This window comes from Elephas maximus, chromosome 1 (genome assembly GCF_024166365.1).
Source record: "Elephas maximus indicus isolate mEleMax1 chromosome 1, mEleMax1 primary haplotype, whole genome shotgun sequence".
NCBI classification, from domain to species: Eukaryota; Metazoa; Chordata; class Mammalia; order Proboscidea; family Elephantidae; genus Elephas; species Elephas maximus.
This window is the reverse complement of record NC_064819.1, coordinates 28,181,528-28,324,517: the sequence shown is the minus strand read 5'-3', so window position 1 is coordinate 28,324,517 and position 142,990 is coordinate 28,181,528. Positions and strand designations below refer to the sequence as shown.

The window sequence follows — 142,990 nt, the reverse complement described above, 5'->3', positions numbered from 1 at the left end:
CCTTTCTTCCACTCACCTCTTGGATGTAGTTTACTTAGCTCTCCGTCCTTGACCTTTTGTTCCTACTCTGCAAACTCCATGGGGACAAGCTAATCGAATAGTCTCAAAAGACTGCAATCATTAATCATCTGAGGCCCTTGTGTCCAAATAATCTGTGGCTGGAAAACCACTTTAACATTAATCTTCTTTCCTGAAACTTCAGGATGTGGGCATTTCTTGTTATGTGGTATTAAAAGCTTTAAAAATGAGTTCTATTATTTAAAAAAAAAAAAGAACATTACAAAATTCTCTGATTTTATCAGTTATAAAAATCACTGATTCAGTATTCTGAAAGAAATAATCGGTCACATGAACACTCATTTTACTATTTCCTATAAGAACAAATAATTGGAAACAATACCAAACCTGTTGCCCTCGAGCTGATTCCAACTCATAAGGACCCTATAGGACAGAGTAGAACCGCTCCATAGGGTTTCCAAGGAGTGGCTGGTGGCTTTGAACTGCTGACTTTTTGGTTAGCAGGCAAGCTTTTAACCACCGTACTACCAGGGCTCCTGGAAACAACACACATGGTCAAATACAAGGTAAAGTTAATTACATATATGTATAACATGCAGTGTCATGTGATCTTTTAAAATAATCATTCTGAAGGGAAAGTCCTTACGGTATAACATTAAGGGAAAACGCATGATTTAAATCATACATAACAACCTATTGCCCTCAAGTCAATTTCCACTCATAGAGACCCTATAGGACAGAGTAGAACAGCCCCATAGAGTTTTCAAGGCTGTAATCTTTATGGGAAAACCCTGGTGGCTTAGTGGTTTAAGAACCTACAGCTACTAACCAAAAAGTCAGCAGTTCAAATCCACCAGGTGCACCTTGGAAGCCCAAATGGGGCAGCTCTACTCTGTCCTGTAGGGTCGCTGTGAGTCAGAATTGACTCGATGCCAAAGGGATTGGTTTTTTTTTGTTTTTTAATCTTTACAGAAGAAGATTGCTACATCTTCCTCCCACAGAGAGGCCGGTGGGTTCAAACTAAGGCTTTGAATGGGTTTGGAAAAGTTCACTAATTGCCAAAGTAAACGAGGATAGGGTAAGTGTTGCATAACAACCAAATCTGTTGCCCATGAGATTTTCAGCCAAAATGGAGTTCTGATGGCAAAGTGGTTAAGAGCTCTGAGGCTCACCAAAAAGTGGGCAGTTTGAATCCATCAGCTGCTCCTTGGAAACAGTATGAGGCAGTTCTACTCTGTCCTATAGGGTCACTATGTCTCGGAATCAACTTCCCGGCAATGAGTTTAGTTATTCTTATTATTACTTTGGTTAGGAAACAAACAGCGGTGCCCAGACTTTGAGGATCCATACAGGAGATTGGATCATTGACAGGGCTGCAGAAAGCAACACACATTTAACGCTGCACAGCAGCCGCCATCTTTGACCAGGGCACTGCTATTTGTTTCCCACTCAGGTCAAAATCCCATGGGCAACAGATTTGGTTGCTAAGTAATGCGTGCATTGGCCTCGTTTTCGTGGGCAAGTACTAAACCCTTCGAATCCTTCAGAGGCCTGGTTCAAACCACCAACCTTTTGATTAGCTGCCAGGTGCTTTAACCAGTGTGTCACCAGGGTTTCTATATATAATAAGAAATTGAAAAAAAAAAAAAAAGTCGTCGCCATGGGAAACAAGTTAGCGGTGTTTTAAAGAGGCTGCAACCCAGTGGGGCAGGGGAAAGCTAGTCATTAAAACAAAAACTGTTTTGTGTTTCAGTGAGTTGAGCTCCTTAAATTATTGTTTTAATCCAATTGCCTTCCTCCTGCCCCACTGGGTTGGAGTCTCTAACAACACTTCGGCCATATTCCACACTATTCCTGCCATTCTGAGTCATGCTGCAACAGACCCATTTTGGTATGTAAAGGCTAGTGTTGTTATTGTTAAAAAATTAATCTCAAACATAATTTAAAACTTGTCTCTTCCACTTCTAACCCATTGCTCTCAAGTCGATTCCGACTCATAGTGACCCTAGAGGACAGAGTAGAACTACCCCATGGGGTTTCCAAGGAGCAGCTGGTAGATTTGAACTAGAAGTGGAACCCTGGTGGTGCGGTGGTTAAGAGCTCCGGTGCTAAGGTTGGCACCGGAGCTCTTAACCACCGCACCACCAGGGTTCCACTTCTAGCACTCTTTAAACTAGTTTGTGACATGGGAAGGGGAAGTCAACTCTTCATACGCATCCCCCCACCCCTTCCCTTCTTTCTTCAAGCTCCCTCTCTCCCTTCAGATTCTGTCTAGAGTCCAGTAGCTCTCAATCTTGACTGCACACTGAAATCACCTGTGGGGAGCTTTTAAACATACCAATGCCTGAGATTCTGATTAAATTGCTCTGGGGGAAGCCTGGGTGTTAGAATTTTTTTTTTTTTTAAGCTTCTTGTTGATTCTGGAGTCCCTGTGTGGTGCAAACAGCCCTCTCAGCTGCCAACCAAAAGGGTGGTGGTTTGAGTCCACCCAGAGGCACCTCAAAACAAAGTCCTGGTAATCCATTTCCATAAGATCACAGTTATTGAAAAGCCTTTGGAGCACAGTTCTATCCTGACACACACGGGGTCTCCATGAGTCAGAATCGACTGCACAGAAACTGGTTTGGTTTTTGGTTTGGTTTCAGGTGATTCTAAATATAAAGCCAAGGCTGAGAAGCACTGCTATAAACCTCACAGGTCCTTACTTTCCTTACTACAGAGAAAAGAGCAAGGAAGAAGATGCTGCTTGAGTGACTGGCCACTGATTGGCCGTGGGAGGGAACCTGGGCTGCTGGCCTCTGTTGCTATGGAGGTTGGTTCGATAAGGGTATATTAGTTTCTTGGGGGGTGAGAATGATCTTTGCCCAGCCCCATCCATGCTGAACCTCTTGCCCAATCCTGTATTCCCCCCAACCCCTCTCCTGGAATGAGCGCTCAGTTGCTTGACTTCTGCCCCCACCACAGTCCTCTTCTCCATGGAGCCAAGGGGACAGCTGAGGTTCACTTTGGCATGCTTCAATGGTCACAGGGAACTGGGATGACACACAGGTGCCCCAGACTTCTTCCTAGGTACACTGGTAGCAACCTCTAGTACCATTATTCGGCATCTGCTCTATGTCAAGACTTGCATTGGTTGCTTTACATATGCTTTCTTATTTAAATTCACACACTGTTTTCAAGAGATATCAATCCTTATTTTATAAACGAGGAAACTGAGAATCTGAGAGGTTTTCCATGTTGCCCAGCATCGCACAGTAACACAGTAACCGAGTCAAGGTTGAAATTCAGATCTGACTCCAAAGCAGACAGCCACTTACAATCATTCTGTTCTACGTGAACACCGTTCCTTTTAGGGCATCAATGGTTTAACTTGTTACCTCCCGCAGATAAAGCAGCTGCATCCTACTGAGGACCTTTAGGGTTGTCAGGCTGAGCCAGGCAGGCAGATGGAGGAAAATTCTTCTAGCACACCCCAGCCCCTCACACCAATGCTTTTTGTCAGTCACACATTTTGAATCTGCTACCTGCTAGAAAAATCCAGATTTGTGCAGATCAGAGTTCCACCCCCTCACCAACAGCATGTCTCAACTCTCTGTCCTCAGGACCCACTAATCATTTACAGCCTGTTGATGGAAATTTCAACCAGGGTCAAGGTGAGCATCCCCAGTTACACAACAAAATGTATAAAAACTTTGTTTTAAGCAATTGTGTGTGTGTGCTTTAGAAAGTCTGTATAAAATTTCCTGCTGTGGTAGACCACAGCAAGGGATGGTTTTCACATTTTGACAAAATGAAGGTGTTCCTTGCAGCTCTGTTTTTGATCTCGCTGCGGTATTCTTACGCCGTGAGTCCCACTGATTGCGATGGGACTGAGCCGGTGGCTGAGAAAGTTCTAGACCTGGTCAATAAATGGCGACGGGATGGTTACCTTTTCCAGTTGCTGCGGGTCGCTGATGCTCACTTGGACGAAGCGGTGAGGAATCCCCAGTGGGAGAGCTGAGTGGGGAGACCACACACCAGGGGCCAGTATGATTGTAGCCCCTGAGCCTACTGCTTTGCATAATGGGAAGGTTCTGGTCAAAGCTTTGTGTTTAGCTCCTGCTTGATCTTTCTTCCTTCAAACTAATGTTTGTGATCACTATGTCCTTAATGATGAATCTAGCTACAAGTACTTATAAGCACTTGTGCTGAGTCCAATCTAATGTTAATTACTGTAAGAGAAAATTTAGAATAAATTGTGGGCCTTGCCTTCAAGGAATTAATAATCTGCCCCACACACTGGCAAACTGTGTAAGATAGGATCTAGTGAAGAGACAAAGTGTGTGGTACAAATGCTGGGGAAATTTAATGACAGATCTATTAATATTAGATGGAAGAAGGCTTGAGTTGGATCCTGAAGAATGGGTAGAATTTGAATAGGAAGAGGGCTGGATAAAGGCATTCCAGGTGAATTTCAGGCATACCACCTCTATGTGGGCAGGGAATCAGGAAGAAGGGCGTTAGGGAATAACTGAAAACTAGCAGTGGGAGGGACTTCAGAAGCTCTATGAGGAATGAGGTTAGGAAAGGCCAGACCATGCACCACCACACAAGACAAGCAGAGGAATTTACACTTGTTAAAGGGGGCATTGGTGATTAAGTGGTGGAATTCTCGCCTTCCATGGAGAAGACCCAGGTTCAGTTCCTGGCCAAGGCACCACAAGCACAGTCACCACCCCGTCAGTCAGTGGAAGCTTGAATTTTGCTATGATGTTGCACAGGATCTTTCAGACTAAGACAGACTAGGAAGAAAATACTTTTGAAAAATTAGCCAATGAAAACCCTATGGATCACAATGGGCATGGAGTCACCACGAGTCAAGGGCCAACTTGACAGCAGCTAACCATGAAGTGTTAGAAAGGAAGGCACTGCAGGTTGCAAGGAAGAAGAGTGTAAGAATTTAGGATTAAGCCAGCAATTCGGTGACTGTTACTGCCATTCCCAGCTCTCTGCCACATGGTGGGACACAAGAATGAATAGGCACTGTGCTACCCCAGAGTGGTGGCATGGAGGGTGAGTAGATGGGGAGGGGGCACGGTGTACCTGGGGACACAGACACAGGTAATGGGGAGATGAACTAGGAAGCTATTTCATGCATTCAGGGACGAGGAAAAGAGAACCAGATCAAAGCAGTGAGAATCAGGGCCATGAGAATGTGCAGTAGACACAGAAACATTTCAAAGGAAGACCACTCAAGACCTGGTGACTGATTGGATAGTGAAAGCACGGAAATGTAAGACATCAAAGTTGATTGCACATTTTTAAGCCAGAGATCACAGCAATAATAGCACCACTGACAAAGAAAAGAAAGTTGAGAGAAGGAGCTGGTTTGTAAGAGAATACTATATCATGGATTTAGCCTTGAAATCGAGTTTGAAAACAAGTTGAAATCAATAAAATCCAAGTGTTGGCAGCTCCTGTCTGGAGGTGAGATGAGAAGGCAGAGAGGGACAGAAACTTGTTGAATGGACATGGGGACTACAGGATGGAGAGGAGGAGTGTGCTGTCTCGTTATAGGGAAAACAGCTAGGAGTACATAGCAAGGCGGGTTTAAGTTTTTATATGAGAGACTGACTTGATTTGTAAACTTTCACTTAAAGCACCACTAAAAAAAAAAAATCCAAGTTGAAGGATAGAGCTGGGTGAGGGGACACAACTGCAAATAGAGATATGGGGGCCACCAGCACAGAGGCCATGGGGTGGCTATATGTCTCTCAGAATTCTAGGCTTGCTCTATTTTTCTACCAGCAGCCCCTCCTAAACCAACACTGCCATTTAATGATGGCTTTTTTTTTTTTTTTGCCGTTGTTGTTGTCTCTTTTTCTTTTGATTAGTGATAGATTTTTAAATCTCGTGGGTAGAAGCAGCATCATAATCAGTTAAAAAGCACGTTTGGAAATGGCTGTTTGAAGCTATTTATTCAATCGAACAGATCAAATGGCATAAAGGTGGGCCATCTGCAAAGATTTGGAGAGGAGCAGGAATTCTGTTTCAGAAATTGCTTTTATTGAAGGAAACTTCTGGGCTCTCACATGCTACTCACCCGTTGCTTTCTTGCCAAACCTCAGGAATCTGCAGCTGTCTATTATTTAGTCCTAGATGTGAAAGAATCTGACTGTTCAGTCCTGTCCAGGAAACACTGGGATGACTGTGAGCCAGCTGCTTCTAGGCGCCCATCTGATATGGTAAGTAAACAGGACACCATTCCCCTTTTCTTGTCATTCTGTTTCTCTGTTTACTCAGGGAAGCCATATGATCAGGCTAACACAGAAAAACACCACAGGCAGCTTCTACCTAGGATTCATGAAGACTATTTTGATCTTGGAGCCCTGGTGGTACAGTGGTTAAGAGCTCAGGCTGCTAACCAAAAGATCAGCAGTTCAAATCCACCAGGTCCAAAAGACACGCTCCACTTCTGGTTTTTCTTTCTTGTCTTAGGAGGTGCTGCTCTGCTTGCTTCTCTCTTTTGTATCTCAAAAGAAATTGACTCAAGATACAACCTAATCCTGTAGATGTGTCCTGCCTCATTAATATAATTGCCCCTAATCCTGCCTTATTAACATCACAGAGGTCAGGATTTACAACACATAGGATAATTACATCAGATCACAAATTGGAGGACAACCACACAATACTGGAAATCATGGCCTATCCAAGTTGACACATATTTTTGGGTGGCACAATTCAATCCATAATACACACCTAGAAGTCTTATCAATTTTTTTCCCTCTAAAATGTTGTAGATATGATTGTGATCTGTTTAAACAGTTTCTCCCAGGTTCTCATGAAGGCTTTTGGGTGTCTATAACATCCAGCACACAGATACAGACTTAGAAAATACATCTTTTGAAAGTGGATTTGGTGAGCGAAAACTTAAATAAATTTTAAGTGGATAATAGGAATATGTTGCATCATCTTTTCATTCCCTCATATCCAACTCAAGGAGACCATTATGCAATGACACAAAACTCCTCTTTCCTACAGGTAATCGGGCAATGTAAGGTGATAGCTACAATGCTTTCAAAGGAATCTCAGGATCTTAGAGTGAATGACTTTAACTGCACCATGAGTTCTGGTATGGTAATCTGTTAAATTACCAATTAATTCTGGATTAATATATAATTCAGTCACACAGTAGCACTCATCATATATTGTACATGTCAGAAATGGTCCCTGGCCTCATGGACTTGATACTTGCTCATTCTCCTGAGAGTAATGGGGAGAAGGCTTTCCCTCTGTTACTGGTGTACCTTCTTTTCAAGAAATTCAACATATAAAAATAGAAATTTACAAGAGATAGTATAGATCATTGTAGAAGCATAGGCTCTGAGGCCTGACTTTCTTGAGTTCACATTTGCTAGTTGTGTGGTCTTAGGTAAATTAATTAACCTCTCTAAGCTTTGGTTTCCTCATTTGTAAAATGGGGACAATAACAGTTTCATCCCTTAGGGCCCTTTTGAGGATTAAATAAAATGGTGTATGTAGTACACTTTGCAGAGTAGCTAGCACTCTAAGTATTGACTTCAACACCTACGTAGAATTCTACAGTTTACAAAGCACTTATACATATGTTAAAAAAAAAAAAAGTTATTTCATTTAATTATACAACAAGGCTAAGAAGCAAAGATACTTTCTGTTTTAGAGATACAATAACTGAGGTCAAAGAAATTCAGTGACTTGGCCTGGGGAACAAAGCCAAGATGTGGTGAACACATAAATCTAAGCTAGCAATTTGGTCTGTAAATTCTGTGCTCTTCTTATTTATTTTTTCAAGAATTAATATTTTTCAAAAATTATTTTTTAAAAATAAATAATAATTCCTTTTAAAATAGTAAACCTCAATGTGATTTAACATACAAAAATTCAGTTAGGAGATTGGCTTAAAGAAAGGGTGAGCTGTGTCCTCTCCTCTCTATGAACAAAACATTATGTTAATTATGCTTCACTATACATCAGGGACTTGGCGATCAAAAGGATCTGGATTTGAGTTTAGCTTGGCTGCTGATTAGCTATTAACTTAGAACAAGTGACTTAACCTCTCCAACCCTCGATTTGTCCATCTGTAAACTGGAAGGAAGCTATTGCAACTATTATTCTTGCCACCATGTTTATATGTACTAAGTCCCAGCATTGATGCTGCCATTTCCAACCCAGTAAAAAAAAATTTTTTTTTTTAATGGCGACGCGGCCATCTTTTTTCTCCAGTCTCTTCGGCACTGGTCAATACCAAAGACAGTCCTGTGCTTCTGGATTTCTTTGAGGATACTGAGCCCTACAGGAAACAAGCCAACAAAGCCCTTGAGAAATATAAAACGGAGAAAGGTGATGATTTCACCTCTTTCAGGGTAGACAAAGTGGAAAGAGTTGCAAGAGCGGTAAGTTTCTACTAATGTCCATGAAGATTCTGAAGGCCTGGGGTCCAGCTTGGCAAGTGTGAACTCAGAGATACTGACCCTCTCCACCTGCCTCACTCAGCCAGCTGCATTTTAAGTCAAGGTCCCTGTTGTGTCTTTGGGGTTGTGATAGGCCGGCAGCAGATATCAAACAACTGCCCTCCAGCAAGGGGGGTGATGATCTGAGGGAGGAAAGGGAAAACCCAAAAAGGAAAGAGGAAAAGAAAGGAGAGCAATATTAGAGTTATATGAGTTATTAAAAAACTCATCTGGTCCTAACCTCCTTGTATTGTGGTGGAAAACTGAGGCTCAGAGAGACTACATCACCACATACCCGTGGTGTGGTTAGAGCTAGACACTTCTCCCACCTCTCAATCTGGGGACCCTCTTGCCTTCTTCCTGGAGTTGTAGAGCAGCTGGTTGATGTTTGTTGGGAATTTTGAAAATGCAAAGTTAAACAAATTGTGGTGCATACAAATGATGGAATGAATACGCTGCATTAAAAATGCTTTGGACCAATGAATACTGGAAAGCTTTTTAAGACATATCACTAAGGGAAAAGCAGGTTATAAAACAATACTTAGGATATGAACCCAGTTATATTAAATAGATACATGTGTATATGTGCCACATGCCTAGGAAAAGGCTAGAAAGGGAAACATATTAAGTGAATGATAGTTTTACCACTGGGAAGGGGAGGTTGGGGTGCCAGGATAGGTCATGTTTTGCTTGTTGATCTCTGTGTAACTTGACTCTTTCCAATACAATGGTATTCATTTTATCACTTACGTACTAAAAAAAGAAAAAAAAAAGATGGAAACCATAAGAAAAATGGCACATGTAGGTGATTTTAAATTTTTAAATCCTCTTAGTGCTTTATAGTGTATTGACTAGTGGTATCTACTTTTTAATTGTGTGTTTTTCTGAAAGTGTTTTTGATCTACTCTGTTCTAGCGAGGAGGGGAAAGAACCAATTACTATGTGGACTTCTCCATAAGGAACTGCTCCGGGCCCCATTCTCACAGGCACCCTAATGTGAGTACAATGGACATCTGAAATAATAAGTAACATTCAGAGAGCACTTACTATGCTTGAGCTCATTGTTGTAGCCACTGCGTCAATCCATCTTGTTGAGGGTCCTCCTCTTTTTCGCTGACGCTCTACTTTGCCAAGCATGATGTCCTTCTCCAGGGACTGATCCCTCCTGACAACATGTCCAAGTATGTGAGACAAAGTCTTCCCATCTTTGCTTCTAAGGAGCATTCTGGTTGTACTTCTTCCAAGACAGATTTGTTTAGGTATATATGTATATGTGTGTATATATATATATATATATATACATATATGATAAGAACCCATTTAAGGTTTATATATATACCTAAACTCAAAATCCTGTTGAGTCGACAGTGACCCTACAGGACAGGGTAGAACTACACCAGTAGGGTTTCCAAGGAGTGGCTGGTGGATTCAAACTGCTGACCTTTTGGTTAGCAGCCGAACTCTTAACCACTGCATCACCAGGACTCCATTAGGATTAAAGACTTAGCTAAAACTAGTAACCAGCGTGTATTAACAACCTACACACAAAGTGCTTTCATTCACTTTGTTTCATCTTCTCCTGACAGTAATCCTGTCTGACAAATGAGGAGGTAACTGAGGTTTGGCAAAATGAGGATCTTGCCCAGTGTTCACAATGAAGCTGAGATTACAGTCCAGTTCTAAAGCCCAAGCCAGTGGAATTTTTCCCCAAATCATTTGAAAACTGATATTCATGTACCTGCAGGAAGCCCTTATTAATAATACCTGGCATTTGCATGGTGACTTATAGTCTATAAAGCTCCTCCACATATATTATTGCCTTATTGGAGTTCCGTGACCAGCCGGTTGGGAAGGAACAACAAGTATCTGCCTCCATTTCCCCGGCACTTGTGGACCTAGAAGTTTAACCAACTTAACCACGGGCCCTTGGCTAGAAAGCACTGTTGTTGCTGTTGTTGTTGTTGGGTGCCATTGGGTCGGCTTTGACCCATAGCGACCCTACATACAACAGAATGAAACACTGCCTGATCCTGTGCCATACTCACAATTGTTGCTATGCTTGAGCTCATTGTTGCAGCCACTGTCAATCCATCTCATTGAGGGTCTTCCTCTTTTTCACTGACCCTCTACTTTACCAAGCATCATGTCCTTCTCCAGGGACTGATCCCTCCTGATAACATGTCCAAAGTATGTGAGACATAGTCTCACCATCCATGCTTTTAAGGAACATTCTGGTTGTACTTCTTCCAAGACGAATTTGTTCGTTCTTTTGGCAGTCCACAGTATATTCGATATTCTTCACCAACACCACAAATCAAAGGTGTTAATTCTTCTTTGGGCTTCCTTACTCATTGTCCAGCTTTCACATGCATATGAGGTGATTGAAAACACCGTGGCTTGGGTGAGGTGCACGTTAGTCCTCAAGGCGACATCTTTGCTTTTCAATACTTTAAAGAGGTCTTCTGCAGCGGATTTGCCCAGTGTAATACACCTTTTGATTTCTTGGCTGCTCCTTCCATGAGTGTCAATTATGGATCCAAATAAAACGAAAAAAAAAGAAAAAAAGTGGATCCAAGTAAAATAAAAAAAAAAAAAAGTTTTTATGGTGGATTCGAGTAAAATGAAAGCATTAGGACACAGGATTTTAATGGCAACCTTCTGATTTCAAGTCCAGGGTTTTTCTGAGGTTTAACACATTCTCCCAGGCAGGAAGGGAGGAAGCATTCACTAGTTCCTTTGCTGGCTGTTCAAATTTTCAACAGAAGAAGTTCTAGGGTCCTGCTTAGTGGCCAGTGTGGGTAATACAAATGCAGAAGGGGGGGTGGGTAGGGGAAGAGGAGGCTCCATGCTACATGTTTTACAGTGCGATCTCATTTAATTAAGCCCTTCTACTACCATGTGGGTTAGATAGTATTATCCCCATTTTATAGACAAAGAAACTGAGTTTCGGAAACTCTATGTAACTTGCTTAAGCCCACATAACTACTAAATTGTGAAGTAAAGATTAAACATACGCCTGTCTGACCCCAAAACTGTGCTTAGAACCACAATGCTTATCAGTCTCTTCTATAAAAAAAATCTTCTTCTTGTCCTAGTCTAACTTTGGCGGCTGGATTTAGGGGCCTCTGGGGCATAGGAAGGAAACCCTGGTGGCGTGGTGGTTAAATGCTATAGCTGCTAACCAGAAGGTCAGCAATTGGAATCCACCAGGCACTCCTTGGAAACTCTGTGGGGCAGTTGTACTGTGTCCTATAGGGTCGCTATGACTTGGAATTGACTCGATGGCAATGGGTTTTGGGGCATAGGAGGAACCCTGGTGGTGTAGTGGTTAAGAGCTATGGCTGCTAACCAAAAGGTCAGCAGTTCAAATCCACCAGGCGCTCCTTGGAAACCGTATGGGGCAGCTCTACTCTGTCCTATAGAGTTGCTATGAGTTGGAATCGACTCTACAGCAATGGGTTTGCTTTTCTTTTTTGGTTTTGGGGCATAGGAATGACAGCCAGTTGCAACCTGTGTGCTTGAGGTGGCACAGCAGACACATACCTTGACAGGGTCCATGCAGACACATCTTTACACTGGCTGCCTCCTTTCCAACACTTTTCTCTAAGGGACCAGTCAAAGTTGTACAGCTGCCTCTTCTACACAGTTCCTCATTCTCTCTAGGCCCGGGCAGAGCTGAGTTGAGTTGGCCCAAAGGCAAGGCAACAGTGGAGCGGTGCTCCCCATCACTGTCCACGGGGAAGCCTAGTGCTGGCAACTGCTCATGGAGGAGAACACAGCAATGTCTAATAAAACAGTCTGAAAGCTGCACTTTTCTCAACGTATTGACTAGGACAGGTGGTTAAGTCTTTTAATATTTGATACTATTAGTCTGATTTTTCTAAAGCTCTTCTTCCTTTCACAAATATCTAGAACTGACACCTTCACGCCACTCACATTCTCTCTCTCACACACACACACGCACACTTACACTCCCAAATTCACTAACAGGCTTCTCTCTCCCTTATAGGTCTTTGGATTCTGCAGAGCAGATTTTTCATATGAAGTAGAAGCCTCTGACTTGGAAACCCCAGAAGATCTTGTCACCAATTGTGACGTCTTCAGTCTTGAGGTGGGCTGCTGCCAGACAGGGCTTCGTCACAAGCAGACGAAGTGAGGTTTCTCACACACTGAGTAGTTGATTCTTACAGATTGGTATGTGTGTGTACGTGTGTGTGTATATAAGAGAGAGAGAAAGAGAAAGAAAGGGAGAACATGTATGTGGCTCTATTCTATGCTGCAGAGAAGGGTTTTGCCTAACGCCACCTCACTGGAAGGAGTTCAACTAGCAAATGTGGGGAAGGAGGGGAAAAGAGAGTAAGGAGAACAGGTCCCTGGGGAAGGGGATGCCGTTGCTGGGAGAGCACAAAAACTACAAAAACATTTTACAAGAATTGCTAAGGGGTGATATTTTGACCAAAAAATAAAACCATGACCAATTCATTCAACTTTGAATGAATTTGAATATGGTCCTTGTAGTCAGGCTTCCACTGCTGAGTCTTAATAATTGTTAGCTTTTATTATTAGGCATGGAACCTAACCTAAGAGGAATTACCTTCAAATGCATTAAATAAAGGTATATTAAGTAAGATGCAAAATGATATTTTACATTTGTCCCAGAAAGCTTTGTCCTGTTTTAGGGGTGAGCACAAAAAACATTCTTTGCGGTATTTCTTATATTAGCAAAAAAAACTAAAAATAATTCAGACATCTGTGTGCCAAGTCCCCTCTCCCCCAAAAAGGGCAGATCTGTTACCAGGAACATAGCTCAATATATTTTTTAAAAAATTGAAATCTAAACAAGGAGGAGAGTGAAGAAGGGAGGGAGGAAGAGAGGAAAGGGATGCTTACGCATAAAGCCCCAGAGCTCTGTTGAGAATATAAGTTAGAAAGTATTAGTTCCGTGGTCTCACCCCATCCAGAGCAAGAGAAAATTGAAGAAAACCAAAGATACAAAGGAAAGATTAGTCCAGGAACTAATGGACTGCAACTACCACAGCCTCCATCAGACTGGGTCCAGCATAACTAGATGGTGCCGGCTACCACCACTGACTATTCTGATAGGGATCACAGTAGAGGGTCCCAAACAGAGCTAGAGAAAAACATAGAACAAAATTCTAACTCACAAAATAAATAAATAAATAAGACCAGACTTACTGGTCTGATAGAAACTGGAGAAAACCTTAGAGTATGGTCCCTGGCCACCCTTTTAGCTCAGTAATGAAGCCACTCCTGAGGTTCAGCCTTCATCCAAAGATTAGACAGGCCCATAAAACAAAATAAGACTAAAGGGGCACACCAGCCCAGGGGCAAAACAAATAGGCAGGAGGGGACAGGAAAGCTGGTATTTGGGGTCCTAAGGTTGAGAAGGGGTGAGTGTTGATACATCGTGGGGTTGGCAACCAATGTCAAAAAACAATATGTATATTAATTGTTTAATGAGAAGCTAATTTTTTTTTTTTTTTTTTAGTTTGCTCTGTAAATTGTCATCTAAAGTACAATTTTTTAAAAAAGGAAAATATTAGTTTCCAGATGTTGGTTAGCAGATAGGTGCCATTCCATAACATAGTTTCACCACTTTATATTGAAATGAGAAAAGTAAGGATGACAAAGTTTTTCATAATACAACATTTATTCCATCTAAAGGACCATTCTTTATTCTGAGATTGTCTTTCAAATCCATTTGTTGTCAAAATGCTTTTCGTTTTGTGAAGTAATGATGGTGGTAGATGATAGTTTATGTTTGTATTTTAAATGCCAACTTGGTTAGACAAAAATTTGACAGCCGTTGGTTGGTATCCTTCTTTTTAAATTGATTAGAGTCCAAAAGTGTGGGGACTATTAGTCTAAAATCTGACTTCACCTTTTGTGTTACATGATGATATTCATTTTCCATGTTTTTTTTTTTTTTTTTTTACCAGGAACATAGAAATTTCAGTGGTGGACAACACTATTTGGGCCATCCATTCCACTCTGGTGGACATCATCCCCATGAGGATCATCCCCACGGACCCCCTCCCCACGGACACCCCCCCCACGGACACCCACCCCACGGTCACCCCCCCCACGGACACCCCCCCCACGGACACCCCCCCCACGGACCCCCGCCCCACGAACACCCTCCCCACGGACCCCCGCCTCACGGACACCCCCCCCACGGACCCCCGCCCCACGGACACCCTCCCCACGGACCCCCGCCTCACGGACCCCCGCCCCACGGACCCCCGCCTCATGGACCCCCACCCCACGGACACCCACCCCACGGACCCCCGCCCCATGGACACCCCCCCCACGGACCCCCTCCCCACGGACCCCCTCCCCACGGACATCCCCCCCACGGACACCCTCCCCACGGACACCATCCCCATGGTGACAATTTCCATGGCCACACACCCTGTGACCCACCACCCTATTACCAAGGTCCCCGTGATCACCCTCGCCATGACCTGCCACCTAGGCATCCAAAAGAAAGAGGCCCAGGTAAAGGACCCTTTATCTTCCATTGGAGACAAGTTGGATATGTTTACCGGCTCCCCCCACTAAACAAAGGTGAAGTTCTTTCTCCTCCTGAAGCCAATTTTCCCAAGCAGTCATTGCCAAGCCAAAACAATCCCCTGAAGCCAAAGATTCAGCCCTTCCCTCAGTCAGCCTCTGAATCATGTCCAGGGAAGTTCAACAATGAGTTTCTACAACTTCTGCAGTTTTTTGAAAATACAATTCCAAAATAAAATCTGATTTCCTTGAAGGAAGAAATGAATAATGTTCCGACTTTGAACTATAAATAAAAGTATGACCCATAATAAATGCAAAAATTACAAGTTATTTAAACCTTACTTTCATACTCAGAATAGAGTAAAATGTAGGTGGGGGAGGAAATGGCAGGAAAAGAGAGAGAGAAGTAGGAACGAGATGAAAGATCTCAGGACTACAAGTCAATAGTTCATCCTGTCACTGACTACTACATCATTCCAGGCAAATCTCCAGTCCTCAGAATTTCTTTCTTTCTTGGACTTAACTCCTTAATTCTAGGGTTTTTATCTGTGTTACTGCTTATGACTATAGTTGGGCATACCAAGAAGTTATGTATCACGTAAAGCATTATTCTTACAAATGTTACTCAAATTGTCTTCCACTGTTTATTTCTTGCCATCTAATTTTCCTTTGAAAAAATAAGTTATCAACCCAATTATGAAATGTAATTTTTGGCCTCCCTGGACCTGGGTTTTACCTTTCTCTACTTCCCGTTCAGTCAGCCAACCCTACATTCAAACACTGATGCAGGCATGAATCATGACCATAAATTCAGGTGCACAAGAAATTTCGCTTTTTCTTCAGAACAAATTAATTTCTATTTCAGCTTGCCATCCTGCTGGGTTAATGGAAAACTTAATCCCAGGCATTTTTGGAGTCCCCCACCCTGTCACTCCCCACAAAAGGTTGCAACACAGTTCCAGAATCTCACATATTGGCAAGGTGTTTGGTGATGGACATGGGAAGGATGTCTGATTCTTGGTCATTTGTCCACCAGGTCTTCCCTGCTGAGGGATACCCACCACCCTGTTCCCATCACTCTTTGGGTCTAGTTTATCTGCCACGTCTGTATCAAACTGGGGAGATAGGAGACTCTGTGGGACTGCTAATGGGCATGACTGCCAATATACCATACGACTATTCTCTTTCTGGGATCTGGTTACCTTCCAGACTGCACGCTCAGAAAGGCCTCTGCTTCAGGAACCCCCGGGCCCTTATGCTCTACTCATCTCTTCTCCCTAAGCTAGGTACTCTCTCACTACCCCCTCTAGTCTCAGATAAACAAACAAACAGAACCCACTGACATCAAGTTGATTCCGACCCATAGTGACCCTATAGGGCAGAGTAGAACTGCCCCATAGGGTTTCCAAGGAGCCACTGGTAGATTCGAACTGCTGCCCTTTTGGTTAGCAGCCAAGCTCTTAACCACTCTGCCACCAGGGCTCTAGTCTCAGCTAAGTCCTTCTGTATTCACTTTGGGGTTGGAGAACACTTTATCCACACTCTAAGGTGCTTTCTTTTCCCTTCTTTCCAAACCCAAGCTTGAGCATTTAGAAACAGGCCAATATGATGTCAGGTCAGCCCTACCTTCCAGCCAGAGTGGTGACACTCAAAATATTTAAAAATCAATATGACACAAGCACTGAACGATCAGACCAGATGTTAACAGCCAATCAGAACAGTCGCCAGCCATGAACAAACAGTGTGGCCATACTGGTGGCACCAGCTGAATGTTGACCCTGCAGAAACACATCCCTCCATGGAGGCATAAATGTAGGGTTGACTGACTGAATGGGGAGTAGAGAAAGGTAAAATCCAGGTCCAAAAAAAAAGGTCCAAGGAGGTCAAAAAAACACACAGGTTAATAATTCAAAGTATTATCCTCCCTCAGAAGTATTTGAGTAATGTCTTATCATTTGTAAAGTACTTTAACAAACATTGCTTAAGTTGATGAAAATATTACCTAGAAAACATAAAAGTGGAAGACTCTCAATTCATTTCAAATAAATGCATTTGTAATATACAAACACAGTTGCTTCAGGGGAAAAGCAGGGGTAAGAAACAGTCCTTACCCTTGGGGAGCTTTGGGGAGCTTACATACTGCTAAAGGTTTTAGATAATAACACCAAGGACTGCTGCTTTTCTAGATTTTCTGTGTCATGACGGCTAAAGAGTATATGAATGTTTGTTTATAAAAATGCATTCCATCAACTTCCAAAGGCGATGTTAACAGGGTCAAGATAGTATGACTACCTTCTCAAATGTCTAAAGCCCAAATGCCTCAGGCTCCAGAAACTACTCCAGAAAATTTCTTCTTCTGCTTCCCAACATCACCCTTTCCGCCAGTGTGCTATCATTTTTTGAGACTGATAGACAAGAAATCTTTCTTGATTCTTCCCTTTGCTTTATCACCAGTAAAATCTATGACTGCCAGGACTTGGTTTTGTTCACTACAGTGCCTATAACATACTAGGTGCTCTAGAAATATCTGTTCAGTCAGTGTATATAGCAAGCATGTCAGTCAGGAGATTTTCATATTGTGACCCTAATACTCCACAATAGGTTTTCACCTTTTCAAATGAGCGACTGAGAGCTTGACGTAACTAACACCATGATGAACCTTTAAGTTTTTTTCTGCCTGCCTTCTCCTTTCCGCATACTTTTGTTAATGACTTTGTTTTGTTCTGTTTGGCCACTTATGACTTACACCCCTACGTGAAGATTAGAGCCCAGGTGTCTGGCATGTGTATCTTTAGCCTGATAAGGAGATGTCCAGCATGTATCTCTTTATCCGATAAAAAGTCTCTTGTAATTACCTTGTAATGAATAACTCATCGGGCTGGGCCTTCTGTGGGCTACCTGCCAAAAGACACTTCGTAACCCTTGCAATAGCTATATACAAGCTCTAACGTGAAATTGCCTTTTGGGACTCCATAAAGACAGTCTGCCGTGCTGCAGAACTTTCCTTTGGTGTCACCTTCTAAATAAATTTTCTCTCGCTTTCTGACTTGGAGTACGTTTCATTGGCTCGACTGCTCCAGGGCACGGACCCTAATTGGACAACAATATGTTAAGTAATTTAATCCTTACAACAACTCACTTAGACAGGTAATATCATTGTATGAGTAGGCCAGCTACTGTAACAAGCACAGTGGCTTAACAACACAGGATTTGATTGCTCTCTCATGTAACTGTTCAGTGTGGGTTATTTACAGATGGCCATCCACATGGTGATTCAGGGTCTCAGGCTCCTTTCATCTTGTGGCTTTGCCCTTCTGGTAGGCCTCAGTGTTTTCTCCTGGATCCTCTTTTTCTAGCACACATAGGGAAAGAGTAGAGCAGCACATGGGTGGTTTTTATGGGCTAGACTTGGAAATGGGATACAAAAGGTATGCTCACATTTCACTGGCTAAAACTCAGTCACATGGCCACGCCTAACGCAAGGAAGGATGAGAAATGAAGTCTAGCTGTATGCCAAGGAGGAAAGAAAAATGAGTTTGATGAATACCTAGCCAGCCACTACCACAATCACCATATTTTAGAGAATGATTAGACCCAAAGAGGGCCTTATAGTTAGTAAATTATGGTACTGGGATTAGAACCCTGATCAACCCTCCTTCAAGGCCCACATTCTTCCCTCTTTATTATACTGCCTGTGAATACTGCCAAGTCCTGTTTTCTAGTCTTTATTTGAAACACCCGCCATGTGGAGCCTTGACTTCCAACTCCTCCTGGACTAAGCCACATCAGTCATTTCTTCACTCCCCAAGCTTCAGTTTCTCCATCTCTGTTGGTTCGCCTTTCCTCTCAGCCTAAGAACTTACCTAAGTTACTTTCACCCTTAATTTTTTTTCCCTACATCTCTCCATTAGAATGCACCTTCTACCATCACCATGTACCTGAAACCAGGGCTTCGAACTGGTTCCTTCTGGTTTGAACCCCTGCTGAGAATCTGCATTTCTAACAAACTCCCAGATGAGCAGTGGTTCTCAAAATTTATTAGACGTAAGAATCACCTGGGGATCTTGTTGAAATGTAGATTCTGATTCAGTATATCTATGGAAATGTAAATTCTCAGCAGGAGTTCGAACCGGAACAAACCGGTTCTAAGCCCTGCCTGAAACTGCTTCAATAAGACAGAGATTCTTAACTATCCCGCTCTAATAAAACCCGTTGCCATCGAGTCAATTTTGACTCATACCGACCATAAAGGACAGCATAGAACCGCCCCATAGGGTTTCCCAGACCATAATCTTTATTGAAGCAAACCACCACATATTCTGCAAAGCGGCTGGTGGGTTCGAACCACTGACCTTTTGGCTAGCAGGTGACTATTTTAACCACTGTACCACCAAGGCTCCTTTTCTACTCTAATAGTAAGTATAATCTGTAAAAACTAATTACCAATCCCTGTACATAGGTTAATTGCTCAGGCTGCTAACCAAAAGGGCTGCAGTTCGAATCCATCAGGCACTCCTTGGAAACCCTACAGGGGCAGTTCTACTCTGTCCTATAGGTTCGCTCTGAGTTGGAATCCACGCGATAGCAACAGGTTTGGTTTGGCTTTGGTACATATATTACCTCATCTACCCCTCAAAAAAAAAAAAGTAATATAGGTATTACTTTCCACATTTTACAGATGAGGAAACTAAGGCTTAGAAAATCAGGGTTGCATAACAATTAAGAAGCAGAGTTAGATTGGAATCCAGATTGGATTTACTGCCAAGCTCATGTTCCTGCCACTGTTTCAAGGCCACCACTCAGCCTACACCGACCTCTGTTTTCCAGAGGCTGTCAGGGAGACTGAATCTCCAAGCTAGAAATCCTGCCAACAACAACAAAGAAGTCACCTTTTTTTTTTTTTCAGTAAGAAAGCCCTACTAAGCGATAACCCAACTCTTTAAACTATCCACAGACCTCCTCTCCCTGAATCCATTGCCATCAAGTTGGTTTCGACTCATAGTGACCCTATAAGACAGAGTAGAACTGCCCCATAGTGTTACCAAGGAGTGTCTGGTGGATTCAAACTGCTGACATTTTTTTTGTTAGCAGCTGTAGCTCTTAACTACTATGCCACCAGGATTTTCCTCTCCCTGGATAGTCCAACTTTATCAAAAAGGTTGCTTAGGCCTAGTGAGGGAAAGACACCCATATTCACCTAAACAGAGGCAAGAAGCAAAGATAGGGGCTTCAGGGCTTCACGCAAGACCTCTATCTGTGCTTAGGCTTCTCCTCTGCCTCGTTCACCCTGGAGAGTGCTTTCCTTTACAGACTAACAAGCCAAGTGGAAAGAGGCTGAATGAACCAGAGACCAGATCCAAACCTGTTGTAGTCAAGTCAATTCCACCTCACTGAGACCCTATAAGACAGAGTACAACTGCCCCCATAGAGTTTCCAAGGAGTGGCAGGTAGATTCGAACTGCCAACCTTTTGGTTAGCAACCAATCTCTTAACCACTGCCCCACCAGGGCTCCCAGGATGCCCATAATTTATTTTCAGTTGTGCCAATGTCTTGCTTTGGGACTCTCAGTGTTCACTTTATTCCTCTGAGCATGGGCTTCCCCAGGCATGCAATCTGATTGTTAGTAGCCTGTTTCTATGCAAATAGCCTGCAAAGAAATTCTACTGTGAGAGGTGTTTCTGCAGTGGTGCATTGTTGTTATATGCAGGGCCCTTTTTAAATGCCTTTGGGAGAGTCACAAGGAAATAACTGAGCTAGTTGATGGTTCTTTCCTCTTCCTTTTTAGGTGCTGCTCCGATTTGCTCGATAAAGCATGTTGTGTAATCACATGGACAGGTGCTCTGTACCCCCCTCCTACAACCCCCATGCTTTTAAAATGCAAACAAGCAGGGCAACAACCCCAGTGTTGAAATGTTCCAGTTAGAAACCTGTTTGGATAACCCAGCAGTGCTATTTGCCCTTCTGGAATAGGGCAAAACAGTGCATGGTAGTGGGAATTCAAGCAGGCCCACAGAGCGCTGAGGCAGAGAGGAGAGGGCAGAGGCAATAAGGGACCGGAGACACTCTTGGTGAAACCACCCTTCAACAGCTAGAGGGAAGACTGTTAAATCATGAAACTAATCGCCATCCTCTTCCTCTGCTCCAGGCTGCTCCCAAGTTTGACCCAGGAACCCTTCTCAACGGACATTGACTGTAACAACGAGGAAGTTTTTAAGGCTGTGAATGCTGCACTGAAGAAATATAACGGTCAAAACCAAAGCGGCAACCAGTTTGTATTGTACCGTATAACCCAGGTCATCAAGACGGTGAGTGAGCTGTGTTTGACCTTGAGGTCATTTGGGATTTGTGCTGTCCCACCAAGTCCAGGTCTTTTGCTTTCCCCCAGTTGCCTACCCCCAAGACCTGATAAGCAAAGGCAGACGCTTACACCTTGGAAAAAGCCAAACTCTCTGGTCTAGGAAGGCAGCGTATGACTAGTCCTGGGACCACTAACACTGGCTACCCAGATGATCAGAGAGGAAGTTTGCTCAGGTGAAATGAAACAAATGTAAACGGAATTAAAAGGACTAAGCAGAATGGAAGATCCAGGAACTCAGGTGGGCTATAGCAAGAGTATCCACTGCCTGGGTAAGAAATAAATAAAGTCCTCCACACCTCAGGGGGGAGGGGGTTCCTAAGAATCTAAGAGAAGACGTAAGTGAGAATAACATGGTTGAATGCATCCAGTTAACAGCAGTGTTTAGTTGGTTTTTAATAATTTTTAGCACTGCAATGATGCCGTTGCAATGATCCCAGCAGGATGCATGATACAAAGAAACACAAAGCTTCCCAGGATTTGTTTCAATGAATTTCACTGTAAAGTGTTATGTGTCTGGAATAGTAAAGCCATTGGTTACTTCAGTGGGGGAAAAAAATTCCAACCATTTCACATCAAGAGGCTAAAGAAAAAAGCCACAGTGGATATTTTTAATTTTTTTTTTTTTCTGAAGGTAAAGTTGTGCTATTGTGTTTCACAATCTGACATACTCACATGGGGAGTGCCAAGTTCCGAAGCTCTAGATACGACTAAAATGACCCTCCAGCCTTCCCGGGGTGCTCACATGACAGTTTGTTGGTTTTGTCTCCATTTGCTGATAATTTGTGGCAAATGTGGTTTTTTGTTCTCAAACATCCATAAAACCACTTCTTTATTCTTACTTCCCCCTGTGGGCACAGCCTATACCATACCACTTACTGCTTTATAAGACACGAATGAACTTTATAAGACTTTATAAGCTTTATAAGACCTGGAAGGAATTCTCAAGATTCTCTTGTTTGACTCCATTATCTGGGCCCTCCCTTCTCTCATCTGCAAAATGAGGGGCTGGACAACATCACCTCTCAGGTCCCTTGCTGCTGGGACATGCTAGGACCTTATACCTGAAAGCTCACCTGAATCAGCACAATAAAAAAAATAAAAAGAGTTTTTTTTTTTTTTTTTTAGCACTTGAAAACTCTCATTTATTACCTTATGACCTGGGGCGGGGGGGGGGGGAGGAAAGCAAATGCATTTATTAAAATTCCTTAACCCCATCATCCAGAGATAACTGTTCACTTTCTTTTTTTTTCAGAAATGAATAAAGACCTCTTTTATTTGCCTAATCATAAAAGATAACCCCCCCCCTGCAAAATAGACTCACTGCTGTCAAGTCAATTCCCACTCATAGCATCCCTACAGGACAGAGTAGAACTGCCCCCATAGAGTTTCCAAGGAGTGCCTGGTAGATTGGAACTGCTGACCTTTTGGTTAGCAGCCATAGCACTTAACCACTACGCCACCAGGGTTTCCAAAAGTAAGATATGTTTGAATAATAAATAAAGTTAAAATAAGAGGGGAAAAAAGTAACATGTTTGTTAAAAAGCAGTCAGACAATGCAGGAAGGTTTATTTAAAGAAGAAAGTAAAAGCCTACTGTAATCCTACCACCAAGAGACAAACTCCTAACAGCTTGCTGCATACATACCCTTTCAGACCTTTGTAGACATATGTGTATATGGAAGGCCTGCTAACCAAAAGTTTGGCAGTTTGAATCCACCAAGCGCTTCTTGGAAACCCTATGGGGTAGTTCTACTCTGTCCCATGGAGTCGCTATGAGTCGGGAGCAACTTCAAGGCAACAGCTTTTTTTTATCTATGAATATATAAGTTGGCTTTTAAAAAAGTGAGCTAATACTGTGGTTACTGCTTTGTAAACTTTAAAAAACATATTTGCCAATATATTGTGAATATTTTTTCCCAAGTAAATATTTATAACTTTCAGTACCCTTCACCTGACATCACTGAATCAAATCAAGATCAAATATTCATAACAACACCAGATCCCACTCCGATTACATGCTGTTGGGTTGGTGGGATGAACAAAGATATGTTTGGTTGCGTTTTTTTTTTTCAGGAAAGCTCTGGCACATTTTATTCCTTCAAGTACGAAATCAAGGAGGGTGATTGTCCTGTTCAAAGTGGCAAAACCTGGCAAGACTGTGACTACAAAGAAGCTTCGGAAGCTGTAAGTTCATTCGGGGATGGTTACCACACCTCCCGTGTTTTCTGAGCTTGCCAGGCTTGTGTACTTGTGCAGGGGATGATTAAATTATGGTTCTAAGCCCGCTTATGGGGAATCCACATAAACACTCAGATTGTAGAAAAGTCAAATGCTTGATGTCTATGTTCTCGCATAGACAGAAAGGGACGGGAGGCCGGCCACCAGTTAAACATGGAGAAAGAAGCTCTCCCATGAGAAAACCAAAAACCAAACCACTTACTGTCCAGTTGATTCTGAGTAGAACTGCTCCATAGGGTTTTCAAGTCTGCGACCTTTCAGAAGCAGATCACCAAGCCTGTCTTCTAAGGCGTCTCTGAGTGGACTTGAACCTGTAACCTTTCAGTTAGTAGTTGAGTGCTTGACCATTTGCACCACCCAGGGACTCCACTCCCGTGAGAAGCGGGCTCTGATGACCAAGCAGGACATATGGACCCCACCCCGGAGAGATGAGAGATTGACACTTATGCTGAGCTCAAAGGCTGGAAAGGGGAAAGGGTGGGTGCTCCAACTTGCACAGGCCTTAGTGCAGATCCTAGAGCCCTGGTGGCGCAGTGGTTAAGAGCTGGGCTGCTAGCCAAAAGGTAGGCAGTTTGAATCTATCAGCAGTTCCTTGGAAACCGTATGGAGCAATTCTACTCTGTCCTATCGAGTCGCTATGAGTCAGAATCGACTGGATGGCAACAAGTTTTTTTTGTTAGGTAGACTTCGTACTCTGGTGGAGCAGTGGCTAAAGTGCTCGGCCGCTAACCGGTAGGTCGTGGTTCTAATCCACCAGCAGCTCTGCGGGAGAAGGATGTGGCAGTCTGCTCCCGGAAAGATTACAGCCTTGGAAACCCTATGGGGCAGTTCTATCCTGTCCTATGGGATCTCTGTGAGTTGGAATCAACTTGTTGGCAACAGGTTAGGTAGACTTCTCGGCCCAAAAGATTAAGATAAGTACTCACTCTGTCTCTTCTTTCTTTTTAGGCCACAGGGGAATGCACAGCGACAGTGAAGGGGAAAGATACAAAATTCATCGTTGCTACCCAGACCTGCCAGATTACTCCAGGTAGCTGATACCTACGGTGGCAGCGCTGCCACGGGGGAGAATCCACCATTTCTGTTTTTGGTTTAACGTTTTTGGTGTGCCAGGGACAACCTAGGCCAGGCCTGCGCCCCCTGCTGGAGGGCGGCAGTAGCGAGACAGCTGCAGCGTCTGGGTGAGGGGGACCGGGAGAGGGCGCTGGAGGAGCACGCAGAGTCTTGAGGTCGGGGCCAGGCTCACGCCGGTCATCCCCTCAGCACTATTTTCCGACGCTCTTCTTCCTGTGAGGCGCTGTGTTAGGTACCTCGCACAAAGACAAGAAGACAAGACCCGCCCTCAATGCTGGGCAGCACCCTACAGCGAGAAAATCACAGGCTTTGAGGTCAGGCCTCTCAAATTCCTTCAGCTTTCCTTTTCCTCCTCTGTAGAAGGTGGATAACGGTAATTCCCGCTTCACAGGATTTTTGTGAGACTGAAACAGGGCGATACGCCAGAAGGTGCAATGCCTAAACCCATTGTGGCTGAGTGGATTCCAACTCATAGCCACCCTATAAGACAGGTGCAATATCTAAACCCAAAAAAAACCCAAACCTAGCAACCATAATATTGTATTAATCATAAAAACCAGACTAGCTAACATGGATTGGGGGCTTACATTCCAGGCACAGTTTTAAGCACTTTACACGTGTTAACTTACTTAATCCTCACAACAACTCTATGAAGTAGGTGTAACTATCAGCCCATTTTACAGGCGAGGAAGCTGAGGCCCAGAGCAGTTAAGTAATTTGCCCAGGATTCCATAGCTAGTAAGTAGCTGGAAGAGTGGACTCTCAATAAACGAAATTCCTTAAGGATATAATTACGGAGCAATGGATCAACAAATACAACCACTGTTAGCTCCTCCCTCATGTGGCAGAAGTGCCAGGTACAGAGGAAGGGGCAGAGCTGGGGGTATCAATTGAACAAGCCTTCCTGCAATTGGCCCCCTGAAAGGTAGTGTTTTAGTGCATGAGGCCTGTAGAATAGCATCTTCAGGCTTCACAACTGAACATCACCCTCGTGGCAGGTCTATGGTCTTTGTCATCCATAAGCAACCCAGAATATCTCCTTTGCCTTGGGGTTCCATTCCTGCAAGAAGTCACATTCAGTGTAAAACACTCCAGAATAGAAAAGAAATCACAAGGAATTGAAATCTCTATTTGAATTTTAGAAAAACCTCCAGAATTGTTGCTGTATATTGGAAAATGATTCTGTCATCCCCCCCCCCCAAAATGGGGTTTAATATCTTTCTCTACTCCTCTCACCCTCAAAGCCTTCTACGCAGCAAAGGTGCCTCCGTCTCTTCTCTTACCCCTGTTCATCTTCTAATAAAAGCTTCTAGATAAAAAATAATTATCTTTCCAGTACAATTGCCCTCCAGATTTTTAACATCGCTTGTTACCCTGATTCCACATGACTTTCTACAAAAAGGAAAGGGAACAAAGCTATACATATTTACCCAGTAATTTTTTTCTTGACATACATTTGCAGTCAGCACATGGCTGTGGGCCTGCTGGGTGTAGAAGCCTAGGACTCGTAGGCGGGGATTCATGTATAGCACTCATGCTTCAGCCACTTTTCCCTTTCTGTACTGTAGCATTTGCCTCCATTGGCCGCCATGTTGGGGGCTATTCGTTATCCACATCGCTTGGTAATTTAGTACAAACTTCTGCTTCATAGCTTAATTGTCATTAAAAACCCTTCACTGGCTCCCCGTTCTTAGAGCAGACCATTCTTCATTCACTTCAGAGGGTCTGTGAATACCCTGAAACTGTATGGAAAATGTTCTGAGCATATACATTGTCTTAGTAACCTAGTGCTGCTGTAGCAGAAATACCACAAGTGGGTGGCTTTAACAAACGGAAATTTATTTTCTCACAATTTAGGGGCTATGAGTCCAAATTCAGGGCTCCAAGTCTAGGGAAAGTTCTCTCTCTGTCAGCCCTGGGGAAAGTCCCTTGTTCCTTGGCTCTTTGGTGATCTTCATGTGGCATGGAATCTCTCTCCCTCCACCTTCACTTTTTAGCTGCTTGCTTAATCTGCTCTTTTATACCTCAAAAGAGATCGATTTAAAACACATCCTACACTAATACTAGAAACCCTAGTGGCGTAGTGGTTAAGTGCTACAGCTACTAACCAAAAGGAAACAGTTCGACTCCACCAGGCACTCATTGGAAACCCTGTGGGGCAGTTCTACTCTGTCATATAGGGTCTCTATGAGTCGGAATCAACTCGATGGCAATGGGTATGGTTTTACGGGGTCCACTAATACTGCCCCATTAACATAACAAAGAAAACTCATTCCCAAATGTGATTATAACCACAGGCATAGTAGAATTTACAATACATATTTTTGGGGGATACGGTTCAATTCATAACATGCATTTGGCTGTGGAGGGGCCCATAGCTTTTATCAGATTCGCCAGAGAGTCCATGGCACTTGGAATATAGTTAGCAACCCCTGGCCTAGAGGGAGGTTCAGGCTCAAAAGTAGAATCAGGCCTCAGATTACACCCCTGTGCCTCACACTTCTTGGGCTGGTAACATGTGGCTCACATGTAGACACGCATCCCACGGGGAGTCTTCCATTCCTTCTCCCCACAGCTTCCCACCTCTTTTTGCCTGGTTCACCCCCGTTCATTCTTCTTAGCTCAGCCATCTTCCTCTCAGGAAAAGGTTCCCTCATCTCACTCTCTGCCCCTGCCTTTGCAGCTATTACCGAGTTATCTTGAAGTGACCTCTCTACAGGTCTGCCCCTCTGCTTGTCTGGAATCCCCTTCATGACAGTGGCCGTCACTAACATGTTAGTGTATCCACGCAGCCTAGCTCAGCACCTGGCATATTGTTGATGTAAACGGATGCAAAATGTATTCAACCCTAAGCCAGGCTTCAAGGGGCTTTACTGAACACTAAAAAATAAATAATATCTGTAATGTTTTATTTTTTTCCTGAGTGGATAAATTCATGTATTACTTGTATAATTTGAAATAACTTTATAAATTAAAATAACAAGGTATATATTGTGTGTATAAGATATGCCTAAGAGAATAATTGGAGTCTCTGGGTGGTGCAAATGTTTAAGCACTTGACTACTAGCCTAAAGGTTGGTGGTTCAAACCCACCTAGGGGCATCTCTGAAGACAGGCCTGGCGATCTGCTCCCAAAAGGTCACAACCTTGAAAACCCTATGGAGCAGTTCTACTCTGCACACGTACAGTCCCCATGAGTCGGAATTGACTTGATGGCAACTAACAAAAATGAATGAGTGATTTTTTTTCCCTCTGACTAAAAACCCTCTGATGGAGTCCCTGGGTGGTGTCAATGGTGAAGAGCTCAGCTACTACGCAAAAGGTTAGCAGTTCAAACCCACCCAGAGGCACCTGAGAAGAAAGGCCTGGCGATCTGCTTCCAAAAGATCACAGCCTTGAAAACCTCGTGCAGCACAGTTCTACTCTGCACACACAGGGTCGCCGCAAACCAAAATCAACTCGAGGGCAATGGTTTCCTGTTTTGTTTTGTTTTTTAAATCCTCTAACTGAAAAACAGCCTTACATTCTCTTTTTTCCTAATTGTACCCTATGGTTTATTGGCAAGTTTGTTTATTAGGGCCTTCTAAAGTATCTTATTTGTTAAGGGCAATGTATCTGAGTGCTGGAAAATAAAGCCTGGCTTTAACCTTTAAGGAAGTCCTGGTGGCGTAGTGGTTAAGAGCTACAGCTGCTAACCAAAAGGTTGGCAGTTCAAATCCACCAGGCGCTTCTTGGAAACTCTATGGGGCGGTTCTACTCTGTCCTTTAGGGTCACTGTGAGTCAGAAACCCTCGACAGCAGAGTTTGGGTTTTTTTTTTTTTTTTTTTTAGTTTTAGCCTTTAACTCGGCCTTTTGGCCCGCTCTTTGTTAAGCCGAGGGCCCTGTAGTGATGAAAGAGTACACCTGCGTTGGATGTGATCACCCTATATCGACAGACAGCCCCGACCTGGAGCCTGTTCTGAGACACGCCATTGAGTACTTTAACAACAACACTGAGCACCCCTACCTCTTTGCTCTTCAGGAAGTGAAGAAGGCCCATAGACAGGTTTGTTCCTTAATCTTTCATAGACAGGTTTGTTCCTTAATCTTTCATGTACACAGTATTGTTAGAATTTGCTAAATCTTTATGTTTAAGGCCTCATTAACTAAAATACACCATTTGCCAAAGGAAAACGTGTTGTTACACTACTGGTAATGAGGAGGAGCCCTGGTGGTGCAGTGGTTAAGCACTCGGCTGTTAACCAGAAGGTCGCCAGTCCGAATCCACCAGCTGCTCCTCAGAAACCCTATGGGACAGTTCTACTCTGTCCTATAGGGTGGCTATGAGTCAGAATTGACTCAATGGAAATGGGTTTTGTTGGGTAGTGAGGAACTCTTCCATGTTTTTATATCGCTGGCACAGGAGACAAAGGGTTTTCTTTTTAATCCAAGTGATTAGGATACTGAAATATGTAAAGGGAAAAAGGTAGCTAATCAAACCACTTGCTTTGAGTTGTGTTCTGAATGAATGCGCAGTAAGCATTACGTATATTTTTCTGGAGACAATAAAGTGGAAACGTCATTCTGGCCTTATGATTTTAAGAAAACCATATCCTCACCTAGCTATCATGAGTTAAACAATATCTCTGAAATGTTAAATCGTGTCTAAAAAGTTTGGCCAGGCTTTCTCAGTATCCTCTAATCTATAGTTTCTATATCATCAAACAAGGAGTCTCTGGGTGGTGTAAATGGTTAAGTGCTCAACTACTAGCCGAGTAGTAGGTTAGTGGTTTCAGCCTATCCAGAGATGCCTCAGAAGGCAGGCCTGGCAACCTGCTTTGAAAGGTCACAGCCTTGAAAACCCCATGGAGTGCAGTTCTAGTCTGCACACACGGGGTTGCCATGAGAATATCATCAGACAAAAATGTAAATGCCTGTAAATCTGGTCTTTTCATTGCTCCATTCACCAAGTCCTCATGGACATTAATTGGGTCCCTTGTATTTCAGCCTCTAATTTCGAGTGATTCACTTTGGTTAGTAACATTCTCTGCATTTAATAGACCTTCCAACTTGCCTTCATTCGAGATGCCTGTTCTACTCAATTATGTCCATGTATCACTATCTAGGTGCGCCCAGCCTGGTATAAAGCAGAAGAAATCTCACTACCAGGCAGTCTGGAATTCCAAGGACCCACCAACTCCAAGTTTTCTTAATCTATCCAGGAGAGTAGTATTAATATCTCATAAAACTCAATGGAACATATTCTCTCCAGGAAAAATTGCTAGGTCTCACTTAAGGAAATACAGTAATTCCATCTATGTATTTCTTTTCATTTTCAGATGTGTAGGGGGAAGTGTATGTGTGGTGTGTGTCGAGGGCTGTGAGACTCTCAAAATGCTCAATATGTATTTGGTAATGACTTTTGCCTAGTAATAATATTAATAGTTCATATTTACTGAGCATTTATTATATGCAGTCAGTGTTCTAAGCTCCTCATAACATAACATTTATATCTCACTGTGCTATAATGTTTAAAGTGCTTTTTAAATACACAATCCAAAAAATTGTTTCAGGTGGTGGCTGGATGGAACTATGGAATTACCTACTCAATTGTGCAAACTAATTGTTCCAAGGAGAATTTTCTGTTCTTAACTCCTGACTGCAAGTCCCTTTTGAATGGTGTAAGTATGCAAAAATCTAATTTTAAAGTTCCTAGCATTTTGCTTATGGCATTTACAGGCATGAGTGGTGCAAACGGTTTGCGACTGACTCCTGACCTAAAGGCTGGCAGTTCAAACCCACTCAGCAGCACCACAGAAGAAAGGCCTGATGGTCTGTTCCCATAAAGATTACAGCCAAGAAAACCCTATTCTTCTGTGTTGAAAACTTGCTATGCCTTTCTATTAATCGAGTTTTATGTTTTATATTTCTAACCGTCTATAATTTTCTTTATATATACCCAGCACATTTATCGCGAAAGGTATTCCTAGTTTTTTGTTTTGTTTTGTTGTTTTGGTTATTGCTATTAGGAATTAAATCTTTTTGTTTTATTGTTTTTAATACTACTATTAAAATAAAAACGAAACCCATTACCATTGAGTCAATTGTGACTCTTAGTGATCCTACAAGACAGAGTAGAACTGCCCCGTGGGGTTTCCAAGGAGTGGCTGGTGAATTTGAATTGCCAACCTTTTGGTTAGCAGCCAAACACTTAACCATTGTACCATCAAGGCTCCATAAATAAAAATCTATCATTTTTTATTAAAACAACAACAACAACAAACCCATTGCCATTGAGTCAATTCCAACTCATAGCGACCCTACAGGACAGAGTAGAACTGGCCCACAGGGTTTCCAAGGAGTGGCTGGTGGATTTGAACTGCCAACCTTTTGGTTAGCGGCTGAATGCTTGACCACTGCACCACCAGGGCTCCCACACTTTTTTTATACTTACCTTATATCCAGCAACAATAGTGAACTCACTGATCAACTCTTATGGTTTTCTATTGATTCTCTTTATTTTCCTAGGTATATAATAATATCTCGTGAAAATAAAACACTTATCTATTATTTTCCAAGGTTTGCTTTTTCATCATATGACTCATTTAATTGACTCAAATTTCCAGAGATATTTTTTGAAATAACAGTGGTCTCGAGCATTCATGTTTTCTTCCTAATTTTGTTGGGGAGCTGCTAGAATTTTATTCTATGTAATATTTGCTATGGGCTCCAGATAGGCATTCTTTGTTACATTAAGGAAGCATTTTTGCATTCTTGTTCTAAGGAGTTCGGTTATTTTGTTTTGTTTTAATAAGGAATGGGTGCAGAATTTGGCAAATGCTTTAAAACATAGATTGAAATATCATATGTTTATTTGATTAGCATGTTGTTTTGACAGCTTTCCTAATTGTAATCTTTAGAGTCCCAAGATTAAGCCCCATTTGTTAAGTATTGATTATTCTTTAAAAGTGCATTTAGATTCAATTCCTAGTTTATTTATAAATTCTACATCTACATTTATAAGTGAAAGTGGTCTACAGTTTTCTGGACGCTACCTTCTCCGATTTTGGTACCAGATTATAATTTTATAGAATGAGTTGGTAGCTTGTCACGACTTTCTATATTCAGAAACAATTTATATAGCAAGGAAATGGTATATTTCTTTAATTTTACAGATCATTTACCTATAAAACTGCTTAGGCTGATTGGAGGTAGAAGTGGAGTGGAAGTTGAGAGTAATGATAACATTCTCTTTTTCTTCTTTGGTCATCATTCCATTCAAGATTTTTGTTGTTGTTCTTAAGTCAGTGTCGGTCAATTATAATTTTCCGGAAAAGTATCCATTTCTTTGAGATTTTAAACTAGCATACACTTGTTCAAAATATTCTGTTATATTTTTACACTTCTCTGTGTCCTCGGTTGTATTAGCTTTTTCTTGAATTTAATTTTTTTTTCCTTGTCCCAAAAATGATCATTTGGATTTATTTCCTAATGCGAGTGCTTTCTATTTTCTAATCTTTAGTTTAGCTTTTGTCTTGACTGTTTCCTCCTTCTTGTTTTCTGTAAGGCTGTTTATTACTCTTTACTTTCTAACTTATTGAGATAAACACTGAGGTGTTTTTGTTTGTTTTGTGTTTGCTCTCTTTTTAAAATATGAAAGCCTGTCATACCATGAAGTAACGCTGAATGCTGCTCTGGCGATATTTTGTGAAATTCTCATTTTTGTTGTTTTTGTTTTTCATTTTTTCCTTTACCCAAGGAAGACCCCAACTAATTAGGGAGGTGTGCTTATATTTCCAAGGAGTCCTGGTGGCACAGATGGTTAAGCACTTGGCTGCTAACCGAAACGTCAGCAGTTTGAACCCGCCAGCCACTGTCCGGGAGAAAGCTGTGGCAGTCTGCTTCCACAAAGATCACAGCCTTGGAAACCTCCTGCGGCAGTTCTACTCTGTCCTATAGGGTCATCCTGGAAATCCTATGCGGCAGTTCTACTCTGTCTTATAGGGTTGCTATGGGTTGAAATCAACTCAAAGGCAATGGTTTGATGCTATTAAAAAAACTATTTAAATATATCTTTTTTATTATATTATTAAAGTCTCCCCTGGCCTTATTTATTTTTTATCCATTTGGCTTGTCTTAGATTTATAGTTGTGTATAAAGTTTTCCCACCACAATTATTTCCACCCATTTCTAGTCATAGATCTTATTTTTATGTCTTTTGATTCCATGCCTTAGCAACTGTACTTTAAAAACATAAAGTTATAATTTTTACCACTTTTGTGATTTTTTTGTTACCTTGAATTTTACTTTATCCAACATCAGTGGCACTCTAGTTTCTTTTTTTTGTTCATATACACTTGATATAGCTTTGCTGATCTTTTATTTTTAAGCTTTCTTTGTATTTTTATTAGAAGATTAGAAGTTATGTTTCCTGAAGCTGCAATAAGGTCATTGTGGTTTTAGTTTAATTCTGAAAGCCTTTGCCTTTCTACAAAGCAATTTTACCCCTTTACTTACATATTAATTATTTCTGTTCTAGGTATTCTTGTCATTTCATTTCATTCTTTTGGGGTGTTAGTGTATGTGTTCCTCTTCTTGTTACTAATGTTATTACCTAATGGTTTCTCCTTCTCTCTATTGCAGTTAGACTACGTTTTGTTTCATTTTATTTTCTATGCAATGATTTGGCAATCATTTTAATTTTATTTTTAATTTTACTAGCTGTTTACTTTAAAGCTTCTCAAAAGCATTTTAAGATTATGCACTTCCATACTTTCCAAAAACTAGGATTCCGGTGAATGTAGAGGCACTGCGTACATGGATCCTCAGCTAAGAATCACTTCTTTCACACAGAACTGTGACCTTCACCCAGGTATGGGGTAGCACACACTGGTGCTCCAATAGTGGCATGTTGGTCCCAGACAACTGGCTGGGTTTTTTCAGATGAACTGTGTTTTGCCTCCCATAGTCTATGTAACCTACAGAGCTTGCAGAGAACATGTCCACCGAGGCTGCTCTGCAAGTGACCAGAAGGGAATATGGTAACAGAGGGAAAATGTACTTCCTCTGGGCAAAGTTGGCCTCTAGTACAATGCCAGCTGGTCCTCCTTGTGTACAAGGTGGTATAAGCTAGAGAGAACTGTACCTTGTTTTGAACCATTCAGAATAAAATCCTTTCAATTAAAGATGTCTTTTCTGCATGTGATAATGGGGAGGAAGGAAGATAGTGTGAGCTTATGGCCAAGTCAATATTTCCTATTTGGCTTGTAGCAAAAAAAAAAAAAAGTTGACTTATCTCAGACTTGAAAGACAGTTTTTGTGTACATTGCAAAATGAGAAGCATTCTTGATGTTGGCTGGGCCATAGGACCATAGGACTTTTTATGTTCCCATTAGAGTCAGTCCTTTAAGTTAAACATGGCTCTTTATACAGTTTCCACCCAAAATGCAAAAACTCAGAAGTGTTGCATGACTGAGTCACTGGTTTCCCTAAATACACCGGGCTCTGAGGAGGGGAGGAGAGTGGAAGCAGGAAGGTGCAGGACAGACAGACAACCTTGTTCCACTCGCTACTGGTCCTACTGGTTGCCACTTACCCTCTAAAAACATGGAAGTGGTGGTATGTGCCAGAGAGAGGCTAGGCTAGGCTATTCTTCCAGTGCACACACTGACTTCAAATCTGATTCTTTCAGAAGCGGAATTTGTACCACCACCTACCAAGATTTGTGCTGGCTGTCCCAAGGAGATAGCCGTTGACAGCCCAGAGCTGGAGGAGGCTTTAAATCATTCCATCGCAAAGCTTAATGCAGAGAGTAACGAACCTTTCTATTTCAAGATTGACAGTGTGAAAAACGCAACAGTACAGGTCTGTAAATTACATTACACAATAGTGATACCACAGTCTATGACCAATCACTGACTGATGTTGCCACTGATCTTGGCTCTGGATTGGAAGACAGCAAACTTGGTGAATGGGATTGGGTAGATTTGAATTCCAAGTCCCTACCTCACTGCATGCTTGACATGTGATCTTAGACAAGTCACTTAAAACATTCTCTCAATTTTCTATCTGTAGAGGATCAAATAAAATAAGATGCAAAAAATAATTGTTCAGACTCTAAAATGCTATGTAAATACTATTATGCGACTATTACATAATTAATAAAATTCAGGGTTAGGAAAAAGAACAAACCAAACCAATTGCCATCAAGTCAATTCTGACTCATAGCGACTCTATAGAACAGAGTAGAACTGCCCCATACAGTTTCCAAGGAATACCTGGTGGATTCGAACTGCCGACCTTTTGGTTAGCAGCCTTAGCTCTTAACCACTACGCCACTAGGGTTTCCAGGGTTAGGAAAAGCAGGCTTATTCTATGCCTTTCTAGATGTATCTCTTACTATAATATCACCTAGCGCCTTGGGCTCACCCACACCAGTTAGTCTATCATTGCCCAGACTCTCCCCACATTACCTTATTCTCATGTCATTTCTTCCACTATTTCCTCTACCTGGGTCCCCTTCCCAGGTAGAGTGATATCATAATAATGAATGTTCTTGCAAGTTCAGGGTCCCTAAGACCACCCTAAGCCTTAATAATTTGCTAGAAGTTCAGAATAACTGAAAGCTATTATACTCACGGTTACAGTTTATTACAGCAAAAGGATACAGATTAAATTCACAGGCACACAGGTCCAGCAGAGTTCCGCTCATGGAGCTTCAAGTTGTCCTCTCCCAGTAGAGTTGAGGATAGCACTAAATTCTCCCAGCAATGTTGTGTGGCAATGTGCATGGAGTATTGCCAACCAGGGAAGCTCTCCTAAGACTTAGTATCCAGAGTTTTTATTAGGGCTTGGTCACATTGACATGGTTGACCACCTGTGTGATTGGGTGTCCCAAAGCTTCTGCCATAAATCAGTACTATTACTATTCGTGTGGTTCAAAGCCTCCAGGTAAACAAAGACGCAGCTATCAGTCAGTACATTCCAAGCACTTAAGAGGTTACCTGCCAGCACCCAAGGGCAAAGGCCAGACCTCTCTTTGGGCAAGGTTAATTCTTTACCACACAGTACCTTCTACGGATTCATCTCTCTTCCCGTGCCATGTCATTAGAGGGTTAAGTATTGCCCCGGTTAGGGAGTCAGAGGACCTAGTTCTATTGCAGCAGCCACTGACTTCTGGGTGACCCCAGGAAGTGAGCCAGGCTCACTCACCTTTGTGATCCCATCCACAAAATGAGTGGCCAAAGTCCCATTAACCCGTTGGCATCAAGTCTGACTCCTAGTGACCCTATAGGACAGAGTTGAACTGTCCCATAGGTTTCCAAGGCTGTACTCTTTACAGAAGGAGACTGCCACATCTTTCTCCCATGGAGCGGCTGGTGGGTTCAAACTGCTGACCTTTAGGTTAGCTGCAGAGTGCTTAAACACTGTGCCACCAGGGCTTCTTGTGGCTGGAGTAGAAGACCCCAAATCCCACCAGGCACTCTTTGGAAACTCCACAGGGCAGTTCTACTCTGTCCTATAGGGTCGCTACGAGTCAGAATCGACTCGACAGCAACAGGTTTGGTTTTGTTGTGTGTGTGTGTGACTCCTTTTTCCTAACACACATTTTTCTGTCCTTTCAACAACACAGAGATAGGGAAGAAGTCTGGTTTCCTTTATGGGCTAACACCATTATCCTCTAACTTCCGTTTTTCAATAATAGCCATCCCTACAGGCCAATAAATATAGATATCATGCATTCTTTTTAATAAATAGCTGCATGACACCCCCCCCCCCCACACGTACAAATGTAAATCCTAGAACTAAGTATTGAATAATTTGGTTGAGAAACTGAGCCATAATGGTTAATGAAAAATAAAAATGTATCATGATTACAACTGTTGCTAGAGATTAAAATTGTTTCTTAATATATAAAAAAAAAAAATTAAGAGAAGCAAGCTAGAAAACCCAAATGATTTTCCTAATCACATTATTTACTCCATATAATTTCTACCATGATATGAAACCAATATTTCTCTGATTGAAGATTTGGCAGGACAAAGGATGCTTAAAGAAAATGCTTATTATGTTTTTCTTCCTACTTGACTTAGAATCCATTACAGCTTGAGCCCTTAAATTACTAGGGAATTTCGCAGCTGTTGAAAAAGAAAACTCAGGAAAAAATTAAAATTATAGCCTGCTTTTCTTTTCTTCTTCTTAATATTTTCACATTTAGGAAACAAAATGGGGACTAACAACAGCCGAATAATTTAAACATGAATACAACCTGAAAGTTTTGTTGTCAAACATTTATACTTTTCACATGTAACTTTCATGTGGTCATTGTATAATTAAAATGTCAAGATTCCTCCTTAAAAACTCTTAGAGTAAAAATATAGCATTCATTACACACATATGTATTAAACACCTACTTTGCGCTAATTAATTTTCCAGGTGGTGGCTGGAAGGAAATTTTCTTTTACTTTCATAGCCAGAGAAACCACTTGTTCCAAGGAAAGTAATGAAGAATTGATCAGTAGTTGTGAAACCAAGGAAGCTGGAGTGAGTAGTCATGAGACTGTCTACTTATTCCCTGGGAAAATTATCTGATTTTTAAATAGTCATTTGTTGAAGTATCTCACGAATAACACTGTTTTCTCTTTCGGCTTCCATTTTCATGGATAGAAAGTTCTAGAATGCAATGCTGACGTTCACGTGGTACCTTGGGAGGAAAAAATTTACCCTACTGTCAACTGCCAACCGCTGGCAATGGTATGATTTCCATTACAGTCTGCTGTGGGGGTCCGGGGGGGGTGGTTTTGCTCATTCTTGAAAAGCCATATTTCGAGGGTTGAAAATGAACCTTTTGTGAAATGAATTGGGGGCAACTATCTTTTAAAATGGGAAGAAATCTCATATTTCTGCACTGACTTCTCTTTTACATGGCTAAAATAGTGCAACAGTCCTCTTAATCTTCATCACACACTACCATGTCCCATCGAGGCTTTCGTAGGCTCTCGATTCTGTGACATGTGGCCCCTGCTAACGTGCCTTCTGCTCGCATCCCAGGAGCTCGTGAGAGATGCAGAATCTCTGACCCCACACCACACTGATCAGTTGCCGTGAAGTCTACTCTAACTCATGACAACCCCATGGGTGCCAGAGTAGAATGGTGCTCCGTAGGATTTTCAGTGGCTGATTTTTTAGAAGCAGAGCACCAGGCCTTTCTTCTAAAGTACCCCTGGGTGGACTTGAACCTCCAGCTTTTCAGTTAGCAAAGGAGTGCATTAAAAGTTTACACCGCGCAGGGAATCCTACACCACATCTACCAAATCAGAATTTATGAATTAGAATCTGCATTTTCACAAGATCCCCGGGGGGATTTGTATGCACTTTAATGTTTGAGAAGCATTAGCTTGCATGATGATTTTTAAATTCTTAAAAGAACCTTGGGAGGTAAGTAATCCTCTCCCCTTTGTCAAGGTTGAGAAAACATGAGAGGCTAAAAATTGGACTCCGAGATCCAGGAGTGAACAATAATATTGTCAGATCCTCCTGTGCTACAGCTGCTAACCAAAAGGTCATCAGTTCAAATTCCCCGGGCTCTCCTTGGAAACCCTGTGGGGCAGTTCTAGTCTGTTCTGTAGGGTCGCTATGAGTCGGAATCAACTTGACGGCAACTGGTTTGGTTTTTGGATTTAGTTCTCTGTACCAGGCACTCTACTAAGGACTCAACACACATTTTCCATTAGTTCTCATTATAACTTTTTGAGATGAGTCTTGTTAATATTTATAATTTACACATGACGAAAGTGAAGCTCAAGTAAGTTGCCCAGGGTCATGCAGCCAATATAAGTAACGGCACCTGATGCAAATCTAGGTCAAATCCGAGCCCATCTTCTTTACCACAATGCTGACAGCTGGTGGAGTCTGGCTTGCTTGACTCCAAACGAAACCCACTGCAGTTCAGTCGATTCCAACTCACAGCGACCCTACAGGACAGAGTAGAGCTGCCCATAGGGTTTCCAAGGAGCGCCTGGTGGATTCAAACTGTTGACGTTTTGGTAAGCAACCAGGCTCTTAAGAACTGTGACACCAGGGCTCCTGTTTGACTCCAAAGCCCATGCATTTTCCGCCAATGACCACTGCTTAAAGCATCATGTTCTTGTGGGTAGTAAAAATATAGGTAGAAATAATCCGCAATTCCATATCCTCTAATGCATATTGCCTCTTCTCCCTTTTTTCTCATCTAAGGTTTTTGCCATGTGTAGGTACATATATAGTCTAACACAAGCATTACACAAAGGCTGCATTTCCAGCTTGTGAACATGTTCTATTGTATTTAAGCCCAATCAAGTGATCATGGATACAGACTCCCTGTATATTCAGTTTGTGAAGCTTCTTAGAGCCTTTTAGGATAAAAGAAGTAATTATGTTAATAGAAAGTGTCAGTTAATAAATGGTGTGCAACCAACTTATAAAATCATAGGCCGTTAAAACTTAGAAGGTACCCTAGAGATTTCGTGGTTCAACCACCTGTTTTTTCCAGATAAAGAAAAAAACTTTCTGGGTTATTTTAGAGTCTTATTAAGAGCAATAATCAATGTCTGCAAATTTTTTTTTTTAGTAATTTTTATTGTGCTTAAAGTGAAAGTTTACAAATCTGCCTGCAAATTTTTAAAAATTAATCAAAAGAGGAAAGAATATTATTCATTTTCATCCTTTCTGGGATATTAATATAATATTAAAATCTGGCAAGGACCTGCCCCATTACAAACCAAGATAGCATTGCCAGGTCTCAGCCCCTTCCCTCTTCATTGATTGTGTGGTTTTCGCTATAATGCATTCATCTTAATATTTCCTGTTAGGACTCATTGAGGAAAAGGCCTCCAGGTTTTTCACCCTTCCGATCAGTATCATGGAAACCGGTGGGAACAGGAGAAGTAACAACTGTAAGTCCACCCCACACTTCCATGGCACCTGTACAAGATGAAGAGCAGGATCCAGGAAAAGAGCAACATATTCGTGGGCATGGTTGGGGCCTTGAAAAGCAAATAAAACATGGCGTCCATGGCCATAAACATAAGCATGACCAAGGCCATGGGCATCAAAGGGGACATGGCCTTGGCCTTGGACACCAACAGCCACATGGCCTTGGTCATGGACATCAAAAACGACTTGGCCTAGCCCATGGACATAAACATGGACATGACCATGGAAAACATAAAAATAAAGGCAAAAACAATGGAAAGCACAATGGTTGGAGAGAAGAGCATTTGGTAAGCTCTCCTGAAGGGAGTACTACACCTTTTATACAGGCACAAGAGAAGACAGAAAGGCCAACACCCATCCCTTCCCTAGCCCAGCCAGATGTAGCAGTTACCTTTTCTGACTTTTGGGACTCAGATCTCATTGCAACTGTGACACCTAATACAGTACCACCTCCCACAGAGAATGATGATGACTGGATCCCTGACATCCAAGTAGAACCAAATAGCCTTTCGTTTAACGTGATACCTGATTTTCCAGAAACAACCTCCCCCAAGTGTCCCGGACGCCCCTGGAAGCCAGTTAATGGAATGAATCCAACCGTGAAAGTGAAAGAATTTCATGATTTTGATCTCTCTGATGCTCTTTCTTAACTTATCCTTAGCCCTTTATCATCCCTTTTCCCCATTGTCCAAACACAGCTATCCTGATATAATGCACCAAAGCCCATGAAACTTCACAACAGCCCAGAGAGAAGTGGTGAGACTCCCAGTTGGCAAGCTGTCAATCTCTATTAAAAAATCTCTATAGACTCCATAAAATGGTGTGCACAATTCGAAATCCATTCTGAATCCTCCTCACCAGTTTTCTTAGCTAGCACAGAAAAGGGATAAATAATTTGCCTTATGGCCTACTCCTGTGTGCTTTTCCCATGATATCTGTACCTTCAAACTGACATCATCCATTTTCACAGAAAGGCTCTTTACATTCCAAATAAACAGTGGCACCTGGTCCCTGAACACATGTGAACATAAGGGGAGTCAAGAGCCTGAATGCTGAGTTTCTTAATGGGGGAAAAATAATAAAAATCTTCAGAGGTCAAGGAGGGATAATAAGAAAGAGAGAAAAGGGAACGAAAGGGGGGAAGTAAATTAACTTTCTGTTTCCAAAATGGGTTAGTGTTTTCAAAGCGTTGCTCCCATTTGACAAAGCTATTCTGATATTTCCTTTTCTGGTGTTTCTGGATGTTTCTCAAGTCAGTAAATTCTGTTTACTCATTAACTATTCTTTGCAACAGGGCTTTCAAATAGGAACTTTCAGTTTGTTTATTTGCTGCCAAGGCCAGATTGAGTAATCCTTAGATATCAGAAACTCTGAAATCAGTGATAAAGATGGAAAGCAGAGGAAGTAATATTGGAGGTGTGTTTGCTAAGGAAGACTTTTTTGTAATGGACAATATAATATCATGGGATGGGACACAAACCTTGTTCGGGAATTTTGTAAGAAAATTCCTCTGTAGCCTTGCTTTTTAATTGAATCGCCTTTTTGCTACCACACTGAAGACCATTGACTTTTGCGAAAGGGAATAATATGGTTGCCTTTCATTGTGTCCTGGAGCAGGGGAGGCATACAATTTATAACCCTTGCTGTACCTGTGCTAGTGAAACAAGATATGGCTTTAAACAGCTGCATTTGCCTTTGGATGTGTGTGTCACTGCTACTTCGATTTATTTGATGCATTTAAGCCTCTGAGTTTTTATTTCATTTCAAATATTATCTGTACTTTTAAATAAAGAAGCAGTAATGGCAGGAAAAGGTCTCACCTTGCCAACTGGTTGTTTCACTATCTTTATTGAACGACAATATCAGAATTAACGGAGTTTTACTGTACTTACAGAGGCAACTAAGGCCCTGCGAGTACAAGGGCCGACCCCCCAAGGCAGGGGCAGAGTCAACACCTGAGAGTGAGGTCTCTTGACCCGTGGGCAGAAGCGTCACGCCTGGCACCACAGCCCTGACAGTCCCTGTCAGCATCCCCGAGTAGGAGGACAAGAAGATGGGATAAGGAATTTAAATAGAGAAGAATGCCATCTTATCATTCTGTTCCTGGGTGAAATAAAGTTCCGTTTTGATGTTCTCACTCCTGGTTAATTCACAGTGGTCTCCTCCTTTCAGCCATGTCCATCCTGCAGCAAATTCAAGCAATGCAAAGAGCCAGTGGCCTGGCTCTGTCCTTCCCTCTCCAGCCAAGGCAGGAATCCCTTAGAGGGGCTTTCCTACCACCAATATCTCATCACAGGCATTAAATCAAGACTTACCTGTTGCCGTTGAGTTGATTTCGACTCATGGCGACCCCATGTGTTGCAGAGTAGAACTGCTCCATAGGGTTTTCTTGGCTGTAATCTTTACAGAAGCAGATCACCAGGACTTTCTCCCACAGCCCCACTGGGAGGGTTCGAACCACCAACCGTTCCGTTAGCAGAAGATCAAACAAACAGCTTGTACCACCCAAACCGAAACCAAACCCATTGCCATTGAGTAAATTCCAATTCATAGCGACCCTGTAAGACAGAGTAGAACTGCCCCATAGGGTTTCCAAGGAGCACCTGGTGGATTCCAACTGCTGACCTTTTGGTTAGCAGCCAAATTCTTGACCACCGCGCCCCCAGTGCTCCTGTGCCGCCCAGGGACCTTCTAAATCAAGGGTTAAAAAAAAACAAAAACTATCGCATTGAGTCGGGTCCAACTCATAGCAACTTTATAGGACAGAGTAGAACTTCCCCTTAGGGAAGCTGACTGCCACATCTTTTTCCTGCTGGTGGGTTCAAACGGCTGACCTTCCAGTTAGCAGCTGAGTGCCTAACCACTGTACCACCGGGGCTCTTTTAAATCAAGGGTTAGTGGACCATATCTCTACCAGCAACTTAAGCAGTCTATCTATGCCTTCTCTTCTTCCCTTTTTGTCATCATTCTCAGCCCAAAGCTATCAGCAATTTGGCTTATGATTGCTTTTTATAATCCAAATAGATTATAAAAAAAAGAAGAAAAAAACCTGCTTTGTGCATATGATGTCTACCAACTTCTCATTAACAGGAAATATCTAACTTGAAAGAGTTTAAAGAAAATTAGAAATGGTTATTTCTGATCTGGGTACAAGGAAAAAAATAGAAAACCAATAGTATCAAAAATGATAGAGGTTTCAACATTTCTGTAATAAAAACATTTTTTGAATGTCTATAACAGCCATTTACTATGCTAGAGAATTAATTTTTGGTGTGTATCTGAATCTTCACACCACTCAGAGGCCGCTGAGATCATCTTTCTTGTGCAATGAAGAAATAGTGAGTCACGGTGCCCTACCCAGGGTCACACAGTTAATAAGTGACTGAACTGGCATTCAGACTCAGTCCTTTCCAACTCCACTAGACCAGGTCATCTTGAGGCCTTTATTATATTGTCGTTAGAAAAAAACACACCAAGGTAAGTTCTGATTCTGAGCTCATCATTATCTCAATCTAATAGCCCTTATAAGGTATCTAATTATGGCCGGTGCTGTTCTGACTAGTGTTTTCGGTCAACTATAACTGAGTCGAGCAGCAGGCTTTGACTCTTTAATATGCTTAGCACTAAGTCCTGAGGAGAAGAGGAATAAATTTAAAAAGACATACGTCCTTTCCCTTAAAGAGTTTACAACCACCTCGAGAAGTTGTCATGGATTGAATTGTGTCCCCCAAAATATCTGTCAACTTGCCTAGGCCATGATTCCCAGTATTGTGTGATTGTCCACCATTTTGGCATCGGATGTGATTTCCCTGTGTGTTGTACATTCTATTTCTATGATGTTAATGAGGTGGGATTAGAGGCAGTTATCTTAATCAGGCAGGAATCAATCTACAGGATTAGGTTATGTCATAAGCCAATCTCTTCTGAAATATAAAAAAGTGAGCAGAGAGACAGGAGGACCTCGTACCACCAAGGAAGCAGTATTAGGAGCAGAGCAAGTCCTTTGGACCCAGGGTCCCTGTGCCTGAGAAGCTCATAGACCAGGGGAAGGTTGATAACAAGGGCCTTCCTTCAGAGCCAACAGAGAGAGAGAGCTTCCCCTGGAGCAGGCGCCCTGAAATCGGACTTCTAGCCTCCTAGGCTGTGAGAGAATAAACTTCTGTTTGTTAACGCCATCCACTTGTGGTGTTTCTGTTATAGCAGCACTAGATGACTAAGACAGAAGTCAAGACTAAAAGCATAAGGAATAGAGACCTAATCCAAGCCATGAACATTTGTGGAGCAGTAAGCAGACCTTGCCAATGGGACAGGAAGACTTTGAAGAGGTGGAGGGACCAGCACAGAAAGGCAGAATGAAGCCAGGTTCAGAGTTTAGATTGAAGCAAACAGTAGGAAGACATCCTGGGGGTGCAATCAGTGAACACACTCAGCTGCCAACTGAAATTTTGGCAGTTTGAATCCACCCAGAAGAAAGGCCTGGCAATCAACTTCTGAAAACTTTGTCATTGAAAACGCTGTGGAGCACAGTTCTACTCTGACACACACACAGGGTCGCCATGAGTTGAAGACGACTTGATGGCAGCTGGCTTAGGCAGTAGGGTGCCACTTAAAGTTCTTAGGCAGAGGCATGATAAAAGAAGTGTGTGCCCAGTCAAACCTCAGATAACTGCAGCCTCTCAAGAGATCCTGCACTCGAACCACTCTGCTCAGCCACCCCTGAATTTCTGACCACAGAAACTACGAGATAATAAATGTTCACAGAAGAAGTGTTTGAGACAGATTATTCTGCAGAGTCTGGGCAGCGCTGATTAGAGTGAGAGGTGACAGGAAACTCGGCCATGTTGGTCCCATTACAACAGAAGCATAACCATCGAGAAGTGGTATATGGAGCCAACAGTTCTCACTGTAGTCAACAGCATGAAGCATTTCCACCACAGGCCTTGGTCAGATAATACAGTCATGGGCTTCCTGTGACTCAGCACCTACTTCTCCGGCTATTTAAATATCTGCACCCTCCTCACAGCTCCTGAGCCAAAGGCACACCCAGTGTTTATGCCATTGGCTCTGGCAGCCCACAGCTTCATTCATTTGTACTGCTTTTTAGTGCAGGAATTTCCCATTGTCTTTTTTTTTTTTTTTAAGTCCAACCTACATTCCTCACTTTGTCTTGGCCTAGCTCCTCACGGAGGATGCCCTCACTGGCTTTTTATCCCACCCTCCACTTTCTGCTTGTAAGCCTGGCTCCAGAAGTCTCTGCTCACAGTAGGACCCACTCTTGCTGGCCTCCTACCAGTCTCTGCTGCATCCTGGCTGCACCTGCTTTGCTGGTGCTGTGTGGCCTTACATTGTGCGAGAGGCCAGACCTTCCCCAGGCTCCTACAAAAAGACTTGAGAGGGCTCACCAAATATGTTAACTACCCACTCTTCCAGAAGTCCCAGTGTTTGTCCTTACACAGTTATCCCTTGGCACCTGAGGGAGATTGGTTCTGCCCAATGCCAAAATCCAAAGATGCTCAAGTTCCTTATATAAAATGGCATAGTATTTGCATATGACCCATGAAGATCCTCCCATATACTTTAAATCAGATTCCTTATAATATCTAATACAATGTAAATGCATGTAAATAGTTGTTACACTGTATTGTTTAGGGAATAATGACAAGACACTAGGTGAACAGTACTCAAAGAATGAGTGTTGGAGAGAAACTGAGGATCCGTGAAATGGCAGAAGGCTACAGCAGGGGATGTGGTGGGAGGCTACAGCAGGGGATGCCTACACATTCCTTCATTCAAAAGGATTTAGTCTAGTGCTCGGGAGTGGCAAATTCAAGTTTTGCTTTTGGAAACTCTCCCCGACCCCCAAATATTTTCAATCCATGGCTGGTTGAATCTACGGATGTGGAACCCACAGATAGAGGGCCAACTGTAGGAAGTTAGATGATCAGAAAGAAAAATACTATCTCAACACCTTGTAAAAATACCTTTGTTAAATTATTTAATGTTCTACCTCCAGTGTTTACTTTATAAGAATCCCCATTTGGACACCTTTCTGTCTTTTTCAAAATTGTAATTGGATGTAGAGATAGAAAGATAGATAGCTGCTGTTGAGTTGACTCCAACTCATGATGACCTTATGTACAACAGAATGAAATTGTCTGGTCCTGTATCATTCTCACAATCACCACCATGTTTAAGTCCCTCATTGCAACTCCTGTGCCAATCCATCTCACCAAGGGTCTCCCTTGCCCTCACTGGCCCTCTACTTCATCAAACATCATGTCCTCCTCCAGTGATTGATCCCTCCTGGTGACATGTCCAAAGCAAGCAAGTCGGACAACGTTCTGTTGTGATCCATAGAGTATTCATTGGCTAATTTTCAGAAGTAGATCACCAGACCTTTCTTCCTAGTCTGTCTTAGTCTGGAATCTCCACTGAAACCTGTTCACCATGGATGTCCCTACTGGTATTTGAAATACCAGTGGCATAGCTTCCAGCATCACAGCAACTCAAAAGCCCCCACACTACAACAAACTAGGTGGTGGGAATTGGAAGTATTGCTATTAGAGGAAATATAATGAGATGGTTAAGAACCAGGGTTCTATAGTTAGACTGCCTGAGTCCAAAAGCTGACAATTTATTTAATTTCTCAAAGCCCCAATTTATTCATCCAAAATACAAGTTAATAATATACTCACTACGTAGGTGTGGTGTGAGAGTTAAAATAGATAATCCCTATAATTGTCATAATGCTTAGCACACAGTAAGCACTCAGTAAAGGTTAGCTATTGCTACATTGGGGAGTACTTGGGTGGTGCAAATGGCTAAGTGGCTGAACTACTAATTGAAAGGTTGGCAGTTCAATCCTACCCTGAAGCACTGGGAATTAAGGCCTGATGATTGGCTTCTGAAAGGTCACAGCCTTGAAAACCCTATAGAGCAGTTCTACTCTGCTGCATACATGGGGTTACCATGAGTCCTAATTGACTTGAGGGCAACTAACAACCACAAAATTGTTATTATTAGGCCCCTTGGTGGTACCGTGGTTAAGTGATTGGCTGCTATCTGAAAGGGTGGCAGTTCAAACTCACCAGCCTCTCCTCGGGAGAAGATGTGGCGGTCTGCTTCAGTAAAGATTATAGCCTTGGAAACCCTATGGGGCAGTTCTGCTCTATCAAATAGGGTCACTATGAGTCGAATGAAATGGAGCACATAAACATCGATATCCTAGGCATTAGTGAGCTGAAATGGACTAGTGTTGGCCATTTTGAATTGGACAATCATATAGTTTACTACACTGGGAATGACAACTTGGAGTGGAATGGTGTTGCATTCATCGTCCAAAAGAACATTTCAAGATCTATCCTGAAGTACGACGCTGTCAGTGACAGGATAATACCCATACACTACAAGGAAGACCAGTTAATGCGACTATTATTCAAATTTATGCACCAACCACTAAGGCCAAAGATGAAGAAATTAAAGATTTACCAACTTCTGTGATTTGGAATTGATTGAACATGCACTCAGGAGGCATTGATAATTACTGTTGATTGGAATTCGAAAGTTAGGAACAAAAAAGAAGGATCGGTAGTTGGCAAATATGGCCTTGGTGATAGAAATGATGCCAGAGATTGAATGACAGAATTTTGCAAGACCAACAACTTCTTCATTGCAAATACCTTTTTTCACCAACATAAACGGTGACTATATATGTGGGCCTCGCCAGATGGAATACACAGGAATCAAATCGATCGCATTTGTGGAAAGAGGCTACGGAAAAGCTCGGTATCATCAGTCACAACAAGGCCAGGGGCCAATTGTAGAACAGGCCATCAATTGCTCATATGGAAGTTCAAGTTGAAACTGAAGAAAATCAGAGTAAGTCCACAAGAGCCAAAGTATGACCTTGAGTAAATCCCACCTGAATTAAAAGACCATCTCAAGAATAGATTTGACGCATTGAACACTAATGACCAAAGACCAGACGAGTTGTGTAATGACATCAAGGACATCATACGTGAAGAAAGCAAGAGGTCATCGAAAAGACAGGAAAGAAAGAAAAGACCAAGAAGGATGTCAGAGGAGACTCTGAAACTTGCTCTCAAACATTGGGCAGCTAAAGCAAAAGGAAGAAATGAAGTAAAAGAACTGAACAGAAGATTTCATAGAGCGGCTCGAGAAGACCAAGTATTTTAATGACATGTGCAAAAAGCCAGAGATAGGAAAACCAAAGGGGGGAAGATGCTAGGCGCTTCTCAAGCTGAAAGAACTGAAGAAAAAATTCAAGCCTCAAGTTGCAATAGTGAAGGATTCTATGGGGAAAATATTAAATGACACAGTAAGCATCAAAAGAAGATGGAAGGAATACACAGAGTCATTATACCAAAAAGAACGAGTCAATGTTCAACCATTTCAAGAGGTAGCAAACGATCAGGAACCGATGGTACTGAAGGAAGGAGTCCAAGCTGTGCTGAAGGCATTGGCAAAAAAGAAGCCTCCAGGAATTGACAGAATATCAAGTGAGATGTTTCAACAAACGGATGCAGCACTGGAAATGCTCACTCATCTGTGCCAAGAAATTTGGAAGACAGCTACCTGGCCAACCAACTGGAAGAGATCCATATTTATGCCTATTCCCAAGGAAGGTGATCCAATCAAATGCAGAAATTATCGAACAATGTCATTAATATCACATGCAAGCAAAATTTTGCTGAAGGTCATTCAAAAGCAGCTGCAGCAGTATATGGACAGGGAACTGCCAGAAATTCAGGCTGGATTCAGAAGAGGACATGCAACCAGGGATATCATTGCTGATGTCAGATAGATCCTGGCTGAAAGCAGAGAATACCAGAAGGATGTTTATCTGTGTTTCATTAACTGTGCAAAGGCATTCGACTGTGTGGATCATAACAAATTATGGATAACATTGCAAAGAATGGGAATTTCAGAAGACTTAATTGTGCTCATGAGGAATCTGCACATGGATCAAGATTCAAACAGAACAAGGGGATACTTCGTAGTTTAGTCAGGAAAGGTGTACGTCTGGGTTGTATCCTTTCACCATACCTATTCAATCTGTATCGTGAGCAAATAAGCCAAGAAGCTGGACTATAAGAAGAATGGGGGCATCAGGATTGGAGGACGACTCACTAACAACCTACCACATGCAGATGTCACAACCCTGCTTGCTGAAAGTGAAGAGGACTTGAAGCACTGACTGATGAAGATCAAAGACCACAGTCTTTAGTATGGATTACATCTCAACAAAAAGAAAACAAAAGTCCTCACAACTGGACCAATGAACCACATCATGATAAACGAAGAAAAGATTGAATTTGTCAAGGATTTCATTTTACTTGGATCCACAATCAATACCCATGGAAGCAGCAGTGACGAAATCAAAAGATGCATTGCATTGGGCAATCTGCTGCAAAGGACCTTTTTGAAGTATTAAAAAGCAAAGATGTCACCTTGAAGACTAAGGTGCGCCTGACCCAAGCCATGGTATTTTCAGTTGCGAACGCTGGATAATGAATAAGAAAGACCAAAGAAGGATTGATGCCTTTGAATTGTGGTGTTGGTGAAGAATATTGAATATATTATGAACTGCCAAAAGAACAGAATCTGTCTTGGAAGAAGTACAACCAGAATGCTCCTTAGAAGCAGGATGGCAGGACTGAGTCTTACATACTTTGGACATGTTTGTTGTCAGGAGGGGTCAGTCCCTGGAGAAGGACATTGTGCTTTGTAAAATACAGTGTCAGCGAAAAAGAGGAAGACCCTCAAAGAGATAGATTGACACAGTGGCTGCAACAATGGGTTCAAGTGTAACAAGGATTTCAGGGATGGTGCAAGACCAGGCAGTTTTTCTTTTTGTGGTACATAGGGTCACTATGAGTTGGAACTGACTCAATGGCACCTAACAACAAAAACATGAGTCGAAATCTACTGAAGAGCACACAATGATAACACTAACTGAAAGGTTGGCAGTTCAAACACACCCAGCAGCATTGTGGAAAAAGACCTGGCAATCTGCTTCCATAAAGATTACAGTCAACACCCTGTCCGGACAGAATGAAGAAAACCAAAGACGCAAGGGAAAGATTTGTTCAAAGGACTAATGGACCACAACTGCCAAAGCTTCCATCAGACTGAGTCCAGCACAACTAAATGGTGCCTGGCTACCACCACTGACTGCTCTGACAGGGATCACAATAGAGGGTCCCAGACAGAACTGGAGAAAAATATAGAACAAAATGCAAACTCACACTAAAAAAAAAAAAAGGCCAGTATTACTGGTCTAACAGAGACTGGAGAAACCCCAAGAGTATGACCCGGACGCCCTTTTAACTCAGTATCAAAGTCACTCATGAAGTTCACGCTTCAGCCAAAGATTAGACAGGCCCATAAAACAAACAATAACGCACATAGTTCAACCACGTATACGAAACTAAATGGGCACACCAGCCCAGGGGCAAGGATGAGAAGGCAGGCAGGAACAGGAAAGCTGGACAAATGGAAATGGGGAACCTAAGATCGAGAAAGGGGGAGTGTTGAAACCTCACGGGGTTGGCAACCAATGTCACAAAACAATATGCATATTAATTGTTAAATATGAAACTAATTTGCTCTGTAAACTTCCACCTAAAGCACACACATACACACACGCACACACACATACACACACACACACAAAGATTCTAGCCAAGAAAACCCTGTGGGGTCACCATGACTCCAGCCAAGAAAACCCTGTGGGTTCACCGTGATTCCAGCCAAGAAAACCCTGTGGGGTCGCCATGGTTCGGAACCCACCGAAGTAGGCAACAGGTTTAGTTTGATGGTTTTTATAGTTACATCACTAGATGTTACTCAGAGGTTAGCTCTGAGTGGGGGAGAAAGCTTTGTCAGACAATGAGGCATGTTTAGAACAGCATACATTCCTTTTTGCCTTTGCAGCCACACTCAGGATTCAAATGTTGCAATCCACTAATATCAAGTGGCTCCGTCTTTTCTACTTCCCCATTTTCACTTCCACAGGTTCTCAACCTTGGCTGCACATCAGAACCACCTAGGGAGCTTAAGGGGCCCTGCTGGAGCCAATGGTTAAGGCTCCGTGGGAGAAAGACCTGGCAATCTACTTCCTTAAAGATTACAGCCAAGAAAACCCTGTGGGGCAGCTCTATTCTGTCACATGGGCTTGTCAGGAGTCAAAAACGATTTGATGGCACCCAGTGACAACAACAGGGAGCTGTTAAAACATACTCCAGGTCATCTGAATCCAAATTTCTGGAGGAAGTCTTGGGTATCAGTATTTTTCAGAAGTTCTCCTTTGATTTGAATGTACCCAGGTTGAGGGCAATTAATTGAGGCCCTCTGTATTCTTTTTTTTAGTCTTAATTTTCCAGTTTTACACTGTTCTAATTTAACTTGAACTTGCCTACGAGCAGTTGATGGTCTGTTAACCCTTGGCCTTGTTCTGTCTGATGACATTGAGCTTCTCCATCATCCCTTTCCACAGATGTAGTCAGTTTGATTCCTATGTATTCCATCCGCTTATGATATTGAAAAAAGGTATTTCCAATTAATAGGTCATTGGTCTTACAAAATTCTGTCATGCAATCTCTTGTGTCATTTCTATCACCAAGGCCTTATTTCTCAGTTACTGATCCTCTATCTTTGTTTCCAACTTTCCAGTTCCAATCACCAGTAATTATCAATGCATCTTGATTGCATGTCTGATCAATTTCAGACTGCAGAAGTTGGTTAAATCTTCAATTTCTTCATCTTTGGCATTAGTGATTGGTGTATAAATTTGAATAATAGTCATATTAACTGGTATTCCTTGTAGATGTATGGATATTATCACTGACAGAGTTGTGCTGCAGGAGAGATCTTAAAACGTTCTTTTTGACGGTGAATGTAATGCCGTTTCTCCTCATTTTGTCATTCCCGGCATAGTAGACCATATGATTCTCTGATTCAAAATGGCCAATACCAGTCCATTTCGGCTCACTAATGCCTAGGACATCGATCTTCAGGCGTTCATTTCATTTTTGACAACTCCCAATTTTCCTAGACTCATACGTCGTATGTCCATGTTTCAATTACTAATGGATGTTTGCAGCTGTTTCTTCTCATGTTGAGTCATGCCACATCAGCAAATGAAGGTCCTGAAAACTTGAGTCCATCCACATCAAGGTCAACTCTACTCTGAGGAGGCAGCGCTTCCCCAGTTGTATTTTGAGTGTCTTTCAGCCTGAGGGGCTCATCTTCTGGCACCGTATCAGACCATGTTCTTCTGTGGTTCATAAGGTTTTCACTGGCCAATTTTTTCAGATGTAGGCTGCCAGGCCCTTCATCCTCCTCTGTCCTAGTCTGGAATTTCTGCTGAAACCTGTCCACCATGAGTGACCCTTCAGGTATTTGAAATACTGGTGACATAGCTTCCAGCATTACAGCAACATGCAAGCCACCACAGTACCACAAACTCACAGATGAGTATGTTTTATTACATACTTGAACGTTCAGTGTGGAAAGTTTAGAAAAGACAGAAAAAAAATGTGAAGAAGAAATAAATTTTTAAAAAAGAAAAATCTCCATATCTAACCAGCCAAAGGAAACAGTTGTTGAAATTTTGGTTATAAATTTCCACAAACATTTCCTCCAAATATCTGTATGTGTATGTATCCCAAAAGGGTGATTATGCTGTAAATTCAGGACGTATTTTTTTTGTTCAGCATAAATCGTGACCATTTTTTTGTCTTTAAATATTATACCCATAAATTCTTTTACACTAATAATAAGTTATGTGAATAGTTTTTAATAACGATACACTGCTGATACAGTGGGTAAGAAAAGTCAACAGGTGTGGTATTTGCGGCTGCTAAAAAAAAAAATTTTTTTTTTTATCGTTTTGCCTCGCGGTTGACATTACTAAGTGCGGAACCATAAAATAGGTGGAGACCTATCTTTGAGTCACTAGTAGCTGACTCAGAAGAGGAATCAACGTCACTTATTTGCTGAATAAGTGTTTCTACATTTAAGAGTTGAGTCAACTTGAATTTTTTATCTTTCAGGTGGCTGAGGATTCTTCTTGAAATTCTAGTCTCAGTAGAGCAAGGGGCCAAACTCTTAACCTGAAGAAGATACCGTTTCTAGTATACCGGGAACTGCTGCCCCCTAGAGGATAAATGTCTGGGTGCAGGTCTTTATAGAAAGCCCAAGTCAGCCGGAAGAATGTGCTTTCTCTTCTAAAAGAGTGTGTTCCCTGCCTCCCCTCTTTCTTTTTCTTACTGGACTTCCATAAAATACCAGTTCATCTACGAGTTTAATAATTTCCTTTGTTATCTGGTTCTGTTCTCTTTTTATCTGTGTGAAAGCCCAAATCTAGGACTCCGCAGACTTTCCAGCCTGTCGGAAGCCTTCAACAAAGAAGGAACAAATCTGTCTGGGAGGAAGTACACCCAGAAGGCTCCTTAGAAGTGAGGATGGTGAGACTTTGACTTGCTTGCTCTGGACGTGTCATCAGGTGGGACCAGTCCCTGAAAAAGGGCATCATGCTTGGTAAAGTAGAGGGTCAGCGAAAAAGAGGTAGACCCTCAATGTGATGGATTGACACAGTGGCTTTAAGAATGGGCTCATACATAGCAATGACTGTGAGAATGGCGCAGGTCTGGGCAGTGTTTCCTTCTGTAGTACATAAGGTTGCCATGAGTTGGAGTCAACGTGATGACACCTAACAACAACAGTAGTAAAAGCTTTCTGTTCCTGGAGGACTTGTGTGTGGATATGCCACAAATGACAGAAGGGGAGCACCGGCCTTGGAAGAGACCTTTGAATTATATGAGAGAACTCACCAGGGAGGCAATTAGAAAAATAAAGACCCCTGAAGTAACTCATAGCGACCGCTAGGAGTCAGAATTGACTCCTCCGCAATGGGGCTCCTAGAATTGGGTTCAAAAGGCCACTAAGGCATTTTATGAATCTCAGTGAAAAGACCTTTAAACTATTTGCAAGAAAACCAAAAACCAAACCCACTGCCATTGAGTCGATTCCAACTCATAGCGACCCAAGGAGAGCCTGAGGGATTCGCACTGCTGACCTTTTGGTTAGCAGTGGTAGCTCTTAACCACTACGCCACCAGAGTTTCCATTTGCAAGAAAAGTGAGACATTAATCCCGAAGAAAAACTCTCCAGGATGGGAGGAAAAGATAAATTCTTTCCTGTACTCTGTTTACAGGTGCTGAACAGAAAAATTATACCTTGTGACTTACAGAAAGGCATCAAATAGGTTGAAAACGTTAGTCTTCAGAAGATGAGCCTTCAAAGGGGTTTTGAGTAGGAAGGGGTGACTTCCAAGTGGAAATTTTAAGTTAAATGAAAGGTAAAACGATATCTGACCAGAATAAAAGTAAATACATGAATTATAATATAAAGATAACTAAATTATTAATAAAAGTTTAAACTGTACTTCTACTGTTCTCTACTACAAACACTCCAAAAATGTTTTTAAATAAGAAAAAGGAAAATTTAACTTTCATTCCTACTCACAGCAACCCTGTAGGACAGAGTAGAACTGCCCTATAGGGTTTCCAAGGCTTTAGGGAAGCAGACTACCACACCTTTCTCCCATGGAGTGGCTGGTGGGCTTGAACCAAAGATTTTTTGGTTAGCAGCTAAGCATTTTAACCACTGTGTCACCAAGGCTCCTGTCTCTAACATAAACACTCTCAAGAAAGTTTTTAAATGAGAAAAGGAAATTTTAGCTTTCATTTAATGACCTGACAAGCCTCAAATTACCACATAAAGAATAGAGATAGGACAATTAACACCCAGCCAACACTTAGCAGTCATAAAAAGGGAATGAAAAGCAAAACAACTGCCAGAGACTCCAGGTCTTCTTTCTTTTGTAAAATGATTCATTATAAAAATACCAGCTTCTAATTGCAAAGGCTTTAAGAAATCCTTTTAACCAAGATTCACAGGGTTTCCACATTAGCTTTAAAATACTTGAGTAAAAAATAATCTGAGCTTATGTAATCACCAAACCAAATCCATTGCGGTTGAGCTGGTTCCAACTCATAGTGACCCTATGTACAACAGAACGAAACACTGCCCAGTCCTATGCCATCCTCACAATCATTGCTTTGTTTGAGCCCATTGTTGCAGCCACTATGTCAAGCCATCTCTTTGACGGTCTTCCTCTTTTTCAATGACCGTCTACTTTACCAAGCTTGATGTCCTTCTCCAGGGACTGATCCCTTCTGATAACATGTCTAAAGTATGTGAGATGTCTCACCATCCTTGCTCAAATAATTTGTTAAATCATTTTATGTATTTTGGATGTGAAAGATAGCTACAGTTCTTCTCCAGTTTTACCATGTGAGAAATAAAAATGCAAACATGGCATGTTAGTTCATGTGAGAAATAGAAGTCATTTTTACAAAATGCTAAATTAAACGAAAGTTCCAAAATTCCAAGTACCTGTCTTGTAAGTCAGATAAGTTATTACTGCTTGCACTAATATTCTTATGTAATTATACATATGGGTGTGCAACTGGATTGAATATTTTCAGATCATCTTGGTCACCACACACAGCAGCATAAGTCCTCATTTTCTCCTGCCCCACATTCATCAAGCTTTCGTCCCTACAATTGAAACTGTTCCAGTGAAGGTCACCAATAACACCAGTCTTGAAAATGCAGTGGTCAATTCTTAGTCATCATTTACTCAACCTTTCATCAGCATTTGAACAGTTGCAAACTCTCTCTTGAAACTATTCTCTTGGTTTATCACAATCTTCTCATTTTTATCCTGTTTCATTGACCTCTCCTCAGTCCTCTTTGTGGACTGCTATTCCTTTGCTAACTTTTAAATGCTGAGTGCCCACTAAACTTAGTCACTACCCAAACCAAAAAAACAAAAAAAAAAAGGAAACCCGCTGCCGTAGAGTCAATTCCAACTCATAGCAACCCTATAGGATGGAGTAGAACTGCCCCATAGGGTTTCCAAGGAGCAGCTGGTAGATTCGAACTGCTGACCTTTTGGTTAACAGCTGAGCTCCTAAATACTGCACCACCAAGGCTCCAGTCGCTATGCAGTCTCTTATAATTCCACATCACTCCCTAGGCGATATCATCTAGTCCTATGTTTTAAAATACCAAGATCTATATATTTTTTGGGTGTATATACCATATTATATATATGTTTTTTTTTATATTATATATATACACACACACACATATATGAGTCGGAATCTACTCGATGGCACTGGGAACTGGATATATATACCAATGAGTCTCAGATTGAGATCTTCTGCCCTGATCTCTCCCCTGGGTCCTAGACACAGATATACAACTACCTACTCAACATCCCTACTTGAATGTCTAACTTAATATGGCCAGAACCTTGATTTTGCCCTAACGGTAGCAGAGTATGTTGGCCAGTATATTCCTGTGGTAGGCCTTGGTATGTCCCAATGGTGTACTATTAGCAAATAAAACAGAAAAGTATATCACTATGGCATAGCAAGAAACTATGTTGTAGTAGGAACACCTTTGAGTGCTAGCGTGGACCTTCCCCAAATCTAACTATAAACCCCTTGAAACCAAACCTATTGCTGTTGAGGTGATTTCGACTCATAGTGACCCTATAAAGTGAAATAGTACTGCCTCATACAGTTTCCAAGGAGCGGCTGGTGGATTTGAACTGCCAACCTTTTGGTTAACAGCTGTAGCTCTTAACCACTGCACCACCAGGGCCCCAGAAAAATGTGACTTTTGAGTCAATAAAATCCCAGTTCTCTACATTGACCACCAAACTCCAAGCGTACCTTCGGTTCAGAGACCTTCTACTTCACCATCTTCAGAGAATAAACCTGGAGACTTCACCAGAGTGGAAGGGAAGTTGCCCAACTTTGTGGAATATAGAGAGGAATTCCCACAGTCTAACTACTTTTTCAAGGAGTTCTAGTAGCTTAAAGGTTAAGCACTTGGCTACTAACCAAAAGGTTCGTGGTCTGAACCCACCTGATGGCTCTGGAAGAGAAAGACCTGGTGATCTGCTTAGAAAGATTACAGCTTAGAAAACCCAATGAGATAGTTCTACTCTATCACATGGGGTTGCTATGAGTTGAAAATTTACTTGATGGCACCTAAGAATAGTCAAGCAGTGTTCGTGATTTGGTTTCATATCTACCACATCCAAAGGTACCAAATGGTGCTACCAATCCCTGAGTATCAACGAGGTTGCTTATGAGCAACCTTAGTTCAGAACTAAGCTTTCCCCTATGTGCTAATTTTGTCATCATTTTCCATTTGCTTTCCAGTTTAAGAAGTTTTGTGGCCTTTTGTCTTTTTTGCTATTTCTTTATAGTTGAGGGTTTAAGTCCGTTTTTTATTGACATACATGCTGCATATATACATATGTATAAAAAATTCGTTGCTCTGGATTTGATTCCGACTCACAGTGACCCTAAAGGACAGGGTAGAACTGCCCCATAGGGTTTCCGAGGAGCACCTAGTGGATTTGAACTGCCAGCCTTTTGCTTAGCAGCCGAAGTTCTTAACCACTACACCACCAGGGTTTCCATACATATGTGTGTGTATATATGTATATATACATATATATATGCACACACACACATATAATAAAGCATTTGACATTTTAACATTTTTTACATATACAGTGAAGTGGCAGTGGGTTTAAGACTTAACATTTTTACTCATCTATTAGTGAGCTTTCAGAAGAGGGCAGAGGTTAATTACCAATTTTTCAAGTTTAACCTAAAATCTGGACTTTACTCTCTATAAAGACGAAATCCCTATTTAAGCGACAGGCATGGTAGAGCAAGGGCTGCTCCATAGATGCCTCTAGGAGCTAAACAATCTACTTAGATCCACAAACTGTTCAGAGTTCCCTGTGAGGCTTTACAACCTCAATTCACACAAGTTAGTCCAAAGGCTTGCCTAGGAGAACTCTTGTCCCCTCTTTACCTAAGCAAAACTGTCAAGTATCTTGAGATAAATAATGCAATTTCAGTACAATTCGACCACCTCCAAGTTTTTTATCTCTAGCAGTGGCATGGGGTTGCAGACCATACCTGGTGACACTGTCAGGGGGAGTGACACCAAAATGTCTATAAAACTTTTGTGCAGTGTTTCAGCAGAAATTTATTATTTTTATAAAAACATTCCTTTATGGGGACCATAGTCTCAGGTAACATCTAGCTTAACTGGTGTAACATAGTTCATAAAGAATATGTTCTACATTCTACTTTGGTGAATAGCGTCTGGGGTCTTAAGAGCCTGTGAGTAGCCAGCTAGGATACTCCACTGCTCTCACCCCTTCAGGAGCAAGGAAGAATGAAGAAAACTAAAAATACAAGGGGAAGATTGGTTCGAAGGACTAATGGACCACATCTACCATGGCTTCCACCAGACTGAGTCCAATAAAACTAGATGGTGCCTGGCTACCACCACTGACTGCTCTGACAGGGATCACAATAGAGGGTCCCCGACAGAGCTGGAGAAAAATGTAGAACAAAATTCTAACTCAAAAAGAAAGTCTAGACTTGCTGGCCTCACAGAGACTGGAGAAACCCTGAAAGTATGGGCCCCAGACACCCTTTCAGCTCAGTAATGAGGTCACTCCAGAGGTTCACCTTTCAGCCAAAGATTGAACAGGCCCATGGAACAAAACAAGACTAACAGGACACATCAGCCCTGGGGCAGGGACTGGAAGGCAGGAGGGGACAGGAAAGCTGGTAATAGGAAACCCAGGGTTGAGAAGGGAGAGCGTTGACATGTCATGGGGTTGTTAACCAATGTCATAGAACCATGTGTGTACTGTTTGATAAGAAACTAGTTTGTTCTGTAAACCTTCATCTAAAGTACAATTTTAAAAAAAGTATATCCCTTTAGTTACTTGTAACAACAAAAACATTTTTGTAAGCCCAGCTTATGTGTATCAATATACCCATAAGGCTAAAACTCTAAGCTAATTTACTTTTTGAACCTTGTAATGCGCTCTAAAGCCCTGGTGGTACAGTTAAGAGCTTGGCTGTTAACCAAAAGTTTGGTAGTTCAAATCCATCAGCAGCTCCTTGGAAACACTACAGGGGAGTTCTACTGTGTTCTGTAAGGTTGCTATTAGTCGGAATTGACTCAATGGCAATGGGTTTGTTTTGTTTTGTTGGGTAATGCGCTCCAGTTGAGCTGTCATTATTATGCAATTACAATGACACTTCAGATCACGTGGTTTCGTCAAGCCCTACAAAGTTCGTCAAGCGCTATAAACACACGCTGCTGTTTTTGTTGCTGCCGGTGGTTGTTTTTTTGTTTGTTTCGTTTTTCTCTCTTTTTTTAAAATTGTGCTTTAAGTGCAAATTTACAATTCAAGTCAGTTTCTCATACAAAAACTTATGCACACATTGTTATGTGACCCTAGTGCTCTCCCTACAATGTACAGCACACTCCTCCTCTTCACCCTGGATTTCTGGTGTCCATTTAACCAGCTCCTGTCCCCCTCTGCCTTCTCATCTCAGCTAGGGACAGGAGCTGCCCACATAGTCTCATTTGTCTACTTGAGCTAAGAAGCATGCTCCTCGCCAGAATCATTTTATCTAGTCTTCATCTGAAGAGTTGGCTTTGGGAATAGTTTTAGTTTGGGGCTAACAGAGAGTCCGGGGGCCATGTTCTCTGGGGTCCCTCCAGTCTCAGTCAGACCATTAAGTCTGGTCTTTTTACTAGAATTTGAGCTCTGCATCCCACTTTTCTCTTGCTCCATCAAGGATTCTCTGTTGTGTTCCCTGTCAGGCCAGTCATTGGTGGTAGTCAGGCACCACCTAATTCTTCTGGTCTCAGGCTGCTGGAGCCTCTCATTTATGTGGCCCTTTCTGTCTCTTGGGTTCTTATTTTCCTTGTGTCTTTGGTGTTCTTCGTTCTCCTTTGCTCCAGGTGTGTTGGGACCAATTGATGCAGCTTAGATGGCCGCTTGTTAGCTTTTAAGACTCCAGATGCCACTCACTTGCTGCCGGTGTTTTTATAGTCACTGAATTTGTCAAATTTTCTGGTGTTTTAGCTGCAATATTGCAGTAATTAGGGGCCCTGTGGCTTAGTGGTTAAAGAGCTTGGCTACTAACCAAACGGTCAGCAGTTCAAATCCACCAGTGGCTCCTTAGAAACCCTATGGGGGAGTTCTACCCTGTCCCGTAAGGTTGCTGTGAGTTGGAGTCAACTCTATGGCACTGGATTTGTTTTTGGTTTATAGTGGTAATTAGTATTTGTGAACCTATGTCAATAACTTTTTTGAGAATGAAGTAGTAATGAAAGGAGAAAAAGGAGAGAAATACAGGAATTAAGATTTACAAGTGACTTTGGTAAAAAGACATTACTAAGGCTTCTGTATGGTCTAGTACAGGAGGAGGTCCCTGGGGGAGGGGGTGACACCATGAGTCACCACACTGGGTGACACCAACCCTAGCGATGCTAAGACATGACTAGAACCATACAGCCATTTTTCTTAACCTCAAGACAGCCCCTCACCCAGCCCATTTCCTAGAGTTCTTTCTTTTCCTCCTCGAACTTCTTTAAAGAGACAGCCACCAGTTAGCCAGAATCGGCTAAAACAGGTCCTGCCCTCCATCCTGGCATTCCAGATGATACTCAGTCAGCTCATTAACTGCTTTATGCACGGTGGGTGGAGAGCTGACATACTAATGAACAAAAATGACTCAGTTCCTCCTGTGCGGGGAATTGAACCCGGGCCTTAGAAAATGTTTACTCATTCTAAAGCGTTCTGTACCTGCATGGGTGCGTGCCGTTTTGTATTTTGAAACTGATCCTGCCTGTATAAACCAACCTCAACAAGCTGCCTGGGACGCAGCAGCCCCGTCTTATTCTTGACTCTCCTTCTTACCTCTTTTAAGATTTTGTTATTGTTTTTTCCTGTATTAGCAACACATCTGTACTAATTCCTTGGCCCTCTGGTGAATATTGGCTTATAATTGCTGAATGGACCAAAGGCATACAAATGCTAGATGGGGTTAGAATTGTCTATGGAGGCTACTGAAGAGCAAAACTAAACCAGGTGGCTCACATTGGGAAAGAATCTTTGGTTTTTAGCATCATTTGTTCTATAAATGATCTCACACACTCTAGGTTGGCACAGAAGCATTTGTAGTTGGCTTTGAGGTAAGTGCAAAAGTTCAACTTTCAGGGAGGATAAAATGCAGATGTGGTAAGCACAACATTTTTAGAAATATATTATAGGGTTGCAGGCAATGTGAGCCTGGTATTGACTCTATCATGAAGCTTTCTTGCCTTGAAACTCCTTCAGCACTTGTCACCTGAACCCTAGGGTTTGCCATACCATACCAGCTTCCATGGAGTTGACTCCAACTCATGGTGACCCTATGTGTGTCAGACTAGAACTGCGCTCCACAGGGTTTTCAATGGCTGATTTTTCAGAAGCAGATTGCTAGGCCTGTCTTCTGAGGCACTTTTGGATAGACTCGAGCCTCTGACCTTTGGTTAACAGCCGAAGCATTTGTACCACCCAGGGACTCCACCCTAGGTTTGTTGTTAGTTGCCATCAAGTCGATTCCAAGTCATGGAGACCCCAACTGTGCAGATTAGAACTCCATAGGATTTTCAAGGCTGTGACCTATCAGAAGTAGGTCGCCAGGTCTGTATTCAAGGAGCTTCAAACCTTTCAGCTACTTGTCAAGTGCTTAACCATTAGCACCACATTTAGCCCTTGATTCCTACCTTTTAAGAGACCTTTGGAAATCCCCCAAAGCATCTAGCAATAGTGCTAAATCTAATGAAAACACTCAACAATTAAGTATAAATTGCTGATTGATTTTGCCCTAAGATTCAAGTGAGCGCTGGCCACTGTTTTTTTTTTTTAAACATTTTCTTCAGTTTCTTAGATCCCAATTTTTTTTTCAGTAGACTTTGGATGAGACAATAAGAATCTCTGACCACCATGTTCAGAAACGTCTGGCATCACCTCACATCTGGATTTGAACATTGCAGGGGGGCGGATGAGGAGCAGTGTTACTAAACTGAGGGCCAGGTCAACTTTGTCATCTTGGTATTTTAACTTTTGTCACAGTTTCTGCCACAATAAGAACGAACAAATTTACCCCCATTAGGCTGTTGCCATCAACTTGATCCCCACTCAAAGCGACTCCATAGGACAGAGTAAAAGAGCTCCATAAGGTTTCCAAGAAGCACTTGGTGGATTCGAACTGCTCACCTTTTGGTAAGCGGCTGAAATCTTAACCACTAGTGTTTCCAAATTATCAAATAGTTCTCTTAAAAAAAAAAAAAAAAGTACTACTATAGTCAAACTTCTTCTATAATGTAGGAAATCGGTAAGATTTTTTCCAGTAGTCAGACTTCAGGCTGCTCTCCTGACTTTAGAAAATGTCTTCCTGGGTATTAGTGATGATACCCTGCAGTGTGGGTAGAAGAACTGTACCTTAAAGTTAAATGACTATATTGTTTTTTTAATTTTTATCACTGGGGCTGGGTTGGGGCTACCGTGGAAAATCTTTGGTGCTTAAAGAATCCTGCGGGTTGCTTAAGCAGCAAAGGTTGTATTGCTCTCAATTTCAATAAATCAACGTTTATTATATCCAGGCAATTAAAATTTAAGACTTTTGGAAAAAAACGACCAATATAAACGGGAACCAAAACCTATCCAGTTCCAAAGCGGTCTGGAGCTGTACACGCCGGAAGCGTCCATCTATTTAGGTTCCTGTGTTATAAGGAAAAATTCTCTTCCTTAACTTTTATCCATTTGCAAAAGTTTATAATGCTAATTGCAACTATGAAGTAAACCTGTTAGGTTAGGTTAAAATTATTAGCATTAATTTTAAGAGAGCAAGAGGAAACCAGAAGCAACCTGAGAACAGACTTGGCTATTCCAGGGACGCTTTCCAAGGACACTATACATTTTTTCCCCCTCGTCCTGTAAAATGTACCGATGAAACGGGTTTTCTGGGACGTGCTGGGTGGCCGACTTTTTCCCTAGCAGGACCTTCACAAGTTCATGACCTGAACGGACGTTATAACGTTTGGGCTAAGGACAAGGCGGCTCTTTAGCGTCAAGTTCAATGGCGGTGCGGACAGGCGGAAACGCCCGACTCCCCTAGGTGCAGCATGCGGACGTCGCGCACTCTGCATCCGAGGGCGGGCAGCGGTCGGAGAGTCGGGCCCCACAGGCTTCGGGAGGCCGGGCCGCCCGGGGAGCAACGCGCTTCCGCCTCCCGTCCGCCCGCTCGCTCCCAGGGCCCGCCTCTGCGTCAGGGACGCGGAAACCCCGTAGGAGCAGGGCGGGCGGAGAAGGCGGTTCTCGGCGGCCTCTTGCTGCAATATTCTTCCGCCGCAAAGCAAAGAGTCCCAGCCGGTCCCCGGGCTCCGGGGACTTCCGGCGCTCCTGAAATATCGAGGAATTATCACATTTAGATTTTCCCATCAACTTGCACCGGGTTTTATGTGAGGGAACGACCTCAGGGTTAAAACTGGGGGGGCCGAGCGAAGAGCAAGCGGAAATTCCTCCGCAGGAAACGGGTTCCGGCTGCGAGCATATAAAAAACGGGTGGCGCGGGCCCGCTGTCTTTTCAGTCGGGCGCTGAGTGGGTTTTTGGACATGTCTGGTGGCTCCGCGGACTACAACAGGTATGGCGCTTTCTCGGTGGTAGTATTTTGTGGTGAAGGTCGTGTGGCGCCAGAGATGGTGGTAGTAGGTGGCACGGAGGCAAGACACTCCGGATTCATTGGCGTTTCCTTGTGGGGTACAGCAGCACCCTCGTGCCGTTCGAGAAACTTCCATGGTGGGTAGTGCCCCAGATTGCGGGGAGACCGGGCAGGGGTATTAAGAGGACTGGTTAAAGGGCGTCTTTTCTCGAGGAGCTGGCGGTCGCCGCCGGTCCCAGGCGGAGCACGGCAGGCATTTAGCGGTGGCGCAGTGTGCGTTCGGTACGGGGTGGCGGGGTCCCGGAGGTTTACGCGCGGATAGAGGCCCAGGGGTGGGGTGGGGTGGGGGAGGGTGGTCGCGGTCCGGGCCGGCGGGACCGAGCGGACGGGGGTCCCGGCGAGCCGTTGGCAGAGCCTGGCGGGGCCGCGTCAATCGGCCGGCTTGCGCAGTGCGGGGGGCGGAGCTCCGGAGCTCTCGCGAGAAGCGGCGCCGCCGAGACGGGAGCGGCGGGCGCTGGGCCTGGGAACGGGGCCGCCGTTCCCGGCGCCCGGCCCTCAGCCCGCGGGGAAGGGGCACAGGACGATGTGTGCTCGCACGCGGGTCTTCATTGGCTCTGGGCGGAAACGCACACGTGCCAAACCCTAACCCGTTGCCGTCGGGTTTGTTCCGAGTCATAGCGATCCTCTAGGACAGTAGAACTGCCCCATAGGGTTTCCAGGGAGCGCCTGGTGGTTTCAAACTACCGACCTTTTGGTTAGCAGCCGAGCGCTTAGCTACCGCGCTGCCTGGGCTCTATTTTATCCGAAAGGGTTAGAAGAAGGTGGCTTGGTAAAGGGATGGTGTCTAACTGCACAATTCTCGTCGGCAGAGAACATGGCGGCCCTGAGGGAATGGACCCCGATGGTGTCATTGAGGTAAGAAATGTGTGTGGGTTTTGAAACTCTGGGCAGATGAGACTGGTGCTCCTATTTACTGTTTTTTTTTTTTTTTAAAACAGAGCAACTGGAATGAAATTGTGGATAACTTTGATGATATGAATTTAAAGGAGTCTCTTCTGCGGGGTATCTATGCTTATGGTTTTGAGAAGCCTTCAGCTATTCAGCAGAGAGCTATTATTCCTTGTATTAAAGGTAAAAGAAAACCCGTTGGCCTTAGAAAACGAATTCATTGTGCTGCAGGCCTGGACCGTGAAAGGGAAATAAAATAACCTCTGGGGGACTAGCACCTATTTGTATTCCTTAAAGTGAAATGATGGCAATCATCTTTCGGGACTGACCTGAAATGAAGAGAATACTCATTGCTGATCACTTAATTATTTGGGCATAATTCGTGTTCCAAAAGGAATACATGGTGTGAACTAGAAGTGACGGTTTGATGTGGGATCGGTAAATATGTATCCTACTTTTTTTAGGGTATGATGTGATTGCTCAAGCTCAGTCAGGTACTGGCAAGACAGCCACATTTGCTATTTCCATCCTGCAACAGTTGGAGATTGAGTTCAAGGAGACCCAAGCACTAGTATTGGCCCCCACCAGAGAACTGGCTCAACAGGTATTGATAGTGTAGTTCAAAAACTGCTTGCGTGTTGCATAGGTTTCAGGTTTCACAACTGAAGGATTTAACTTAGTGTAAATTGGTCCTATCAGAGCCTTCCTTTTAACTGACCATGCATGCAGGGAGTTTTATAGGTAGTTAAACAGGAACTGGGTATGCAGATGATTGTTTCTCAACGTACTGAGAAACCAGAAATTTCTTCAGAGTTCACTAGATAAATGCCCGTTTTTAAGTTTGAATGCAGTTGTGCAACATGAAAACTGCAGTGTCATGTTAACATTCGACTGTCTTGGTAGATTGTGATGCATCTCTTGTATGCTGTTTTCAAAGCTCAATTGTATTGGCCTTGAGGTAAATCTTCCTAAATAAAAATAAGCTTTATTAAGGTCAAGATCACAAGCCACAGTATACACCACGGGAAATTTAAAAACCGTTAACAGTTTTCCTTAGTTGTGTTAACAGCTTGTTTCATTGTTTACACTTTCCTACACATTGAAGAATAGGGAATATCTTTGGTACACTTAGCTGATACTTGAAGGGAGACAGAACCCCAAGTTTGACAAGGTACAAACGTGAGACATTTTAAGGAAATTTTATCTTGAAGCAGTTCGTAAAGTCTGCATTTTAAGCTTGGGAAGTAGTTAATGTGCTGTGCATGCGTAAAAGCTGTTTGCAGACCACATATTTGGCCTTGTTTTGGAAGTTTTTCGATAGAGCCTGTAATTCAGTAGGATAATAATTGAGGCTTCTGGTTTTTAGATCCAAAAGGTAATTCTGGCACTTGGAGACTATATGGGAGCAACTTGTCATGCCTGCATTGGTGGAACTAATGTTCGGAATGAAATGCAAAAACTGCAGGCTGAAGCACCACATATTGTTGTTGGTACTCCAGGGAGAGTATTTGATATGTTAAACAGGCGGTATCTTTGTAAGTATTGACCTTTTCTTAGAGCATAATTGGAGTTTGCTATTGATAAATTGGAAACCCTGGTGGCGGAGTGGTTAAGTGCTGCGGCTGCTAACCCAAGGGTCGCAGTTCGAATCCACCAGGTGCTGCTTGGAAACTCTATAGGGCAGTTTTACCCTGTCCTATAGGGTTGCTATGCGTCGGAATCAACTCGACGGCACTGGGTTTGGTTTTTGGTTTATTGATAAATTGAATAGGGAAGTCAAATTGTATCCAGGAGAATCCAGAAATGATAGTATAACATTGTTTTTGACAGCTCCAAAATGGATCAAAATGTTTGTTTTGGATGAAGCGGATGAAATGTTGAGCCGAGGGTTTAAGGATCAAATCTATGAGATTTTTCAAAAATTAAATACAAGTATTCAGGTGAGCCTTTTCTCTCTTGTCCTATAGCTGGAGATTTGGTGGAACGCAGGTACTGTTAAAGTATAACTGAAGTGTTTATTGTCCTTTCCCCTGCTTAAAGCAACTGATGTATAACTATAACTGTCTCTAGCTCAGTCACATAGTAAGATTGGAGATGCTTGGTCTCAAACATTTTTCCTTGAGTGTTATGGTGAAAGCTTGTAATGTGTGCCAACGTAAACATTGTCCTTTTTTTCAGGTTGTGTTGCTTTCTGCCACAATGCCAACTGATGTGTTGGAAGTAACTAAAAAATTCATGAGGGATCCAATTCGAATTCTGGTGAAGAAGGAAGAATTGACCCTTGAAGGAATCAAACAGTTCTATATTAACGTTGAAAGAGAGGTAACGTGTTTAATGGTTAAACATAAAGAAAATTAGCCCATTTTTTCCTTCTTGTATAAGCACTGTGCTAAAATTACAGAAACGAGGACTGTGTCTTGGTTTTTGTAATAATGCTAGCAGAGTACACACAGGAAGAAAAGTAACTGCACTAGATCGGAAAGACTGGGGTGGACCTCTTTCTTAATGTCCGGTGTCCTTTGTCTTAAGATTGGGTGCGATAAAAGCCTTTAGAAATAGAATGAATGTTTACTGAGAAAGTTGGAAACTAAATGATTAAACTGTATTTTCTACTTGAAATTCTGTAGGAATGGAAGTTGGATACACTTTGTGACTTGTATGAGACACTGACGATTACACAGGCTGTTATCTTTCTCAATACAAGGCGCAAGGTGGACTGGCTCACTGAGAAGATGCATGCTAGAGACTTCACGGTGTCTGCACTGGTAAGAGGCATCCTAACTTGGCGCTAATTAAAATGTCTTTAAAGCAGGATTTAGACTACAATATAGCTGTTAAGTGCTGTGTTGTCGTTCCCCCTGCTCAAAATAAAGTTGTTTCTTATCTATCCCTGTCTGCTAAGCCCTTGTAGCAGCCCAGGGACGCTTGGTCTCATACATACTGATGAAATTAAGTACTGATTTCAACTGGTAATTCTTGAATTAAGGTTTGTTAATTTGCAGCATGGTGACATGGACCAGAAGGAGAGAGATGTGATCATGAGGGAGTTCCGATCAGGGTCAAGCCGTGTTCTCATAACTACTGACTTGTTGGTAAGTGAATTTTTTGCTGCTTTTAATCTATCCTACCAAAAGTTATTTTGGGGGCAAGGTTTTTTTTAATAACCTTTACCGTTTCGGGCTATTTGGGAGAATAAAGAAAAGACCACACTCCACAGTGGGCTATACCACTCAGTATAGTTCGCTACTATTTTGTGGCCTACAGTACCTAGATGTCCCACTTTGTTACGAATTAGGATTTGAATATACACTGTTGTCTTTCAGGCTCGTGGGATTGATGTACAACAAGTGTCTTTGGTTATAAACTATGATCTACCTACCAATCGTGAAAATTACATTCACAGGTGAGTAAATGGCATCTTGACTATTGTTATAATGATGAAATAAATTGACAAACTGTTGCGATTTTTCTGAAAGGTAACGTCACATCAGGGAATTGATTTATAAGGATGACCTTTGTAACTTGACACATGATAAAAGTTGCACTTGGGCAGACCTAGGTTGGTCAGAACTCAGTGGGAAGACTGGTCAGGACACAGTGGGAAAACAGTTGTGTTGCCCAAATTGGAAATTATAGAGAGCAGGTTTTAAGTATGTTGGTCCTAGCTTACGTTTGAGTGTTTTTTAGTCATGTTGCTCGTGTCCATGCGCTTTCTTGATCATTGATTCCTCTATAGTTGGGATGTTCTTGGTGGCGTCTGGTAGCAGTTTGAGTGATCCCTGGTTTAGTTGTAGTGGCTTTATCCCTGAATAAATTGAATTGTGCTTTGTTATATGATGTAAAAAAAGACTTTTTAAAAAATACAGGAGTCGATAGCAGCAGTTGATGGCGAGATGGCGCTCAGAAACGGCGTTGACGTAATTTAGGACGCGGAGTCATAAACGAAACAGCACACTGTTTGAATAAAGAGCGAGTCGGTATTTATATATTTGTTTTTCTTTTGTCATGATTATTTGATATTTTAAGTTGCTCCAGTCAAGGCATTTTTTGTATATTAGCCATTTTATTAGGTGGTTTTGCATTGTCTGGTTTCTACCAGAAAGGTAGAGAGCTGTTTGGAGGTAAAAACATGTTTGAGTAACTTGAGTAATCCATACAATGTGTGAGACAAACTGAGCAGAAAAGCAGTGATAAGTTTGGGTTGCCATACCAAATATTTGTGTTTTCCCACTGGAAAAAACTGAAGGTTTTAGAGAATAGATAACCTTGTAGGATTTACATTTACAGTTCACAGTTCCAGAAGTGCGTCGAAATGGAGTATGTAACTGTTCTTTTTGTTTCGTCCCTGGTGTTTACATCTGTCCCAGGATCACAGCTGCTCTTTGCTGGCCCACTTTGGTATGGGCTTTAATTCACTACCCCAAACACAATACTGTCATCTGCTTTGTAAAAAACAATGCTCAAGACACCTGATAAAATCTCATTTTGCAGCCAGACAGCCTTTGAATCCTTTTGGCACTAACTGCAAAGGAAGATTCTCTTCTCTAGATACTTTTTGGTTAGCAGCTAGTGCTCCAATTAGAAGCACGAACTATAACCTTGATAAGTAAACAGCAGCTGCTGGTTAACAAGTGGATCGTCATGTGCAGTAGTTCATGCAGTGCTGGAGAAACAACGTTCTGATGGTTGACTTTTTTTTTCTCTCACAGAATTGGCAGAGGGGGTCGATTTGGGAGGAAAGGTGTGGCTATAAACTTTGTTACTGAAGAAGACAAGAGGATTCTTCGTGACATTGAGACTTTCTACAATACTACAGTGGAGGAAATGCCCATGAATGTGGCTGACCTTATTTAATTCCTGGGATGAGAGAGTTCTGAATGCTGTGCTCGCTGTTGCTGAATAGGCGATCACAACGTGCATTGTGCTTCTTTCTTTGGGAATATTTGAATCTTGTCTCAATGCTCATAACGGATCAGAATTAACAGATTTTGATAGCAAAGCGACATTAGTCGTGAGCTCTTGTGAGGAAAGCCACTGGCTTCATCCTCCTTAGAGTTAGACTGTTGGGGTGGGTATAAAGATGGGGTCTGTAAAATCTTTCTTTCTTAGAAATTTATTTCCTAGTTCTGTAGAAATGGTTGTATTAGATGTTCTCTATCATTTAATAATATACTTGTGGACTAAAAGATATAAGTGCTGTATTAAATCAGCCAATTATGTTAAACTAGCATATCTGCCTTTATTGTGTTTGTCATTAGCCTGAATAGAAAGGCCTTTAAGACTGATTTTTTCCTTTTTTTTTTTAGAAAGCATTTGAATGCATTTTGTTTGGTATTGTATTTATTCAATAAAGTATTTAATTAGTGTTAAGTGTGAACTGGACCCTGTTGCTAAGCCCCAGCAAGTGATCATATCCTAGGTAGGGTTAAACCCCCAGTAAAATTGCCATATTGCACATGTCTTAATGAAGTTTGAATGTTAAATAAATTGTATATTCACTTTAAAGCTGCTTCGGTCATTTTTTATTCTTGCCAGAACCCCATGTTTACAAAGGATTTAAACCACGTTCAGTTGAACAGTTCTGGGTTAACTGCTGCATCACAGTAGCACAGAGGCTGATGAGCTGCAGGTGTTCGTCAGCACCGTCTGCTAAGCATTGATCTACTTCCTACAAGGAATGACAGGAAAAATGTTAGCAAGTAAACCTCCTTCAGGCGTAGTTAGATAAGGGCAAAGTGCCTGCTTACCGCAAGCTTTTCTGTGATAACAGACTTCTGTTTATCGGAGAGGTGGTGGTTCTCTACAACCACATCATGAAACTGATTGACAAGCTGAGTTGCTGGGTGACCCTCATCTATCAAATCCTGTATAACAAAAGCTGACATTGGTATGTTGCTTGTTTATCCCTTCCCCATAGTAAACTGACTTTACCTTTACCACAGCTTCTAGCTTGTCAAAGGAGCCACTCTGACATACAGCAAATATTCCATCAATTGTCTCAGCTGGTATTACCTAAAAAAGGCATTAAAGCTGTTAGTTTCTGGATGGCAGGTAGTTTGTGAAATACGCCCCACTCCCGTACCAAGTAATTGAAAACAGGAATGACTCCATTTAGTTCTTGATCTAGACACCTTGTTTAAACACTTTGTTCTCTGACTGGACCTCAGCTTGCCTATGTTAAATGCTTTATGTTCATACACGTGCTTGAGCTCCAGATAGGTGATCTGGGATGCTACTGGCTATTTCTAAATTCAGCCAATTCAAAAGTGAACTCTCAATCTTGTTCTCTAAGTAAGACCTGGTAATCTGTAAAGATGACAGCCTTGGAAACCCTACGAGGCAGTTCTAGTTCCTGTAAGGGTGCTATGACTCAATAGTACACAATCACCATCTCCAACCTAAATCTGCTAATACATTTATGTTTCTAGTCCAGTAGTTAGTAAATGACCTTGGTTCTATGAGATATACAAAACTTCAGAACAGTCTCACCATGCATGAAAACTAACAAGCTTGAAAATGATAGCATATACGAAGATGGGTGTAGCACTAATGAGTTTATACATGTTGGATATGCCTTGTTTATACGTGACGTAAACGCGCCTGGCAAAGTGAAAAGCATCAGCTCTAGTATTACCCAGTCCCAAAAGATTATGCTGCTCCCAGGTTATGCCCTTATTTTACTTACCTAGTGCAGTAAGCATTCAGTACCTATCTGTTGGATGAAAAACCACAAAAAACAAAGAGTATCTAAGTGCTCTTACCCCAGCAATGTCCATGATCACTTTCTCTGTGACCTCCTTCCCGGCTGTTAACCGAGTAGCACTTTGAAGAAATGTAATGGCTTTTCTCAAGTCTCCTTCTGAGACGTTAATAAGATAAGCTATTCCCTTGAGAGAGAAAAAAGTTATTTTTAACCTGTGATAGCCAAGTAAGGCTTTTTGATTTTAATAAAAAAAAAACACTGCTTTAGAGTCAATGGGGAAAAGCATAAAGTTTATTTTTGAGGAAACAGGAGATACTGGCAGAATTACGGAGAGATCAAGTCAAGTGGGAAGGATACAGATGTCTTACTCTGAAATTTACAGAGATGAGACATTCCATGTGCCTCTTTTTTCAATCACAAAGGAAAAAAAAAGTTAAAGTCTGTTACGTAGCAATGAACAAGGGGCCAAAACTTCATACCAAGTTAATTCTTGAAGTGGAATATTAGCTAGAAGACGAAAATCTTGTCATGCTGAGACGTTGCAGAATTTACATTTTATGTGTATGAAATCTGCCTCAGTTTTGATTCTTTGAGATATTGATAACAAGCTAGCATTAAATGACCCTCCCGATAGCAACAGAAAGGCTGAATTTTTAATTTCTAGACGTTCCAACTGCTGTTGACTTAAGTTTGCCTGAAGAAGTGGCATCAGGACTGAAAGCAACACATTTGAGTCTTTTAGGGTTTCCTTGTATGCATTCATCAAAGGAATTAGTAATAACATGAACATTACCTCGTTGGTAATTTTGACATTTTCCTTCTCAGCAATGTCTAGTAATCGCTGCTGCTGAGTTTTATCTGACAGAGGTTTGAAGCGGAATTTAGAACATCTAGAGGTTAGGGGTTCAATTATTCTGTAAAAGATAAGATTGGAAAAAGCCAGTCAGGGTCAAAAGAAAGAATTTCTCAAAAGAACTTCTTATTAAAAATGAATCAAGATTTGATGGAGGAAAAATTAAAGAAATGTTGCCTTGAAGAAAAATGTGTTGCCTGTCTAACTGGGGTCCTCAAAATGAGGTTGCCCAGCATCTACCTTCAGGGCAGTGTACACACCGGCTGACGTAGTTACAGATGAGGCAGAAGCGGGTGGTCTTAGATTCTTTCTCCATGGTGCGCCTCAAAGCCGCCTGAGCGGCTGAGGTCATGGAGTCAGCTTCATCCAGAATCACAATCTTAAAAGGAGGACACGGCTTCCCACTGATACAGAAAGACACGCAGGAGTTGAACGGTAATATGTGAACATTGTTTCTGGTTAACAGGTTTATTGGGATATAATTCACATACCATACAATTCACCCACTTAAAGCACACAATTCAATGTTTTCAGTATACTCACAGGGTTGTACAACCATCACCATTCTATTTTTTTAGAACATCTTCATGACTCCAAAAAGAAACCTGATGTCTGTTAGGAGTCACTCTTCTCCTCCAACTCCCCCTAAGGCAACCACTAAGCTACTCTGTCTCTATAGATTTGCCTGTTCTGGATATTTCAGAAAAATGGAATTATACAATACGTGACGTGGTCTTTTGTGAGTGCATTGTTGATTCAAGGAAGGTATCAAAAATTAGTCACTTTCTACAAATCTTGCAGTGTGTTCTGATAATAAAATTTCTATGTCCAGTGCAGTGCAGTGAATTACTTAATACGGTCCTTCTGGCCATAGTCTTTGTGACTCCCACACAATGATTGGGTGGGACTATACAAATATAAGGTGTATGAAACCTGTGATGGTTAAGGTTATGTGTCAACTTTGCTGGGCCATGATGTTTCAGTGGTTTGGTAGTTTCGTAGTGATGCAGTCATCCTCCATTTTGTGATCTGATGACATTATCCTCCATTTTGTGATGTGCTGTAAATCCTAGCCTCTATGCCTATGATGAGGAACCCTGGTTGGTGCAGTGGTTAAGTGCACAGCTGCTAACCAGAAGGTCAGTGTTTTGAACCCATCTGACTGTTTACCTTGAGGCAATTCTATTTTTACTAATTACATCTCTAAACTCTAAAGCTGTTCCAGTTTGGACAAGAATATATATGGTCACTAACTGTGAAACACATACTAAAGCTTAAGTTGTCTGAGAAAAGAAAGGCAATTTTTTCTTTTCTAACACAATTGCAAAAATCAGGATTTTTATAATGAGCATAACACCAAACTATCAAATATGATTAATAAATATTCCATGAACAAAATATCAGTAAAAACTTTGACAGCTCTGCAATTTCAAACTTAGTATAATAGAAAAGTCATTCCTGGGCTTAAATAATTTAGATAAAAATACAATCTAACACAAAAACGAAGTTGGAAATTTGGAAAAACTTATTTAAAACAAGTATGATGACAGGCCACAGAGAAGATAAGCTTGCTTACTCTGAGCGACTTCCTGACACGGTCAATTGAGCAAAACTCTTCACTTTCTCTCGAACTACTTGTATTCCACGTTCATCAGAAGCATTTAACTCAAGAACTCTGGATCGGAACAGTTCAGGCCTATGTCAGAAAGCAGCTGATGTGAGACGTCAGAGAGTGTACAAGTCACCCAGGCTTAAATTACATTGTAACATTAGCACACTTTGCTATCGTTTAAAATCCACCTAGTAACAATGTGGATCAAAGTGACTGTGTTAACATTTTTGGCTTTGATTTCCTATTCATAAAAAAAAAAAAAAAAGATGATATAATGCATAAAATGTTGCATCAGTTTTCCACTTAGCATTGCACCGTAAGCACTTTACCCTGTCTGTCATCAAAATCACTGTAAACGCCATTTGAACAGGTGTGTGATGCTCCATGCTATCAGTGTGCCATTGTTCACTTAATTTACTTAACATTCCTCTATTGTTAGGCAATACGTTAAAATATATCACAATTTTAAATAATCTGCAATATAGCTAGCTCATTTTGATTTCCACCAGGTAGCTTGCTATATGGAAAATTACTAAGCTTGCTATAGGGAAAACTACTGAGTTAAAATATGAAGTTTTTTTTTTTTTTCATTATTAAAAGTAGCATATGCTCACTGTAGGAAAATGTCAGAAATCAAAAGCAAATTAAAAATGACTGGTGCACCCTGCTAAACCACACTTTTGAAAACTTTCCTCTAGTTGTTTTTCTACATATATATACTTTTAATAAATATATATATATATAAAAGAGTTGACATTTATAGTTTTGTCTTCACTGTCCCCAGTTAACATGCTATCCTAATCATCTTTCCATGGGCATAAATATTTAGAAAGCTCTGTGTATATACATTTTCCATTTTCTTTCAGTTCTATATGGACAAACATTTTATACAGGACATAAAAAAAGCTACATTATTTTGAACTCACCTCCTCCAGAATAAATAATAATAAATTACTAGACAGTTTCATGATGCTTACATTGCTAAGGCTAGTTCAGCCTGGATCTGATTGAGTTACAGAATAAAAAATACTTTTATAACTTTCTTGAGAAACAAAATTTGCTGTCAAATAAAATATTAGGCTCACAGCAGCTTCCCGCTTTGTCCTCTTTTACATTTTGACAGAACTAAGTATTCTTACATATTTGGTGGCTTCACAGGTACCTCTGAAATGATGAATTTTCATACATAGCATTTCAGATGTACCCTTGGGCCATATGCCCCAAAATTCTGGATAAATTCAAGATGGCCATGCTCTCTTGGTATATGTTTCATGGATTTCAAACCCCAGTTGCTATATGTTTTTTAACTCTAGGTAAAGGGCTCTCTAGAATGATTGGCTAAGCTGAGAGAGTGACTGGAAGAATCTAAAAAGAGAGCTTGCAGAGAGATTTCCTGGTGTTCTGGAATCATCCTGCATCAACTGCTACCCGTTCTGATGCATTCAAGGGAAGTGTGGACAAGGGGCTAAGCAGGCCGCTCCTGAGCCGGGGCCTGGGAAGGCCAGAGCAGAGGCAGCTCGAGGAGGAGTGGTGGTGGGGTCTGCAGCAGCAGATACAGCAGAGGTGATCAAACAACCACACAGATATGCAGGCAACCATTAAGAGGATAATAAACCAATCAGCATGACTGCAGACAGGCTGGGTCCTCTGGGCTCCAAAATCAGAACAAAAAAGTTGAAGTGATTGGGGCGGGGCTGGAGGGAGAAAAAAGAAAAAATCACAGGGCTCTGTATATGTAGCAAATTCAGAAAACATCTCAACAATGAGGGTTACAAAGAAGTAGGCGAGGTCATTTATTTGGGGTGGGGGAAGGCAGGGGAGAAAGGGGAATGGCCTCACTGGATTAATAAAATATTCAGGAACAAAAGACAAATCCAACAACCCTAGAGTGAAGTCAAATGCAAATCTTTGGGGAAAGATGCAGTACCAGAGATTTTTGGTGTCAACTCTTAAAAAAAAAAGAAAGATTTCAACTTACCCAAAGAGTTCCCTAGCTGCTGCCAAAATAGTTGATGTCTTTCCAGTTCCAGGCGGTCCATAAAACAAGAGATTAGGAAGCTGTAGAAGTTAAATTTTATTTTTAATAAATTGTATTCTGGCACAAACAGATGAAAATCATGACTAAAAATGTCTGCAGAACAGATCAATGACTTCCCTCAAAGAGGAAAAGCCGTTGTGGATTCTGACTCATACTCTATAGGACAGAGCAGAACTGCCCTATAGGGTCTCCAAGGAGCAGCCGGTGGATTCAAACTGCCAACCTTTTGGTTAGTAGCCAAGGTCCTAACCATTGCGCCACTAGGGCTCCATACATACCTAAACAGATTTCTTAATATAATTGGTTATCTTGCTCTTAACAGTTCTAAATCCTGCTCCCTCCCCCACCACGTAATACTGTCACTTTTTCCCAAAATCCCTTTCTTATCTCTTAAATGGAATCAACATTTATGATTGCTCCTTACCTAATCCACTTAGGTAGAACTTTCCAAACTGGGATTAGAAATTTATTATTATTTGTGAAGGGAGGCCCAGGTTTCTCTCAGTTCCTTATTCCCCACCTTTGCTCAGGATTGGGTGAGAGTTTGTATTTTATAAAGATGTCAGCTGCTTCAAGAGGGGACAAAGACCACTGGCATAATTGGATTTGGCCAATATTGAGAAAAGAGTAGTGAAAAAGGCATTACCAGGCACCTTCCAAGAAAAGAAACATTAAAAGTAAACTAAGCAGCTATCAAGCTCCAGACACTGTCCCAGCTGATGCTTAGGCACCACGGAGGGACGCCTGCCTTAATCAGGGAGAAGTGACAGGGGTGAGAAGGGTAAGATGAAATAATTCGCTATCTTCTTTTATACCTTGGATTTAGCTAGGTTGGCTCCTCTTAAGCAGGGAACTGATCTGTGGTGAAGATTAATAAATTAATGCACTAAATTCTAATGAGCTATGTTATAAAACTGTATCATTCAATATGCCCTTTCACATCAGGAAATCATTGCATGTAGGAAACTAGACAATGTAATTTATCTGCTTCCACTCTTGTCTAACCATCCCCCGTCTTGTCACTGCTTGCTACCTAGAACTATTCACTGGCTTCACACTCTACATAGGAAAAAACCCAAACAAGCCGCTTACCAGAATGATAAGGACTTCCATGGTCTGGCCCACCACCTCCTTCACCTTCTAGGCCTCTGGCCTACACATATGCTGTTCCCACAACTTGAGGTCTGACCCCTTCATTCTGCCTGGCCAAGTCCTGCTGCACTGTAGGTCAGGAGTCTTCCCTGCTCACCCAAGCTACAGTGGCTCTCCCTGCCATTCTCTCATCACAGACGTTGTTGCACCTGCTGCAGTCTGCATGTCTTTATGACTGATTTACCTGTCTACTTCACTAGATGTCAAACTTAAGAAGACTAAAACCCTTGTTTGTCCTGTATATATCTGAACTATCAGTGTCTAATGCGGTACTCAATTGACTGCAGATAAATAAGCCAACATATAGACAAATATGTCAATCAAAACGCTATTACTGTTACATTGCTAATACAGAGCTTGAGATACAAACTATGAGATGCACTACTTGATAACAAAAAACAGAGCTGCCAGGCCTCTTAGTTATCAGGTTTACAACTATTATTGCGATCTGTGCATGCCTGGATATTTGTAATGACTTGTCCAGGTAACTGCCATAAACAATGTTTTGAACACATTCTTTAAAGCACGAGAAAATTTTTCAACCTTGCATTATATAATTGATTGATACACGATGGTATTCCAGAACTGTCGGTTAAGTATCAGCTCTTAAAGTCATTTCTGAAAAAAAAAAATCCTCTTATTATTAGTTCCACAACTTGTGATGTATTCGAGTTACAACAAACAGCACTTACAACCATTTTTTGGTACATCATAAGTAATAGGTACTACATACAACATCACAGCACAGAGTCTGCTGATGTTATCACTCTCAGATGTTCAAGGATTGGATTTATAAAGATACTGATAATAAAAGGCAACAATAATAAAAATGAAAAAGAAAAAAAGAGGTATTCGACTTAGGTTTTAGGTTGTCAGAATAGAACCTGTCATAAGTCAGGGACTACCCGTACTTTTAAAATCCTTCCAAGAAAATGAAGGAAAGAATTATTTTCCTTTGCTCTTCAGAGTTTAAAAAGAAAGAAAGTAAGAAACTCATCTTTAAGTTTTATAAAACTTTGTTTGAAAATACAAAGTATTCAGCAAGAGGTTAAAGATGAACGTTCTCAATTCAGCCTTAGGAGTTATATGGCATAAAGTCAAGGACTGGATCATAATCCCACTACATTTGCCTACAGTCGAAAATGCTAGTAATTAAATCTTCTCTTGCCATCTGTGAAAATACAACTCTGCAATTAAAATTGCATACTACTAAAACTTAAAAAGTAAAAAGCTGTTTGCCTTAAATCAAAACAAACAGTAGTAAAGAAAATGATTTTAAATAGTTTTATAACATAAAAAATGTGTACTGTAGACGAGTGTTAATTCCAGGAAGAGCATGGATGGCCACCAAAGCCAAAAAAATGTCTAACTAAAAGCAGCCAGGCTTAAAAGGAAGGAAGCAAAAGTTACATCCTACTTTCATTTGCAACTTCTCCCCTCCCTTCACAAAAACCACTCTGGGCACTTCATCAAATGCAATTTTAAATTGCTAATTCTTCATATGGGATTATCTTGTCTGTGAATAATCTAAAATGCAAGTTACTCAAGGACATTTTACCCCACAGCAGGAGACACAGTGCTGTAAGCAGAATTAAACACTCAATGCTTTCTTACATTGTGGTTCAACCCAAATCCTAAAGTTAGGGCCATTTTACCTTAAAGGTTGACAGAATACACCCAGAGGCGCCTTGGAAAAAAACCCTAGAGATCTGTTTCAACGTCACAACCAAGAAAACCCTACGGAGTGCAGTTACACTCTGCAACACATGGGGTTGCCATGAGTCAGAATCAACTCGATGGTAACTGGTTGGTTGGTTGGTGAGTACTATATAACAATGCCACTTAGGAGTAGGTAGGAGATGCTCAATAAGTATTTGTTGGACTAATTATCCATTGTCCCGATGGTTACCAAGGGCCTACTATATTCAGCATGACATTAATGGGAGGGAGCTATTATAAAGAAAGAAAAAGGTTAATAAATTAAGTCCTAAGCTCCCAGTGACATTAAACACAATTTTCTACTCACATCGGCTCCTTCTAAAGACTTTTTCAGCACCGCCACCACCTCTTCTTGGAAAGCAACTTCATCCACACGTTTTGGGCGACTGGAAAAAAAGAAAAATAGGGTATTTAGTATATTGCCATAGTCACAGAAAAGTCTTAGGTGTTGCTTCTGCTAAAATTATCAATGACAATTCTTATTTCAGTAAGGAGAAGAGAAATTTGTTCATAATTGTGAGTAGTTAGAAACCCCTTTTGTATTTATCTTAAGCAAATACAAACTGAAGGAGTGAAATATTTTTCACTTCCCATCTGCATTTTTACATGCTATGTTTACAAAAATTATGCAAAAGGCTTTGTTTTGCTACATCACAAAAGCCAACTGGTTACAAGTTAAAGTGAATATTTGACTAGAAAATATTACACTTTGACAAGACCATGAAGCTGAGCTTAGAAGGAAGTACACTATTTAGTAACCCCAAGATACCAAACTAAAAAACCAAACCCATTGCCGTCAGAATGGATCCCCACTCATAGTGACCCTATAGGACAGAGTAGAACTGCCCCATAGGGTGTCCAAAGAGCACCTGGTGGATTCCAGCTGCCGACCTTCTGGTTAGCAGCTGTAGCTCTTAACCACTACACAACCAGGGTTTCCAACCTCAGGGTAAGAAGCGCTAACGTTGCTAATACCAGTATCTTCCAGCACCTTACTGCACAGAAAACACTGGAGATCTGTTCACTTCAATGAGGACTAACAAGTTTAACAAACATGAAGTACAGTAAAATTATATAATTTTAGTCTCACATCATTAACTAGTGATTTTAAGAGAAGCTAGAACAGTTACACTCCCAACCCTAAGACTGGGCATTGTACTCAGTTAACTAATCAAAAGCTTTTCTTTGATCAAGTCTTTTCTAATTAATCAGGTCAATACTAAAAAAAGATAAATTTGTTTTTTTTTTCTAATTAATCAGGTCAATACTAGGCAGGAATTATATGTCAGATGATGTTTTATAGGGAAACCACTAATACTATATAAACCAGTGTTTCATATTCAAATAACTGCTGGGCCAAGGCAGATACTGAGAAGGAGAGACAAGAGAAAACAGTGGGGACTATGGCACTGGTGGCACAATGGTTAAGAGTTCTGCTGCTAACCGAAAGGTTCACAGTTCGAATCCACTACCTGCTCCCTGGAAACCCTATGGAGCAGCTCTATCTGTCCTATGGGGTTGCTATGAGTAGGAATTGACTCGATGGCAACAGGCTTGGCTTTTTGGTTGCCCAGTCTTAGAGGCAGAAAAACTAGAATGTCATGGATTGAACTGCGTCCCCCCAAAATATCTGTCAACTTGGCTAGGTCATGATTCCCAGTATTGTACGACTGTCTACCATTTTGTCATCTGATGTGATTTTCCTATGTGTTGTAAATCCCATCACTATGACGTAAGAAGATGGATTAGTGGCAGTTATACTGATGAGATCTACAAGATTTCACAGTGTCTTAAGCCACTATCTTTTGAGATAAAATAAAAGAGAGAAGCCAGCAGAGAGACAGAGGGATCTTATATCACCAAGGAAGCAGTACCAGAAGCAGAGCATGTCCTTTGGACCTGAGGTTCCTGTGCGGAGAAGCTCCTAGACCAAGGGAAGATTGATGGCCAGGATGTCCCTCCAGAGCCAACAGACACAGAGCACCATCCCCTGGAGCTGACACCTAAATGTGGACCTGTGGCCTACTAGACTGTGAGAAAATAAACTTCTCTTTGTGAAAACCACCCACTTGTGATATTTCTGTTGTAGCAGCACTAGATAACTAAGACATCGATTTTTAAAAAAATTTTCTTATTGTACTTTAGATGAAGGTTTACAGAGCAAACTAGTTTCTTATTAAATATGCATAGTGCTCGTGCTGCTAACCAAAAGGTCGGCAGTTTGAATCCACCAGGCGCTCCTTGGAAACTCTGTCAGGCAGTTCTACTTTGTCTTATAGGGTCGCTATGAGTCGGAATCGACTCAACGGCTACGGGTTTTGGTTTTATGAATATTGTTTTTTGACACTGGTTGCCAACCCCATGACATGTCAACACTCTTCCCTTCTCGACCTTGGGTTCCCCTGTCCTCTCCTGCCTTCTAGTCCTTGCCCTTGGACTGGTGTGCCCATTTAGTCTCATTTTGTTTTATGGGCCTGTCTAATTGTTGGCTGAAGGGTGATCCACAGAAGTGAGTTCAGTAATGAACTATAAGAGTGTCTCAGGGCCACACTTTTGGGGTTTCTCCAGTCTCTCTCAGGCCAGTAAATCTGGTTTTGTTGTTTTTTTTTCTTTTTGTTAGAATTCTGTTCTATATTTTCTCTAGCTCTGTCCGGGACCCTCTATTGTCATCCCTGTCAGAGCAGTCAGTGGTGGTAGCCAGGTACCATCTACTTGTGCTAGCCTCAGTCTGGTGGAGGCTGTGGTGGTTGTGGTCCATTAATCCTCCGGACTAATCTCTCTCTTGTGTCTTTGGTTTTCTTCATTCCCCTTTGCTCCAGACGGGGTGAGACCAGTGGAGTATCTTAGATGGCTGCTCAGAAGCTTTTAAGACCCCAGATACTACTCACTGAAGTAGAATGTACAGCATTTTCTTTATAAACTATGTTATGCCAATTGAGCTGGATGTTCCCCACAGCCCTCAGCCCATTAATTTGGTCCTTCAGGGAGTTTGGATGTGTCTATGGAGCTTCCATGATATAAACTAGATTTTTATGTGAAATTTCCCATTTTTTTTTTAAAAGCATTGTTGGGGGAAAACAAAACTTATGAGGGTTTTACGTGGCCTATAAGTCATCTGCAAACCCTCAGTAAATAAGGGCACATTCAGTGCTTGCAGTGGTTAAGCTCTCCACTGCTAACTGAGTGGTTAAAACCCACTAGATGTGCCATGGGAGAAAGATGTGACAGTCTGCTTCTGTAAAAATTATAGTCTTGAAAACCCTAAGGGGCAGTTCTACTCTGTCCTATAGGATCACTGTGAGTCGAAATCAACTCGATGGCAAAAGCTTTTTATCGTAATATTTCTTAGTTGATTGACAACTTATGAGGCACTTCGAGTGTTGTTTTTGACAAAAAGGTATAAACACACAAAACCCCAACAATTTTCACCTATTAGTAATGAAATGGGAAACAGGTTATTTGGACGTAAGTAAACTTCTGAACAAGAGCTTATAGAAACTTTGTTTTCTTCACAGCTGTATCCCAGCCCCTAAAAATGTGCTTAGTGTAGAGAAACCTTGGTCCATCCACAGGATAAGGGAATTAAACAAGATCATTCTAAGGCATCTTTCAGTTCTAAATCTCCATGACTTAAACAAGTGGTGATTTTTAAGGACAACATGTAAGCAAAGCAATTCACCCCCCCTTAAGTAAAACAAGTGATCAAAACGAGTTGTTGCTGTTAAATGCTATGCATCAATTCTGACTCATGGCAACCCTGTGTGTCCAGAGCAGAACTGCTCCACAGGGTTTTCAAGGATGTGAACTTTCGAAAGCAGATTGCCAGACCACAAGGTCTCCCAAGGTGCCTCTGTGTGGATCCGAACCAGGGCTGAGAATACGCATTTCTAACAAGTTCCCAGGTGATGCTAATGCTGCTGCTTAGAGACCAATTCTGAGAACACTAGTACAGCAGTGGTTATTATACATAATATGCTTAATTTATCACACATAAGAATCATCAGGGATCTTGTTAAAATGTAGATTCCGATGCAGTGTATCTGGGGTGGAAATGCAAATACTCAGCAGGGGTTTGAATAAACCAAAGCCCTGGTTTAAACTGCCAACCTTTTGGCTACTAGTTTGTGCCACCCAGGGACTCTTTCAAAACTGGTTAGAGAGGTTATTTGTTAATTATTTTAAAAAAACAGAAGCGTACTTACTATTTTTCCACCCATGGAACAGGTTTGGCTTTCTTGTTCTCTCCACTGCTTCCTGCGGTGGCAGCAACTCCTCGATCCTTGGTGAGTGCTGGTTTAGTACTGACAGATGCACCTTTTAGAAATGCCTGCATGGTTACTTCACCCTGACTCACAGAAGACAGAAAAGGAAAAGCTACTTTGAAATCATTAGGAGGAAGTACTTCCTGAAAGCACGCTTAAAGTTATGCAAAGACATTCAATCATTGCATACTAAATGAAGGACATCACCCCATGACCTAGGACCCTCTGAATGCATTGTACAGAGGGCTACAAGGACACATAAGAGGCCAAAGTCCTTAAGGAGCTTAGACTCTATATACAGCGAGGGAGTTATAGAACCAAGAGAAATCTTATGTCAGAACCCAAACACCATTTCTTAACAGCTCCAAACTCTTTGATAATATGTCACTAATGGTCAAACTGTACATGGGCCTCTATAGTCTCCTCCATTTCAGTCAAGGGCTTGGTGCGAGCCCAGGCCCTGGGATGAGCTCAGCATTCAGGGGTGCTGGGACCACAAATGAGGACCTCCACTCCTTTTCTTGAGCACAGAGCTCTGCTCAAGGACCTATTTTACTGGCAGAGCCAATGACTGCCTTCAGAAGCCTTTTTTTTTTTTAAATGGGGCAGGGTATTCTGTTGTTAAAATGGAAACGGCTGTTTTTCTTTTTTAATAATGTGCTCACTATCAGAAATCAAAACAATGTCACTGAAACGAACTGGTGTTATGCTCTGCTCTGTATACTCTAAACAAAAAACAAAATAAATTATATACAGAAAAGCATGAGGAATTAAAAATTCGTAAGAAATCCCACCCAGAGACAACCGCATTCAGGTAAACGTTCTTGCAGGCAGGGGGAAGGCAGTTGTTAGGGATAGAAAAGCATCATCTGCTTGCCTGAAAGTTCACAGCATTAGTGGCCATTCTATATTGTTCACTGCTGTATCCCCCCAGTGCCTAGAATAGTGGCAGGCGCTCCATGATACCTGGTGAATGGATTACCACCTAAGATGCTCGATTTCCCTCTGTAAAAGACGCTAAAGCCTATTCCATAAGGTAACCGAGTTAAACAAAAGAATACGTGTGCAAACACATAGGTCCGTGCTTGGCATGTGGACGAACATTCAATAAAGTATATTGTTAATATCTGTGAACAGTCAAGGTTTTAACGTTACTACTAAAAGTACTCGATGCTTGCCACGGGCTGCTAAACAGTAATGCAGCCCAAAGCAGGGCTCTGAAACAGACACTGCGCCACGCCGCAAGTGCAAGACGGGGTGCAGACCGGGGATGAGAAGGTGGCGAGGCTAGAGCGCTACGGTGGACGTGACAGACATCACAGACCCATCAAGGGCGCAGCAGGAGTAGAGGAAGGCGAAGGCAAACCTGGCAATCTCCCGCCTGGCCACCTGTCCTCTTCCACTCCGCGCGGGGACCCGGGCACAACCTGGGCCTTCTAGCCACTCGTCTCCGCAGCGAGGACGACACCGCCTCGTTTGTGGGGTTTCTGGAAAGGACAGGGCGGTCACGAAGTGTTAGCTCCTTTCCCCAAGCAGAGGACCCCAGGCCCGGGAAGCTCCGAGACACCAGGTCGCAGGGAACTTAACAGTCGCCGCCGTTCCTGCAGCCGCCTCAGTTCCCGCCACGGAACAGCCGGCGCAAAGCAGGGCGGGAAGCGTGCGTACGCAGCGCGTCACTTCCGGTCTTCGGCGCGCGCCGCTCGTTTTAGGGGTGCCTGGAAGATTTTTTTTTGGAAGATGGGGCGAAAGGGTGGTTGTTACTCATGAGTGGCCTTATTTAGATCCTTGGGCTCATAGACAGACTTGTAGGGACGCAGAGATTGGAACATGTCTAAGGAGGTTTAAATAAAAGTCCACCCTGTCCCCGTGCATTCCTCCGACAGGCTGTAGGACAGGGAAGCTCGAGCGCGACCGTCCCCGAAGGACGGGGGGCCAAGCAAGCAAACTGGGGGCACGACGCTCGGGCCACTCAGCGGGCTGCTCCGTGAACGTGGGCGGGGCGAGTCTGCGACCCTTCACAGCCACGGCGGGTGGGGCAGAGCGCGCCCCGGGCTTGGGAACCCCGCCGCCCACCCTGGCTCTCAGGGAGGCCGGCTCTCTTTTGAGGTGCGAGCTTGCAGAACGTGAACCCCAGCACCGTGAACTTCATTTGTAGTCATGGGGCGTTTACTGGCCTTTCTGCGGCGACAAGATGCGGCTGGCCACGCGCTGCCCCCCACAAAGGACGGGGTTGGGAAAGCCGGAGGCGATCCTTCGCCAGAAGAGGGCAGCCTGCGGACCCCGGTCCTCTCCCTCTGGCTTCGTCGCGGAGCAAAACCCCGTCTGTCCTTCAAGGGTAAGCACAGAGACGTCTGAAGAAAATGCCTTTCCTCGGCCGCTGGAACGCACATGGTTTGCACCTCTCTTACTGTCTGCCGAGACGGAGGACTCTGCCCTTCAGCTATAACCCCGCCCCCCCCCAAAAAACCAAACCATCGCCGTGGAGTCGATTCCGACTCACAGCGACCTTATAGGACAGAGTAGAACTGCCCCATAGAACTCCCAAGGATCGGTTGGTGGAGTCGAACTGGCGATCTTTTGGTTAGCAGCCCTTCAGCTATGGTCATCTTTTAAAGCCCCGCTCAGAATCTAGGGTGCCGGCGCTCAAAAAAGTTATGTGATGGGTGGTAATGTTTAACCCCACCAGGATACATGCACCGTGGGCTTTAGGCAGGTGTCTGAGAACACTCTTTTTATCTTTCCTCAGTACTTAATTTAGCTCTGAATTGCTCCTAAATCCTATTGAAATCAGACCCTTTTCAGATGCTACCTTTTCAAAACCAAAAAACAAGTCCATTGCTGTGCAGTCAGTACCAACTCATAATGACCCTATAGGACAGAGTAGAACCACCCCACAAGGTTTCCAAGGAGTGGCTGGTGGATTTGAACTGCCGACCTGTTGGTTAGTAGTCAAGCTCTTAACCACTACACCAGCAGGGCTCCACCTTCTTTTCAGACCTTTACTAACTACCCTAATGCATATGATATAGGTCTTTTCCAAATGAAATGACTAAGTTTTGGGGGCACATACTCAACGTGATAAAACCAGTTGCTGCAGAGTTGATTCCGACTCATTATGGCCCCATGTGTTACAGAGTAGAACTGCTCCAAGGGTTTTCATTGCTGTAATTGTAGCTGAAGCACATTGCCAGGGCTTTCTTCTGCAGTACTACTGGGTGGGTTCGAACTGTCAACCTTTAGGTTAGTTGTTGAGGGCAAACAGTTCTACAATGAAATATATGAGGTTGCTGAGTCGGAGATGACTTGATGGCAACTGATTTGGTTTAAGATCCCTGGGTGGTGCAATCGATTTGCACTCAACTACTAACAGAAGAGTTGGCTGTTTGAATCCACCCAGCAGTGATGTGGAACAAAGTCTTGGCAATCTAATGCCATAAGATTACAGCCATTGAAAACCCTATGGACGGCAGTTCTATTCTGAAACACTTGGGGTCACCATGAGTCAAAATCAACTCAATGGCAATTTTTTTTTTTTAAGTCTTTCAGAAATAGGTTGCTAGGCCTTTCTTCCAGGGTGCCTCTGGGTGGATTCCAACTGCCAACCTTTCTGTTAGCAACCGAGTGCTTAACCATTTGTGCCATCCAGGGACTCTAGGATTGGCACAGAGGTGCCTTTATGCTAAGCAGGAAAAAAAGAGACCTGAATGGTAGCAGGTTTGGGAGACCAATTAAAAGAAGTGCTCCCTTCCTTCAGGCATATTCAGCCCCTTGATGGTGTGAAAGACTAGGTGATTAGAGGCTGGGCTGGATCTCAGCCTCTACTTACTCCTTCAGCTGGCCATTCCTGTGCACAGCCTGACCCAGGTAGTTCACAGATTTATGTGCACATGAAGCATTGTCTCTGTCACCAGAACAAGAAATGTCTTGTGTAAATACATACTGTTTTCTGCATTACACATGGGTGCTTGTGTGATTAAACCAGGTGATAAACTTATAGTAAAAAAAATAAAAACCAAGCCTGTTGCCATGGATTCCAGCTCACAGAGACCCTATAGGACAGAGCAGAACTGCCCCATAGTTTCCAAGGAGCAGCTGGTAGATTCAAACTGCTGACCTTTTGGCTAGCAGCTGTAGCTATTAACCACTTATTATTTATTTATTTTTAGTGGATAGTCATTAAGATGCTATTATGCCACTATTATGTGGAGAATCCCCCACGTGTCTGTCAGTTTATTGTACTGTGGGGGCTTGCGTGTTGCTGTGATGCTGGCAGCTATGCCACCGCTATTCAGATACCAGCAGGGTCACCCATGGAGGACAGGTTTCAGCTGACCTTCCAGACTAAGACAGACTAGGAAGAAGGACCTGGCAGTCTACTTCTGAAAAGCATTAGCCAGTGAAAACCTTATGAATAGCAGTGGAACATTGTCTGATATAGTGCTGGAAGATGAGCCCCCCAGGTTGGAAGGCACTCAGAAGATGACTGGGGAAGAGCTACCTCCTCAAATTAGAGTCGACCTTAATGACGTGGATGGAGTAAAGCTTTCAGGACCTTCATTTGCTGATGTGGCTCGACTCAAAATGAGAAGAAACAGTTGCAAACATCCATTAATAATCAGAACCTGGAATGTACGAAGTATGAATCTAGGAAAATTGGAAATCGTCAAAAATGAAATGGAACACATAAACATCGATATCCTAGGCATTAGTGAGCTGAAATGGACTGGTATTGGCCATTTCGAATTGGACAATCATACAGTCTACTATGCTGGGAATGACAACTCGAAGAGGAATGGTGTTGCATTCATCGTCAAAAAGCACGTTTCAAGATGTATCCTGAAGTACACCACTGTCACTGATAGGATAATATCCATACGCCTACAAGGAAGACCAGTTAATACAATTGTTATTCAAATTTACGCACCAACCACTTGGGCCAAAGATGAAGAAATAGAAGATTTTTATCAGCTGCTACAGTCTGAAATTGATCAAACATGCAGTCAAGATGCATTGATAATTATTGGCGATTGGAATGCGAAAGTTGGAAACTAAGAAGAAGGATCAGTAGTTGGAAAATATGGCCTTGGTGATAGAAACAATGCTGAGGATCAAATGATAGAATTTCGCAAGACCAACGACTTCTTCATCGCAAATACCTTCTTTCACCAATATAAACAACAACTATACACATGGACCTCACCAGATGGAATGCACGGAAATCAAATTGACTACATCTGTGGAAAGAGACAATGGAAAAGCTCAATATCATCAGTCAGAACAAGGCCAGGGGCTGACTGTGGAACAGGCCATCAATTGCTCATATGCAAGTTCAAGCTGAAACTGAAGAAAATCCGAGCAGGTCCACGAGAGCCAAAATATGACCTTGAGCATATCCCATCTGAATTTAGAGACCATCTGAAGAATAGATTTGACGTATCGAACACTAGTGACCGAAGACCAGACGAGTTGTGGAATGACATCAAGGACATCATCCATGAAAAAAGCAAGAGGTCACTGAAAAGACAGGAAAGAAAGAAAGACCAAGATGGATGTCAGAGGAGACTCTGAAACTTGTTCTTGAGTGTCGAGCAGCTAAAGCAAAAGAAAGAATTGATGAAGTAAAAGAACAGAAGATTTCGAAGGGCGGCTCGAGAAGACGAAGTATGATAATGACATGTGCAAAGAGCTGGAGATGGAAAACCAAAAGGGAAGAACACACTTGGCGTTTCTCAAGCTGAAAGAACTGAAGAAAAAATTCAAGCCTCGAGTTGCAATAGTGAAGGATTCCATGGGGAAAATATTGAACGACCCAGGAAGCATCAAAAGAAGATGGAAGTAATACACAGAGTCATACCAAAAAGAATTAGTCGATGTTCAAGCTGCTCTGAAGGCATTGGCGAAAAACAAGGCTCCAGGAATTGATGGAATAGCAGTTGAGATCTTTCAATGAACAGATGTAGCGCTGGAGTTGCTCACTCGTCTATGCCAAGAAATATTGAAGACAGCTGCCTGGCCAACTGACTGGAAGAGATCCATATTCATGCCTATTCCCAAGAAAGGTGATCCAACCAAATATGGAAATTATAGAACAATATTATTAATACCACATGCAAGCAAAATTTTGCTGAAGATCATTCAAAAATGGCTGCAGCAGCATATCGACAGGGAACTGCCAGAAATTCAGGCCGGCTTCAGAAGAGGATGTGGAACCAGGGATATCATTATTGGTGTCAGATGGATCCTGGCTGAAAGCAGAGAATTCCAGAAGGATGTTTATCTGTGTTTTATTGACTATGCAAAGGCATTCGACTATGTGTATCATAACAAAGTACGGATAACATTGAGAAGAATGGGAAATCCAGAACACTTAATTGTGCTCATGAGGAACCTTTACATAGATCAAGAGGCAGTTGTTTGGACAGAACAAGGAGATACTGATTGGTTTAAAGTCAGGAAAGGGGTGCGTCAGGGTTGTATTCTTTCACCATACCTATTCAGTCTGTATGCTGAGCAAATAATCTGAGAAGTTGGACTGTATGAAGAAGAACGGGGCATCAGGATTGGAGGAAGACTTACTAACAACCTGCGTTATGCAGATGACAGAACCTTGCTTGCTGAAAGTGAAGAGGATTTGAAGCACTTACTAAAGAAGATCAAAGACCACAGCCCTCAGTTTTGATTGCACCTCAACATAAAACAAAAATCCTCACAACTGGACCAATGAGCAACATCATGATAAATGGAGAAAAGATTGAAGTTGTTGAGGATTTCATTTTACTTGGATCCACAATCAACAGCCACGGAAGCAGCAGTCAAGAAATCAAAAGACGCATTGCATTGGGTAAATCTGCTGCAAAGGACCTCTTAAAAGTGTTGAAGAGCAAAGATGTCACCTTGAAGACTAAGGTGCGCCTGACCGAAGCCATGGTATTTTCAATCGCATCATATACATGTGAAAGCTGGACAATGAATAAGAAAGACTGAAGAAGAGTTGACGCCTTTGAATTGTGGTGTTGGTGAAGAATATTGAATATACCATGGACTGCCAAAAGAACAAACAAATCTGTCTTAGAAGAAGTACAACCAGAATGCTCCTTAGAAGCAAGGATGGCGAGACGGTGTCTTACATACTTTGGACATGTTGTCAGGAGGGATCAGTCCCTGGAGAACTACATCATGCTTGGCAGAGTACAGCGTCAGCAGAAAAGAGGAAGACCCTCAATGAGGTGGATTGACACAGTGGCTGCAACAATGAGCTCAAGCATAACGATTGTGAGGATGGCTCAGGACTGGGCAGTGTTTCGTTCTGTTGTGCATCAGGTCAGTATGAGTCGGAACTGACTTGACGGCACCTAACAACAACAACAACAACATGTGGAGATTTGTGAGGTTTTCCTTTTTCTTCAAGTTAAAAGAGGGGTTTCAAACAAAGAGTACAGCTCTATTTAGTCTGTCGCCCTTTGAAATAGACAAGGCAGAACTGTATCTGGGTTATGTTTTATGGGGCCCCTCGGAAAGGAAGGAAAACACTGGAATGGAAATATGAAAGAACACAGATGTCAGGAGTGGGAAGATAGAAGATGACAGGGTTAATTTTAAGATCAGAAAAGGTGAATTTTGTGGATACAATGGTATGCCACTTTTCAGGACCGAGTCACACACTCTTCCCGGTCCTGGGACTATTGGCAGCTGATGGCTCTCAGCAGAGTCCTTCTCCAGCAATTGTCCTCAGCCAAACAGGGTCACTTTGTCCAGGTCATTGTCATGGATTGAATTGTGTCCTACAAAAATATGTGTATCAGTTGGGCTAGGCTGTGATTCCCAGTATTGTGTGATTGTCCACCATTTTGTCATCTGATGTGATTTACCTGTGTGTTGTAAATCCTGTCTTTATGATGTTGATGAGATGGGATTAGTGGCAGTTATGTTAACGAGGCAGGACTCAATCTACAAGATTAAGTTGTGTTTTAAGCCAATCTCTTTTGGTTTAAAAAGAGAGAAGGAAGCAAAGAGACAGGGGGACCTCATACCACCAAGAAACAAGAGCCAGGAGATTAGTGCATCATTTGGACCTGGGGTCCCTGTGCTGAGAAGCTCCTCTACCAGGGGAAGATTGATGACAAGGAAGCTTCCTTCAGAGCCAGCAGAGAGAAAGTCTTCTGGAGCTGACACCCTGAATTTGGGCTTGTAGCCTACTAGACTGTGAGAGAATAAATATCTCTTTGTTAAAGCTATCCACTTGTGGTATTTCTGTTATAGCAGCACTAGATAACCAAGTCAGTCATAGTCCCTCCTTGGGGGCATCCTACCTCTGATGACTAGCCTAAGAAGGACAGAAAGGCTTAGCCCCTTTACCTTGAGGTGCCACAGCTCATATGGGTTATTCCAGCTCCAGATTGGTGTTGCATCATGGTATAGCTTCTTCCCTCGCCCACTCCTGCTTCCCTCATCCCTCTCAGGTGTTGTTCCTGAGTGCTACCCAATAAAAAAAACCTGCTTGCAGATCTCAAAGTCTTCAGAGCCTGTCTCTCAAGAATTCAACCAACAAGGACTGGTACCAGAAGTGGTCCTAGAAAAAAAGTCTAAAATGGGATTTTGAAGCTAGATAGCCAGGCAGCTTGCTAGCAGTAAGAAGGCCTCACTGGTGGTAGTTGGAGCACTGCTATCCCCTGGCAGACGATGGTGGTGCGATTGTTAAAGCTGGTTCTAGTGGTAACTAGAACGGGGTGCCAGCGGAAGGGAACGCGCCAGCAGATGTAATATCTCAGGTATTTTAGGAAGTTGGAATTGTATGAACTCTGGAAGTTGATGGCCATTTTTGGAGGGGTCATTCATTCATTAAAGAAAGACAGTGAAAGGCTCAGCATGACTAATCACCAATATACAGCCAAGCGTGAAAGCCAGACATTCTGGTTGGCAGCTATATCATGATTCTCATATCCTGCAGCCAGAGGCAGACAACAACAATGATCCAAAAAACCGTGGACCAGGGCTGAAAACTCAATTTCAGGAGTAGCAGATTTCTAGAGAAGGTTAAATTCTGAACCCCAGCAAGCCTCAACTCCACCAGGGTTAAGACCCTGATTGGGAGAAAATGGGATGCAGAGATTTGGAATGGGTTGATGCACTGGAAAATCTTAAATTTCCAGATACCCCTGCCCAAGAGACAGAAAGGGCCACATAAATCAGAGACTACATGTAGCCTGAGACCACAAGAACTAGATGGTGCCCGGCTACAACTGATGATTGCCCAGACAGGGAACACAACAGAGAATCCCTGATGGAGCAGGAGAACAGTGGGATGCAGAGCTCAAATTTTTGTAAAAAGACCAGACTTAATGGTCTGAGCAAGACTAGAAGGGCCCTGGAGGTCATGGTCCCTAGACCGTCTGTTAGCCCAAGACTGGAACCATTCCCAAAGCTAACTCTTCAGACAGGGATTGAACTGGACTATAAGGTAGAAAATGATACTGGTGAGGAGTGAGCTTCTTGGCTCAAGTAGACACATGAGACTGTGTGGGCAGCTCCTGTCAGGGGGAAGATGAGAAGGCAGAGGGGGACAGAAGCTGGCTGAATGGACACGGGGAATACAGGGTGGAGAGGAGGAATGTGCTGTCTCATTAGGGGGAGAGCAACTAGGAGTATATAGCAAGGTGTACGTAAATTTTTGTATGAGAGACTGACTTGATTTGTAAACTTTCACTTAAAGCACAATAAAAAAAAATTTTTTTTTTCCAGATAGCCCTGAATGTTGTTGATCTATAGACGTAGCCCATTCCTCCCCAATAGAGGCTTATGTGCCTCTGTTGCTTGAGGACCATGTAGAGGCTCCTGCCTAGTAAGACAACACAAACCCACCTGTCCGCCCCCACAGTCTACTCACACCTCTCCTCCTGGCCACCAGACCAATAGCCAGGAGCAAGGTACAATGTAGTCCAGTTGGAGAACTGATGGGCTGCTAACAGTGCTGAAGGAGCTGCAGGGCCAGGTAGCAGAGGACAGAATATAAAGTTTGACAAGGGAGAACTCAGCCATGACACAGGATTTAATACCCAGCGAAGACCCCAGGTGATGTGACAGTGTTAGGAAGCTTAAAGAAACAATTGCCTGTACTAAGTAGAAATGTCAGGACTGCTGTGGCAGACAGTGGAGGAAGAAATGGAAAGGCTCAGAGAAGTGGGATATACTGCATAAGGCCAGTGAAGCCACCAGCCTACACTCTGCTCGATAGGAGGCTTAGAGCACTCTCCAGTGACCAAAGTGATGGGGCATATACTGATGAGGGGACACTGGCCTGGTTAAGAAGCTCAATAGTGGGCAGTCCTCTGTGGGCCAAGATGCTGGGAAGAGTCGATGGTACAGAAAAAGACTTCCTGATAGCAGTGGGGTCCTAGGTACCATCGAGTCTATTTCAACTCATAGTAACCCCATGTGACAGAGTAGAACTGCCTCATAGGGTTTCCTAGGCTGTAATCTATGGGAGCAGATTACATGTATATATGTGTGTGTATATATACATATATGTATATATACATGTATGTATACATACACATACACTTATATACATATATATATATATATTGCTTTAGGTGAAAGAAGCTTACTCCCCCAGTGAAAAATGACTCTATGTGATAGGAATGCTCCTAAAAATTTGTGTATAAAATTTTTACCTTTTTTTTTTTCCATTAGAAAAGAGAAAAATCTAGATGGAACAAAAACAAAAATACAATTTTTCCATTTAAAATCTGGAGAAAGCTGCAGCTCAACTAGGGGACCTAGCGTGGACCCATTCTGCCATCTGGTGGACGGCAAGGGAAAAGACAAGACAAATTTAGAGCCAAATAATTGATCTTGTCATGATTTTGTTTTAAATGTCTGTCATTTACCAAAAGGTGTTTTCTGATAAGTATAATTTAAACTCCGTGCTGAGTTCCCTGGAGCCCCTGGGTGTTGCAAATGGCAAAGTGCTCAGCTACTAGCCGAAAGGTTGATGTTTCCAACTCACCCAGAGGCTCCTCGGAAGACAGGCCTGGTGATCTGTTTCCAAAAGGTCACAGCCTTAAAAATCTTATGGTGCAGCCCTACTCTGTCACTGAGGGTCACCATGAGTTGGCATCGACTCGACAGCAACTAACAACAGCAACAACGGAGTTCATTTGTTAATATATTCATTTAACTTTGTAAAGCAAAACAACAACCTAGTATTCTGAATTTCCTAAAACATACATATTTACAAACTGTAAGCTTCAGAAATCAGCTGTGGAGAGAAGGGAGAATGCCCTTGAGTTCTTATCATATTGAATTTTCACGGCTCACCTTTCCCATTTATTCTGTCCGTCTCTACCTGGCACTCTTTGCGTTTGTTTTGGCACATCCAGTGGGGTTTTTTTTTTTTAGTGGGGTTACCCCACAGACTCTGAGGGTAATGTCTTCCCCGAGATAAAAAAAAAAACTAGTGTTTTTTTTTTTTTTTTCCGAGATACCGGGGGGAAATTGCTGGGGAATAAAATCATTCTATTCATTTTCCATAAATGTACACCAACTTAAAATATTGATGTAACCAAGGTGAATACTTATCAAGGGCCAGTGTGTTTTAGTTTTTTCTTTTTTTGCTGGTGTGTGTATGTGTGTGTTTTCTTTGTTTTTATTTCTAAGGTGTCTAAGGTGTCTAGGTGTCTTTGAGGATTTCTGTTTTGTCTAGGATGAAGACATGGACAGGCAGATCTCCCCCAAAAGTTCATAACTGCAGCATACCTGAGCTGGTCAGTGCTGTTCTGAGACCCTCTATTTGTGTCTGTTGTTGCTGTTAACAACAATAACATCAGGTGCTGTTTATTGAGCTTCTCTGATGTGCCAAGCCCTGCTCCTTGTGTGTGTGTGTGTGTGGTAAAAATGTATGGAACAGTACATTTGGCATTAGCATCGTTTTTTTACATGTACAGTTCAGTGATATGAATTATGTCATGTTGTACAGCCACTCTCACTATCCGTTTCTAGATTTTTCCACCCCGCTTAACAGAAACTTAGTCCCTGTAAGCAGCGACTCCTCCTTTTCCCCTCCTTATGCCCCTGGTAACCACTAATAAACTTTGGTCTCTGTATATGCCAGGTACTGTTCTTTTTTTTTTGTATGTGCGTGGTAAATATGTAACAGAACACTTGGTATTTTCATGTATTTTACATGTACAGTTCAGTGTCATTAATTACATTCACCATGTTTTTCAACTCAGGCCCTGCTCTTGATACACATTTTGCTAATCTTCCCACTTATATTCCAAAATAGATATTATCTTCACTATAAAACCCAAAAAAGACCTCTTGCTGTCGAGTTAATTCTGACTCATAGTGACCCTATAGGAAACAGTAGAACTGGCCCATAGGGTTTCCAAGGAGCAGCTGGTGGATTCGAACTGCCGACCTTTTTGGCCAGCAGCTAAGCTCTAAGCTACCAGTGAATGCTTATGGCTTGCCATGAGCACATTGCAACTGTGCCCAGGGCCTGGTGGCTAATAATCACAGACTGGCCGGCTGACCCCGTGAGTGGTGGTTTCTCCTCTCAGAACAAGAAGCTTTGGCTCAGATTCTGAGAATTCCTCTGCTAGGAACTGGGGGTTTACAGAGGTGAAAACGATATTGTCCCTGCAGCCAAGCAGCGCAAAGTCCAATGGGAAAGATATGGCTCAGGAAACACCCGGGGGAAGTGGTTTGCGTTAGAAGAGACGCAGTGAACGGGCATTGCGGCAGGCATTGTGTGACCCCCGCCTCCCCTCATGAAGCCCCTCTTCCACTCTGTCTCTCTCTCCCCATCACCTTCTTTCCCTTCTCCCTCTCCCTTGTCCCTGCCACCTCCCTTCTCCTTCTATTCTTTCTCCCTCTGCCTTGCCCTTCGTTGCTGATTTTCTAACTATGGGAGCAAACAGTTAAGTGCTTGGCTGCTAACCTAAGGTTGGTGGTTCAAACTCACCCAGCGGCTCCACAGGAGGAAAGACCTGTCAGTCTGCTCCTGTAAAGATTAACTAAGAAAAAAAAAAACCCGTGCTCTTGAGTCGATTCATACTCATAGCGACCCTATAGGACAGAGTAGAGCTGCCCCATAGGGTTTCCAAGGAGCAGCTGGTGGATTCAAACTGCCAACCCTTTGGTTAACAGCTAAGCTCTTAACCACAGTGCCACCAGTGCTCCCCTCACTATAAACATTATAGCTTAAAAAGTCCCATGGGGCAGTTCTACTCTGTCACACAGGGTTGCCGTGTGTCAAAACCTACAGCACCTAACAACAACAACAATCTTAACAGGAGCAAATCTCCAGGCCTTTTCTTCTGTGGTATTGCCAACCTTTTGGTTGGCAGTTAAGAGCAAACTGTTCCCACTACCTAGGGACCTTAAATATGCATGCGTCTGTTGTTGTTAGCTGCCATTGAGTCAATTCCAACTCATGGCAACCCTATGCGTGTAGAGTAGAACTGCTCCATGAGGTTTTCAAGGGTGACCTTTCGGAAGCAGATCAGATCTGTCTTCCGAGGAGCCTCTGGGTGGGTTCAAACCAGCAACCTTTCGGCCAATAGTCGAGTGCTTAACCGTTGCACCACCCAGGGATCTCACTTAATTATACAATTCACAAAGTACATTAACAAATTTCTTACGAAATTTTGTCTCCCTGATTATCTTACCAACAACAATATATACATTTTGCTATGAGAATATGTAAGGACTGCTGGTAGATTCATGTCTTAGCTGGATAGAAGAATTTTCAGGTTTCTTTTAGCCTCGGGAAGCTCAGCATTTGGATCCTCCTAAATCCTTCTGACCATCACAGCCTAAAGCTTTGGGCCTCAGGCCTTTTCTGAATCAACAGAAATGGTCACACTTGATCATGCTGGCAGAAGGCAACGTGCCCAAACCTCAGAAGTCAGGAGGAAGGACCTCTCCACAAATCTCATGTCACAGGTGGGTGACCAGAGGAGCAATTTTAATACCGTCGTCATTCCTGGATGCCCTGGATGCTCTAGGATGAGTCCATGCCGTCTTTCCAGTCTGGCCCAGTGGATGCCATCTTCTCTTCTCCAGGTTCTCGCACATAGTAGTCACTCAGGAAGTAATCGCTGAACCAATTGTTGCCGCAGTACATTTTTAAAACCAGTGGCTGTTGAGTCAAGGCAGAGTTGTGGCAGCCCATGTGTGTCAGAGGACAGCTGTGCTCCATGGGGTCTTCGGTGGCTGATTTTTTGGAAGTAGATCACCAGGCCTTTATCCAGGGTACCTCTCGGTAGACTCAAACCTCCAACCTTTCAGTTAGCAGCCAAGCACATTAAGCCTTTTAAAAATAGGGGAAAATAAAGGATGACTCTTCTGTGGGTAAAACTTTGTCATCTTTCCGTCTGTTTAGATGAGAAAGAATACAGATAACTGAAATGAAAATTCCCTAAAACTCTTGGAAAAATTGCACAAGTCCTTTATGGTTTTATAATGTTGCTTGTTGTCCCCTAGAGGGACGCAGAATGCCCTGGCTGCAGTGGTTGGACTAAAGGCAGCCCTCAATCTGTAAAATTTGGTGGTGTTCCGAATGCACATTTAACACCAGCCATGTGTTATGCAATAATTAGAGAAAATAGAAATCACCCAAAATCAGCATTTGCCAGAGTGTGTTTTTCAGAACAAGCAGGGGAATACAGAACAAGCAGAGGTCAGCAGTTTCCTCCCACGTGTTGCTTTGCAGGAAAAAGGAAAACATTTATCTAGGCTCAGAGAAGTCCTATAGGAAGGAAACTTGCATGCTTGTTTTAAGCCCATCATTTCCCAAACTTCTTCCACCACAGAACCCTTCTCTTGGTGGAATACTATATCTCATGTGTATTGGTAAGCTGCTGTAACAAAGGGACCCAACAATCTAGTGATTTGAAGAATAGAGAAGTTTACTTCTAACTTATGTAGCAGCACGGAGCAGGTAGGAAGACTGCTCTGCTCCACATATTTATTCAGGATTCCCAGGTTCTTCATCTGATTTTCCACCATCCCCTTAGCACATGGTCCTTGTATGTAGGGCCAAAACTGGATCACAGGCAGGCCTGTGTCCTAGTTTGCAGGTAAAGAAAAGAGATTGAAGGATCACGTGAATATTTTAAGTCTCAGCCTGGAAGCACCACCTGTCACCTTCTCTAACATTCCATTGCTGAAAACTTAATCACATGGCCACTCCTGCCTTCAAGAAGGTCTAGAAATTATAATATGTAGTAAAAAGGCCATTGCCCAGCTGCCTGCCTCTTAATATGTAACATGGTCATCCAACCAGCTTGCAACAGAGCAGGGACTAGAGTCTTCCATCTCCTAGTCTAAGGTTCTCATTATCACATGAGCATTTATGTACTCAGTCAATATATATGGAGACCTCCTGTATGACAGGGTCACGTTGTAGCATGATAGAAAGTTTTATAACGCACAGTCTCCTATTCAAATAGTCACTCTAGTAGCAGGTTTTATTAATGGATAAACTTTCAGATATTACTTCAGCCATGTTTGTTTCTGCACTATGCTGCTTTCACTTGACAAGGGGATACATACTCCTGGTGAGGAATAAGCAGATACAATTCACGGAGTAGAGAATCTTGAAACAGACCCACTGCATTTGAAAAGACATTCAAAATTAGAACCGAAAAGATAAATGTGCATTAAAGTGGTGGATATTTGGTCCACTAAGTAGGAATATGGAAAAAATAAAACTGAATTTTACCTTATCTCTTAAAACATGAGGATTTGCTTATGTAAGACTCCAAAGCCAAGGACCAGATTTTTTTTTTTTCACCTGAAATAGGAAACCTCACATGACCCTACCCAGCCTAGAGAGCCCCCAGTTATGAGCAAGTAGATAGTGAACCATCAAAGACTGCCAAGGTTACTTGAAAGCCAATCAGAAAACCTCCCTCTCTTAAAAAATCCAACACTCCTAAAAACTATAAAATGTCACTGTAATAGAACACTTACACCGAAGACAGTAATGACACTTCTTCCTTTAAGTCTATAAAACTCACTTTCCTTTCAAACCCCTTTGAGTCTCTACGCAAATGAAAGTGATGGTAGCTGACTTCCTTACAGTAGTAAGCTCTGAATAGCCTTTGATTAAGGTAGTCTTTGTCCCGTTGACAAACAAAATAATTACAGCTTGGTCAAATATGTGAACGAAAAGAAAAAGAAATTATGAACATTCTAGAAGTAAACATTTAAAAAATCTTGGAATGGGAGGAGCCTTTTTAGCAAAAATACAAAACCAAGGGAGATGTTAATAAATTAGGCTAGATAGGAAGTGTATTAGTTTTCTTTTGCTGCTGTAACAAAGTGCCACAAAGTGGGCGCTTAAAATAACAGAAATTTATTCTCTCACGCTTCTGGTGGCTAGAAGTCTGAATTCAAGATGTCTGCCTTTGTCTCACATGAACATCTTCCCTCTGTCTGTTTCTTCTCTTCCTGTAAGGACACCAGTTATATTGAATTAAGACCCACCCTACTCCAGGATGGAAACCCTGGTGGCGTAGTGGTTAAAAGCTACAGCTGCTAATCAAAAGGTTGTCAGTTTGAATCCAGAGGTGCTCCTTGGAAATCCTGTGGGGCAGTTCTCCTCTGTCATATAAAGATCTCTATGAGTCAGAATTGACTTGACGGCGGTGGGTTTGGTTTTTTTTTTTTTTTTTTTGGTATTCCAGGATGACCTCATGTTAACTAATGACATCTATAAAGATCCTACTTCCAAACATCCCGTTCACGAGTACCAAAGTTTAGGACTTCAACATATGTTTTTGAGGGACACAATTCAACCCCACCAGGAAGCAAAAGATTTTTGTGTAAAACATTTTTTAAAGTCAAACAATAAATTTTCAAACCATAACAAAGGACTAATTTCCTTGATGCACAAAGACCTTTAAAAAATTAATAAAAATAACCCAATAGAAAAAATGGACAAAGGAACTAGACACAAAATGCACAAGAAAAGAAATACATCTTTGATGAAATGGAGAAACTAATCACCACCTTTATATGGAAAGGAAAGAGGCCTCGGATAAGAAAAGCATTATTGAAGAAGAACAAGTGGGAGGTTTCACACTACCTGATCTTAGAACCTACTATACAGCCACTGTAGTCAAAACAGCCTGGCACTGGTACAACAACAGACACATAGACCAATGGAACAGACTTGAGAACCCAGATGTAAATTCATCCACCTACGGGCAGCTGATATTTGATAAAGGGCCAAAGTCCATTAAATGGGGAAAAGACAGTCTTTTTAACAAATGGTGCTGGCATAACTGAATGTCCATCTGTAAAAAGATGAAACAGGACCCATACACAAAAACTCAATGGATCAAAGACCTAAATATAAAACCTAAAAATGATAAAGATCATGGAAGAAAAAACAGAGACAATGCTAGGGGCCCTAATATATGGCATGCTTAACAATACAAACCAAAACTAACAATGCCACAAACAGAAGATAAACTTGATAACTGGGAGCTCCTTAAACTTAAATACTTATGCTCATCAACAGACTTTACTAACAGAGTAAAAAGAGAACCTACAGACTGGGAAAAATTTTTTGGCTACGACATATCCAACAAGGGTCTACTCTAAAATCTACGAAATACCTCAACAACAAAAAGACAAATAATCCAGTTTAAAAATGGGTAAAGGCTATGAACAGACACTTCACCAAAGAAGACATTCAGGCAGCTAATAGATGCATGAAGAAATGCTCAAAATCATTAGCCATTAGAGAAATGCAAATCAAAACTACAGTGAGATACCATTTCACCCCAACAGTACTGGCACTAATCAAGCAGACAAAAAATAATAAATGGTGCAGAGTTTGTGGGGAGATTGGAATTCTTATGCACTGCTGATGGGAATGTAAAATGGCACAACCACTATGGAAAACAATATGGTACCTCCTTAAAAATCTAGAAATAGAAATACCATTCAAGCCAGCAATCCCACTTCCAGGAATATATCCTAAAGAAACAAGAGCCGTCACATGAATAGACACACACACACACGTTCATTGCAGCATTATTCACAATAGCAAAAGGATGGAAAGAACCTAAGTACCCATCAATGGATGAATGGATAAACAAATTATGGTACATACACACAATGGAATACTATGCAAGATAAAGAACAATGAAGAATCTGTAAAATATCTCACAACATGGATGAATTTGGAGAGCATTATGCTGAGTGAAATAAGTCAATCACAAAAGGACAAATATTGCATGAAACCACTATTATAAAAACTCAAGAAATGTTTACACAGAAAAAAAAGCACATAATATAGCGGAAGTCAACGCAACTTGATCGAGGCAAAGTCATAGACGTTTCCTAGGCACATCCAAACATGGGACCAAGTTGCTGGGGCTGAGGATGGGGACCATGGTCTTGGGAGACAGCTAGGCCAGTTGGCATAACATAGTTCATAAAGAAAATATTCTACATCCTACAAACAGCCACCTAAGATACATCTATTGGTCCCATCCCATTTGGAGCAAAGGAGAATGAAGAAAACCGAAGACACAAGGAAAATATTAGCCCAAAGGACTAAAAGGTACTTGAACCACAGCTTCCACCAGCCTGAGCCCAGGACTAGATGGGGCCCAGCTACCAACACCGACCACTCTGACAGGGATCACAATTAGAGAGTCCCGGACAGAGCAGGGACAAATGTAGAACAAAATCCAAATTCACAAAAAAAGACCATAGTTACTGGTCTGACAGAGACTGGAGGAACCCCCAAGACTATGGCCACCAGACACCCTGCTAACTCAGACCTGAAACCACTCCCAAGGCCCATTTTTCAGACAAAGATTAGTCAGGCCTGTAAAACAATAACACAAGTGAGGAACGTGCCTCTTACTTCGATCAAATATATGAGAGCAAATGGGTAACCCCTGCCCAAAAGCAAGACAGGAAGGCGGGAAGGGACAGGAAAACTTGACAAATGGACATGGGGAACCTGGAGTGGAAAGGGGGAGAGTGCTGTCACATTGCAGGGATTGCAACCAAAGTCACAAAACAATTTGTGTATAAATCTTTGAATGAGAAACTAATTTGCACTGTAGTTTTTCACCTAAGGCACAATAAAATTAAAAAAAAAATGTAAATAATATATGAAAAGAAGCTCATATCCACATGAAATAAAAAAATACAAATTAAAATTACTTTTTTTGTTTTGTTTTTACTTACCAGGATATCAAACACTTAAATGTTTGACAGTATCCAATATTGGTAGAATATAAGAAAACAGGAAACCCTGGTGGTGTAGTGGTTAAGAGCTACGGCTATTAACCAAAAGGTCTACAGTTCAAATCCACCAGGCACTCCTTGGAAACTCTATGAGGCAGTTCTACTCTGTCGTATAGAGTTGCTATGAGTCAGAATTGACTTGATGGCAATAGGTTTGATTTGGTTTTGGTTTGCATAGGAAAACAGGCACTCTCATACCATATTGGATGGAGTGTAGTAAGTTACTATTGGATTTTTGTGGGTCAATTTACAATAACTATCAAAATTTAAGATGTGAATAGCCTTTGATCCTACAGTTTCACTTTTAGAAAGTTATCCTGAATATGTACTCATACAAGTGAGCAAAGATATCTATGTACAGAGATGTTCGGGTTTTTATGTACAGGATTTTGTGTGGATATAAGTTTTCATTTCTTTGGGAGAAATGCACTGTGTAACTGCTGTTTAGGTTTTTAAGAAACTACCAAACTATTTTCCAGAGTGGCTGTAGAGTTTTCCATTCCCATCAGCAATGTATGAGTGATCCATATTTTTTGAATTCTTGCCAACAGTTGGTATTATCACTCTTCTTCGTGTTAGCCATCCTAATAAGTATGTAATGATAGCTCATTGTGGTTTTAGTTTGCATTCTCCTGATGGCTAATAAATGGGAGCCCTGGTGGCACAGTGGTTAAGAGCTCCAGCTACTAACCAAAAGTTTTTGTTTTGATGAAGTCCAATTTATCAATATTTTCTTTTATGGATAGTACTTTTAGTGCCACATCTGAGAACTCTTTGCCTAGCCCTAGGCCCCAAAGACTTTTTTCCTATGTTGTCTCATAAACTTTTGAAGTTTTATGTTTTACGTTTAAATCTATAATCCATTTCAAAGTAATTTTTACATAAGGTGGTAGGCCTAGGTCAATGTTTATTTTTTTTGCCTGTGGATGTCTGATTGCCCCAGTAACATTTGTCTAAAGAAAAAAAAAAAAAAAACTATCCTTCCTCCATTGAACTGCTTTTGCACCTTTGAAAAAATTCAGCTGGCTATGTTTGTGTGAGTTAGTTTCTGGCCTCTCTATTCTGTTCCATTTATCTGTGTGTCTATCCCTCCACTTATTTTGATTACTCTACTCTAGCTATAAAAAAAAAAAAAAAAAGCTATATAGTAAGTCTTAAAATTGGGTAGAATTATCCCTCCCACTTTATTCTTTGTCAGAATTGTTTTAGTACTCCAGTTCTTTTACCTTTCTGTATAAATTTTAGAATAAGTTTGTTTATAAAAAACCTTGCTGGGATATTAATAGTTGACTGTTTTTACTATATTAAGGCTTACAATCCATGAACATGGTATGTCTCTCCATTTATTTAGATTTTCTTTGATTTCTTTCATCAGCATTTTGTAATCTTCAGTATACAGATTCTATACATGTTTCCTTAGATTTATACCTAAATATTCCCCACCTTTTTTTGAGCAATTATAGATAGTATTGTGCTTTTAAATTTGGGTTTCCACATGTTTGTTGCTGGCATATAGAAATATGAATGATGTTTGTTGATCTTGTATAATGCATATATTTCTAGGGATTTGTCATATAGGCAATCATGCCATCTGCAAATAAGAAAGACTTAATTCTTCCTTCTCCATCTGTATGCATTCCCCTCCCTCCCCCCTTCTTCCCTTATTGCACTGGCTAGGCTTCCAGTACTATGTTGAATAAGAGTAGTAAGAGCAGGCATCCTTGTTTTTTTCCTGGTTTTAAGGGTAAAACATCCAGTCATTAACTATTAGGTATGAGTTTGGCCACAGATTTTTTCGTAAAGTTCTTACCGAGTTGATGAAGTTCTCCTCTATTGTCAATTTGCTGAGAGGTTTTTTTTTTTAATCATGAATAGGTGTTAAATTTTGTCAAATGGTTTTCTGCATCAATTGATAGGATCGTATAATATTTCTTCTTTAGCTTGTTGATGTGGTGGACTCATTAAATGATCTTTGGTATGAACTAGACTTGCATTCCTAGAATTAACCACAGTTGGTTGTGGTGTAAATGTTTTATATATTTTGATAGATTTGATTTGCTAATATTTTTTTGAGGATTTTTGCATCATTCATGAGATATTGGTCTGCACTTTTTCTTTTCTTTTTTCTTTTTTTTGGTACTGTCCCAGGTAACCCTTGAGCTCAAACCTGAATGTAGGAGGAAGCCTGGAGTCCAGCCTGGCCCAGCCAAGCTCAGTCTAGATTACTTTACAGCAGACCAGCTAACCCATGAATATGAAAGTAAATGTTTGTTGTTATAAGCCATTGAGATTTTGGGATTATTTATTATGTAGTAAAAACTTATTAATCTACCCACTATTGAGTTTTTTTACCTCAATAATAAAAAATTTAATTCCAAAGAGCACTGATTATTTTCATGTATGCTATTTTCTATTGTATCTCTCTAAATATGTTAATTATACTTATTTTTATGTTTTGTTTTCCTAAAGGAGCCCTGGTGGCACAGTTGTTAAGAGCTTGGCTGCTAACCAAAAGGTTGGCAGTTCAAATCCACCAGCTGCTCCTTGGGAACTCTATGGGACAGTTCTACTCTGTCCTACAGGATCACTATGAGTTAGAATCGAGTCGACAGCAACAGTTTTGGGGTTTTTGGTTTTCTTATAAATTTTGTCTATTTGTCGAAGTTGTTCCCTGTGCCAGATCATGCCTGTTGATACTTAGCCCGACATCTGCCTTTCTACAATCCCTTTTGCATTCTTTGAACTGGATGCTTAAAATGACATGTTGTAGACTCCATTGCCAGATGGGTTCCAGTTAGATTCTACAAATGAGAGCCACTCATACAAGATTGAAGGTGGTTGTTTCCACCTTTTCGCTATCGTGAATAATGCTGCTCTGAACATTGGTGTACAAGTATCTTTGAATTCCTACTTTCAAGTCTCTTGGATATATACCTCGGAGTGGAATTGCTGGGTCATATGGAAGTTCTATGTTTAACTTAACTTTTTGAGGAATCATCAAACTTTTCCTTAGCAGCTGAGCCATTTTATATTTCCACTAGCCATGTACTAGGGTTCCAGTTTATCCACATCCTCACCAACACTTGTTATTGTCTGTTTTTTTTTTTCTTTTAAATAATAGCCATACTACTGGGTGTGAACTGGTATCTCATTGTGGTTTTGATCTGCATTTCCTTAAGGACTAATAATGTCAAGTATCTTTTCCTGTCCTTATGGGCCATTTGTATACCTCCCTTGGAGAAATGTATACGTTCTTTGTCCATTTTTTAATTGGGTTGTTTGTTCTTTTGTTGTTGTTGAAATGAAAAGTTCTGGAAATAGCTAGTGGTGATGGACGCGCAATGTTGTGAATGTACTTAAAGCTACTGAATTGTACACCTAAAAATGGTCAATTTTATGTTATGTATGTTTTATCACAATAAAAAAAGAAAGAAAGGGGGAGAAAAAAAGACTGAAGGTGGGAAGACAGGAGGAGCAGCTCTGCATCAGGCAGTGCTCTGACCCAATCAGTGGTAGCAGTTCTGGCAGGCCAAGCAGTGAGTGCAGGCTTATAGAGCACAGGCCAAGCAGTGAGTGCAGGCTTAAAGAGCACAGGCCAAGCAGTGAGTGCAGGCTTAGAGACCACAGGCCAAGGGCTGTAGCAGATTCCTAGTCTCTGGGTAGCTCCATCTCCCCGCTTTTGCTTCTCCAGCCTTTCCAAAATTATTGTAACAAATTCCTTGAATCAGAATCCTCTGGGCTTGAAATAACGAGAGGGTTTCTGTTTTCTGCACTGGACTCTAATACCGTTTTTGGTGCCAGGGATGGTCCAAGGACACAAGCTTTTAGAGAGGTGAATCTAGGGATATGGTTTTAAAGCTATACTTACCTGAACTGAATGGGATTGAGTCAGTGATGGCCTCCTTGCCAGCAGACACGGGCTACTGTTCACACAAGGCATGCCGTGGCAAAACGCATACTTAAATTTCATCTGAGATTGCCTGGGATGAAGTGCCAATTGAAGGCAAGCCTTTGGAAGAGATAAGGGGAATCTTTTTTTTTCTTGCCATTTCTAGGGGTTTGAGATGAAGTGGAAGGCCGTAGGGTGTGCTCACTCTGCCATCTTGCTCCAGTCTTCTGTATTATTTTAAAAAACACAGTGATTATGCTTACTTATTTCAATTAAGATTATTTTAAAAATCACAGTTAAGCAAAAATATATGGTAAACTTTTTTTCTGGTAAACATACTTATGGCAAACTTAGTCACCTGGCCAGCTGTTTCAATATCCCCATTCACATGCTGATGGCTACCTGAACTGTACCATGGTACTTGGAGGAAATTATCACATTCATTAGTTATTACATTCTAGGTACTAACACTTCAGTCCTGGGAAAAAGACTAGCCTCAGGCAGTTCTGGTTGAACCTTTTCCAGTTACAGTCTTTAAACCACTGCTCCGCAGAATTGTCTATTTTTTCCACATGATGGCCTTTGTGGTGTATGGCAGATTTCCCTGAGGCCTCACAAAATGACGAGCTTTCACAATGTCACTGGCTGACAGCTAGGCCCAGCGCAACCTCGCTGTGATTTTGGGGCTAAAGTCATTCTACCTTGTGCAATAGTGCAATAGTTAAACCCTGCTATAGCCAGCTGCTTTCCCCAAAGCCACCCTAAAGTATATCCCTGAATCTGGGGCCTCCTAGTCTATCAGGAAAGGGGTGAAGGACATAAGATACTAGAAAGAATACGGGTTTTGTAGTCAAACAGACCGGGGTGTAAGTCTTAGGTCTGTGCTTTAAACAGGTCATTTAACCTTACTGAACTCCAGATACTTTATTTATAAAATGGAGACAATCATGGCTAGGTCCAAGGGAAGAGTAAATATGATCCCTGGTTCATTCATTTATTCAACATTGTCTACCTTGTGCCAAGTGCTATTCCAGGTAGGAGGCGATACAACGATGAACAGGTAAAGCCCCTGTTCTCATGAACTTTACGTTCTAGTAAGGAGAGACAGACAATAACCCAGGCTAAAAATAAGTAAGAAAGTGCTACAGACTGGAGGGAGCCCAGAAGTCATGGCCCCCAGATTCTCTGTTAGCCCAAAACTAAAACCATTCCAGAAGCGGACTCTTCAGACAAAGATTAGACTGGACTATAAGACATAAAATGATACTGGTGGGGAGTGTGCTTCTTAGGTCAAGTAGATACAGGGGACTATGTGGACAGTTCCTGTCTGGAGGCGAGATGAGAAGGCAGAAAGGGACAGGAGCTGGCTGAATGGACATGGGAAATATAGGGTGGAGAGGAGGAGTGTGCTGTCACATTGTAGGGAGAGCAACTAGGGTCACATAACAATATGTGTATAAGTTTTTGTATAAGAAACTGACTTGAATGATAAACTTTCACTTAAAACACAATGAAAAAAACCTATTAAATAATTTGACTATGAAGAAAAAAAACAACAGTAGGCAAAAGAGGACAGAAAAAAAAAAGTGCTACCAGAAAAATAAAACAGAGTGATGTAATTGGAAGTTCTCTTTGTTTTCTCCTTGATCTAACCTACTCACTAAACTATATGGACTCTCATTTTCACAGTGTCCTTGTTTAAGCCAATGGGTCCTTGGAAAGGGCCTCCTGACCCCAATCTCAAGGAAGCATCAACAGCCTAATGTTTCTTCTCTGCAGTATTTGCATATTAGCAGGGGGCCAAGTCCTTGGATCACAGAGCTACCCTTTGCGGGTGGACTTTCAGGCTCTGTGTGACCAGTGGAGGTGGCATTTGGGGGCAGGCAGACATTTGCCCAGCCCCTGTTTCTGAATGTCTTGTAGATGTTGTTGCTGGGGATCCTGAGTCCTTTTGGGGGTCATGATTTAATTCATCAGAGTTTATGGCTTTCAAGAACTGGCTCTGATGCTGCCCTTCAAACACAGGACATGGGTTTGCCAAGAAAGAGTCAGAGATGGTGAACGCTGACATTTCAAGCTAAGCCTTCTAGGAACACCTAAGGGGGTGGCAGTCTCCAGTCCTTCAGGCTTCCCCAGCCCAGATCTGGGCTTTCAAAATACAGATTAAAAGAAAGAAACAAAAAACAAACCAGTTACTGTCCAGTTGATTCCGACTCATGGCGACCCCATTGTGTCAAAGTAGAATGGTGCTCCATAGCGTCTTCAATGGCTCGTTTTTTTGGATGTGGATCACCAGGCCTTTCTTCTGAGACACCTCTGGGTGGACTCCAACTTCCACTCCTTCAGTTAGCAGCTGGGTGCTTAATAGCTTGTGCCACCAGGGACTCCCAAATGCAAATTAGGTATATGTTTAAGGTGCTGGCAAACGGGCACACACACACACGCGCATAAGAAGTCAGCTTTCAAAATGTTATCCTGAATTTTGGAACTGGAAAATCTTGAAAGATGGTGTTCCAACTTCACATTCATGTAAGTTTTCTGCTATATTGAATTTTAATTCCATGTGGGTGGGGGTTCCGTAATCTTCTAGAATTTAGGGCCGTCAAAGGTCTTCAATCTGGTCCTGCCCCCTACCACCCCCAGAAACTTCTCCTTGCCTCAGTCTTCAGAATTAATACACAGGGTCCTAACCAAATCTGGGGCCCAGAGCTGGAAAGCAGGAAAGCATCCTAATTCTTATCCTGCTGCAGCCCCTTCTGCCAGCTCTCTCTTCTGAGGTCCTCCATGTCTGAACGACATAATCCCACCCTTAATCATGTGGCGGCATGAAGCTTACGGGGCCTTGACTTCTTCGGGGTCACCTGTGGAGTGAGGGAGGTCTCCTAGACCACTGGGCAGCTTACATGAGGAACCTTCTCCCTCAGATGAAAATGTGTGTTGTTTTTCTGCTTGTGGTTCTGACTCTTGCCCCATCTTCTGCTGCTGTTGTAAGAGGCAAAAAGAAGGGCCAACATCTGGGAATGGGAGTTTTTTTTGACTGAAGCTCCACTTGGCTTCCCAAGCCCAAGCTGGGTTGCACCAGATTCCCTGGAGCAGAGGTCTGAGGCAGCTGCCAGAGCAAGGAGTCTGCCCATTGGTCTCTGGGCCTCACTGGGCTGGCCAATGGGAAAGGGCACTGGGAGGCAGGACCTGCTTGCCCCCATGGAAACCAGCTGCTGAGACTGGGCCAGCTCCTCTTCACTTCCATCCTGACTGTGGTCTGTGCATCTGATTCTGCATCAGTGGGTAAGCGCAATTCTATGGAAGTTCCAGGCCTGGGATGGGGATGAGCTCTCCTGCGGTGGAGCGTCTGGCTGGGATGTGACCAGGCTCTCCTGTCCATAGTGGGGTGGGAGTGGATACAGGTAAAACTCTGGCCAGTGCAGCTCTGGAAGAGGCAGAAAGGCCTTGGCCTTCTTCCTCATCTCTCCCACAGCTCCAAGAGAAAAAGGCTTTCCTGGGACCATCCTGAGTTATGCCCAGTTCAGCCCATGGTGGGGTGCCTACCCAGGGAAAATGTTGAGATGAGGTGAGGTAGGAGGGTTCATCCAGGGATGGAATATAATTAGCAAAAGAGGAAAAGGGAATAAATCACCTCTCGGCCTGAGCAGGTCAGGCCAAGGAAGAGGCAGATGAAGGGGGGCAGCTTGGGGAAAAAAGCCTGAGCTCTTACCTCAGACAGACCCAAGCCTGGAACCCAGCTCTCCCAGCAGATTCCATTCAGCAGATATTTATAGAGCAGATTCTAAGGGCCAGACACTGTGTTAGGCTCATGAGATACAGAGATGGGTGAGATATGGTGGCCTGCAGATCTGGGGACATCCGTAGACTGGGGGATGTTACACAGACATGGGGGTATCTTACAGGGTGGCTGAGAGGTTTGAATGAGATGGCAGATAGTGGGAGCTTATAAAAAATTTTATTTTTAAAGATGTTTTCTGGCAGAAGCAACTGGATCTGCCAGGTCTTTGCTAAGCCAAATCCTGCTCCTCCACCGCTTTGAGGCATCCTGGTTGTTTTTGCCGTAGCCCCAGAAGGTCAGAGTGGGATGGAATTCAGAGGTTAGGCAGGCCCCTCATGTGCCACAGCAGGTGGGTCCCTGGCCTGAGGAGGTTCTGGCTTTCAGGTCAGGCCTTACTAGGGGCTCAGCTGGCTTATTCTTAGCGACCCCGTAGGGGTAAGGCCAGTTCCTCCTGAGAAGTTTGGCAAGCAGAGGCAGTGGGGAGGTCTATGCTAGCAGAATATGCTCAAAAGAGCATGAGGGTGACAGCTCCGTTCATGAAGCAGAGCAGCAGAAAGGGGGACCTACAGCTTAATCAGCCGTCCTTGTTGCCTCCCTTCCTTAAGTCTTGAAGAGCCTTAGAAAACATGCAGGACTTGCTCTTTGTCCTGTCTAAGGTGGCTTCAGGGACAAATACTCCATCCACTTCCTTCTCGAGCTGGAGGACCAGCGGCCCTAGACTTTGGCTGAGATCAGAAGGCGATGCCTTCTAAAGAGTGAAAAAAAAAAAAGCAGTTGCTGCTGAGTCAACTTGATGACTCACGGCAACCCCATGTGTGTCAAAGTAGAACGGATAAGGGTTCAATGTCTGCTTTTTTCGGAAGAGGTCACGAGGCCTCTCTTCCAAGGCACCTCTGGGTGGACTCGAGCCTCCAACCTTTTAGATAGCAGCTGTGTGCGTACACCATTCATACCACCCAGGGACTTTAAGGAGCAGAAGCTTTCAGTAAGAAATTCCTTCATGTGGAGAAAGAATGACTGTAAAAATGAGGCAGCCGGGCACCGTGTGTTACCAGTTCCTTGCGAGCACGAGTGAGCATGTGTGTGTGGGCGTGGGGGAGGTGGCTGGGCATGGAGACGCTGGCAGCCCACCCAGAGCTGGAGTAAAAGGGTTCAGGCAGTCTTCCCGGGAGCTAGATGGAGCTGAACTGATTCCTGGCTCCACTATCTAACGGAAACCCTGGTAGTGTAGTGGTTAAGTGCTAAGGCTGCTAACCAAAGGGTTGGCAGTTCAAATCTGCCAGGTGTTCCCTGGAAACTCTATGGGGCAATTCTACTCTGTCCTATAGGGTCGCTATGAGTCAGAATAGACTCGATGGCATTGGGTGTTTTTACTATTTAACAGTAGGTTGCACCGCTTTAAATTGCTGTTATTCAAGCATTTTCACCTTTAAAAATGATGACTGGGTCTAAATCAATCCAGTAGTTGTATGATCTCAAGTATGCATCTTAACCTCTTCAGGTCTCATGTTCTTTCATGCAGTGGAGTCAAATGTAGGACTTAGGGGGAGGATGAAATGAAATAGGGTGTGCAAAGGGCCTTGTGCAATTGGTACTCTAAAATATCCATGCCAATTTCAAAATGTCCTCATGTTCCTCACCTCATATGACCCATTTAGCAGATCAGGAAGCTGAGTCTTGAAGCTCCATGAAATGTATTTTAGAGGCAGTATGAATCCGTGGGGAGCTCACTGATATGGAAGTCAGAAGAACAGGAATCTCTCAAGGATCTTAAGGATCATTTCCTTAATCTCTCAGTTTCCCCATCTCTAAAATTGGAGTGATTTTTCTTTGCTTCATGGAGTTCTTGTAAAGATGAAAACAAATATTGTGCAAATGCTCTTGGTGTGGGAGCTGGCCTCTAGGAGGATCTAATCAATGCATCCACTTCCTTCCCCTCTGCCTCCCCATCTGTAAAAGCAGGGGTGAGTAAGATGCTCTCTGGGGTCCGTTTGGCTCTGACATCCGAGGATTTTGTGAACTGTGCTTTCATGCCCTTTCCTGCTGAGGGAGTTGGCACTGGGTCTGGTGACCTTCCCCCCACCCACCCCTGTTCTGCTCTGGCTCCCGCCAGTCCCACAGGACACCCCACTGGTGTTGCTACTGAAGTTCCAGTAGGTCAAAGTGGAATTTCTCATACTCTTTAACATATGAAGAGGAGAGATCATAGAATGGCCTTCAGGCCATCCCTTGCGTAATTGTAAGTTCGAACGAGTCCATGCTTGTGCGAGGTTTCCCACAACAGCCAGGGTAGTAGAAAGAGCTCGGGTTTGGAATTTCAGATCACAGCTCTGCTCTCTCGGGCAGAAGTCACCGAACCTCCGTGGTCCTTGGGTTTCCCTTGTGAGATTGAGTCCTGCCTCCTGGACGTGTGGGGCTGAAATGAGGTGAAGGAGGTGATAGGCGAGCAGTGTGTGGTCCATAAACATTTGGGTTTCCCTCTCTTCTCTTCTTGTGCATGTGTGGAACACCTTATAGCTTATAAAATACTTCTTCGTGCTTATGCTTATGATCAGTTGCTCCCTCATAATAATATTGTGAAATAGGCCAGGTAAGAATTAATATCCCAAATTTACAGGCAAAGAGCATGAGGTGGTGGGGTAGGGGCAGGTAAGTCAGCCATCTAGCAAGTAAATGGTGGAGACAAGATGAGAAGTCAGGCCATTTGCATCCCGACCTGAAGGTTTCCCTCCATGTCCCTCACCATATGGGGAGATATTAAAAGGCAGCATGTGTGACCACATGTGGGCAACATTGATTAAGCAGTAAAGTCCTTACCTTCCATACTGGAGACCCGGGTTTGATTCCCAGCCAGTGCACCTCTTGCACAGTCACCACCCATCTGTCAGTGATTGCTCTGTTGCTATGATGCCAAACAGGTTTCAACAGAGCTTCCAGACTAAGATGGGCTATGAAGAAAGGCCTGGCAATCTACTTCTAAAAGTCAGCCAATGAAAATCCTATAGATCACAACAGTCTAATCCACAACCAATCATGGGGATGGCACAGGACCAGGCACTATTTTGTTCCATTGGGCAAGGGGTCACTATGAGTGAGGGCTCGACTCAACAGCCGTTAACATCAGCATGCCTGATCACAATGCTGATTTCCTCCTGGGTCTATGCCTAAGAGTCCATTACTGGACTTTGGAAGACCAGAGTTTGATTTCCAGCTCCTCCATGTTTAGCTCTGGGATCTTGGACAAGTCACTTAATCTCTCTAAAGCCCACTTTCCTTGTCTCTAATGCGGGTACTATTTTGGTCATATTGTTGTTGTTAGATGCCACAGAGTTGGTTCTGACTCATAGTGACCCTATAGGACAGAGTAGAACTGTCTCATAGGGTTTCCAAGGAGCAGCTGGTGGATTTGAACTGCCTACCCTATGGTTAGCAGCTGAGCTCTTAACCATTAAGCCACGAGGACTCCATTTTAGTCGTTTTAGTCAGTGCTCACATTTACTGGCACAGACACCCTTCTAAGCATTCCACGCCATCGAATCCTCCAACAAACATATAAGACAGAGACTTGTCACTGATAGAGCCTGTGCCCCTTATTCTATTTAGCCCTGTCTCTTAACATGATTATGAGAACTGCATGAGATGTAAAATGAGGTCAGGACTTTCCAATGGCATTCTACAAAGGCAAAGAATTAAAAGTGGGACTTAATTTAGCTTCAGGGTCCGTGTGAAAAGTTTCTTTATAGGAATGACTGAGTCTTAGATTACAGTCCTTAATTTCATTTAATGATGTTTTCCCCTATAGAAATAGAAGTGTTTCAAAATCATAGTGTACGATTGCTTCATCTAAACAAAATGCACAAGCAATTTTGGAATAATATTTTTTTAAACTTAGACACCTCTACACAGACTTTCAAGTTTTCTCAGTTGCTGGTTTTCCATCCAGAATTAGGTTAAAAGACTATCTTCTTCAAATAGATCCTGTTCTTAGCATCAAAAGCTTCCTAGGGTCTAAGCTCATTGCCCTTCCTTTTTCAGTACCTTCACCCCATGCCCTTGTCATGGAGCCCAGACTGGCCACTCCTATCAGTGAGGAAATCTCTCCATAGCACTGAAGTTTTGGAGGCAGAACGTCTTCCCCTTGGGGTGGGAGGACGGGATCTTGATTTTTAAAAGAGTAAGAGGGACCAGAGAACTCTGGAGACCATGTGACTCTGCACTCCCTGCGAGGAGTCCCCAATCACCCTTTATCTTTGTGACCCTCCTTAGCGGCCTCCACCATTTCACATAACCTGGATTCTCTCTCCCTGCAGCCTCATAGATTCTTCCTCTTTATCTCTGGAAAAAACAATCCTAAATCCTCTCAGAGGTCTTCTCACGATTTTTATTGCTAAACACACAAGGAGAAAGGGCAGAGGGGACAAGTAGTGGGAAAGTTTAAAGATCCATGAAATCTTAAAAGTCTCGGAACGAGCGTTCTCCCTACGTACAAAAGGGGCTTTGCTGGTCTCTCCTGCTTGGCTTCTCATCCAACTCATTGCTTCCTTCTTGTCTTGGGATGCGCCAAGCCTAAGCTACCTCTCAGTGTATTTCCAGCACCTATTGAAAACACAGGAAAACCTGGTGGCATAATGGTTAAGTGCTACAGTGGCTAACCCAAGGGTTGGCAGTTCGAACCCACCAGGCGCTCCTTGAAAACTCTATGGGGCAGTTCTACTCTGTCCTATAGGGTCACTATGACGGAATCAACTCGACGGCACTGGGTTTGGTTTTGGTTTTGGGTTATTGAAAACACTCTTCTGAGTCCTGCACACATCCAGTGATAAAGGCACTCATTGATGGAAAGAGTGTATCCTGAATGGAGACTCACAACAGCTAAGGGGCAGCACCTGTCTGTCCGCACCTATCTCGTCACTGTGGGTTTGTTTTTGTTTTTTTCCTTCATGTCTTTCTCCTCATATTTGCCTGCCAGTCTCATTCTCAATTCCTACTTTGCATATCAGATCATATTAGAACTTGGCATTTGATAAATGATGCATCAAATCAATAGGGAAGAAAAAGATTAATTAGAGGTATTTATAAAGCTGGTCTGAAAACGGGAAAGTCATTTAAGAACTGTAGATTACGGATTACACACACACGCACAAAATCAGAAATTAGAGAGCAAATTTCAAAATATAGCAAACCACAGAAAAGATAGAAGAAAAGAGTTACCAAGCTGTAGCATGGATCAGGACTGCTTAATGCTTAGAAGCAAAGAAAAGATACCACAGAGTTGACTACAGACAAACTAAAACTCCTATACACCTAAAAATTAGGATAGACAAAAGGATAAACTGCAGACTAGAGGAAGTAGTCACAGCATACATGACACCATGCTAATATAAAGAGCTTATTCAAATTGATTTAACAAAAAACAGGATTCCTAATTAGGAAAAGTGACAGAGCAGTAACAGAGAAAGCACTAATGAGGAAATTATGTTAGCAAACTAGGCTTTAATAAATGTCTAACTCACTAATTATCAAGTAGTACGCACTACAGCAATGAGGGACTATTTCTTTTGCTCACAAAACTAGCAAAAAAATTTTTTTTATGGTAATACGCAAAGCTGGTGGAGGTAGTTAAGATAGGCCCTCTGACACACACTGACATACCACTAGGCAACAGTGTAACATTGCAGTTTGGCAATATGTATCAAGAGCCTTAAAAATGCTCATACCTTTTGGCCCAGTGACTTCTAGGAACATAAAGCAATGATCCCCAATTTTGGGAAAAGCTATATACCTAAGGATGTTTGTCACAGATCATTCAATGTTTTAAAATGGAAATACATGAAAAGTCCAACAGAATGGAAATGGTCAAGTGTCTTTTGGCTGTGTCCACTTGATGGATGATCACACAGACATTTAAAATGGTGGCTCTAGAAAATGACAAGGCAAAAATAGGGAAGTAAATTTTTTATGGAAGGTATAATTTTTACTATGTTTAAAAAATAAACAGGAAAATTCTTGGAATTGGGGACTTTTTCCCCCTGTAGTTTCCAAAGTGCTTATATTACTGTTTGTAATGAGTATACACACACAGTCATATGTGTGTGTGTGTGTATATATATATATATATATATATATAAAATGAATATGAAAGATGAGTTGGTAGTGTCACACGGAGAGGGCGGTATAGAACTCCAGGTAATGGGGCAGAGGAGTGGGATTCTAAGCAGGTATCATGCATGTCTTTGGGGGTAAGATTGCCAGTCAGGGTCTTTCCTGCATCCCTCACAGAAGAAGCTGTACCCTGAAGTCAAATCCAGCTCTGAAGACTTGATGTAATCTAGAGGAGACAAGCAAATTGATGGAAAATAGTGACTCTTTAGTGACTCTTTAGGGTAAAAAAAAAAAAATTACATATGGGCTGTGTTTTGTTTAGAATAAAATTCTTTGGATTAAACACCTTTCAAACTCCACAGGCAGTTTTGGTGATACCTCCAGTCCAGAATCCTATGAGCCATTTCCTTCTATGCCTGGTTTCTCCCACCTTCCTGCTGAGAGAGGGATGGGGAGACTAAGACCCAGGCCATCAGATGTGGTAGCCTAAGGTCATCCAGCCATACAGAGGCAGACCTGGGTAGGGAACAGAGTCCCTATGACCTATAGAGGACCCTCTTCTGGGAAGGGGATGTGAAGGGAAACTCCTAAGACAGGGAGTCGGGGCCACCTGTGCTACTTGAGCTCTTTGCTTGGCTCCCAGAATATGTATTTCAAATACACTCCACCCTCCCTCCTTCCTTCCCTCTTCCGTTTTTGTTCCTTTCTCTTTCACTCTGGCCCTCTCTTGCTTTTCCTTTTTTTCATTATACAAATATTTATTTAGCCCCTAGTCTGGCTGTTGGAGTCCCTGGATGGTGTAGACGGTTAACACACTTAGCTGCTTACCAAAAGGTTGGAGGTTCAAGACACCTTGGAAGAAAGGCCTGGTGATCCACTTCTGAAAAATTAGCCATTGAAAACCCTATGGTTTTCTACTCTGACACACATGGGGTCGCCATGAGTCGGAATCGGCTTGATGGCAATGGTACTGGTAATGTGTTAGGCATTGCCTCGAGATGCTCCTTAGTTTAGCTGCAGAGAAGGGCAAGCAGATTGGAAATTACAGTAAAGTGCAAGAAGTGCTGTAATTAAGATAAACGAGGGCACTTGGAAAGTACAGAATAGGAACAACCAACTCAAATGGGGGTGGGAGGATAGAGCTTCCTGAAAGAGGTGACATCCAAACAGTGTCCCAAAGGCTGCGTAGGGAAAACTAAGGGTGGTCCAAACAAAGGGTCAGTGGATATTCTTATGAAGCAGTGTGCCTGTGCTTGTCTGTGTAACTCAATGTGAGTGTGTATGAGTGTGTGTATGTATGTGTATGTATGTATGCTGCCAAATGGTCAAACATGTGACCCACGAGAGGGGAAGAGGAAGAAAGAAAACGGGAGGGAAAGAAGGAGGAATAGAGCCAGAAAATGAGAGAAAGGGAGGGAGAAAAGAAAAAGAGGGGAGTTATGGAGAAAGGTTGTCTAGAATTGAATGGAGCAATCTGGGTCTCATTCCTGGAAAACTCAAGGGACGGATTCTTGGCAAGTTGACTCTTGGCACTTTCCCCACTCCTGGTCCTGTGCTCAGATATGATATGAGGAAATGGAGGAGTTTCACCCCTGCCCTTCCTGAACTCACAGTTCTGCTGAGGAGAAGAGATTATGCACAGGGAGCAATACTAAATATTGCAAAAGTCAGGGCAGAAAGAGATCAAAGTGGGCTAAAATAAAAGTCTTCCTGGAAGAGGTGCATCTTGAGAGAGCAGTTCTGAGGCAAGGACTCTGCTGAATGGACGGAGTCCTGCTTAGGTCTTGACTGGGCGTGTTGTGTGGGTCTGCCTCTCGTCTACCTCTCCGTGGCTGACCCTGTAGGTGTAAATTCCAGAGCTCAGGATGCTGTTACTGCGAGCTGTTCTGCTGCTACTAGCCCTGCCCAATAATGGTGAGAATCTGGCGACCGAAGGGCCTGGGGTCCTGCTTTCCCCACCCAAGGAGCGCTGTGCAGGTTGGATGGCAGGCATCCCAGGGCATCCTGGCCACAATGGGACTCCAGGCCGTGATGGCAGAGATGGCACCCCTGGGGAGAAGGGTGAGAAAGGAGATCCAGGTAAGGACTAGGTCTTTGGCTTCCTCCATCACAGACCAGGCTCCTGGGTAGAGGAGGGCTTCCGCTGCTGCATATGGGCACTGCTTTCTTTCCCAGACACAGGGAAGAAGCAAAGCTTTTTTATATGACCCATAAATGATCTAAAGTGGGTCCTGGGTTCTTCCAGTGGAGAAACTGGGGGAAACCTCTATAACTAAGTACCCTTTGACTCTGCTCTATCCGCATCTCCTTGCCCAACCCTTTCCCATCCCCATTCATATCCCTATTGCCAATTTGTTCATATTCCCATTCTGCTTCCTTTCCACTTAATTCTTAGATTTTTCCTTCAATGGAATCCAACCACACTTACTGTATACCTCCTGCAGGATACAGTCCTGCTCTAGGAGAACGCTTGATCTAGTTAAGAGATAAGTCAAACGCCCAAGACTGTCAGAGGCTGCTACAAAAAATGTTCACTCCAAATATGTCAAACTGAATGTAAGCAAATGCCCAAAGTATGGAACCAAGAGAAGGTGCACTTAGTACTGACCTGTGTAATAATGAAGGCTTCAAGGAAGAAGCAGGGTTTGAGCTAGGCAGAGTAAAGGAGTGAGCACATTCCAGACAGAGGGAATGGAAGAGCAAAAGTAAAGGGCTGGCAGGGTGGAGGGTCCATTGTGGAGCCATATAGAAGATAAGGTTAGAAATGAGCTTACGGGAGCCTGCTGGGCTATTCTGAGGTGGTTGTGGAAAGAGGAGGTGGCATCCCTCCCCTTTTGGGAGCATCCATTGGTCCCTTTCTCTGTAAGCCAAGCATTTTGCAGGTGGGGGTCACAGGGACAGTGCTTTAGACTGGAGCCAGCCTAGGAGTTTTGTTCCTTGTGGTCACTGAGGTCTTCTCGTCTCTAGGTCTTATTGGCCCTAAGGGTGACACTGGTGAGACTGGCGTGACTGGGGTTGAAGGTCCCCGGGGCTTCCCAGGAACCCCAGGCAGAAAAGGAGAGCCTGGAGAAGCTGCTTATTCATACCGCTCAGCATTCAGCGTGGGATTGGAAGCCCAGGTCACTGTCCCCAATGTTCCCATTCGCTTTACCAAGATCTTCTACAATCAGCAAAACCACTATGATGGCTCCACTGGCAAATTCCACTGCAACATCCCTGGGGTGTATTTCTTCTCCTACCACATCACAGTCTACATGAAGGATGTGAAGGTCAGCCTCTTCAAGAAGGACAAGGCTGTGCTCTTCACCTATGACCAGTACCAGGAAAAAAACGTGGACCAGGCCTCTGGCTCTGTGCTACTGCATCTGGAGGTGGGCGACCAAGTCTGGCTCCAGGTGTTTGCAGATGGAGAACAGAATAATGGGCTCTATGCAGATAATGTCAATGACTCCACCTTCATGGGCTTCCTTCTCTACCATGACACCAACTGATCACCATTACCTCAGAGCCTCCACCAGACCAAACAACCCAAAAGTCAATCAGAGGACAGCTAGCAGGTTTTCAGCATAGGTAGATTGATTTTATTATGTAGTCGTAGGGCTCTAAACATTATTCATTCATTTACTCATTCATTTATGTACTCGTTCTTCAAGTACCTTTTTTTTTTTTTTAATCATATACTATGTTTTCAGTCCTGAAGAAGACATGATCCTTGGTATCAAGGATCTTATTATGTAGTGGCAATAAAAGGACTTGACGGCACTGGGTCTGTTTTTTTTTTTTTTTTTTTTAGTATTTACTAAGGAGTTTCTCATACATGACAACATAGTAACTGACCAAAGGCCGTATTTTACAGCATTACCTTATGCTCATTGTCTCTCTTGATGTTCATACCAAATCTATGAGCTAGGCAGGGCAGATATTATTCTTTGGCTTTTATGGCTGTAGTTCTGAGGCCGAGAATGTGAAGTGAATGTCTAAGATCACACAGGTATCATAAGACAGGGCTGGACATCAAACCCAGGGCCCCGGACCTTTTCCGCTAGACTCTGCCCTTTTTTAAGTGTACATGGTGGGCCTCTGAATTTGCCTTCATCAGGGCTTAAGCCTTCCCCATAGTAGACCTTCTTCAGAGAAGATGGTTCTATGAGGTCCCATCTCAGCTAGATTTCTCAGTGTTCCCTGAACTGCTCTGTACTTTCTCTTCTCTGTGTCTTTCCTCATGCTCTTCCCTCTGGCCTGGAAATCTATCTCCATCTCCATATGCTGAAATCGGCCCTGTCCCTCAAGGCCGCCTGGTCCAGAAGTTTCTCTGATGTGGTATCTCTTTCCTCCAAACCTTCCTTTGCACACTGCCTTTTGTGCCATTCCACGTTTTACCCTGAATGAGAGTCCTGGGTATATAAGACCTTTCTCCTACCATGCTGGGAACAACTGTTGGGTAAGGACTGTGTTCTTTCACCTCAGAATCCCCTTGCAGGACCATGATAAATGCTTGGTGAAGAGAAATCTCTTAACTCCTATATCTACCCAGAATTAACTCCATTTCAGTCTTTCTGTACAACCAACCCTTATCCACAGAAACGTTTTCATTTTAGGAACTCGTGGTATTTGGACACACAATCTTTGATTCCATGCAACAGCTTAAATCTTTTCTAGTAAGGTTAGAGACAGCTGTGCTTTCAAGAATACTTAAAGATTTTTCCATCAATGAGGTAACCTGAGCCTGAAATGCAAACCCAAGAAGAAATTTGGAAGTCATTCTTTCCCTGAGTACGGACAGGGTCTGGGAAGATCTGGGCTCCCCCGAATTTATTGTTCTTTAAGAGTTACAAGTTGTTGATGGTGTTACATATTCTCTCAGGAGGCAGTTTTGCACATGATACTCTGGTTTTGGCAAAGGGGGGTTTAATAGCATCCTGTGTAAATATAGAAACGGAAAATCCATTATTTGTTTACAGTTTTAAATTCTGGATATCCCCTTTTCTATGTGAATTGCTACTCATTAAATGACTTTGAATTCTACATATCAAAAGCTTTGCCTTTTGAAATGCTTATGTATCATCATTTCCTACAAATGAAGATACTATTGAACATTAAAAGTAAAGCATTTATTTCATGTGGCTTTTGTTTCCATTTTTAAAAATAATTTATTTTATTCTCTTGTTGTTGAGAATGTACACAGCAGAACATACACCAATTCAACAGTTTCTACATATACAATTCAGTGACATTGATTACATTCTTCAAGTTGTGCGACCATTCTCACCCTCCTTTTCTGAATTGTTCCTCCCCGTTAACATAAACTCACTCCCCAAGTTTCCTATCTAATCTTTTGAGTTGCTGTTGTCAGTTTGATCCCATATACGTAGTTCTTAAAAGAACACACCGCTTAAGGCAGAAATTCTTTAAGCTAGACTATTGTTTGGTTTAAAGAAGACTTCAGGAGATATTTTTTGGTTTAAGGTTGAAAGATTATCTCAGGGCAATAGTTTCAGGAGTTCATCTAGCCTCAATACCTCCAGAAAGTCTGGATTCTATGGGAATTTGAAAATGTCTTCTGCATTTCCCCCCTTTTGATCAAGATCCTTCTATAGACCCTTTGATGAAAATGTTCAGTAATGGCAGCCAGGCACCATCCAGTTCAGGCCTCATGGCAAAAAGGCAGTTGTTCATGGAGGCAAGTAGCCATGCATTCCATTTCCTCCTTCTATTCCTGAATCTCCTTCTTCCTCTGTGTCTCCAGGCAAATAGTGACCAATTGTTATACCTTGAATGGCTGCTTGCAAGCTTTTAAGGCCCCAGGCATGACACAACAAACTAGGAGATAGAACATAAGCACAAAAACTTGAAACTAGGCCAATTAAACGGGGTGTCCAAGGAGCCAAGGAACCAAATGCCATGAGGTGTTTCGTTGTACCTAAGTAGTCTCAGCAACTGCTCTTTTTTATTGTTGTTGCAAATACATCTATCACACAATATTTGCCTATTTAACTTTTAACACGTGTACAACTTATCTACATCAATTACATTAACTGGTTGTGCAACACTTACCCTTAATCCCTATAAATCAAAACCCAGTGTTCCATGAGCAGTTTCCATTTTTGAAGAAGAAAGACATGGGGCTTAGAAGGAAGGGAAAAGGTGAGAATAAACCTTATATTACAAATGACAGAAAACCCAACTAAAACTAACTTAAACAAAAAAATTTCTAAAAAGGAAAAATTTCCTCATTTGTGTAACAGAAATTATTCTGTCTTTAGGTAAGGCTGAAATCAGAAGCTCAAAAAATATCATCAATGACTGCTTTCTGTTTGTTCTTCCACTCTGCTTTCTGCAATGTAGGCTTCACCTTCAGGCTCTACCCAGGATAGTTCCAGGCTCCTCTCATGATATCAAAAAGACTGCAGTCTGCCCAGTGCTCATACCCTCACACCAAAACAGACATACTCTTTTTTGATGGTTCCTAGAGAGGAAAGAGAAAACTTTCTTTCCCAGAAGCCCCAGCAAATTTGTCCTTGCATCTCATTAGCACTGACTGGGTTGTGTGTCCATCTCTGACTAATCACTGAAGTCAGGGGTGTGGACTACACTTACTGACTTAAGTTAGTTATGGCTCAAACTAGGAAAGGAGTATTTTCCTGAAAGCAAAACCTGGACACTGATATGAGAAGTGGGAGAATGGATAATGGGTGCAAAAACAGTTGTTTACAGGAGACTCTTAATGCTACATTGAAGCTTTATTGAGTTCCTCAGACAGACATTGCTAGAAAATTACTATTGATTTCCTGTAAAATTTTAACATGGAGCCCTAGCGGCCCAACAGTTAAGCACTTGGCTGCTCACCAAAAAGTTGGCAGCTCAAATCCACCCAATGGTTCCTTGAAAAACCTGGTGATCTGCTTTTGCAAAGATTACATCCTAGAAAACCCTACAAGGCAGTTCCATTCTGTCACATGGGATCACTATGAGTCAAAAATCTACTTGAGGGCACCCAACAACAACTACAGAATTTCAACAAGCAGCAAGTATATGGCTATGCTCACAGCGTCACGTGAGTACAGGGTACTCAAATAGCACTGGACATGGTGTCATACTCACTCTAAGCTCTCTGGGGCAGGGTCATTTCCTTGTGGAGCCAGAGGCACAAAGAATGCCAATCCACATAACACTTCCTGAGAGAAACTGGTTCAGATTTTAGGAGTAGTTGTTCCATAGCATCTTCAGGTATAGTTGTAAATTTGTCTTTTTCCTCTTCCAGTTCTGTCACTTTTTGCTTCATGTATTTTGGAGCTTTGTTATGTATAAACACATTTAGTTTTAGATTTTCTTAGAATGTCCCTCTCTATCTCTGGTAATTTTTCTTGTTCTGAAGTCTACTTTGTCTTCTATAAATATAGAAGCCATTCCAGCTTTCTTTTGCTTGTGTTTTTTTTATTATTTTACCTTAAATGTAAATGTATATTAAATTTAAAGTCTGTTTCTTACAGACTGCAAGTAGTTGGATCTTGTTTTTATCAAATCTGAAAATCTCTGTCTTTTACTTGGTGTGTTTAGACAATTTATATTTACTGTAATTGTTATTGAGGCGCCCTGGTGGTGCAGTGGTTAAAGCACTTGGCTGATAACCAAAACTTGGTGGTTCAAATCTACCAGCTGCTCTGCAGGAGAAAGATGTGGTAGTCTGCTTCCTTAAAGATTACAGCCTTGGAAACCCAAGGGGGACAGTTCTATGCTGTCCTACAGGGTCACTATGAGTCAGAATCAATTAGATGACATTGGATTAATGGGCTATAATTGTTTTGTGGTTTGACTTAAGGCTACAATTTTCTTGGTTTTTTGTTTCCCTCTTTGTTCTCTGTTCTACCGTCTTTTTGGATTATTTGACTGTTTTGTAAACTGTAATTTTAATTTAGGTGTTGGCTTTTTGGCTATAGCTGTTTGTGTTATTTTTTAGAGTTGTTCCAGGGATTATTCTCTCTTTTTTTTTTTTGTGTATACCTGGAGCCCTGATGGTGCAGCGGTTAAGAAGTCAGCTGCTAATCAAAACTCTGCAGTTGGAATTCACCAGTTGCTCCTTGGAAACCCTATGGGGCAGTTCTACTCTGTCTTATAGGGTTGTTATGAGTTGAAATTGACTCAGTATCAACAGATTTGGGTTTTTTGGTGTGTGTGTGTGTATATATATATATATATATTTTATGTATATATATATATATATATATATATATATATATATATATAAACTTTTCACAGCCTACTTAGAGTTAATGCTTTACTACTTCAAGTAAAACATAGAAGCCTTATAACCATATAGGTCCTTTATCCCCCTCCTTTTTGGTTGTAGTTGTCATGTGTGTATTATATCTACAGATGTTAAAACACCCCAAACCAAAACAAAACCCACTGCCATCGAGTCGATTCCGACTCATAGCGACCCTATAGGAGAGGGTAGAACTGCCCTGTAGAGTTTCCAAGGAGTGCCTGGCAGATTCGAACTGCTGACCTTTTGCTTAGCAGCTGTAGCACTTAACCACTACACCACCACGGTTTCCTAAAACACCCCAGATGATAGAATTTTTGCTTTCAACAGTCATACATATTTTAAAGAATTTAAGAGGAGAAAAATACTCTTTTTTCAGTTGTTTGCCATTTATCTTGCACTTACTTCAGTCTTGAAGTTCCATGTTTCCCTCTGGCATGGTTTCCTTTATCCAGATGAACAACTTTAGCATTTCTTATACAGAAGGTCTGCAGATGCTGACTTCTCTTAGCTTTCCTTCATCTGAAAAGGTCTTTATTTTGCCTGCATTCCTGAACAATATTTTTGCTGGATATAGAATTCTGAGTTGACAGTTGTTTTTAATTTTTTCCCCTCCCTTTCAACACTTTAAAGATGCTGTTTCCCTGTCTTCTGGTCTCCACGGTTTCTGGTGAGAAACCTGCAGTTATTCAGACTAGTTTTCTCCTATGTGCCCTGGTGGCATAGTGGCTAAGAGCTGGGCTGCTAACCAGAAAGCTGGGAGTTCAAATCCACCATCCATTCCATAGAAACCCTATTGGGCAGTTCTATTCTATCCTATATGGTTGCCATCAGTCAGAATCTACTCAATGGCAATGAGTTTGGCTTAATTTTTTGTTATGTGCAATGTATTGCTTTTCTCTGACTGCTTTCAAGATTTTTTTCTTTATTTTTGGTTTTGAATAGTTTAATTATGATGTACCTAGATGTGGTTTTCTTTGAGTTTAAACTTTTTGCAGTTCGCTGAGCTTCTTAATTCCTTAAATATATGTCTTTCACCAAATTTGGGAAATTTTCTGCCATATTTATTCAAATATATTTTCTGAACCAATATTTTTTTTTCTTTTCTGACACTCCAATGAGATGAATATTAGATCATCAAGTCCTGAGGTTTTGTTAGTTTTTCAAATATTTTATTATTACTCTTCATATTGTATAATTTCTATTGATCTATTGTCAATTTCACTGACCTTTTGCTTGGTCATCTCCATTCTTCTATTGAGCCCATCCAGTGAATTATTAATTTCAGATATTATAGTTTCCAATTTAAAATTTTTCATTTGTATCTTTTGTATAATTTCTATTTCTCTACTGTAAACTTTTATCCTTAAATTTATTTCAAGAATGTTCACCTTTTTTTCAAGTTATAGTACCAGTTCCCATCAAGTCAGCCCTAACTCATGACTAACCAATGTGTGTCAGAGAGAACTATGCTCCATAGGGATCTCAATGGCTGGTTTTTCAGAAGTAGATCACTAGATCTTTCTTCTGAGGCACCTCTGAGTGGACTCAAACTTTCAGCTTTTTAGTTAGCAGGTGAGCATATTAAATGTTTGCAACATCCAGGAACTTGGATCAATTGTCGTTGAGTTGGTTCTGACTTATGGTGATCTCATGTGTGTCAGAGTAGAACTATGCTCCATAGGGTTTTCAATGGCAAATTTTTTGGAAGTAGAATACCAGGCCTTTCTTTCAAGGCACCTTTTGATTGATTTGAACTACCAACCTTTTGGTTAGGAAGCAAGTGCATTAACTGTTTGCACTATCCAGGGACTACTTCCAGTTATAACAGGTGCTTTAATGTCTATTTCTGATCATTCCAATTTGGGTCATATCAGGGTTGGCATCTGTTAATCATCTTCTCTCCTGAGTATTGGCTAGATTTTCCTTTTTCTTTGTACATAGAGTAATTTTGGATTATATCCTGGACATTTTGAATATTATGTTGTGAGATTCTGGGTTCTGTTAAAATCCTCTGGAGATTGTTGATTGCTTTCTATTTGTTTTAGCAGACAATTAACCTGTTTAGTCTCAGACTACAAGTTCTCTCTCACCTTCTGTGGGTGATGATTCCAATGTCAGTTCAGTTCTCAAAGGCTTTGCTGTACTGTTGGGTCTACCTGACACATGTGCCACTCAGAGTTTAGCCTGGCACTTAAAAAAAATTTAGCCAGTGCTTTATATGGTAGTTCAGTTTTTGAAGCCCTTTTTAACGTTCTTTTTTGGCTTGGGGGGAGGCTGTTTTGCATGTGTGAAACTCAGAGTTGAATCTGGGACTTGTGAAGAATCACATAGGAATTAAAGGATTCCCTTTTCCAGCTCTTTCTTCTCTGACATTTTTTTCTACACACTCTGGCTCCCAGGTACCACCAGGAACTCCCTCTATTGTGCAGAGGGTCCCTTTTCCTGGTCTTCTGGCTAGCAAGAAGTGATTTTCTAGGAGATTTTGCTGACAATGCCTGCTGCACAATCCAGGACTCAGCTTGCCCTCAGATCAAATCCAGGAGAAAAAGAAGGACCTTCTTTCCAACGAAACGCCCCGTCTGTGGGGTGTTATGCAAGTTTTAACTACAGTTTTTAATCTGTCTGTTTTTATTTAATTTTCAGAGTCCTTAGGTATTTGTTTTTTGCATTTTTCAGAGTTTTTTCGTTGTAATCAGTGAGAGAAGTAGTCTGTAATTGGCTGCACCAGATAGCTTACATCCCATGATACTTCTGATAAAGGGAAAAAAGAAGGGGCTTGGGGGATGGTAGGAGCCCCAAGAAGGCATAAATTTATCCTGAAGTAGATGGGGACCAAAGAAAATAAGTGCAGATTTGAGATAGACTATTGTTGGAGAGGGAACACAGAGAAGACCCTAAATTCTTTGACCAAGGGAGGCTGGGACCAAGTACTACCTTAATTTTAACCCAGTCTCTGATATTTCCTGTGCCTGGAGTGATAGATAAGAATAAGTCACATATTGTGCCAGAGGCTGGAGCTGTCAATATGACCCAACCACAGGGATCAAAGCAGAAATACTTAGGCTCAAATTCAGAAATGTTATTTATGCAGTATTCTACTTAGTAATGTTTGGAAGTATCTAGGTTTTTAAGAACGATTGGAAATAAGTTTTTTTCCTCTCTGATCTTTTTAGTTTCCACTCAGGTATGTTACAGAAAGTAAACACAATTTTGAACCAAATTCACTATGTAAAAATTACATTTTTCCAAAAGCAAGTGAAACAATCAAACAATGCATTGCGTTGGGCAAATCTGCTGCAAATGACCTCTTAAAAGTGCTAAAAAGCAAAGATGTCACTTTGAGGACTAAGGTGCGCCTGACTCAAACCATGGTGTTTTCAGTTGCCTCATATGCACATGAAAGCTGGGCAATGAATAAGGAAGACGGAAGAAGAATCGATGCCCTCGAGTTATGGTGTTGGCGAAGAATGTTGAATATACCATGGACTGCCAGAACAACTAACAAAGCTGTCTTGGAGGAAGTACAGCCCGAATGCTCCTTAGAAGCGAGGATGGCAAGACTTTATCTCACATACTTTGGACATATTATCAGTCCCTGGAGAAGGACATCATGCTTGGTAAAGTGGATGGTCAGCAAAAAAGAAGACCCTCAGCAAGAAGGAGCGACATAATGGCAGCAACAATGCACTCAAACATAATGAGGATTGTGAGGATGGCTCAGGACCAGGCAGTGTTTGTTCTGTTGTACACAGAGTCGCTATGAGCCAGAACTGACTTGATGGCACCTAACAACAACAACAAAAGTGAAACAATGAGGATGCAGACTTCTTCACTTTAGTAGTTATGTATGTGGTTTACAAAATAGTTGCAAATGGATTTCCTTGGCCAAGGTTAAGGTTTAATCTGAAGTTGCAATTTTTAGACAGAATTAGGTCTGTGAGCAGACTAAGAGTCAGTCTGTGCTGGGGTGTGGTGGACGCCTGCTGGATGTTCTGCCATTTCCCCTTCTCAGGGACTGCTCACCCTACTCTTCATGGTGACCACCCCCGATCTCGCCCTTTGGGTAGCCATGAGGTCCAATCCAGCCCCTCTCTCCTAGAGACTACCGATTGGACCAGGGCAAGAACTTGATCTAAAGTGGACCCATCAGAGTCCTGTGTGGAATCTGAATTATTTGAACATACAGATTCAAGACACATGGGCGGCCACCTTTGGCACTGCAGACTAGGAGAAAGAAGGCCCAGCTGTGGAGCTGTGGAGAAAGAAGCAGGCTCAGAGAGAAGCAGAGCTGGAATTCAGACATAGAGATAGAGGAAGAGGTAGACATAAATGTAGAATGAACTTTCTGGGTTACTGAAAGCTTTCCTCTTTCTGGTTTCAGTCCTTCTTGAGACCCAGCTGCACCCCTGCCTCTGCATCCCCTGAGGCAGCAATTCCTGAATTTTTGTGCAATTTTGTCTTTTGACTTAAGCTAGCTTGAGTTGATTTCTGTTATTTGCCTTCTGAGACGGCACAGTGTTGGGAAGTACTCTGGGCCTGTGCTCAGGGACCAGGCTGAGGCCTAGTGAGGAAGAATACTTGGTAATGGGGTAAAAGAGCGAAGTTGTTAGGTCCACATGTGATGAAACCTAGAGCCCGTGCTTCATTTATATTTAATAAATAATCTCTGAGGTGGGAAATCCCTTGTGAGCAGAGAATTTCTATTTCTATTGAATTCTTTACAGTTATTATTCTTTCACTGGTAAATCTATATCGTTTATTATGCATCAGACCAAACCCAAAACCAAACCCACTGCTGTCGGGTTGATTCCAACTCATAGCAACCCTATAGGACAGAGTAGAACTGTCCCATAGGGTTTCCAAGGAGTGCCTGATGGATTCAAACTGCCGACCTTTTGGTTAGCAGCCAAACTTTTGACCACTATGCCACCAGGGTTTCCATGCATCAGACACACAATTAAAAAAAAAAAAAATTATAACAATAATGTCTATAAATTGCCAATTTAAAGCATCTTCTTGAAATATGTTGTTTTGTTTAATCCTTACAATAGTAAACTAAATACTATTGGCCCAATTATTAGGTAAGAAAACTAGAGCTCAGAGAAGCTAATTAGCTGGTAACTTGTAAGCAAAAGGGCTGCTGCCCAGAGCTGCCTGGCCCCAAATCCCATGCTTGCAGAAAAAATGAACCCCAATTTCTCTGGTCCTTTTTTTTCTTTCAAGTTTCCAAACACTGGGAGATAGGGTATTTACACAACCAGTAGCCCTAAAGTCAGTGATCCTGTATGTACTACAAAAAACCTGTTGCTGTCAAGTCGATTCCAACTCATAGTGACCCTAACGGGCAGAGCAGAACTGCCCCATAAGGTTTCCAAGGAGCGCCTGGTAGATTCAAACAGCCAACCCTTTGATTGGCAGCTGTAGCTTTTAACCACTATACCACCAGGGTTTCCCTATATGTGGAAAAACCCATCTTTGTAAAATGAGTCATTAACTTTGCCATATGACAGCAAGTCTGGTTGTTAAAAGGAATTATGATGAAATGTCTCATCATTCATGCAGACAGATTCTGAGGATTGCACTGAGGCTCTTTGTCATGTGATGCAAGGAAAAAACCCTTGCAAAATCATTTGTTTATGCCAGCTGAAATAGGTTGAGTCAGTGTTCAGCCATTCCTTATTTAAAATATTTTATGAATTAGGAGTTGGGTGCTCTTTCCTTAACATGACCAAGAATAGTGAATTCTAAACAACGTCCAACGTTATCATAAATAGTGAAACATTACATGTATTTTGCCATTCTTATTTAACAATGCTCTGGAAGACCTGTCATTTTATCCTTTTATTTTTGAGTTCTCTCTTGTTTTATTTTATTCGTGTTCTTCTCATGAACTTTTGTAAAATAAGCACTGGAAGGAAATTTAAAAAAAAAAAAAATTTTTTTTAATTTACTTTTTTTTCTCCCAAACTGGTTTCTTGGCTCCTCTTTTTTGTATATTTGGTTTCTTTTTTTTTTTTTTTGCTTTTCTGTAATATCCATGGCTGATTCTAGCTTTCTTGTGTTGAATGTGGGCAAGTCTTTCCAGATTTTCAGTTTCCTTTTTTTTTTTCTGATACATTGAGGATAAATTTTCCGACTCCCACGCTTGCTGCTTGCATGTCTCACTTCCATGCCACCGGGTGAAAGCTAAAATCATGCTTTCTATCCACTTTCACCACCGAGGGCAGAGAGAATAGGAATTACTGCTTTGTTGGATAACCTGGGTTTGACTCTCTTTTCTGAAATGATGTTGAATATCTGGTACCAGGAATTAATCTGTCTTGCTAGGCATATGTCCTGCTCCCATGGTGGAATACGTCTGGGTTTCTGCTAGTTCCCTGGGAAATTTCTTGAGTCTTCTGAGATCCTGAGGTAGGGGCCTCTACTCAGAAGAGTTTATTCCTTGACTTTTCCTTGTGTTGCTCACTTACCTCGTCTGTCTGTTTTTCCCCAAATTGAGGAGGATTAGTGAGACTCCTCAGGAATTTGTCCAGCCTCCTTCTTTCCTCAGTGGGGTAGCTGAAGGTGGGAGTGTGGGGTAGGATTAGGAGCTGTGCCAGGCTCTGTCAGAATCTTGTTCTTTCTTCAATAGCCATGTTTTACAATTATGACTTGTAGTTATAGACCTTTTCTTACTCTGTTTGCTGCTGCTGCATTTTCAGGAATGTTAATTTTTTCTTTTGTGATGGTCATCTGAAAAGGTAAACAGGTGATACAATGTAAAAAAAAAATTTTTTTTAAAAGAAGAATTTAAGAGTGGGATAGGCAACTGGCTTTGCTAGGTACTGAAATACATTACAAAAGCACATCAATTAAAACATCTTCCTGGCATAAGAATAGATTAATGGAAGATGGGATTGCCCAGAATTAGACCCAAAGATACGTGAAGGTTTAATACAGGATCAAAAAAGCTTTATACATTTCAGTTATCTAGGAAAAAGAAATATTTTGGGACCCTTCCTCAGCTGTGCTTGCAAAATGTTTCAGAAAGATCAAATAGTTAAAAATAATTAAAGGGGAAAAAAAAATAAGACTACTAAAAAAAAATACTCTAGAAGAAAAGAGAGGTGACTACCTTCCTAATACCGACTTTGGATTTAATTTGCTTTTCCTATTCTATCTTCTTAAACCAAGAGCGTAGATCACTGGTTATTAAGCATTTCGTATTTTCTCTTAGAAGCATTTAATGATATAAATTTTACTCTAAGCATGGCTTTAACTGCATCTGGAAATGTCGTGTTCTAATTTTTATTCAATTTAAAACGTTTTCTACTTCCTCTTGTGATTTCTTCTTTGACTTGTATATAATTTATAATTTCCAAATGTTGGGGACTTGTCCTTATAACTTAGTTATTGATTTATAATTTAATTCTGTATTGTCACAGAATTACTTCATATGATTTAAATGTGTTGAGACTTGTTTTATGGTCTCATTCGTCTGTTTTGGTGAATGTTTCTGTACATTTAAAAATACTATATTCTGTCGTTGGGTGGAGTGGTCTATAATTGGCAATAGGTCAGGTTGGTTGATAGTGTTGAGTGTTCTATATCTGTATTGATTTTCTGTCTCTTGACTTTCTGTCTACTTATTCTATCAGTTATTGAGAGAAGAGTGGTGAAATTGTGGATTGACCTATTTCGCTGGCAGGCATTGCTTTAGTTCCTTTAGGTTTTGCCTTGTGTATTTGAAGCTCTGTTACTAGATACATACAGTGGTGTGCACTAGATGCACACAGTGATGTGCTGGAGCCAGCTTCTTCCCACTCACAGGAGCTGATTATGCATATCTTTTTCCAACTCTGCATTCAGAGATGCCATGTTTTTAGTTTAAAACTGGATGTAGTAGAAGTATTTACACCATGGAAATTGGCAAATGCTACAAATCAGGGCCTTTTATTCCTGGAGAGTCAGTTGTTAAACATTTACCAGTTTATGTACACATTTAAGATTTTTAGGTCTTCTAGGTAAATTTATATCTTCATCATAATGCAATGTCCCTCTTTCTCCCTGCTGAAGTTCTTTACTATGAGATCTACTTCGTGTTAAATTAATATAGCCATTCAGTCTTACTATGTTAGTGTTTGCAGTTTGTCACTTTCTACCCTTTAATTTTTTACCTTTCTGTTTATTTATATTTAAAGTGAACTTATTTTAGACAGCATATTGTTGGTTCTTATTTATTCTATGTGACAATATCTACCTTTTAATTGGACTATTTGAACCACTTAAAGTTAATGGAATTATCAGTATGGCTGGAGTTAAATCTACCATCCTGCTGTTTGTTTTTCCCTTGCCTTGCCTGTTCTTAGTTTACTGTTTCATATTTTCCTGACTTGTTATGAATACATGAGTATTAAAAAAAAAAATCCCATTGTATTTCCATTGTTGACTTAGAGTTACGCCTTTTAGTTTTATTTTTACTGGTTGGTCTAGGGTTTACAACATTCATTTTTAAATTTATCACAGACTATTTTTAACTGATTGTCTTAGTCATCCAGCACGGCCATAACAAAAATACCACAAGTGGATGGCTTTAACAAAGAGAAATTTATTTTCTCACAGCCTAGTAGGTTACTCGTCCAAATTCAGGGGGTTGGCTCCAGGGGAAGGCATTCTCTCTCTGAGGTCTCTGGAGGAAGATTCTTATCCTCAACCTCACCCTGGTCGAGGAGCTTCTCAGATCTGAATAGAAACCACAAAGAGAAGTTTTTTGTTTTGTTTTTTTACAATTTCTGCAAGCTCTCTATCTCTACTCAAATATTTATTTTTGACCTTCTGATTATGACTTCCGATCACTCTCCTGTCCTTCATGTTTAGTATGGATCATTGCCTACATACTAACAAAATTACAAATTTTGTTTTATTGAAATTTGCTCTACATATCTTACTAAAACTTTACTACCAAAAAAATGTCGTCTTTTTTTTCTGACATGCAGCTATCTTACTTGTAGGTTTGTTTTCTAGGGTAAGTCTAGAGTAGTCTATATTGCAGGGCTAATTTGGCCCCACTCTTATGGATGGAATCTTCTGGAGTCCCTACTGAAAGTCCTGTGTATTCAATAACGTTTTTCCAATCTGACTGGTGGGGATTTGAACAATTTCTGGTGCTGTATGAACTCTGTGAAATTTTTAGGCTTACTTTTTCTCTGGAAGTCATTCTTTGATTTATCTTGTGGGAGTTTACCCTACCATGTACAGATTGGTATTTAGTCAAATACTAAAGGAGACCCCTATTTAGATTTCTGAACTCATTATCTGCATAGTTTTTCCTTTTCAGGAATTATGACTTGCAAAGTCAGCCTCCTTAGCCTCTCTGAACGCCAGTTTCTGTCTCCTCAATTCATTTTGGGTTCCTTCTCCTAATGCTGTAATGTGGATATTGCCCCCAGGCAGAGAGCCTGGGCAGTCATAGAGATGACCTCATTTGTTTCCCTTCTCTCAGGGATCTTAATCCTGCACTACTTGTTGTCCAATATTTGAAAATGATTGTTTCCTATTTTCTCCAGTTTTCCAGTTACCTATGATGGGAGGATAATTTCAAACTCTGTTAGTCTATTATGGCGGAAAATGAAACCCCAGAGTTTTAATGATATGGAGAATGATATAAAATCTGTTACAGTTCCAGCTTATAAATTTTAGGTATATTTTGCCTTCAGTTATATGGATCAGTAGACTTTGAAAGATTAGTAGTGCCATTATCATACATTTGGTATTATTTGATAAAGAAATGTGAAGGCATTTGCTTTTATGTAAGTTATGTAAGTTGAATCAGTGGCATAAACATCTGACAATATTTTGGATTTTTTCTGATTACAAAGATAATACATTATCATTGCAAATATTTTGGAAAATACAGAACATTTTAAAGAAGAAAATAACATTCAGTCATAATTCCATTTCCCAGAGACTATTACAGTTAACATTTTGGTTTATTTACACCTGTTCTTTTGTGTAGATGTTTAAATTGATAGTGATCTCTTAAGCTATTATATTGGAGGTCAGGGTAGAGTGTCATGGATAACCCCTAAACTGTAGTTTAGATAAAAATTGCCAGTGTTTTCTAACATGGTTTGTAGGTAAAATACTTTGGTTTAGTGTACATCCACCCATCAGTTATTGAAATGATTGGGTTCCAAAGACCAGGCCATTATGTGAAAATCAGTGTTATTGTGAAAATGGAGGATGACTACATCAGATCACAAAATTAAGGATGACTACATCGTTGCACAACTGCCAAATTACACCATTACATAACTGCCAAACCACTGAGAATCATGGCCCAGCCACACTGACACATAACCATCACAGTCAGTGTTACTCTTGCCTTGCACCTCAGCGTCTGTTCCTCCCAGACATGTGTTGTTAATGCACAAAATAGTCAGATGGCATATTGTTTACTATTGTCATAAATGTGAAGTGTAGGATAACGAGATAGTCATTAAGCGAGGAGTAGGTGTATATTAATTATTTAAACAACCTAGGCTTGGGTTCTTAATATTTTTGGAATTGTAACTTTTTTTTTGAATTCTATAAATTTTGGCACCGTTCAAGAAATGTTTGGTAAACAAGTTGGCAATCACTTTTGCAGTAATAGTGCCTCATGGGGTGTCTAAAGCACCCTTAGCTAACATACTATTCATTTGGTTACCTTCAGCACTGTTTTACAGTTTGAGAACTTTGACTTCCATGATTTTGCTCTCATATACAGCTGTCAGTAAATGGCCCTTAAAATAAAATGAATCTCTGGTCAGGCAGTGGCTTTTTGAAAATGTGTAATCTTTATGGCAGAAAAAGAGGAAAAACCTCAGAACAAGAGAGTCGGGCTAGGGATGGGGATATTCCTACAAGAACTCCTGGGCAGGGCCTAAACTTCTTGGAGGCTTTTCTTTGGATTTTGGCAAAAGCCGTACATAGAGTGTTTTTTTAGGTTTTCTCCTCCTACAATGTTGAAATCTCCATGAGCCCTAAACAAACAGTCTTTCATGGTAGTGTTGTGGATCAGAAAGGGGCAGGGCAGTCAAGTAAGGTGAGGCTTGTCCTCTAGCAGTCTCTAGTGTCGTTGGAGAAAAAGCAGTATATTGTGGAGACTGGGTTCATGAATGACTGGCGAGAAGAGGTGACACGTGGCAGAGTTAGGAGGCAATGCAGAGCCACTCCCCTCACAAGAGGGCCACCTGGACCTAAAACAGAACCGGTGTGTCCCCATTGCTTTTCCAGGAGAAAATAGACCCTTTAAAGGGAATGCGAATAATAGAAAAATTGGGTTACATGATATATTTGTAAAAAAAATTGGAGTTATACTGAACATCCAGTGTTTGCCCTGCCTTTCTAAATAACTTGAAGGTCTTTCTATGTCAGGAAATATCATTTGCAAATATAATATTTATATGGATATATAATATTTCATCATGTGGATGTCACAGTGATTTATTTGGAAATATTTATGCCTCGAGATGAAATTTGTTTGGCAGCAGTGTACATAGATGGTGCAAAATCCCTGATTTTTTTTTTGAAGAATGGTGTCAAAGAGCCCAAATAATTTGGAAATCTCCAGCCTATCCTGGCTGGCTTCATATTAATCACAGCTGGAAAATGGAAAAGAGGAGAGCACCTCAAAGACTCATGGATGTGTTTGAATAAAGTTATTAACAGAGTGAATCTTATAAAATCCAGGCTTCTAAAAGCTTAACTGTTTTATTTCATTTGAACTTGTAAAGAACTTCCTTAATCTTCCGCTGCTGCACACACACAGCTGTCGACTGGCTGAGGTCTGGCCAAGGGTGAATTAGTGCTGAGTTAACGGTTGAAGTAGCAGCTCTTCCTCAGATTCACACATTCCTTTTGACTTATTGTCCAGCCCAGCAGCAAGATATTATCTGGTTCATAGTCTTACTGACTTGGCAGATACATACATTTTAGTAAATATGAATACATTAAATCTGAGCCTTAAATACAAAGACTTTATTGTCTTCTATACTCATGACAAAATTACAGCCACAGAAAAAGAAACCATGAGCTCTGGTATTCGAATTAAAAAAAAAAAAAAGTCCTATTCGGTTGCTTTCCCACCCTGGAAAACTTTCTCTGAGAATAATTGTGTGACTGATGACTCTGTGAGAAATGATATAATGCTGTAAATGTCTGCAGGCCAGACTACTTTCAGTGAGTGTTTTCTCTGGAAACTGGAAAGGGTGACATCGTCTAGGCAATAGCATACTTCATGTCTTCAGTGGAACTCAGGTGTAATAGAGATTTATGATATTTTCCAAGTAGCAACCTGATCAAATATTAGTTAAAAAATACGGCCTGGTTACTCATGTATATTAAAAGATGTTACCATTACACCCCCGACCCTATAGGACAGAGTAGAACTGCCCCATAGGGTTTCCAAGGAGTGGCTGGTGAATTCCAACAGTTTACCATTTAGTTAGCAGCCACAGTTCTTAACCACCACGCCACCAAGGCTCCTACTATAGTGTAATCCCATAAAAATGCACATTTATTCAATGAAATCTGTTTAAAAGGTGTAGAGAATTACAACCCTCACAGTGAACATGAGAACTGAGATGTGTATCTGGTATTTCCTTTGTTGTTCTCTGGTTATCTTCCTGGTACATGAAATTCTCACCAGAATTAGTATTATCCATTGTATAAAGATAGGTGTTGTTCATTCGGTATAGCTGCTGGTGCAAGCCAACTGCTTTGTGTGTATGCACACTACTAAAAGAATTGTCAAGGGTAGTTTTAACTTACTTGACTATTGCCTTAAGCATTGTCATAGAGGCTAACAGAACTCACCAGTATTTGCATGTTTCTCTATATTTCCCAACCTCCCTTACAGTTAGATTGGCCACATGACTAGGTCTGGCCAGTGGCATGTCTGCAGAAGGATGGCTATCACTTCCAGGCTGAAGCATTAAGTATCCAATGTGCCTTCTCCCACTGTCTTCTCCTTCAATAGTGAGAGTGGAGGCCAGAAGTTAATGATGGATGATGGTGGAATCCAAGGATGAAAGGTGCCTACATCCTTGAGTTACTCTTTGGAGGAGAGCCTGCCTGGAGACATTCCCAACCTACATCAGATTATGACACAGTGAAGAATAAACATTTATTCTGTTATGCTTTATTGTGCTATGAAATTTTGGGGTTGTTTATTACCACTGCTAGCATTCTTTATCCTTCAGAACTGAATTTCCCACCTCTTCTGTCACTCTCAGGTAAAGTTAACACTCCATCATGATTCCTCAAGATAAGGCACAGCAACTCCAGGATGCAGCCCAGGAAATAAGCACTCAACTGTCAAATAATACACTTGATATCAAGCTTTTTTGTTCAAACTGTCAGTTTCTTTCTATTTTCTCTTAAATTTGGTAAACAGATTTATCCTGCTAAAAAGTGGATCTTTTCAATACTGGGGAAACCAGCAGAACTTGTACAAGGCAAGGTCATGGACTCTCCATAGACACATCCAAACTCGTTGAGGGACTGAACTGCTGGACTGAGGGCTGTGGGGACCATGGTCTCGGGTAACATCTAGCTCAACTGGCATAACGTAGTTTATAAAGAAAATGTTCTATATTCTACTTTGGTGAGTAGTGTCTGAGGTCTTGAAAGTCTGTGAGCAGCCGTCTAAGATACTCCACTGGTCTCATCCCTTCTGGAGCAAGGGAGAATGAATAAAAATAAAGGCACAAGGGGAAGATTAATCCAAAGGTCTAATCAACCACATCTACCACGGCCTCCACCAGCCTGAGTCCAGTACAACTAGATGGTGCCTGGCTACCACCACTGACTAATCTGACAGGGATCACAATAGAGGGTCCTGGACAGAGCTGGAGAAAAATGTAGAACAAAATTCTAACTCACAAAAAAAGACCATATTTACTGGCCTGACAGAGGCTGAAGAAATGCCTAGAGTATGGCCCCTAGGCACCCTTTTAACTCAGTAATGAAGTCACTCCTGAGGCTCACCCTTCATCCAAAGATTAGAGAGTCCCACAAAACAAAATGAGACTAAAGGGGCACACAAGCCCAGGTACAAGAACTAGAAGGCAGGAGGGGACAGGAAAGCTGGTAACAGGGAAACCAAGGATGAGAAGGAAGAGTGTTGACATGTCATGGGATTGATAATCAATGTCATAAAACAGTATGTGTACTAACTGTTTAATGAGAAACAAGTATGTTCTGTAAACCTTCATCTAAAGTACAATAAAAAAATAAAAGTAAAAAGTGGATCTTAAACCACTATTATAAGAACTTGAGAAATAGTTTAAACTGAGAAGAAAACATTCTTTTGTGGTTATGAGAGGGGGGAGGGAGGGAGGGTGGGAGAGGGGTATTAGGGCTGGAGAGGGGTATTCACTAATTAGATAGTAGATAAGAACTACTTTAGGTGAAGGGAAAGACAGCACACGGTACAGGGAAGGTCAGCACAATTGGACTAAACCAAAAGCAAAGAAGTTTCCTGAATAAACTGAATGCTTCGAAGGCCAGTGTAGCAGGGGCAGGGGTCTGGGGACCATGGTTTCAGGGGACATCTAAGTCAATTGGCATAATAAAATCTATTAACGAAACATTCTGCATCCCACTTTGAAAAGTGGGGTCTGGGGTCTTAAATGCTAGCAAGCAGCCATCTAAGATGCATCAATTGGTCTCATCCCACCTGCATCAAAGGAGAATGAAGAACACCAAGGACACAAGGTGATTACAAGCCCAAGAGACAGAAAGGGCCACATGAAACAGCAACTACATCATCCTGAGGCCAGAAGAACTAGATGGTGCCCAGCTACAACCGATGACTGCCCTGACAGGGAACACAACAAGAACCCCTGAGGGAGCAGGAGAGCAGTGGGATGCAGAACCCAAATTCTCATAAGACCAGACTTAATGATTTGACTGAGACTAGAGGGACGCCAGTGGTCATGGCCCCCAGACAGACCTTCTGTTGCCCCAGGACAGGAACCATTCCCAAAGCCAACTCTTCAGACATGGATTGGACTGGACAATGAGTTGGAGAGGGATGCTGATGAGGAGTGAGTCTCTTGGATCAGGTGGACACTTGAGGCTATGTTGACATCTCCTGCCTGGAGGGGAGATGAGAGGGTGGAGGGGGTTAGAAGCTGGTGAAATGGACATGAAAAGAGAGAGTGGAGGGAGAGAGTGGGCTGTCTCATTAAGGGGAGAGTAATTGGGAGTGTGTAGCAAGGTGTATATGGGTTTTTGTGTGACAGACTGACTTGATTTGTAAACTTTCACTTAAAGCACAATAAAAATTATTAAAAAAAAAAAGATTTAAATATAAAAAGACCATGACCTTGGGAAATGGCCTGGAGAACTGTAAGTTTTTTTTTTTTTCCAAATTCTTCTGACCAAATAAATTTGCAAATTCTTAAAAAAAAAAATTGGATCTTTAAAGTACCTTATGTAATATTGAAAAAGAAAAAAAAAAAAACCCAAACCCATTGCTATCGAGTCAATTCTCACTCATAGTGACCCTATAAAACAGTAGAACTGCCCCATAGGGTTTCCAAGGAGATGCTGGTGGATTTGAACTGCTGACATTTTGGTTAACAGCCAAGCTCTTAACCACTACCCCACGAGGGCTCCTTGGTGATATAGTATGACGTATTTTCTGATTCTTGATTTATATAATTAAATAAGCCTATTTCATTATTTTGGTGACATAGTATGATGTAATTTCTTATTTTTGATTGATATAATTAAAATTAAATAAGCCTATTTCATTGTGTTCTGAAAGTGATGTGCATACCAGTTCATTCAGGAAAATCCTCTGTGACCTCCCTAACATTCAGGCACTTAAAGTTACAAGAAGGTGACTTCTTCCTAGGAAGTCTACTTCATTAAAAGAACTCTTTGGGTGTTACTTTTGTATTGAGGACCACTGCCTTTTAATGCATTTGTTTTGTCATTTTACACTTCCATTTTGTACTCTGAATTATCTTAACACCAAAAACCAAACCTGTTGCTGTCAAGTGGATTCTAACTCACATCGACCCTTCAGGACAGAGTAGAACTGCCCAAGGAGTGGCTGGTGGATTTGAACTGCTGACCTTTTGGTTAGCAACCAAATGCTTAACCACTGCACCACCAAGGCCCCTATCTTAACACAGGGCTATCTATATGTTGAGGGATGATGTTATGAGTAATAGGGGGTGAGATATTTAGAATTTAATGTAAGTATAAGCCTTATACTTTCGATATACTTATACATACCCACACATCTGTCAGTTTGTCATACTGTGGTGGCTTGCGCATTCCTGTGATGCTGAAAGCTCTGCCAGTGGTATTTCAGGGTCACCCATGGTGGACAGGTTTCAGCGGAGCTTCAAGACTAAGACAGACTAGGAAGAGGACCTGACAGTCTACTTCTAAAAAAAAACTGGCCAGTGAAAATCTAATGAATTGTGATAGAACATAGTCTGGTGTGATGGTTAAGGTTGTGTGTCAGCTTGGCTGGGCCATGATTTTCAATGATTTGATGATCGTATGATCTTGTGATCACTTCCATGATGAGATGTGATATGGTGTGATCACCTCCATAATGAAATCTGCTGTGGATAGCCGATCAGTTGAAAGGGAGTTTCCTTGGGCATGTGGCCTGTATTGCCTATAAGTGAATATTCTAGCAAAACTTGTGGGCTTTTGATCGTACTTGATCCTGCAGCTGGCTCCTGTTCATCTGACCCCCGGTTCTTGGGACTTGAGCTAACAGATTATCTGCGGTCTTGTCTGCTGATCTTGGGATTCATTGATCTTTACAGCCGGTCAGCAAGAACCTTGCTCTGTGACCTCCCGATCTTGGGTTCACCAGCCCCTGTGGCTACATGAATCATGAGACGCCTCTCTCCTGACCCACGGACTTGGGATGTTCCTGCTGCTAACCACATGAGCCAATTCCTTGATATAAATATCTCTCTATATATATGCTTATACACTTTACTGGTTTTGCTTCTCTAGAGAACCCAGCCTAAGATATCTAGTATAGTGCCGGAAGATGAGACCCTCATGTTGGAAGGCACTCAAAATACAACTGGAGAAGAGCTACCTCCTCAAAGTATACTCAGCCTTAATGATGTGGATGGAGTAAAGCTTTCAGGACCTTCATTTGCTGATGTGGCATGACTCAAAATGAGAAGAAACAGCTGCAAACATCGGTTGATAATCAGAACATGGAATGTATAAAATATGAATCTAGGAAAATTAGAAGTTGTCAGAAATGAAAGGGAAGCATAAAGAGTGATATCCTAGGCATTAGTGAGCTGAAATGAATGGGCATTGGCCATTTTAAATTCGACAATCATATGGCCTACTATGCCGGGAATGACAAATTGAAGAGGAATGGCATCGTGTTCATAATCAGAAAGAACACTTCAAGATCTATCCTGAAGTATAACGCTGTCAGTAAATAGGATAATATCCACATGCCTACGAGGAAGAACAGTTAATACAACTATTATTCAAATTTACATACCAACTACTAATGCCAAAAATGAGCAAATTGAAGATTTTTACCAACTTCTGCATTCTGAAATCGATCAAACATGCAGTCAGCATGTATTGATAATTACTGTTGATTGGAATGTGAAAGCTGGAAACAAGAAGGACTGGTAGTTGGAAAATATGGCTTTGGTGATAGAAACAATGCTGTGGATTGAATGACAGAATTTTCCAAGACCAGTGACTTCATTGCAAAAACCGTTTTTTAACAACATAAACGGTGACTATACATGTGGACCTCACCAGATGAAATACACAGGAATCAAATGGACTACATCTGTGGATAGAGACGATGGAAAAGCTCAATATCATCAGTCAGAACAAGGCAGGGACCGACTGCAGAACAGATCATCAGTTACTCAAGTTGAAGTTCAAGTTGAAGCTGAAGAAAATTAGAACAAGTCCTTGATAGACAAAGTATGACCTTGAATATATCCCACCTGAATTTAGAGACCATCTCTATAATAGATTTGACGCATTGAACACTAATGACCGAAGACCAGACGAGTTGTGGAATGACATCATACATGAAGAAAGCAAGACGTCATTAAAATGATGGGAGAGAAAGAGAAGAGACTCTTGAACATTAAATAGCTAAAGCAAAGGGAAAAAATGATGAAGTAAAAGAGCTGAACAGAAGATTTCAAAGGGCAGCTCGAGAAGACAAAATGAAGTATTATAATAACATATGCAAAGAATTGGAGATAGAAAACCAAAAGGGAAGAACATGCTCAGCATTTCTCAAGCTGAGAAAACGGAAGAAAAAATTCACATCTCAAGTTGCAATATTGAAGAATTCTACAGGGAAAATACCGAACTATGAGGAAACGTCAAGATGGAAAGAATACACAGAGTCACTGTACCAAAAAGAGTGGGTGGACATTCACCCATTTCAAAAGGTACCATATGATCAAGAACCAATGGTACTAAAGGAAGAAATCCAAACTACACTGAAGACACTGGCAAAAAAAAGAGCTCCATTAATTGATGGAATTGATGGAACATGAATTATTTCAACAAATGGATGCAGTGCTGGAAGTGCTCACTTGTCTACGCCAAGACATTTGGAACACAACTTCCTGGCCAACTGACTGGAAGAGATGCATAGTTGTGCCCATTCCAAAGAAAGGTTATCCAACAGAATGTGGAAATTATCAAACAATATCATTAGTGTCCCACACAAGTAAAATTTTGCTGAAGATTGTTCAAAAGATGTTTACGTGTGTTTTATTGACTACGCAAAGGCATTTTGACTGTGTGGATGATTACAGATTATGGACAACATTGTGAAGAATGGAAATTCCAGAACACTTAATTGTGCTCGTGAAGAACCTGTGCATAGACCAGGAGGGAGTTGTTCAGACAGAACAAAGGGTTACTGTGTGGTTTAAAGTCAGGAAAGGTGAATGTCAGGGTTGTATTCTTTCACCATACTTATTCAGTCTTGTATGCTGAGCAGATAATCTGAGAAGCTGGATT

At 41.8% G+C, this 142,990-nt stretch overlaps 5 protein-coding genes and 4 non-coding genes across 12 annotated transcripts; 8 read left to right on the top strand and 1 right to left on the bottom strand.

Annotated features, from left to right (window-relative positions):
• The first annotated feature begins 3,808 nt into the window (after positions 1-3,808).
• Positions 3,809-15,256, top strand: HRG (histidine rich glycoprotein). Its single transcript, XM_049874782.1, has 7 exons — positions 3,809-3,991; positions 6,126-6,242; positions 7,042-7,132; positions 8,263-8,432; positions 9,405-9,485; positions 12,499-12,600; positions 14,450-15,256. Exons 1-7 carry the CDS (start codon positions 3,809-3,811, stop codon positions 15,254-15,256), a joined length of 1,551 nt encoding a protein of 516 aa, XP_049730739.1.
• Positions 15,257-20,938: 5,682 nt separating this feature from the next.
• Positions 20,939-41,781, top strand: KNG1 (kininogen 1). Of its 2 annotated transcripts, XM_049880766.1 has the most exons (11): positions 20,939-21,326; positions 23,452-23,562; positions 24,565-24,646; positions 28,564-28,736; positions 30,244-30,351; positions 33,458-33,542; positions 34,362-34,534; positions 37,106-37,213; positions 37,337-37,423; positions 39,520-39,603; positions 41,538-41,781. In XM_049880766.1, the coding sequence occupies exons 1-11, from the start codon at positions 21,132-21,134 to the stop codon at positions 41,616-41,618; spliced, it is 1,287 nt and encodes a 428-aa protein (XP_049736723.1). In that variant the 5' UTR covers positions 20,939-21,131; the 3' UTR covers positions 41,619-41,781. The 2 variants fall into 2 exon arrangements, with proteins under 2 accessions (XP_049736723.1, XP_049736714.1); XM_049880757.1 differs by lacking the exon at positions 41,538-41,781 and having other exon boundaries at positions 39,520-41,525.
• A 21,443-nt stretch (positions 41,782-63,224) lies between these two features.
• EIF4A2 (eukaryotic translation initiation factor 4A2) lies at positions 63,225-69,802 on the top strand. 2 transcript variants are annotated; one of them, XR_007516838.1, is made up of 12 exons: positions 63,225-63,331; positions 64,219-64,264; positions 64,348-64,480; positions 64,762-64,901; positions 65,664-65,832; positions 66,128-66,237; positions 66,476-66,619; positions 66,925-67,062; positions 67,300-67,389; positions 67,621-67,700; positions 68,164-68,274; positions 69,007-69,096. XR_007516838.1 is itself a non-coding variant. In XM_049880702.1 (11 exons), the coding sequence occupies exons 1-11, from the start codon at positions 63,303-63,305 to the stop codon at positions 69,149-69,151; spliced, it is 1,224 nt and encodes a 407-aa protein (XP_049736659.1). In that variant the 5' UTR covers positions 63,225-63,302; the 3' UTR covers positions 69,152-69,802. The 2 variants fall into 2 exon arrangements, 1 of the variants encoding a protein (XP_049736659.1); XM_049880702.1 differs by lacking the exon at positions 68,164-68,274 and having other exon boundaries at positions 69,007-69,802.
• Positions 64,592-64,660, top strand: LOC126058054 (small nucleolar RNA SNORD2). The gene has a single exon (XR_007513071.1). It is a non-coding gene; the product is annotated as a small nucleolar RNA SNORD2 (small nucleolar RNA).
• On the top strand, positions 66,665-66,842 carry LOC126058047 (small nucleolar RNA SNORA81). The gene has a single exon (XR_007513068.1). It is a non-coding gene; the product is annotated as a small nucleolar RNA SNORA81 (small nucleolar RNA).
• On the top strand, positions 67,104-67,236 carry LOC126057849 (small nucleolar RNA SNORA63). The gene has a single exon (XR_007512927.1). It is a non-coding gene; the product is annotated as a small nucleolar RNA SNORA63 (small nucleolar RNA).
• LOC126057959 (small nucleolar RNA SNORA4) lies at positions 67,422-67,562 on the top strand. Its single transcript, XR_007513029.1, has one exon. It is a non-coding gene; the product is annotated as a small nucleolar RNA SNORA4 (small nucleolar RNA).
• Positions 69,797-84,302, bottom strand: RFC4 (replication factor C subunit 4). The gene is made up of 12 exons (XM_049880721.1): positions 84,224-84,302; positions 84,003-84,123; positions 82,577-82,719; positions 78,682-78,760; positions 75,444-75,523; positions 73,430-73,549; positions 72,114-72,257; positions 71,794-71,914; positions 71,059-71,184; positions 70,229-70,309; positions 70,045-70,161; positions 69,797-69,965 (listed from the first exon to the last, which is right to left on the bottom strand). Exons 3-12 carry the CDS (start codon positions 82,705-82,707, stop codon positions 69,843-69,845), a joined length of 1,122 nt encoding a protein of 373 aa, XP_049736678.1. The 5' UTR covers positions 82,708-82,719; positions 84,003-84,123; positions 84,224-84,302; the 3' UTR covers positions 69,797-69,842.
• Positions 84,303-84,348: 46 nt separating this feature from the next.
• On the top strand, positions 84,349-119,307 carry ADIPOQ (adiponectin, C1Q and collagen domain containing). Of its 2 annotated transcripts, none has more exons than XM_049880735.1 (3): positions 84,349-84,971; positions 117,547-117,768; positions 118,657-119,307. In XM_049880735.1, the coding sequence occupies exons 1-3, from the start codon at positions 84,794-84,796 to the stop codon at positions 119,178-119,180; spliced, it is 924 nt and encodes a 307-aa protein (XP_049736692.1). In that variant the 5' UTR covers positions 84,349-84,793; the 3' UTR covers positions 119,181-119,307. The 2 variants fall into 2 exon arrangements, with proteins under 2 accessions (XP_049736692.1, XP_049736700.1); XM_049880743.1 differs by lacking the exon at positions 84,349-84,971 and adding an exon at positions 109,048-109,091.
• Positions 119,308-142,990: the final 23,683 nt, after the last annotated feature.

Excerpts from the sequence above, each read along its gene's own strand:
- HRG (XM_049874782.1), top strand. The coding sequence starts at position 3,809 with ATGAAGGTGTTCCTTGCAGCTCTGTTTTTGATCTCGCTGCGGTATTCT. Across the intron at positions 6,243-7,041 it reads CTAGGCGCCCATCTGATATG|GTAATCGGGCAATGTAAGGT; the intron begins GTAAGTAAACAG and ends TCTTTCCTACAG. Across the intron at positions 7,133-8,262 it reads TAACTGCACCATGAGTTCTG|TCTCTTCGGCACTGGTCAAT; the intron begins GTATGGTAATCT and ends TTTTTTCTCCAG.
- KNG1 (XM_049880757.1), top strand. The coding sequence starts at position 21,132 with ATGAAACTAATCGCCATCCTCTTCCTCTGCTCCAGGCTGCTCCCAAGT. Across the intron at positions 33,543-34,361 it reads GAACTGTGACCTTCACCCAG|AAGCGGAATTTGTACCACCA; the intron begins GTATGGGGTAGC and ends TGATTCTTTCAG. Across the intron at positions 37,214-37,336 it reads GTGAAACCAAGGAAGCTGGA|AAAGTTCTAGAATGCAATGC; the intron begins GTGAGTAGTCAT and ends TTTCATGGATAG.
- EIF4A2 (XM_049880702.1), top strand. The coding sequence starts at position 63,303 with ATGTCTGGTGGCTCCGCGGACTACAACAG. Across the intron at positions 67,063-67,299 it reads ACTTCACGGTGTCTGCACTG|CATGGTGACATGGACCAGAA; the intron begins GTAAGAGGCATC and ends GTTAATTTGCAG. Across the intron at positions 67,390-67,620 it reads TCATAACTACTGACTTGTTG|GCTCGTGGGATTGATGTACA; the intron begins GTAAGTGAATTT and ends GTTGTCTTTCAG.
- RFC4 (XM_049880721.1), bottom strand. The coding sequence starts at position 82,707 with ATGCAGGCATTTCTAAAAGGTGCATCTGTCAGTACTAAACCAGCACTC. Across the intron at positions 70,310-71,058 it reads TGATCATGGACATTGCTGGG|GTAATACCAGCTGAGACAAT; the intron begins GTAAGAGCACTT and ends TGCCTTTTTTAG. Across the intron at positions 70,162-70,228 it reads AGCTAGAAGCTGTGGTAAAG|GATTTGATAGATGAGGGTCA; the intron begins GTAAAGTCAGTT and ends TTTGTTATACAG.
- ADIPOQ (XM_049880735.1), top strand. The coding sequence starts at position 84,794 with ATGGGGCGTTTACTGGCCTTTCTGCGGCGACAAGATGCGGCTGGCCAC. Across the intron at positions 84,972-117,546 it reads ACCCCGTCTGTCCTTCAAGG|AGCTCAGGATGCTGTTACTG; the intron begins GTAAGCACAGAG and ends TGTAAATTCCAG. Across the intron at positions 117,769-118,656 it reads GGGTGAGAAAGGAGATCCAG|GTCTTATTGGCCCTAAGGGT; the intron begins GTAAGGACTAGG and ends TCTCGTCTCTAG.